The 131,861-nt window shown below is 50.0% G+C and overlaps 3 protein-coding genes across 4 annotated transcripts; 1 reads left to right on the forward strand and 2 right to left on the reverse strand.

Moving 5' to 3' along the window:
* Positions 1-7,871: 7,871 nt before the first annotated feature.
* YWHAG (tyrosine 3-monooxygenase/tryptophan 5-monooxygenase activation protein gamma) lies at positions 7,872-35,260 on the forward strand. 2 transcript variants are annotated; one of them, XM_049904867.1, is made up of 3 exons: positions 7,872-8,166; positions 32,712-33,377; positions 34,680-35,260. In XM_049904867.1, the coding sequence occupies exons 1-2, from the start codon at positions 8,080-8,082 to the stop codon at positions 33,366-33,368; spliced, it is 744 nt and encodes a 247-aa protein (XP_049760824.1). In that variant the 5' UTR covers positions 7,872-8,079; the 3' UTR covers positions 33,369-33,377; positions 34,680-35,260. The 2 variants fall into 2 exon arrangements, with proteins under 2 accessions (XP_049760824.1, XP_049760823.1); XM_049904866.1 differs by lacking the exon at positions 34,680-35,260 and having other exon boundaries at positions 32,712-34,019.
* Positions 35,261-50,704: 15,444 nt separating this feature from the next.
* HSPB1 (heat shock protein family B (small) member 1) lies at positions 50,705-52,378 on the reverse strand. Its single transcript, XM_049904868.1, has 3 exons — positions 51,883-52,378; positions 51,182-51,245; positions 50,705-51,058 (listed from the first exon to the last, which is right to left on the reverse strand). The coding sequence occupies exons 1-3, from the start codon at positions 52,256-52,258 to the stop codon at positions 50,869-50,871; spliced, it is 630 nt and encodes a 209-aa protein (XP_049760825.1). The 5' UTR covers positions 52,259-52,378; the 3' UTR covers positions 50,705-50,868.
* Positions 52,379-59,987: 7,609 nt separating this feature from the next.
* SRRM3 (serine/arginine repetitive matrix 3) lies at positions 59,988-121,551 on the reverse strand. The gene is made up of 15 exons (XM_049904869.1): positions 121,419-121,551; positions 95,887-96,157; positions 89,371-89,472; positions 79,158-79,286; positions 78,998-79,078; positions 78,475-78,504; positions 77,987-78,049; positions 77,814-77,849; positions 75,902-75,952; positions 75,212-75,316; positions 74,673-74,850; positions 64,562-64,941; positions 63,092-63,316; positions 62,855-62,992; positions 59,988-60,969 (listed from the first exon to the last, which is right to left on the reverse strand). Exons 2-15 carry the CDS (start codon positions 96,117-96,119, stop codon positions 60,765-60,767), a joined length of 1,956 nt encoding a protein of 651 aa, XP_049760826.1. The 5' UTR covers positions 96,120-96,157; positions 121,419-121,551; the 3' UTR covers positions 59,988-60,764.
* Positions 121,552-131,861: the final 10,310 nt, after the last annotated feature.

Consider the following 131,861-nt stretch of genomic DNA (forward strand, 5'->3'; position numbering starts at 1 on the left):
GTTAGGGAAGCTGGTTTGGCTCGGAGCAGAGATTTTCTCCAGGCCCTTCGTCTCCATATCAAGACCTTCTTTGAAATCTTTTTTTTTTTTTTTAAATAATTTTTATTGTGCTTTAAGTGAAAGTTTACAAATCAAGTCAGTCTCTCACATATAAACTTATATACACCTTACTACATACTCCCACTTACTCTCCCCCTAATGAGTCAGCCCGCTCCCTCCTTCCAGTCTCTCCTTTCATGACCATTTTGTCAGTTTCTAACCCCCCTAACCTCCCATCTCCCTTCCAGACAGGAGATGCCAACATGGTCTCAAGTGTCCACCTGATGCAAGTAGCTCACTCTTCATTAGCATCTCTCTCCAACCCATTGTCCAGTCCAATCCATGTCTGATGAGTTGGCTTCAGGAATGGTTCCTGTCCTGGGCCAACAGAAGGTTTGGGGACTATGGCTGCCGGAATTCCTCTAGTCTCAGTCAGACCATTAAGTATGGTCTTTTTATGAGAATTTGGGGTCTGCATCCCACTATTCTGCTCCCTCAGGGGTTCTCTGTTGTGCTCCCTGTCAGGGCAGTCATCAGTTGTGGCTGTGCACCATCTAGTTCTTCTGGTCTCAGGATGATGTAGTTTCTAGTTCATGTGGCCCTTTCTGTCTCTTGGGCTCATAATCACCTTGTGACCTCGGTGTTCTTCATTCTCCTTTGATCCAGGTGGGTTGAGACCAACTGAGGCATCTTAGATGGCCACTTGTTAGCATTTAAGACCCCAGATGCCACACTTCAAAGTGGGATGCAGAATGTTTTAATAGAATTTATTTTTCCAATTGACTTAGATGTCCCCTTAAGCCATAGTCCCCAAACCCCTGCCCTTGCTCCGCTGACCTTCGAAGTTCAAAATCTTTTGTCTGGACCTTCTTCCAGACCATCTTGGCTGGCTGTAGTCGTATTTGCTCCTGGGATTGTCTACAGTTTTGCCTTCATGAGTTTTCACCACATGTTGGCCATGGTTGTTTGTTTTAGGGCAGAAATTTCAAATCTTACTCATGAGATAGGGCCACCACTAGCTCCAATCTCTTCTCGAAGCAGAGAGCCTCTTTCATTGAACAAAACTTCTCTGAGCATCTGCTCCATGATAGGCTCAGTGATCAGAGGAGACTCAGATGGAATCTCTGCCTTTGAGGAATCTGTTCATGACCCCAGGGGAAGACAGACCCATGCATACAAGGCAGTGAAGTGGTTCAGACACTGGTGGAAACATGTAGTATGAGATCCAGTGGGGCACTGAGGAGTGGTCCGTTCAACTCGATGTCTGAGTCCGAAAGATGAGGAGGTAGGTGTCGAATGGAGGGTGGGGGTAGAAGGAGTGCCCAGCAGAAGGAACAGCTTTTGAAAAGACCCAGAGTTAGAAGAGAGCACTGTGTGATCAGGAAATGCAAGTTGAGTATCATGTGTGAGAAATACAGCTGTAGAGGGAGGCCTTGTGCTCCAGGCTGAGGGGTAGGGACTTTGACCCATATGCGATGGGAGCAGCATCCATGGTAGACCCAAGGCAAGGGAAGGAGGAAGATTGGATGCACATTTAGAAAGATCTTTCAGGCAGCCACTGGGAAGGTTGTGAAGACACTGAGGCCCAGTGCAGTGTAATGAATTACTTAATATAACACTTCTACTCATGATCTTTGTGACTCATACACAATGACTGAGTGGGACTATACAAATAAGGTATATGGAACCTGTGATGTTTGGGGTTACGTGTCAACTTGGCTAGGCCATGATTCCCAGTATTGTATGTTTGTCTTCCATTTTATGGTCTGATATAATTATCCTCCATTTTATGTGTTTTAAATCCTATCCTCTATAGGTTAATGAGGCAGGATTAGTATGGGGTATATCTTGAGTCCAGGTAGGAGGGCATGACTCAAGTTTCACGCTTGTTCCAGTTATACCCTTCCCTGGGGTATGGCTGCATCCAAGGTATATATGTGGGAGCTCTGGTAGGGTGCTCTCTCTCTCTGCATCTGGTTTGTCACAGCCTGACCTTCGGTTCTTGGGACTTGAGCCAGTAGCCTGCCATTTGACCTGCCAATTCTGGGATTCACAACTTTCATAGCCCCATGGGCCAGCAGTCTATTTTCTGATGTGATTCGCCAGCATCCGCAGCCTTGCGAACCAGCAGTCTGTCGTTTGGCCTGCTGATTTGGGTTCGTTGACCCCAGCAGCCATGTGAGTCAGGAGAAGCCTACCCCTGACCTACACATTTGGGATTTGCCAAACAATTGTGTGAACGATTTCCTTGACATGGTTTGTGAGTTCTGTGAAATGTTGGAGCAAATTATGGAACCCAAAGACGGGAGGGAGAATAGTGAAGGGGGGGTGATAGTTGATGTTAGAGATGATGGAGTGGTAAGCAGTTTGAAAAAGTTGGACACTTGGGACATCTTTAACCTCTGCCTCATAGGAAACAGCTTTGTGCTGATCCTTATAAATTATTCATTTACCCAGCAATTGAAAGGCTGTTGCGATAGCCTGGGAAATCTCAAGAAGCATCTGTCCAACTTTTTTATTTTCCAGATGCACAATTTCAGACCCGGAGAGGTCAAATAACCTGCCCAAGGTCACCCAGCAACATCAATGGCAAGGTCAGGGCCTTGACCCTTGAGTCCTGTCTCCCAACAGAGGCCCTACCATGGGCCAGCCTGCTCGGGCAGTGATGAGGAAGTGTTCCCAGAGGACAGGGTGGAGAGCATCGCCCGGCTGCTTCAGAAGATGTTGCTGCTCCTGCTGCTGTTGCCTCCGCACCAATCAGGGTGCTTTCCAGCCGCAAGAGGAAGCCAGGAGCCAGGGGCTGGGGCTGCGGTGATCTATGACCTCACAGAAACAGCAGGACATTAATGTACCTGGCTGGCCTGCTCATCTGCCAACTCAGCCAGAGAAGATGCATCTAAAGGTCATATTCTCTGGCACCAGGAGACTGGGAGCGGGGGCTAGCCATGTGAGTGACCTGCCCTGTGCCCTTGTGGCAGGTCAGTCACCAGAAGGCAAGGCCTCTTCTTTCCTGAGCAGGTGCCAAGGGCAGATCCTCGTAGCCTGGGCAGGGAAGGACACCTTTATTAGCGGGAGTCCCGAAGCTCTGCCTGGGTTGGAATTCAGGCTCTGTCAGTCACTGGCTGTGTGAACTTTGGCTGGTCACACAACCTCTCTGAGTCTCTGCTTCCTTGACTAAAAAACGTGGTTGATCCTGAGTCTCTCAGCCCTTAGAACTCGACCATCTCCTAGGTCTGCAAGCACAGACCCCTGTTTCCACAGCTGAAGAATTCCAATAGCCTTCCATTTTAGAAGAGGAACATGCCGAATCTAGAACTATGACTCATCACATTTAGTTTAATTTCAGTAGGGAAATTAAGACCCTCAGAGGGGACAAGCCTTGCCCACAGAGCTGGGAGCAGGCAGAAGCCAGATGCTAGTTCTCCACCTCACTTCTCTAGATTTCTTTTAGCAGAACTAGGCAGTAGAGGAGGAAACCAGGATGTTAAGCCATTTGCTCTGTGTAATGTTGCCATGCCTCTGAGGCAGCCCTCTAAACAGCCAGGGGCTGCTGGGCAGCTGTAGCTTTAAGTCTAGAGTCTTAAAAAATTAAAAAGGAAAGGAGGGCAGGGCCAGCTTTCTCCTGCACAATTAGAGGGAAGCCTCGATATGGAGACTGTAGATGTCATTCCTATTTGGCTTTGCAGCATCATTTTCTTTGCATCTGTTTTATTTTTTCCCAAGTAGGTTTGGCCTGGGTTGTTTTTTAAGTGCGTTGGACTGGTTGGGAAAGGAACTAGGTGGAAGAAGTCAGAGATGTAGCCCAAAATGTGCCACGGAGTTCTGAGATTTAGCATCTAGAGCCAAGATCAGTGACATGTTTAATTCACAAACTGACAACCAGGATTGGATATAAGGGTTCACTCCCACTGGCCTCGGATGCCCACGGCAGAGTGGTTCATGCCTGGCCTGCAGGGAGGAAGAGAAAGGAAGAGGAATAACTTGGTGAACAGTCATGCAAGAGCAGAAGGAAGTAGGAGGGTTTATTCACCAGCAGGATTGCAGTTTGCTGGGTGGTGTGGTAAGAGAAGTGGGGCCAGGCTAGATCCAACGTTGGAAGATGGGGAGAAGAGAGCTATTTCTAGGCTCTCTCCCCACTCAGTCCATCTCCTACACTTCTGCTAGCACAGTCTCCCCAGAGTGCATTCATTCATTCATTTCACATGTTCTATGTACTTACTCTGTGCCAGGAACTGTGTTAAGTACCAAGGATTCAATGGTGCTGAAGAAGACAAAAATGCAAATCTGATCATCGTTTGCACTTGTTAAACTCACTCATCGGCTTCCTATTTACTTTGGAATAAAGACTTAACTTCTTAGCCTGGCATTCAGGGCTTCTCGTGTTCGTGATTACCATCCCAGCCCCATTACCTATCACCTGAGGGTACCAGACACATCAGATTCTTTGCCTACCAATAAATATGCCAGGGAGGAACCTGAGAACCTGCCTCTAAGCCTTGCTATTTGTGCCCTCTGCCTGCTCTTTCTTGTCTAATCCTACATATCCATTAAGGATCAGTGGGAAATGTCACCTCCTCCCTGGAGAACCTTTTTAGAATCTTTTCCTGCCTAGCCTGAAAGAATTAAAAAAAAAAAAATTATAGAACTTAACACATTCTAAATCCCTTAAGTGATACCATGGTGTGGCAATGGCGTAGTGGGGGTGTCATCCAACCGCTTCATCTAACTTCACAAGAGGAGAGGAGAATCAGTATCAGCACCAACAGCCAAGGCTGATTGCTATGAGGTGGAGGTCAGACATATCTCCTTGTCCAATCTTTTTACCAATTCTGACACCAGCCGTCCCTCCCATGGCACTCTCTACCTCTCCGTTGGGTTCAATGATTCGTTGCAACGGCCACACAGAACTCACAGATCGTACACACAGTTATGGAGTTTATTAGGAAAGTTTTGTTGTTGCTGGGTGCCGTCCAGTCAGTTCTGACTCACAGCAACCCTATGTACAACAGAACAAAATACTGCACAGTATTGCCATCCTCACAATTGTTGCTATATTTGAGCTCATTGTTGCAGCCACTGTGTCAATCCATCTCTTTGAGGGTCTTCCTCTTTTTCAATTTTCAAGTATGATGCCCTTCTCCAGGGATTGGTCCCTACGTAAGACGAAGTCTTGCCATTTTTGCTTCTAAGGAACTTTCTGGCTGTACCACTTCCAAGACACATTTGTTCATTCTTTTGGCAGTCCCTGATTTATTCAATATTCTTCGCCAACACCATAATTCAAAGGAATCAATTCTTCTTCGGTTTTCCTTATTTTTTGTCCAGCTTTCGAATGCATATGGGTCAGGCGCACCTTACTCCTCAAAGGGACATCTTTACTTTTGAACAGTTCAAAGAGGTCTTTTGCAGCAGATTTGCTCAATGCAACATGTCATTTGATTTCTTGACCGCTGCTTCATGGGCACTGATTGTGGATCCAAGTAAAACGAAACCCTTGACAACTTCAATCTTTTCTCTGTTTATCACGATGTTACTTATCGGTCCAGTCGTGAGGATTTTTGTTTCTTTATATGGAGGTGTGCTCTATACTGAAGGCTGTAGTCTCTGATTTTCATCAGTAAGTGCTTCAAGTCCTCTTTGTTTTCAGCAAGCAAGGCTGTATCGTCTGGATGTCAAAAGTTTGGTAGTCTTCCTCCAAACCTGATGCTGCATTCTTCTTCATATAGACCAGCTTCTCAGGTTATTTGCTCAGCAAATAATTTAATAAGTATGGTGAAAGGCTACAATCCTGAGGCACACTTTTCCTGATTTTAAACCACACAGTGTCCCCTTGTTCTGTTCAAATCACTGCATCTTGGTATAGTGAAGCAACAGGTTACAATTCAGGATCAAGAACAACTCGGGATACAGTTCTTTGGTCAGGACGGTCTCTTCTCAGATCAGAACAGTCCCTTGGCCCCTCAGTCTGGCCTTTGTCCTGCTCGGGCAAGTGTTACAAAGCTGTTTTGCTCTGCCAATAAATGCCCAGGGCCACCCTACTCTTCAGGGAAGCCTCTGGCCAGAAGTCACTCAGCACACCCACTGTAACAGCCTTACTCCATGGGCCAGGAAGCCCACTGCGTCATCTGATCACCTGGTTCCTGCTGTCTTGTGCCGCTACCACTCTCGCTGCTGCTGTGCTGCTGTATTTCACTGTCTTCCATGTTAGAGCTCCTCCCTATCTCTCTCCATGTCTCCCTTTAAGCTTAGCAGAATGGCAAAATTGACCAATCCCCTCATTAGGGCTCCATACACCTTATTTGCATGGTCCCACTTCTGCAAGGGTTCCATGCACCTTACTTGCATTGGCAGCAAGCCGTCCAATCCTTTTAGTGGTCTACAAGCACTTTATTTGCATAGTTCCACCCAATCATTGTGTGGGAGTCACAAAGACTATGGCTAAAAAAAAACCCAGTGCCATGGAGTCATTCCGACTCATAGCGACCCTGTAGACTATGGCTAGAAGGGCCACATTAAGTAATTCATTGCACGAACGTGCCCTCTTCCTCCAGCATCCTAGGGCCTGGAATATTCCCTCACACAAACTCTTTCATTCTAGGTTCTCATAACACAACATTTCACATCATCTATTAATCATTTTCTAACATACTTTACGTATTTATTATTTATCTTGTCTTTTCTGTTTCTATGTCTAGAATGTTAGGTTACACATGGGCAGAGATTTTTGTCTGTTTTGTTCACTGTTGAAGACCATTGTTTAGAATAGTGGTTGACACATAGTAGGTGCTGAATAGGTATTTGTTGAATAAATTAGGTAAGTAAAATGTGCAGTCAAAACTATGGGTGTCTGTGAGACCTATATGGAATCTCACTGAAGAGAACCATATGGGAAAGAATCTGTCAGCCTAATCTCGGTGTGTATGTCCCAGGAAGGGAGAAGGACTGGGCAAACTCAGATCATAGCCCAGGGTTAGGCACAGCATAACTGTGAATTGAATCTTGAGTACTGGGCCCTGGAGAGGAAGAAGGAGCTTTCCAAGGGTCAGCCTCCACACAGTTGCATCTTTTCTTAAATTAACCAGTATGCTGGGCTGATATTTGTCCTTCCTTATTTTCACCTAGTCGTAACCAAGAACTTCAAGGTGGGCATAGGGAGCTGGAACCTTGGCGGGGTGGCTGATAGTCCAGGGTTTGGCCCCTTAACTCAACCATCCTGCGGGCTGGCACCACCCCGACAGTATGGATCTACAGCGGATGCGCCCTATCCCTTTCTCCACTCCCCTCTCTTTTCCCCCCCAAAGGCCTGTTGCTTTATTTCGGAAACAGAGACCCTTGACCCCTCCCCTCATAATTTCCCGAAGAATACCCGTCGGGCCATGAATCAGCACTCCCTAGGATTGATGCAGTCCTCATCCCCGCCAGGGGTCCCCAGTGACTGGCAGATTAGAAACCTCCCCAATCCTCTACCGCCCGCGCGCTACGTCCTCTGGGAGATGTAGTCTTGACCGCCCCTTTGTCCTTGGTCTGCCCAGTGGTTCGCCCCCGCAGGAGCACGAACTACAACTCCCAGGGGCCGTTGCGCCGCGGGCCCGGCGGGGCGAGGGTCTGAAGGGGGAGGGGGGAGTCTGGAGGTGCTGGGGCGAAGGAACAGGCGTGGGGAGGAGAAAGGGGAGCGTTGCGGAGCAACGGGGAACGGGCGGACGGTCGGAAGACCGTGGCTAGTAGAGCCGCGGAGCTGAAGCAGGAGAAGCTGACGGCGCCAGGGAGGGGCCTGGGCGGGGTGCGCGCGGCGGGCGGGACCCGGCGCGTCACGCGGCGTGGGCGGGGCCGCTGGGGGTTGTCCTCTCGCCGCACGCACAGCAGCCGCAGCCGCCTCGCGCCGGTCCCGCGGTCGCAGCTCGAGCCGCAGCCTCTGCCGCCTCAGCTGCTCTTTTCGTGGGTCGGTCCCTCCGGCACACGGGCTCCCGCCGCGCCGCAGCCGCCCTCCAAGCCTTTCAGGCCGCCCCGGTCTCCTCATCCGGCCCGACCCAGCCCGCGAAGATGGTGGACCGCGAGCAACTGGTGCAGAAAGCCCGGCTGGCCGAGCAGGCGGAGCGCTACGACGACATGGCCGCGGCCATGAAGAACGTGAGTTTCCCCTCCCCTCGCCCCGCCACTCCCTGCCCTTTCTGAGACGCCTTCATTCGCCTTAGAGGCCCAGGGACTAGTCGCCTGTCGCGACTGCAAGGTGGGTCGCCCCTCCTCGCTTAGGGGGCCGTGGAGGGTCCTGATCGTGAAAAGCACCCGGGTTGTGACGCTGTCTCTCATCCCCGTCCCTGGGAGCTGGCGGCGCTGCCTCCTCGGACTTCGGGGCTCAGACCGGACCGGGGCGGGGTCTTCCGGGACCGTTCGCGGGCGCGGGGTCTCTGGCCCCCGCGTGCTCCGGGTCTGCTGGGGACCCGAGCGGGGCCGTGCGCATCCTTTGTGCCCCACTTCCCCTCCTCCCAGCCTGGGGCGTGGGGGCGGGGGACCGCATGGATGCGGTTCCTCTTTCTCTCCCTGGTGTTTGGGCGGCGCCTTTCCCATTCACTCAGCAGGTTTACTCTTTTTAGACCCCCCCCGCCCCCCATCTCCTTCCCCTCTGCCCCTCCTGACAGATCCTTTACAATCTCCCCCAGGAAAAATTTTAGGCTCTCCTGAAAACCTGGGGTCAATGGTGCAAAATCGAAACCTTCTTGATCACGTTTTTCTTAACAAAAGGCTCCTGTTTGTTCATTCCTCAAAGCAAGTCCTCCCTTTGGGGGGGGGGACATTTGTCTCACTAGCTTCTTCATTAATTGTTCTCAGCATGTCATCTGCATTTCCCCTAATGTTTTGTAATGAAAAGGGTAGGTATTGTTTTTAAAATAAAAGTGGTGGATGTAGCAGCCTGGTTAATTTGTGACATATGCTTTTTTTTTTTTTTTTTTTTAAATTATAGGCACGCGTATTGAAATTCCTGTAAGTTGGAAAAAAAAAATTCTGATCTGATATTGCAAACAAAGCGGTGGTGGGAGGCAGTATCAAGTCATTCCAGAAGATTCTGCGTTTGTCATATTGCAGAGAGCCTAGACTGGGTGGAGGCTGGGAGGGGTTGTTTAAAGGGGGAAAAAGTGTTTTTTTAAAAAAAAATTTTTTTTAGCTATATCTGAGGCTTTTTTTTTTTTTTTTAAGCTAGTGCACCCTCACGCTGATGAAAAGAGAATAGTGATCTCCAGTTGTCGCGTTTTGTTTGAGATGCAGATTTCTGCCTGTATTGCACCATTTTGTCAGTAACACCACATTTATCTAACGGGCTGTCAACCCGCTTGAGATGAGAGGAGGGGGGAAAGCATTGAACATTATTCAATATGGAAAAAATGATCTAATCATTTAGGTCTTACACTATCTTAATATTTAACTTTCTACATTATGTAACAAAGATAATTAAAATGCATCTCCAGTTTGAAATGGATGCACCTTGCATGTTAAATCTTTTTAATGAAGCAGTGTAAGTATAGTAGATTAATTCTCGAGTAGCTAAACTAGTTCACAAAAGATGACAATTGGTGATGCCTTTATATTTAAACCAGTTACATTAACAAAAAATGTTATCATTAAGGAAGGGATTTGATTCTGGGAATTGGGAGTATCCTGTTGCTTAATGTATTGCCACAGTTATTATTTTACAACATTTTAAAGATCAGATGATATAGGTTGCATTTTTAATGGATGCCAATGTTGAAAATATCTTTGGTTCATGTTATTTAGGCTCTTTTAATTTTTCCATATTTCTAGTTTCACAGGAAAGCGAGTGACCTCGCACCTATATCCATAGCAACCCAGTGATGTCACACACAATGACACAGAGGCTGCAATGCACCTAAGGGCTGGTAGGGAGTATGCAAATGGCATTTGTCCAAGGTAATGCAGACGTTAGTTGATAAACCTGGTGGGATTGAGCACTTCACCTTCCACTAAATAAAAATTGATTTGCAACGGAATGGTCCTATTGGTCCAAAAAATAAGTATTTCATTTACCCTTAGACATGCAAATCAGTGACCTCTAGATATGCTTTGTTCACTTTATTTCTCTCTCTTTTTTTTTTCAGACGAGTTTATCACATCCATCCTATTTTAAACACTCATCTCACTTAATTAAAAAAAATTGGGCAACGATGGAATAAAAGTATGAATTTAACAAAGGAATATGTTTTATGATCGTAGTGTGGGGGAGGAGCTTTGTACTGGGGTTTTATTGAAAATTAATAGCTTGGCAGATTTTGATGAAAAACCTAAAAAAAAAAAAAAAAGACTTCCTACTGGGTCATTTTTAGTAGCTCTTAGAGGATAAGAACCCATTACAAACCAGTTATTAAATTCATTTGAGGTTGGGCTTTGGGAAAATTGTCTTGTTGTATTTGTGCTTCTGCTACTTGACAATATGGAGGAAAGACAGTTTGTAAAATAAAACAGACCTATTTTCAAACCTGTTTACTGTGACTTTGAGGAAGTAGGCTGACCTCTGGCCCTCATTTTCCTCATCTGTAAAGTGGGGCAATACCTACTTGAAAAAGTTGTGGTTAAATAAGAAAATGTAGGTGCTCAAAAGCGGTAACTATTTATGAAACTTTGTTTCTTGTTTATAAAAATGATTTCATTATGGAGAATTTAGATAATCCAGGAAGGTATGAGGAAAATACTCAGTGCTGTCACTCAAGTGAGCTCTCTTTGAAGGTGGAAATTTTCCTGACGCTAGAGGGATTCAAATTTATTTGTCTTTATGAAATTATCCCAGTAATAACAGTGTTGGGATCTTTGTAGAGTGTGATAATTGTATGTGGGTGACCAGAATAGGTGTAATGAGCAGTACTTTGAAAAGGAGGAAAGAGGGAAGTTAGTTTTTAAGATAGATGTATAGTCTCTTATATTTAAGGGGAGTGAACACCTGGAGATTCTCTACGTGTTAAACAATATTGTGCTTTGGCTCTTAATAACAGCCTCTTGAGAAGTTAATATGCTAAGTAGGCTATTGGTACTTGCCTTCAGGGGAGAAAAGGGGCTACTAATTTTGTGGGGTGGGGGTACAGGTGGTCAAAATTCTTCCTATCTTAAATATTCTGTTTTTTGTATTTGTTCTTCTAGGAGGCTAGATCAATAGCCGTTATCACTAATGAAGTAATAACACCTCTGTAGACTCTTCAGAGGTGGAGTTTTGCCAACCATTATTCTAAGTCACATGGTTTAACTTGTTCTCTCCTTTGGGGTGGAAAGAATAGAGATAATAGTTTGCTTTTTATGTGTTACATCCTTCACAATAACTGAAATTAATATTGTGCTTCTCTAATTTTTAAAACTCATGTATCTTTATCTTTTGAATTATGTTGAGACAAAAGATGTCACTAAATGTGTAGCTACAGACCTTGGATAAGATTTCATCCCTAGTACTTGGGAAACCTCATTTATTTATTAAGCCAAGCTCTAAATTATTGAAGAGTGGAGAAAAGAATGCATTTTTTTAAATTGAGGTAAAATGCACATAACATAAAATTTTAAAGTGTACAGTTTCGTGGCATTTAGTACAGTGTTGGGCAACCATCACCTCTACCTAGTTCCAAAACATGAGAAAATGATATTTTTAAAGTGCCAGTGGTCTGGACTATAGCTGGCTGTATCACAAAACATCATTATCGATTCAGGAATGTGCCAATAATGAAGTGCCCACAACAGCTCACACCAATAGTGATTGGTTGGTTACCTCTTCCCTTTGTTTTCTAATGTCTGAACCTTCCCAGCATGAATTGAAAAAAGGGACTTAGCTAGGTTCACATTGTGTTTTTATTTAAAAAGTTAGCTTATAAACCATATGATGCTAGCCCAAATAAATAAGAACAATTTACCTGAAATTGGAGCAAACCACAATTTGGAGATTATGGAAATTTGCTGGTGCTCTTATTACGACCCATTTTCAACTCCAAGACTTTGTTGTAAATTATTTCCTTGCTGTGTGGTAGTAGGCCCCTAGTGAACACTGCAGTACTGGCAGTGGTGAGCTACTCAAGCATGGCATTCTAAACTAATGGGACTCCAGTGTTCAGTGATAAACACATTATTTTGGTTACCAGAGTGCTGAGGCTGGCAGGAGGTGAATAAGAGTAAGAATTACCTCACCACCTTCTACCTTCAATATCACCAATCCTAACTTCTTATCTGACAGGATATATGTTTATTTCTGTATACCTGCCAATTCCATGGGACCAGGAAGAAAAGAAGCAGGAACCAGTTTATATGTTTAATAGTCAAAGGGAAAAATAATTTTGAAAATAATTTTTTGTTGTTGAGAGTATATACAGCAGAACAGACCAAAAAAAACCCCTCCTTTTCTGAGTTGTTTGTCCCCCATTAACAAACTCACTACCCCCTAAGGTTCTTTTCTAATCTTTTAAGTTATTTATCTGATTTCATGTAGGTTGATATTAAACGAGCAGTAGGTCCTTTTTAATTTCGAACCATGTGTATATAATACTTATTCAAACAATTAAATTTTTAAGAAATTTTAGGAGATAATTTCTAGTACTAGGGATGGTCTCAAGATCCTAAAAAAAAAAAATTCTTTACCTATTCTTCTATCAGTTCTATTTTTATGTCTTTGTCCTAAGGTAACAGTATGAGAAGCTCTAGTCACAAAGATGTTCATGACAATATTTATAAATGTAAAGTTTGAAACAGCTTAAATGCTAAATAGGAAAACAATCATGACACACTCACAGAGGCGTACTAATGGGATAAGGAAATGTCCTTGAATTAATGTCAAGTGAAAAAGGCAAGGAACGAAAGTAAACCTAAACCCTGTAGAAAAAGCATGATGAAACCACCCCTGCGTGGGGAAGGAGTGTGGTGATTCTGTCATTTTTCTCAAATTTTTTCATGTCCTAAAATCCACAGACATATTTGTCATCAGGAGTTAGTCCCATTGATGATAGCCTTCCAAAAGCATAGGTCAGCCCCCTTAAAAAAGCACAGCATTCCCAAATTCAAAATACTCTAGAACATTCCTTCCCTATTCATTTGTCCGCACTGGCTTTCTTGCCTCAGAATGTCCCTTTCCACGGTTCTTACCTACCCTGGTAATTTTTTCTTGCCGTTCCAGGTAGGGTCATTTTCAACCCAGTAGAAAATCATCTTTCAGTATGTGAACAAGTTTGTAGCTGTTGGTACCGTAAGTAACTTTGTTTCCTAGGTGTAGGTTAGTTCAGTACAGTAATGGCAGCTTAAAACCCGTCCAACCCAGTGCTGCCAGCTTATGTGTCATGTAATTCCTTTTAGAAAGGTAAAGAAATGTAAATGACCTCTGTTCTTCAAAGCAGACCTGCGTGTTTAAAGCCTTCCTCTTGCCTCTTAGGCATTTCTCACTTCTTTATACCACTGCAGTGGAAACCCTGGCAGGGTAGTGGTTGAGTGCTGTGGCTGCTAACCAAAAGGTCAGCAGTTCGAATTCACCAGGCGCTCCTTGGAGACTCTACCAGGGCAGTTCTACTTGTCCTATAGGGTTGCTGTGAGTCGGCATCGACTCCATGGCAGCGGGTTTGGTCTTTTTTTAATACCACTGCAGCTGTACTGCACACTCAGTTTATGGGGGAGGGTGGGTAAGGGACTCTTCTTGAGCTACTGTCATTGCATATTCAGCTGCCCATTGCTGTCACTGTCATCTCCTAGCTCTGACAACCCTGTTCTATAACAATTACTGAGAGAGAAAAAGCTGACCCTATCTCTGGGTCCTGTTCACCAGGTTTGGATTTGGATCTCTGGAGAGTAAGACCAATGGTTATATTTGAAAATCTATTTTTTAAATGTCATGTTAAAAATCTGTGTATGTAAGAACACTCCCATTTCTGTTTTACCTATTCCCAGCCAAAATTAATGCCATATGGCATATTAACAGTATTCAACTCAGGTTTAAAAAAAAAAAAAAAAAAAAATCGCCTTCTGTGGGACACACCCTTAAAAGTGAAACGCTGCTGGCAACTTTGGCTCAGGCTTCATCAGTTTAAAAAGACAAAAAATACTCATGGAAATGGTCTTTTAAGATTTAAAATTTTAATTGTTTCTAGAAGATCAAGGGACCAAACTGATTATCGAGCCATTTATCTGAAAATTAATCCTTTTGGGAATTTCTGTTGGTTACTTTTCATTTAACTATTTTTCTACCTCAAACTTATAAATTAATAAAATCAAAATTTCAGAGAGTTCTCTTGTAAGATGAAATAAGTTTGGCAATTAATAAAAAAGGACATTCGATACCTAAAATGGAATTTGGGAAAGGTAATAGAAAAATGATTGAGAGGAAAGGCTGTAAGGTAATGGTAGCCTTTACAACCTAGCAAGGGAACGTAATTATAGACTGGAATTTTTATTACACTCTTAAAAGAACTATGTGGGGTCAGATTGATAACAGCAACCCAGAAGATAGGAATCGAAGAGGGCAGTGAGTTTATAATGATGGGGGAACAGCTAAAAAGGGGGATGATAATGGTTACACAACTCATAGAATGCAAGCAGTTTTGCTGAATTGGTACACGTAGAAACTGTGAAATTGATGTATGTATGTCTTGCTGTGTATGTTCTCAACAACCAAAAATAATAGATGTGATTATCACAATAAAATATGTCTAGATAAGAATTTAACTCCGTCAGTGATGGTTTGTAAAATCAACAACCAAGCCTGTTGCCCTCGAGTAGATCCCGACTCACAGCGAACCTATGGGACAGATCAGAACTGCCCCACAGGGTTTCCAAGGTTGTAATCTTTACAGAAGCGGATTGCCACATCTTTCTGCAGCAGAGCTGCTGGTGGGTTCAGACTGTTGACATTGAGTAGCAGCTGAGTGCTTAAAGACTGTGCCACCAGGGGTTTTTGGTGGTTTATACATAGGTGCGATATATTTGCTGATTTAAATTGAGTACTACTGATTTTCAGCAGCATGTTGTAAATACCATTTAAGAGACTTAAGCTTTGACATGTGAAGTTATCAGTAATTTAGGGGGGTCTGCTGCCATTTATTTTCTACTACTTGAAGGTCCTTCAGATTTTTGGACCTAGGTCCATTATTGGGGAAGGTAAAAAAATATGGTAAACTTCAATAATAATGAAGTTATTCAATAATAATGATAATGAATTTTTTTGAACTTGGCATAAAATATATTTCTGTGAATATTTAGAACTGTGCCTGGCACATAAATGCTCAAAAACACTTGCTGAATGAATTATAACCAGTTGCTGTTTTGGATTTATGGTAGTTTTTTTTTTCTTTTTTTATTGTGGTTTCATCATGTTTTCTATGTTGTTATCTGGCTGGTTAACTTTTTTTTCTTTTTTAAAAATACATTATGACTAAAGACTGTTTTTAGTGTATATACACTTAAGAACAGATTTGGTAATTAGCACAACTATGTTAGTGTAGCAGTTGATCTGTTGTAAAAATTAACTCAGTACCATCGTTTTCTGAGCTCTGCTTTCTGAGCTCTAGTGCAGCGTAGCCTGACTCTGAAATGTTAATGAGTTAAATGAAGCATCTGGCCAACGATGGAAAATTTAGTGTACTTTCTAGGTATGAATTTTTTTACATTTGTTATGCAGATATTTGCACTGACTGAAATCTTTTGGGGAAGACAGGGATTTTAAGTTACACATTCTTAGATAAAACATTGCAATGTATTTTGACATTTATTTAACATTTTATCATTCAGGAAGCATTTTTTAATATATTTTTCCCATTCAACATCGCAGTTTCGAAATTGTTTTTATGAAGTAACAGTCTTCCTATATTACAGGTGGAAATGTTTAGTAATTTGCCTAAGGCTTGAACTAAAAGGTTTTTTTTTTTTTTAATTTTTATTGTGCTTTAACCGAAAGTTTACAAATCAAGTCAGTCTGTCATGCAAAAGTGTATGTATACCTTGCTCTCCCCCCGTGAGACAGCACACTCCTTCCCTCCACTACTTTTGTGTCATTCGGCCAGCTCCTGGCCCCCTCCGCCCTCTCATCTCCCCTCCAGACAGGAGCTGCCCGCATAGTCTCATGTGTCTGCTTGATCCAAGAAGCTCACTCTTCACTGAACTAAATGTGTTTTTACTCTAAATCTAAAGCTCTCCTCTTAAAGGGGTTTTTAGTTTTCAAAAAGGAACCCTGAGAAAAGTGGGTACGGCTGATGTTCCAGCTGTTGTCTCAGGCACTGGTCGGTGTGTTTTCACTGATTTCCGTATATGTCCCTTTGTTTGCAGAAGCATGGGAAATGCCTTAGGCTGTCACATACTCAATCCTCTCCGTTTGGTTGCTTTTGAGAGGGCGGTATATAGTCTAGGTTTAAGTATGGAACCGGTTTCCTTTAGGGCAGTCCTAAGTTACATGACTCAATGCAAGTGTAATGTGATTTCTTTTAGCGAACATCATTTGATTCCATGATTGGGGTGTATTTTAAGTATTTCAACAAAACAGAACTTGAGATTTTTAATATGAGAAGGTAAGTTCTATAGTTTTGCATTTGGAGTTTTATAGGTGTTGCTAAGAGGTGAAAGGATGCCTCAGACTGAATGGAGGTATGTACCTCACTAGAAAGAAAGAACCTGGGAGGAAGGTATTATCTTTTTGTATGTCAAAAATATGATCTTGTGTGGAACTCACAAACAGGAGTGTGGAAACATGTTTTGGGGAGGATTTGGGTAAAGATACAAAGGGAAAAAAAAGACATGCTAATTTGAGCGTTTCGTAAACCTAGGCAGGTGGAGAAGTAAATGATGTGTTCTTGATTCTGGTCGAGAAATCACATAGGGAAAATATAGTAGGGATGGGGTATTAATTAATCGACATTTGTAGGAACATTCATTCCACACAAAAATACTCAGCACCTCTTATGTGCCAGCTGCTGTATTAGGCACCTGGTTACAAGGGAAAAAAAGTAGGCTTAAGGAACACAGGGTTTTAGGGGGCGGGAAAGCTGCAGATAAGCAAAACAACTAGAGAATGTTGTGATAAATGACAAAAGATTGAGGTAAGCTCAGAGTGCTGTGGGATCAGGAAGACTAATTCACACTGGGCATCAGAGAAGATTTCCTAGAGGAAGTGATTCCTGAGCAGTATCTTTTGGGGTGGCTTGAGGGGAGAGGAAAGGTTGGAGGAAGGAATATCCAGGCAGGAGGAATAGCAGGTTTAGTTTCAGAATGTGGAAGGAGCACAATCTGTGACGCGATTGGTTCATTCATTAGTGGGTGCTGCAGTAGTGTGCATTTGAGGGAAGAGCAAGGAAATGAGTTTAGAGCAATAAATAGGGGCCAGTTGATGAAGGATGCTGTGTCGTTTGGCCTTTTTCTTAAGCTGTTGAGTCATTGAAGAATTTTAAGCAGAAGAGGGTCAGAATCCCATTTTTGATCTGGAAAAATCATTGGGAGCAATGTGGAGATGAAATAGGAGGACAGTGAGGGAGAGGGAGAAAAAGATCCGTTAGTAGAATATTGTAGGGCTCTAGTCTTAAAGGGATGAGGACCTAGACGAGACAGCGAGGGCAGAGAAGAGTAGTTTTGGTTTTTTTTTAATTGTGGTAAATATATATGTAACAAAACATTTGCCATTTCAGCATTCTTCACATTACAATTTAGTGGCCTAATTATGTTTATCATGGAAGAAGGGGTAGCTTTTGAGAGAGAATTTGATGGCTGGAGATAGAAACTGAAAGAAAATGATGGAAAAGATGAATTCAGTCATGGTAATGTTGAGTTTAAGTGGAAATTGTAAATAGAAAAGCCATGGCTCTAAGTTAAATACATGAAAAGTGCATAGAACAGCGTCTGGCATGATGTAAGCACTCAAAGTGCTACCTATTATTAATACATTAAATAATTCAACAAGTATTTATTTGGGGTCCTCTAAGGTTTTTTTAAGGTCTAGGCTCTGGTCTAAGCTGGAGATATAAAGTTCCCTGACCTCATAGAACTGACGTTCTAGTGGGAGTCTGATAATTGAAACCATACATAATAAGATCACAGAGGGAAAATGTGAACTTGAAGTCAAAATGTGAAACCCAGGGAATAGTCAGCACTTAAGTAGTAACTGCAATAAGGAAGAAAAGACTAAGAGTAGATGGTGATACATGAAGAAAAAGGGAGGAGCTTGTCAAGAAAGGGGCAGTCAGCAGAGTTGGAGTCCTTTATGAATTAAGGTTTAAGATGAAGAGAAGAGAATGTTGGATGTATGAAGTAGGAAGACGTTTGATGACCTTTGTAGAATGGTTACAGTGGTAGTGGATTGAGGAGAGAATGAAAAGTGAAGAAATGGTAACAAGAGTAGACTTAAACGAATCTTGATTTTGAAGAGAACAAGAAGGCAGGCATGGGATTAAAAGCCATTGTTTATTTTAAACCTGAACTTGGATTCTGCATTAATGATGAGCAGGAGCAGAGAAAATACAGGATAGAGAATGATTGATGGGAATATGTGGAGAGGGAGAAACACTTTGTTTGACTACAAAAACCAAAAAAACTACACCCATTGCCATTGAGTCGATTATGACTCATAGCGACCCTACAGGACAGAGTAGAACTGCCCCATGGGGTTTCCAAGGAGCAGCTGGTAGATTCAAACTACTGACCTTTTGGTTAGCAGCCAAGCTCTTAACCACTGCGCCACCAGGGCTCCTTTTTGACTTCAGGGAGGAGACAGTGGTAGGTGTAGGTGTTTATTAAGTGAAGGGCATGAAATGGGCTTACCTAGTGGCCCTGTTCCTCTGAAGAGGCAGTAGTAAGCAATGTGGGTATAGGTGGGATGTGGGAATGGGCAGGCTGGTGGAGGTGGGGTGGTAGGTGGCTTGGGGCAAAGTAAAGAGTTAACAATATTACGAGGATTGCCAGGCAGTGAATGCTAAGGGCCTAGCTGAGGTTAGTAAAACCTTATTTGTAGTGACTTTATAGTTTTTGTTAGCTTGTCGTCTCTCTGTTGAATTGATTGAACATTTGGGTGTTTTAGAGATGGTGTGGCAGAAGGACAGACACAAGAAAATTTGACATTAACGTAGAAAAAGTAATTGATGGACCTTGGGAGGAAGGCATAAAGCCTAAAGGGAAAGGTTAAGGTTTAACTGCAGATCTACTGGGTAATGAAGACTGGAGTTACTGGCATTTATAACATTTGGAGTTAGAGGAGAATGGCTCTGGATAAGGTCAAAGTTGTGGTTTGCAGCAAGTAAAATTTCGATGCGATTACCTCAGCTATTTATAATTAATTTTCAGGAAAAGTCTTGGATAATTGAAGTGGAACCAGGTAGATAATTCCATAGAAAGTAAACTTGACATTGGTTCCAGGAGAAATTGTAGAATTAAAGACCTGAAAGAGATCATTCTGAAGGAGTCCATATGGTTTGTGTAAGAATCTGTATATAATGCAGATTTAATGGATTTTTAGAATAGGGTTATTGGCCTAACAGCCAAGGAGTGCTAGAAATGTAGTGTATCTGGCTATTTTTTCAAGACATTTGATGAAGACTTTTGCTGCTTTGAGGGGCTAGGCAAGCTGCACAGCTTTGACATTATGTCCTAATTGTTAAAAGTGAGATCAGACTGGGGCAATAATGGAATCTAAGCAAATGGAATGTCCTTAATTTTGCTTGAAGTTCTGTACTTTGGCACCAAAATTCAGCTACACAGTTGATTACATTTGGTGCAGGTGGAGCTTGACAGTAGTACTTGTGGGGGAAAATACATAGGATCTTAACAGATCTCAATAGGAATTGACTAGAAATTGATTTTCAGAAGCTGAAAAATACAGTGTTAAAACGAGTATATTAGTTGTCTTAGTGGTCTAGTGCTGCTATAGCAGAAATACTGCAAGTGGATGGCTTCAGCAAACAGAAGTTTATTGTTTCATAGCCTAGTAGGCTAGAGGTCCAAATTCAGGAGGTGAGCTCCAGGGGAAGGCTTTCTTTCTGTCAGCTCTGGGGAAAGGACCCCCGGGTCCAGAGGATGCTCTGTTCTCCTGGCTCTTGTTTCTTGGTGGTGTGAGATCCCCATGCCTCTGCTTGGTTCTCTCTTTATATCTCAAAATAGATTGATTTAAGACAACACCTAATTTTATAGATTGAGTCCTGCCTCGTTAATGTAATAGGGGTAGGATTTATAACACAGAAAATAATCACATCAGATCACAAAATGGTGAACAGCCACACAATACTAGGCATCATGGCCTAGCCATTTTGACTCACATTTTTGGGGGGCACAATTCAATCCATAACATTAATTAGGTTCTTGCTAGAATCACACCACCCAAAACAAATATTTACTATTTCTAGTAATTATGTAGGTTGACTGAGTAGTTCTGGTCTAGGCCAGCTCCAGTGGGGCTGAATGAGCTGCATTGGCCTAGTCACATGTTGGACTGTAGCCTCTCTCTACATAGTCTCTCATGTCTAGGAGGTTAAACCAGGCTTCATATGGCAGTAGACGGTTCCCAGCAACGAAAGAGGGTAAGCCCCAGGGCACAAGCAGTTTTCAGACCTTTGCTTGCTTCATACTTGATAATGTTCCATTAGCCAAAACAAGTCATATGACCAGGCTCAGCTTATAGGATTGAAAAATACATTCTATCACTTGATAAAAAAAAAAAAATAGAAGCTGCAAAATCATATTAAAAAGAGAGGGAATGTATACAGGGCTACTTTTGTAAACAATTTGGGCTGGATATATCATGTATAGGTTCATGTCACTCTATAGGTATTCAGAAGTGACTGTTAAGGTACCATTGTGATTCACTGGTGAGTAAAATGTGGTACCTGCTTTTAAGGACTTTAGTCTTTTTGGAAGAAAGAAATGTAGAATACTAGGCATCGAAAATAAGTGATATAAAAGGTATGAGTTATAAGTTATTAATACTGAGAGTAAACAGTTATTAATTCTGTCTGAGAATTTTTCAGCAGGCTTAAGGAGGAGGTAGGCGTAGTATTTGAATTGAGTCTTGAAGGGTATGTACTTTATGGGCTCTAGAGGTGCATTTTAGGTAGTGGGAATAGCGTGGGTGAAAGCAGAGAGGTGTATAATATGAGGAAGGGTATGAGTATCACGACCTGGGTATTGATAACTTGGAGCGGGGTTTCTCTACTTTGGCATTATTGACATTTTGAACCAGTTTATTGTAGGGAGTGGAGTAGCAGGAGGGGAAGGCTGTCCAGTGCTTTGTAGGATGTTCAGCAGCATCCTTGGCCTCTACCCACTAGATGTCAGGAGTACCTCCCCAGTCATGACAGTCGAAAAAATGTGTTAAAACTTTGTCAGGTGTTCTCTTGGGGGAGGAGGCAGAATCACTTCGCATTGAGACTTAGTGAGATTATGTAGATTGGAACTAAATTTTCCAGATGTTGCGTAGAAGATTTTCGACTTTTTTTCAGATAATCAGAACTTGGTGTAGGATTTTGAGCAATGACATAAGAATGTCTTTGTAAAGGGTGGCATCGACAATTATAGGTAGTGGAATTAACCTTAATAAGGAGCAGGAACACTTCCTCTGAAAGGGGGCAAGGAGGAGATGGACGAAGGTAGGGGGAGTATTTTTGAGGTGAAAAGAGTTGAAAGTTAGGGGGATTTGGTCTGATTTTTGTTCAGGAGTAAGTCTAGGGAAATATTAGATCTGGTCATCCTCTCAGGGACATGGATGTGGGCTTGACACTTGAAGAACAGAAAAGATTTGAAGCATTTGCTGTGGAGGATGGGATAATGAAAAGATTGGCAAACCACACTGAAGGCCAATATGTGAGGTCTGAAGTCTTACGAAGCATGTCCTGAGGAGGAAAGGAGCCAGGATGGTGAAGTTGAACCAGGTCATAGAAACATTAGTGAAGATGACCCAGGGATATGAGAACTGTCTTCACCTGTTTGAAGATAAACTTTACCTTAACATGAAGAAGCATTAATAATCTCTAAAGATGGAATTAGGCTGAGTTCTCACAGAAGGTGTACCAGTAAAGCATGAAGGAAGATCTTCACTTAGCAGGATTTCGAAGAGGGAAAGGAACCCTGGTTTGGTACGTGTAGATTATTTGCCATTCAGAGGATGTAAGTTTTGTTAGTATGTTTTTCTCCTTGACTTTTCCCTCAAAGTAGTGGGATTGAATGCTTCACAGTGAAAAATACCATTGTAAAATTTCTTAATCCCTTTTTATCTTTACCACGCCCATGCAGTGAACAAACAAACAAACCCTTTTGTCAACATTTTTGGAGAGGACATTGAGAAATTTTAACCTACATCAGGCTGCATAAAGTGTTTGATTTGAAGTCACAGAAAGAGGATTACGTATAAGAGCTCTGTAGTAAGTTCTTTGTGTAAGGCCACGTATTAGGAAATGTGAAGTATTTGGGATTCTGAACGCCTTGAACAAATGAGCCAATATTCAATTACTAGTTTTGTCATAGGTCTGTTCTCTTTGGGTGGAGGAGACATTCTCTGTCGAAAAATAAACACATCGGTGTATATGAAAGTGCAACATAAACTACAATGCAGCATTTTATAAAGCCACGTCATGAGATATATTATACAGTGCGTCCATTGGAAGTGTATGGTTCAGATTGTGTAATATGTTGAGAGTTACACAACCATCACCACAGTGAATTTTAGAATATTTTCATCACCCTAAAAGGAAACCTATACCTGTTAGCTTGATAACTCAACATTTTGAGGACCGGTGCAACAGTTTTTAACCTAGAGAAATAGATAAATACGGATACCATGCAGTCTTCAAGGGGTGGAGCTGCTCAGGAGAGTATTTTTGTGTAAAAAACTTCCCCTGGCTTGTGTAAGAACTAGAGATATTGTGAGAAGTGTCTGGGATTTGGAACCAATAGATCTGGCTTCCCTTTTTTGGCTCTGAGCCTTAGTTTTCTTATCTTTAAAATAGGAATAACAGAACTTAACCATAAAGAATTCTCTTGAAGGCCAAAAAAGGAATTGTAATTTTTGTGAAGAGCCTGTTTCTGATACTACAAAGGTTATCTTTAAAAAATATGGAGTAGATGGATATTTTCTTAACATGATAAAGAAAAATATGTTTTAAACCAAGAGTTGATATCTAAGAAATACTGGAAATATTTTCATTAAATTAAAAGGAAGACAGAGATGCTCATTGTCAGTATTATCAATATTGTCCTGGTCATGCGGTAAAGATGAGATACAAGTGTAAAAGGTATAACTACCGAAGGGCCCAAGTGATCTTTGAAAAACGTAAGATTATCTGTATAGAGAAGAAACTGGAGAAATACTGGGGTTAATAATGAGTTCACTGAAACAGGGTTGAAACTATAGCTTTCACATTATATAGGAAGCCATAATCTGTATACAGATGTGAAAAGTTTTTACACAACTAAAATCAAGTTAAAAATAAGGTATTCTTGGTGGAGGTGAGATGATGAGCACAAACCAGCACGAATGGGTTTGAGCTGGTTGTAGACATCAGTAAACTTATTTATATAAAACTGCAGGCTTTGGACTCATCAGAATAAGCTTGGTTTTCAAAATTGGCTTTTAAACTTTAATTGTAGGTTTGATTAACGGTAAATTATGGGGAGGGTTTTGTTGCTTGAGTAGGTGCTGCTGCCTGTTACAGGTAAAAAATTCAACTTTCTCAACCTTGACTGCCTCTCAGCCACTGTCTTGTTAGACCCTTCTAGAAATACTGTGAATATACAAATATTTTGTTGTTATTGTCAGGTGCTGTCAAATCGATCTGGACTCACAGCAACCTCATGTGATAGAACTGCCCCATAGGGTTTTCTAGACAGTAATCTTTAGGGGAGCAGGTTGAGGTTGGCAGGTCTTTCTTCTGTAGAGCTGCTGGATGGGTTTGAACTGCCAGCCATTTGGTTAGCGGCCAAGCACTTAACCTTGTGCCATCAGGAATCCTTGAATACACAAATCATTTTTTTTAATTGGCTTTCCAGAATTCTATTGTATGGATGTGTCATAATCTAACTAATCCCCCGTCAATTGTCATTTAGGTTGTTGCAGACTTCAGCTGTTAAAAATAACACAGTGAATCAGTTCCCAGAAATGGATCTGCAGGGACAAAGGGTTTTTGAGCATTTGTAATTTTCATAGTTTCTAAATTGCTTTCAATAAAGTTTGCACCGCTTTGGACTTTGCAGCAATGTATGAGAGTGCCTCTTTACCATAGAACAGTAAACATAAATCCTGACTTTTTCACTTCACTTCTGACCAGCTGCCTGCTGACCCCAGCCACCCGGAGCTAGGTCAGACTGCCAGCTTGGCCCAAGATTTCAAATGCCAGCTGCAAGTTTGGGAGTCTGCACAACACCCTCACTTCTGACCTGCTGGCTGTGAATTTGGGGGTTCCCTCTACCCCTTCAGGAGACTAGCTGTAGCTGAGGGGTTCCCAGGTCTCCCCTCTGACCTGCTGGCTTTCATCACTCTCTCAGGTTCGATACTTTCGCTGGAACAATTCATGGAAAGTGCTGTACTTACGAATACGGCTTTATTATAAAGGATACAAAACAGGACCAGCATAAAAAAGAGGTGCTTAGGGCGAGGTCTGGGAGCATTCCCGCCATGGGGCCGCCTTGTCCCAAGGAGAGCACATCGCCTTCCTGGGAGCAGATATGTTTGCCAGCCAAGGAAGTTCATGGAGCTTCAGCGTCCAGAGCTCTTACTGGGGATCTCCTTATGTATTGTAAACTCCAGCCCCACCCCTGAGGTGGGTGCATAACCAGGAGGCCATCACAAGGTAACAAGTGGGGCTTTCTGGCCTGGCCAGCCTCCACCCCATAGTCACCTCATCACCTCACTGACTTAACCTGTTAGGTGTGGTCCGAAGTTATTCTTTAAGACACTTAAATTCCAAGGTTTTTAGAGAGATACAGTTGCTGTTGCTGTGTGCCATGGAGTCATAGTGACCCTTTCCTCCCATAGAGCAGCTCGTCGGTTTGAAAAGTAAACCTGTCTGTCAGCAGCTGAGCGCTTTTAACCACTGCGCCACTGGGGCTCTTTTAGAAGTACACTACTATGTCTGAATTGTAAGATTCCACCGATGTAACAAAGTACAGCTTTTGGGATTTAGCCTTGATTAAAATAACTTGTATTCTTTGTAGGAAATAGGGAACAGGGAAATACAAAGAGAAAAAAACTAAAATTGTTTGTGATCTCAAAATGAGATTTAAAAAAATTCCTTAGGTTGATGTCTTTCAGGGATGCAAAGATGTATGCACTCAATGTTAAGTTTTTATAACAGTGTTATTTCAAATAAAAACTTGGAAACTTGAAAAATGATCAGCAGCAGGCAGCTTTTTACAGTACAGCTGTATGATGGAGTATTATCCATTTGTTAAAGTCACGTTCTTCAAGTACATAGGGAAAACGCAAAGTCTTACATCCTCACTTCTGAGAATCAGTCTGGCTATACTTCTTCCAAGACAGACTTTTTTCGCTCTTCTGGCAGCCTATGGTATATTCGACATTCTTCCCCGACTCAATTCAAAGGCCTCAGTTTTTTCTCCAGTCTTCCCTATTCATTGTCCAGCTTTCATGTGTATATGAGGCTATTGAAATTACCATGGCTTGGGTCAAGCACACCTTAGTCCTCAAGGCACACCTTTGCTTTTTAACACTTTAAAGAGGTCTTTCGCAGCAGATTTGCCCAACGAAATGTTTCTTTTGATTTCTTGACTGCTGCTTCCATGAACATTGATTGTCGATCCAAGTAAAATGAAGTCCTTGATAACTTCAGTTTTCTGTCCGTTTATCAAGATGTTTCTTATTGGTCCAGTTGTGAGGACTTCTTTTTCCTTTCTGTTGAGGTGAAATCCATACTGAAGGTTGTAGTCTTTGATCATCAGTAAGTGCTTCACGACCTCTTTGTTTTTAGCAGGCAGGGTTGTGTCATCTGCATAACGCAGGTGGTTAATGGGACTTCTGCCGATCCTGATACTGCATTCTTCTTCATATAGTCCACCTTCTCGGATTATTTGCTCGGCATACAGATTGAATTAGTGTGATTAAAGGATACAACCCTGATAAACACCTTTCCAGGTTTTAAACCTTGCAGTATCCTCTTGTTCTGTTCAAACAGCTGCCTCTTGGTCTGTGTACGCAGGTTCCCCATGAGCACAGTTAAGTGTTCTGGTATTCCCATTCTTCGTAAAACACCCATAATTTGTTGTGATCCACACAGTCAAATGCCTTTGCATAGTCAGTAAAACACAGGTAAACATCTTTCTGGTATTCTCTGCTTTCAGCCAAGATTCATCTGACATCTGCAGTGAGATCCCTCATCCCTTGTTCATTACTATTAATACCATTTTTGACATAGCTAATCAAATTTAGTGTGAAGATTTTACCATATTATAAAAATTCTTCATAAATAATGGTTACATAAGATACTGTTTATAGATGTTCCATAGTTTTTTTTTTTTTTAAGTCATGTGAGGTTGTTTCTGAATTTTCAGCATTATACTTTTAAGTGAATGTCTTTACATAATTCTCAGAACTTGTTTGTGGTTATTTTCATAGAATACTTTTATGGAAGTAGAATGAAGCGTCAAAGAATGTGAACATCTTTAAGGGTCTCAATATATTTTGTCAGAATACTTTGGAGATCTGTCTGCTCCTCTTCACACATTATCAGACTCAAGCCTCTTTCCATTATGTATAGCTTTATTGTACCAGCTGAGTTTTCTGTTTATTTGCTGTGGGCTTTTAGTCATCTTATTGTTCCCCAAAGGAAGATTTGAAAAGATGACTAGATTAGATAAGGGAAGAATGCTTTCTCTTGTCTTATAATTGATCATGAACTGAAAACGAAAACAGCATTTGAGTATCTGAATGTTGATATTTCCACATCATCAGAGACTCAGCATTGGGCAAAGAGCATAGGATTTGAAGCCGGAAGACTCAAGTTTATTGTCCTGCTCTGCTGTGTGTTAATGGTATGACTTTGGGAAAAGGCATCTTATTGATCTGAGTCATGCCTGTAGAGGGAGTATAATATCTACCTGGTTGGGGTAGTTGTGAAAAGACCATAGGACTTCGTTGCTCTCAGGCAAAACCAGGTGATCACCCAGTTCTCCTCTCGTCTCATCTCCGAGACTCAGAGCTTGGCCCTGAATGTGCCGTGGATGTTTCATGAGAATGTTCTTTATAGAATGTTCCTCTTCCTGGAATGTTTCTCTTACTGCACAGTTTTTATACAAGTGATTACTGCTGGGTTTGTTGGCTTGCTTTTTTTTTTAATTGAGGTGAAGTGCACGATTTCAAAGTGTACAATTCAGTGGCATTTAGTACATTCACTGTGTTGTGCAACCAGCACGTCTTTCCTAGCTCCAGAATGTTTTCATGACCCCAAAATGAAACCCTGTACCCACTGAACAGTTGTTCTCCATTACCCCCTCCCCCAGCCCTTGGCAAATAAACTGGTCTGCGTTCTGTCTCTGGGTTTACTTCTGGATATTTTATATCAATGGAATCACACAATATGTGTCCTTCTGTGTGTGGTTTCTTTAACTTTAGCGTAATGTTTAAGCTCCATCCCTGTTGTAGCATGTATTAGTACTTCATTAGCTGTAGGTTTTTTTTTAAACCAGCTGAATTTGTTATTCTAATTAAAACTCCCTCAAAGCTTTCTAGGCAGAGTTTTGCTGCCTTAAGACATCTGTGAATGATATTCCAATGCAGATGAGTTTGTCCTCCCCATAGACTAAGCGTCTTGGGGAGATCTCATTAATTTTTGTCTCACATTGTGGTATGTATTCAGTGGATGCTTCTTGAATGCCTCTTCTAGAGCCCTCTTCAGTAGGCACACACAGGATGTGCTTACTCTACCAGCAACAAGATGTGACAGTGTTCTCACATGTTGTGTGTGGAATTTTGTCTACCAGGAAAGCCCATTAGAGACTCAGTGCCCAGGGTTTTTGTCGAGGGCTGGTCATCCGTGCACTCTCAATCTAGCACATACCAAAATTTCAGACTCCCAGAAGGTTAGCAGTGTTTAAACATAAACCACACTGCACAGTTCAGGCACAGCTAGCCATTTATATCAGAGAATGGTGGGAAACCTTTTCAGATCCAAATTCACAGATGCTAGCAAAGGGCCCCCTTGCAAGGAGGCCTTTCCGAGGATGGCAGTCTTAGGCTTTGTTAACTCTTTTCTGCATAGAATATGATTAGAGTTTAAGGCATTTTTCTCAGATATGCAAGATACAACTTCAGATGATTGTCACATTTTTTAATTATTCAGGAGGACAGGACATTTTCAGAATACGATTGCTCATATCAGGCAGAACCGCGTCACGTTCATTTGCAGTGGTTTATTCCGTTCCCTGCATGGTATTAGATACTGGGCGCACACTACACAGACACTGATTTATCTATGTTTCATACCTCTTCATCCTCTGTCTTTAGTGTACGGTGTTCATTCATATGTAGCAATCAGTGGGTCTTAGTACGTCTACCGCCATAACTACTGTTTTGGAACATTTACACAAGATATGCAAGGTAGGAATAACTTTTAAATTAAGATTAGTTAAAGTTTTATTTGAGAAGTTGCAGTCATTACAATTTAAGGTTCTTGATTGAGAAAATTGTGAATGACCTAGTGCTCTAAGACTTCAGGTCAGAAAGCCATCTAAGTAGCTTTCCAAGAATCTCAAGGGTTGCTCCCCATCAGCTCTTACAGGGGAGGAGCAGACAGTAATTAGTACCTGATTTAAGGCGCTCTTTGGAAACCATATGGGGCAGTTCTACTCTGTCCTATAGGGTTGCTATGAGTCGGAATCGACTCAACGGCAGTGGGTTTTATGGGTTTACTAGCAGCTGGAATTTGGAGAATTCTTGATAACAGATTTTCTAAGCTCTTCTCTCATAGCTCTATAACATCTTTAATTTATTAAAAGACATTTGAACTTAAGCTAGTATGGTGGGAGTTAAGAAAAAGTGAGAAACCTTAATTCTCTTTTTAAGCAGAACTTGAATCTTATACATTTAACCAACAGTAAATTTTGGAAGCCACATTTACAAGTGTTGTGTTCTTAGAAACAATTCAGTGACCGTTTTGAAAAATATGACCCCCCCCCTTCTCAAACACTACGTATCTCACATCTTCCCACATTCAGTTCTGTCTAGATTAAATCTATTTCATTTTGAGGTGAATCAGATTCATTCTCATACAAGTCATCTTGATCTAAAGGATTTTTTTTTAATTCTTGTTTAAGGTTTTTAGAGAAACCTTTCCTTTCAGCAGACTTTATAGAACTAAAGGTTTTTCCCTCTAACTTAGTTGCAGCACATTGGCAGAGAACATCTGGGTATGTTCCAGATGTGGTTGAGTTACTGTATCTAAAGGTGATACTGGCATTTCCTAATCTCATGCTCCAGTTTGTCTGAGGCAACTAGACAAACTTTACATAAGCACAGATTGCTACCTTTGGTTGTCCAGCTGAGCTTCGTTTGCAGAAGGAGACCTAGCAGTATAGTATACTGGTGAGGTAATTCAAGCTTTAAATAGTTCCTGGCTCTTGAAATAAGCCCAGCATGATTTAGGGGAAAGGCCAAAACTTGATCTCCATGGCCTTAGGCACTCTGGTTTCTCAGGTTGCACTAAGGCCTGCAGGCTAGTCTTTGGTAAGGGCGCATGCCATGAATATAGGCTAGAGTCCTAGAGCACATCTACCTAAGGACTACGAAGGCCTTACCTGTCTTTGAAAGCCAGTCTGGCAGGCTTTTTTGAGCTACGTAATACTAACTTAAAAAAGGCAGTGAAATGAGGTAGGTGAGGACAGTTCAGCTTAGACTAGAGAACAGGAGGAAACGGAGAAGAAATACTCCATACAGGAAGATAGGCTAGGAGATTGTTACCTGTGATGTTCTGCTGCTATTCATAAGGCTTCCAGTGGCCAGTTTTGTTAGAAGCAGATTGCCAGGTCCTCCTCCTTAGTCTTAGTCTGGAAGCTCAGCTAAACTTGGTCCACCATGGATGAGCCTGCTGGTATTTGAAATACCAGTGGTAGAGCTTGTAGCATCACAACACACAAGCCACCAAAGGATGACAAACTGACAGACAGAGGAATGGTAGAGGAGATTGTTATGTAAAAAATGTAAAGGCCTCCTCTGGTGAGAATTAAATGAAAAAAAAAAAAAAATTATTCAAGATACTCCTGAAAGTAATTGCTCACATTCCTGTAGCACTTTACTGTGCCAAGAGCACTTTCTCATCCGTCCGATACACCTTTATAATAACCTTAGGAAGGAGGTAGAAGTTCCTGTGTTATAGATGAGAAGAGATCCAGAGAAATGAAATGGTTTGCCCAGGGTCACTTAGCTAGCAAATGTAGAACTGGACTCTTAAGCCCAGATCTAGGTTATTTGTACATCACGGCTCAGCAGAAGTGACAGTAGTCTGAGGGGCAACCAATAGTAGCTCCAAGGTCTAAACTGTAAAAAGAATTGGATATGATGGTGATAAGCTGCCTTACTCAGGAGAAGTGATGTTTCCACAGGAGGGTTGAGGGGCCGAGAAAGGGGTTGTGGAGCAAAGAGCCTCTCTCTTGGTTTCCCTCTCTGAATTCCAATATTACTAAAACCCTTTTTTCCACTCTGCAGTCCGTTTCACTTAGGCGATGTCTGGTGAAAATACCGCTGTGTTCTCTAGCATTATAATAGAGAATCAGTAATGTATAGTAAAATGTTAACATGTCTTTAAAAACTTCTAATCAGTTAATGAAACGTTTTTGTGAATGTATATCATTTGCTGGATATTATGATAATTAGTAAGCCCAAGCATGATCTACTCAAAGAATAATTATTTACAATAAACTCTAATAAGTATGATTTGGCTTAAGTTTTTATTATCTCTGAGTAGGTAATATTTAAATTAATTAGCACAGCCAGTTTTCACTGAGCATATTTTCCCTCTTATTTACAAAAGTGGCATACGTACTGAAGGTAAATGATTCAAACATAGAAAAAGTCCCTTGCTATCGCAACCCCTGTCCCCCCACCAAAAAAAAAAGTTTGGAATCTCTTTTCAAGTTATACCCCCCTACCCTCCACATCTATAAATAACTTTATGTAGATGTGGTAAGTCTACACAGGGAACAGTGAAGACTTAAAGGAGGATAACCAGTTTAACTGGGGGGTGGAGGAAAGAGTGTGGGGGAAGAGATTTTTCATAGAGGACATTAACTTGGCTATTAAAAGTTGTGCAAGCATTTGCCAAGTCAGATGCAAGGTGGGAGATATTCTAGATAGAGGCAAACGCATAAACCGAAGTATGGAACAGCCTAGTGTTCTGCAGTTAGCTTGAAGCCAGAGGTACATGATAAGAGGATGAAGCTGGGGAAGTAGCTAGTTTTCTGTAAGACCTATAAAGTAGTGAGTGTCCTGGGATTTGCGATGTTGTGACTTAGCTACTGACATATACCAGTTAGATAAGATAGCTGCAGTTAACCAGACAAGTCATGGTCTAAACTTTGCTTGTTTGGAGTAGCATGCCAATTGGACAGTTGCTCTATTGCGAAGAGCAGATGGGTTAATTTTGTGATTGTGAACCATAAAGTAGGATAAAATTTTTGTTATTAAACTGGACTTGTGGGTATTTTTAATTGTGTTGTAGAAGGTTAGTATGGGTGTGAAGGGAAGTAGTATTTTGGCTGTGTGGCCTTAGAATAGGAATAAAAAGTACGAGCTCAGTCCTTCATGTAAAATATTCTATTTCTTAATGTTGTAAGACACTTAATGGTATATAGCTCTGATATCAAAGAAATTAGGTGATAAAATTTAAATAAAGGGAGTCTTGGTGACTTAATTTCTTTATTATAGTCAGTTGTTTGATAGTCATAAGAATAATGAACATTGGTGTTTTGTTGCTTTCACTTTGTCAAGGGGGATTAGTCTTTGGGATAATGGAGACAAACCTTTTAGAAATGCCCAAATGGAAAGAAGCACTAATTGCTCTTGGTCACCTCAATTCCAGAAGTACTTTGCTTCTCTCTCCATTCTTTGATATTGCTAATTGTGTTTACTCAGATACTGGAACAAATACATGTCCTCAAGTTGCTAAAATATCTCAGTGGTCAGACTCGTGCTCCAATTTTTATTACCTCTCTGAGGGTTATAATTCATAAGGTTTTAACGCAAGAGCAGAAAAACCTCCTTGTTTCTCAGAAGTCCTTGAAGATTGGGTAATATATTCTTACCCAAAAGGGATGGGACTGGAATTTAATAGACAGAGCAAGACTAGGAAGAAGGTAATCTTATCTTCCTAAAATACTGCCAGTTATACTAAAAGCCTGTGGGATTGATATGGTATACAATGTTACCTGAGAGAACTATTGACTTTTTGCAAATCAGATTCAAATTTGATTTGTCATCTAAGACATAGACTTGATACTTCTTTCATGGAACAGTATGCGATAAGCACGTGTCCTCTTCTGGGGAAGCAGAGATCCACCAGCATTTTTTTCCTTCTGTGTTGCTCATTCCACCTTTGCCCCCTTCCCATACACCCACACAGCTTAACTTCTCTATCCGTTAATCCCTTTCATTGACCGGTAGATCCGTTTGTGTTTTATCGGTGTTACAGATATTCTTGGCCCAGTTGACGTCATCTATACCATAACCACGCTCTGTTCTTTCCTCCTAACAGGTGACAGAGCTGAATGAGCCACTGTCCAATGAAGAAAGAAACCTCCTCTCTGTGGCTTACAAGAATGTAGTTGGGGCACGCCGTTCTTCCTGGAGGGTCATTAGTAGCATTGAGCAGAAGACATCTGCAGATGGTAATGAGAAGAAGATAGAGATGGTTCGTGCTTACCGTGAAAAAATAGAGAAGGAGTTGGAAGCGGTGTGTCAGGATGTGCTGAGCCTGCTGGATAACTACCTGATCAAGAATTGCAGTGAGACCCAGTATGAGAGTAAAGTGTTTTACCTGAAGATGAAAGGGGACTATTATCGCTACCTGGCGGAAGTAGCCACAGGAGAGAAAAGGGCGACTGTCGTGGAGTCATCTGAGAAGGCCTATAGTGAAGCCCATGAAATCAGCAAGGAGCACATGCAGCCTACTCACCCCATTAGATTAGGCCTGGCTCTTAATTACTCCGTTTTCTACTATGAGATCCAGAATGCCCCCGAGCAAGCTTGCCACTTGGCCAAGACGGCATTTGATGACGCCATTGCTGAGCTCGACACTCTGAACGAGGACTCCTACAAGGACTCCACTCTCATCATGCAGCTCCTCCGTGACAACCTCACGCTCTGGACAAGCGATCAGCAAGACGACGATGGTGGAGAAGGCAACAATTAAGGCCCCCAGGTGGACTGGCAGCGCACGCTGATGCTACTACTGCAGTCTTTATTTTTTTCCCATGAGTTGGGGGTCGGGTAGGGGAGGGAAAGGGAGGAATGACCTTCCTAGGGAGGAAACCCACGACCTGTCCTGTCTTTGATCGCCTCTTTGACATTTTTGCCAAAATACCACTAGTGGAAAGTCAGGCTAGCTGTGCTCGTATTGGAATAGCAGCCTCACACTGGCATACGGACTGTTGTGTAGATTAATGCAAGTGGAGCTGTCTGTCTTTAATTTAACTTATTGCTAGATAATAGGGTTTTAAGATGAAAAGAAAACTTAAATGGAATGGCCCTCATTCAATAAGTTCTGTGGTTCCAGTAAGGATTTTTATGTACATATGCTCTTGTCGTAAGTTTTGGGTACTTTTTATCTCATCTGTTTAGCTGTGCATTTTTTTCAGGGTATACTCTACCAAACACATAATAGTTTAAATCCCAAGCTGACAGACTTAGAACATAAGGTGTATCTATCCTTGTGATTTAGGCCTTGCCATTTTTCTGAAGTCCGATTAGTTGACAGTATTAACACTAAATTGCAGTTTACAGTATTTCTACATTACAGCCATATGTAACATCAAGCCATCAATGGTGTATTTTTCTTTGCTAGTTATTTTGGCTTTACATCTTTATCGGCCTCATCCAGGTTGATTTTGCTGTTATCTGTCTCCTAGGCCAAAAGGCTTGCCTGAGGAGAATCAAAGCTACTTTAGGTTTTGGCTAACAGGTGCTTGGCAGGTGGCTGTGGGATTTTTGTCCTTTCCTCTTAACTTAAATCCACCATGAAAATTATTAATCACTTTAATAGAAATGTTAAACACCACAAAAATAGAGAAAATTCAGGTCTGTATGTCATTTATTGTGTTGGTATTTTCAGAGACTATTCTGATTTTTTCAGATGCCGTACAGCTCCTTCCTCAGGGATTGCCCTGCCATTTCACTTTTCACTTGATTCTTTCCCGCTGTACCTGATGGAGGGGGTGTTGAAGCTGTCGGGTTGTAGAAGCTGGGTGGTCATTTGGAGAACGTTCGTGGTGCAGTGTGTGAAAATTCAGGTGCTAGAAGCTTACTGGTAGAAAAACCCAAAAGGAAGAGCTGTATTCATAAACATTCTGTCAATTTTAGGGAGCCTTGTAAGTGTGTCAGTTTTTCCTCCCTTGAAAACACTCTTTCCCCAAGTAATTGTTGTAGGAGGATAAATTAAAATTACCAGGTAATAAATACGTACTCCTATTTGACCAAAAATTTTTCTATATTTTTTTCTTTTAAGGAAAGCATAGAAGTTGGAGATTGACTTCTCTTGTGCGGTCAGTGCATATTTGGAATTGAAGCTACCTTGGTATTTCCACAGATTTGTTTTCAATTGGCCATAGGTCCCTTGTTCTCATTTTGGATAAATCTGTTTATCTCTCAGTAAACATGACCTGTTGCATGTGCTCAGTTTTTGTTTTCTATAAAACAAGTAACAGTGTGAACTCTACCGAGATGGGTAATAACAGACTTGCTTTGTGTGTTTATTTAGGCAAGGGAGAGGTTTGATAATAATTGAGGAAAAACTGACAGGCTTTTGCTAATACCAAAATTGAGCTTACAGTTAGGAAATGAGTATGTTTAACAGGATCCAGGTGACAGTAAAGATAGAAGAATGAAGATGACTGTGGAATAAATATACTCTGTAACATTGCACAGTTTACCCAGCATGACTTTCCTTAGAAGGTCCCTCCATATGCTAGAGCCAAAGTCCCACTTAACTGAACCCTACCAGAAGAGCTAGTAGAAGGCGGCTTTGCCGCCTCTGTGCCCTTACAGAAGCCTACAGTGAATGCCATGGCTGGGAAAAGATGGCGTGGGGGGGGGCGGGACGGGGCGGGCAGGGAGGGCTTGCTCTCATCTATTCTCCGTGTCCAGTGAGCAGTGTTGTGTCCTTCCTCATAGCATTTGGAAATGATTTACTGGAATTACAAAACCTATTTTTTTTTTTTTTTCCTTAAATTTCAGCTTTGGCTCTGGCTGCTTTTTAGAATTATGCAAGATAAAATCATATCTGAGGGCTTAAAAAGAAGAGGGGACGGGCAACTTGATATTTAAGCAGCTTGAATGGTTTTTCTTTTCTTTAGTCTTAAAGAAATGCACTTGCCTATGATACTGTCTCTCCAGTGAAATGATTACTCCTCCATTACTCTATTGATACAATATTGTGCATGCTAGTGTTGTATTTCTATACAGTAGCTTGAAATTTATTAACTTATACTGTAGGTGTTATGTATTCCTATGACAAAAAATTAAGTCTTCAAATTTTTTAAAGTTCTTTTTTTTTTTTTTTAATTTAATTTTTCCTTTTTTGGGGGTAAAGTTTGCTCTACCAAATAGTGATCGTAACAAATTGATCTGTTTTGGATGTTGCTATAGTGACATGCAGTTATATATTTTGTTTTTAAAAGGGTGGGGGGGGGGAAGCAAAAGAAACACCAGTGTTAGCTTAATCTTAATGTCTGGTGTTTGTCCTGGTGAAATTCTAACTATTACAGTGTAGGAGAACAACGAGTATGTTCTCTGAATGAGCCGTTGTGCTTTTGTCATGTTACGCAGTGAACTATTTTCAAGGTCTAATCAGTGGTTATTTTTCCAGCTCCGTGTTTCTCTAAGGAATTATTTCACACACGGACCATTCTTAGCAGTTTTCCTCAGTGATGGAATACCATGAATGTGAGTCATTATGTAGCTGTCATACATTGAGCAAATAAACTTACAGATCTGATGTCAGTGCTACTTAGTTTTATTTAATGAGTTTTTTCTTTGCTTTTGAAGGTTTGCTTAGACATGGGCCTTCTATCGTTCTCCATCACCCAAGGAATGAGGTCGAATTGAGGAAAAGGGGGCAAGACAGTATCTATTGAAAAGCACCTGTATCTGGGAATCAGACCTGGGTTTACTGATCTTAAAAAATCATTGCACCTTTTAGGCCTTTGTTTTTCTCTTATAAGATGAGCATATTCAGCTACATCTCTGAGAGCCTTTCTGATTTGTGAGAAGCACAGACCTGAGTTTGAGTCACAACTCCTTCGACAGATTGCTGGACTTCTGTGCCCTGGAGGTGTGGGTTTAAATGAGAACTGGACCATGTGCCTGCTTCAGTATATGTTTATTAACCAAAAAAACTAAACCCGTTGCTGTCGAGTCAATTCCAATTCATAGGGAGCCTGTAGGACAGTAGAACTGCCGCAGAGGGTTTCTAAGGAGTGACTCGTGGATTCAAACTGCTGACCTTTAACCACTGTGCCATCAGGGCTCCATATTTTATTAGGTGTCCAGTATTGGTAATTTCATCAAGTCTTGAATGAGATGGTTCTTTGTGATTAAAAAACCCATAAAAACTGTCTTGAGATTTTTAGTCCTAAAGTGGTCCCCCGGCCTTCAGAAGGCCTGCTCTTGTTGAAGGCAGTTTTCAGAATGTGAACCACAGAGTGACTCACATCCCAGGGTGTGGGGGGTGTGCTGCCCTCACTGTAAAGAGGGATTTGTCTAAGGAAAGGTGAGGGAGGGGAAGGTTCTACTCCATCCACTCTTGCATGCTGCTGGAAAAGGGAAGGGAGCCTTGGTTCACCAAGTGCAAGAAGATAGCTTTTGGGGTTTTTTTAATGGACAAACCAGGAATAAAAACCCTAGTGTGAGTAGTTTTTTTGCTTTGTACTAAATGAAATCCCCTAAGTTAGCTCATTTACCACTCACCCACTCTGGGAGTGCCACTGGCATGGCAAGTAGAAATGTGGAAATAGAAGTGACTGATGTGCCTGAGGTCACACAGCTCACTGAAAACCCAAATGGAACCCCCGTCTTCTAACTTCCTAAGCTTTGTCTGCTTAACACCAGGCTGCTGCTGTGCAGCTCAGAGACTAACCAGCTTACGTTGACTGAGTCCTTTTAGTGCGCTAGGTACTTGGGGTAGAGAACTGAATTGGACATTGTCTTACCAATAAGGAAATATAAATATGAGCAAGGTCAGAACAGTCAAATGTTGATACCGGGTCATCAAGGTTCTTCAGAAAGAAGAGAGAGCTCCTGAAAGTTGGGGCTCTTACACCCTTGTAACTTCCCATTGTGAGTGCCTAGAATCTGATTTTAAGACCTGCCTTTAGGAGGTCCACAGACACTTTAATTTCTCTTGAGATAAAATGTTGCTGGAAGTCTCTCCAGTTAAGATTTCCTTAATGCAAGCTTTTTTCATCTCAAGTCCTCTTTGCATAACTCTTAAGAGCTTTTATTTATGTGGGGTTTAGCTGCCAAAAACTAGAAAGCCCTCATTTACTTGAAATAACAATAAAAAACCCATTACATGTGAAGATACCTTTTTTTTTTTTTTTTTTTAAGAAAAGTAACTTTTCCAAAATGAAAAATAGAAGAGTAGTATACTTTTACAATTTGGCCAGCTCTTTTAATGTCTCGCTTAGTAGAAGTCAACTGGATCCCCATAGCTGCTTCTGCATTCAGTGTGTGGCAATATGTAAATTGGGTTGAAGTATCTGAAGGAAATCTGGCATCACACAGAAAAGTAATCGGTAAAGAATAGCCCAAAAGATTAGGGGTTGGGTGGCAGGAGTACAATAAAGTCTAAGGTAGTTATCATGAGTCAAGAAGGGAGTGAGTGCTCTGGATCAGGCACTAATGATAGAGGTCTTTTTCCTCAGTACACTCTTTGTCATTGTGTTCTGACTCACAGCGACCCTCTATGACAGGGTAGAGCTGCCCCTTAGGGGTTTCATAGGCTGTAATCTCTACGGGAGCAAATTGCCAGGTCTTCTGTGGAGCTTTTGGGTGGGTTCAAACCACCGACCTTTGGGTTAGCAGCTGAGCACTTACGCATTGCACCACCAGAGCTCCTTCCGTGCACTCTAGAATTTTAAAAATAATGTGATCATGTGAAGCAAATAAAGGTTACGGCAGTGATTACAAAGGACTGAATAACCCCTTCTGCTCGGGGCATCCACAGAGCAGAGGTCTCCATTCTAAGAGCTTTGGGTGTGGGTCGGAGGAGTCACCACACAAGGTGAGTTAGTGCGGAGGACCTTTTAGCGTAGCAGAGAGTCTGCTGTTCGGTGCAAATGCAGGTTCCCTTCACGCTATCTCGGTGTAATTACCACATGCGCTGGCCCCTGCACTGGTCAGCCGGAACTGCCTGTCCATGCACCGGGTGAGCCCAGTGGCCAGGGTGGCAGCTGCCACTCCCGGGTGCGCAGTTCTCAAAGCAAACTTGGAGAAACCATGTTCTGAAACTTGGTGAGTAACTGATTTCTAGGAGTTGGCATTAGGTGGTCACCCGCCGATTCAGAACATTAAAATGGCATACCAGCTTGCTAATGAAACTGGCGGCTTGAATGTCTCCATTTTGGTATGGATAACCCCCCCCCAAAAAAGTGATTAAGTATGGATAAAAGTGATTGAATCTCAGTGTCCAGAACCTGACCTCTAATTAACCACAGGTAGCTGTGGTCAGTGAGGAGTTAGGATGAGAGTGGCTGTATCACACCAGGTAGTAGGTTTGTTGGTTTCTTACCTTCGGGCTTAAAACATCCGCACCTGGCAAGACAAATAATCAAGATTTCCCAGCTTCGGTAGTGCACCCATATAGCACTCAATATGCACAGTACTGGAGAGAAGAGTAAACACAAATTACTTTGGGGAACACAGCTTTTTGAGTTTCAGTTTTTGAGTAGGTGGTGCATACACAGTATAAAAGTCAAAGTACAAAAAGGTATAATCAAAAACTTTTTTGCATTGCCTTTGAGCTAAAGATAGTTTACCTTTTTAAAGGATTGTAAAGAAGAAAAATTGCAAAAGAGACAGTATGTGGCCCACAAAGCCTAAAACACTGGCCAATAGCTTGCCGACCTCTGGTTTATCAGGAATGTTCCCTCCCCTGTCTGTTGCCCAGCCACTTACTACCCTTTCCTAGAGGTAACTCACCACTATTAACAACTCATGCTTCCTAATCTGACTCAGCCTGAGACAGAAGGCTTTTCGTCTCTACCTTTGAGACGAAGAGTTTTTGCTGCTTTTTAAAGTATTAAGTGACTCTTGGATCTTAAGAGGTTTTACCTTGTGATTTTAAATACGGATCATTGAAATTTGGTGGTCCCAATAAGTACCTCTTGAATTAGACTTAAGGGTAGCTATGTGTTTTGGGGGCATCTTGCTCCCAAATTTAGAAAAATGTCAAGCACAGAAGTTAAAATACAGTGATACAAATTTGAGAGCTGCAAATCTGGACTTGCCAGCTTAGTAACAGGCCCTGGTGCTGGCCCCCGTGGTAACAGTGATAACCTATGCCCACCACCCTGACACAGCACACAGCAGTTAAGGGTTTGTCATATTTGATTTACAATTCTATATGTTGTGGGATCTTTAAATTGAAGTATGACATCTCACTCCAGAGTTCATATTTCTAAAAATAAGGACATTCTGTTGCATAACCCCACAGTATTACTATCACACCTAAAGAGATCAACAGTAATTGCCTAACGAAACAAAAAAATCAAACCCGTTGCCCACAATTCCAATTCATAGCGACCCTGTAGGTCAGAGTAGAACTGCCCCATACAGTTTCCAAGGAGCGCCTGGCAGACTTGAACTGCTGACCTTTTGGTTAGCAGCCGTAGCACTTAACCACTATACCACCAGGGTTTCCATAATTCCCTAATATCCAGCCCATATTCATATTTCCCGAAACTCCCCACAACAATGCCTTTGACAGCTCATGCTTCCTCTCCCCCCCACAACTAGTATCTAATTAAAATTAATTGCATTGTTTTATTAGGCTTCCTTAGTCTCTATCTAGGAGTCCCAGTGGTGCAGTGGTTAAAGCACTTGGCTGCTAACAGAAAGGTCAGCAGTTCAAAACCACCAGCCACTCCATGGGAGAAAAATGTGGCAGTTTGCTTCCGTAAAGATTACAGCCTAGGAAACCCTATTGGGCAGTTCTGCTCTGTCCCATAGGGTCGCCATGAGTCAGAATCAACTGAAGGACAGTGGGTTTAGTCTCTTATCTAGCGTATTCCTCCCACCTCTTTTATGACACTACATTTTTCAGGATGCCAGACACTAGCAATCTTACTGAATCCCACGTTCAGGATTTGTCCAGTTGTTGCCTCCTGTGTCTTAGAACTTGTTTCCCATCCCTGTTGGGGCACTTTTTTGTCTTGCACAAGGATTTGGCTTTGTCCTTCCATCCAGCCCTTTTCAGTGGTCGATGTGGTATTAAGCAGCAGTCAGCACCGGAACCTGCTACCTAAGCTGACAAATTCAAATTTGGACCTCTCAGTGCCTCAGTGATAAAAAGGCTAGTGGAATTTACTGTCACCCATGGGAACCACCTTCTCTAGGCTAGGGTCTTCTGCCTCTTCACAACCCTCTCCTGCCTCCTGCTTTGCCTGGATGGGGAAATTACGAGGTGTTCCATAAGCACTTGATTGAGCAAGCTGTCCCCACATGCACTCACTTGGGTTGAAGTGAATGGTCTGTGGCTGTTCTGCCCCTGTGCCTGGGGGACGTGGTGAAAAGTGCACCTCTGTGTTCAAAGGAGTCAGAACAGGCAAGTGGGTCTGAGAGGTGGCCTTCGGTGGAACCTACATTAGGAGAATGAATCCAGACTCGTTTTTACACAATCTTGGTGTTAAGTTGGTTCTTTCCACCAAGATGGACAAATTACTACTTATTGGCTCTTTTATAGGGCCGAGAAGAGACATCGAAGCTTCTACCTGTTCACTCTTAGCCACTTGGATCTCCTGTGCCCTGCTGTTCGGCTCTTAGCCTCAAGTCAGATTTTAGGGATGGGATTTTGATGATCAGATCTTTAAAAGCCAGATGGAAAAGCTCATGTTTGATTCCATTAGGTTTGTTATCAAAGCAAAAAGCAACCCAAACCCATTGCCATGGAGTCGATCCCGACTCATAGCAACCCTGTAGGACAGGGTAGAACTGCCCTGTAGAGTTTCCAAGGAGCGCTTGGTGGATTTGAACTGCTGACCTTTTGGTTAGCAGCTGTAGCCCTTATCCACTACACCACCAGGGTTTCCTAGCAAACCAAACTGCCTTCCAAAAGCCCTTCGCCTCCAAATTACATGATACTTTCTGGTGTTAAGGTTTACAGTCATTTTTGCCTGCTAAATTTGAAAACTTTAAAACATTCCTTGTTGGGAATGTTGAGGCCCCTCAGTGATTTAGGTTGGAGAGGGTTGAGTAGTGGGCTCTTGCCCTAAAGATTACATTCAAAATAGATGAGCCACTCGTGGCTGACTGCAGACATTTTGAGTGAGTCCGTTTCTCTCCCTAAACCACTGTCCGGATTCCCAAAATCAAACAGCCTGTATCCCATTGCTGGCTCAAAACAAAAGGAGTAGTTGGCGCCCCTTGGTATATCAGCACAAAATGAACCTGGGTAGGGGAACAAACAGCCTTGGCCCATCCTCAGGGCTTCAGCACCCAAGAATGCATCAGCGGCAACCGGTCTGCCCCCCCCCCCCCCTTCCCATTACCTGGCCTACAAAATACTGCAATGATGCTAGTTTTGCAGGCATCCGTCCTGGTCCGGGTCTGGCCACCGACCCCAGCCCTACTTAGGGGCTACAGCGTTGCTTCCTCTGCTGCCCCCCAGCGGGCACTCCCGGTCTCTGCAGCTGGCCCCCAACGAAGGATCCTCGCCCCCTCGCCGGGGGTCGGGGTTTCAAGGTCTCCGCCGGGTTCTCCTTCCAGCCTTCTGGCTACCCACGTTTAGCCCTCAAGCCCAGGTTTGTTCCCCAGCTCCAGCCCACCTGGGGTCCCCTGGCCTCTCTCTGTCACATCCCATCCCCAAAGACCTGGGCCCCAAGGGAAGAATCCTGCTGTGTGCGTATCCCCGCGTGGGCTGCAGACCTCAGTATTGCACTGGCGAGCATTTGCACACGTGCGTGCGCCTCTACACGGGCGAGTCCACGTGCGCGAACTCTGCATGGTCGTACAACACAAAGGCGAGGCGGGCGTACGCGCGCCCTGCGGGTGCTCGGCTCCCACTGCCCCGCGAGAGCCTTTCTCGTGCTCAGGTTCCTAGATTTCAGAACTACGGACCCTGACAGTCCGCTGTCGCCAAGGCGCCAGGACTGTCCAGAGACCCGGATGTGAGCGAGGCGCGGGGGGGGGACGCGGTTCCATAGGCTTGCAACGCGAGGTGACCCGCCTTCCAATCGCAGAGCAGTGACGAGAGCCAATCACGAGCCAATCTGTCCCCACTCCTCCAATGGTCGGCCTGTTGCTAGGGCTTGGGTTTCTGCTCCAGGATCTGACTGCTCGCAGCCCCGGGACAGATTCGTCCAGACCCGGCCCTCCTCCTTCCGGGAGCCTTTGTCTTGTCTTTACCTAAATCCACCAGGCGCTCTTTGGAAACTCTTCGCGGGGATTCTGCTCTGTCCTTTAGGGTCGCTATGAGTCGGAATCGACTCACAGCAGTGGGTTTGTCTTTACGTACATCTTTGTTACAAAAAAAAAAAAAAAAAAATTTTTTTTTTGTTACCCGGAGTAACCCGGTACGGGCTGTGAAGGGCATTGTAACGCTTTATATAGGACGTTAGTGACATTTATGGGTGTTGTCCACTACCGAGATCAGTAGAAGGAACTGGTTTGGGGGGTCCGAGGTCAGACCCCCAGCTAGTTGCACCCTCAGACTCCTGCTGGACTTTTGGTCCCTTGTCTGCCCCTCGGTTTCCCCATCTGAACAATGACATGATTGCTAATGTCCAGTACAGGTTTGCCATTTGTTACTTGTGTATACCCTGGGAAGCTCTAGTTATTCCCATATTGCAGAGTCGGGAACCAGGCCTCCTTACACACCTTGCCCCAATTCACCAGTATCAAAGGGGTAGGGGCAGTGGATCATTGAGGCAGGGGCCAGACCTGGTGTCCTGAGGACACGGAGGCCAGCCCCTGCCTCTCTCTGTCATTGAAGTCCAGATTGCAACATGTCTGTCCAGCCTCAGCTGCCCACGTGCCCCATGTGTTGCAGCCCCATCCTTCTAGTCTTCGTTGCAGTTGTGCCTCTGCCTGAATGTCCTTCCTTCCCCAGACCCCACTGACAGTCTTAACTTTGAATTGAACAGTGGCCAGTCAGGGCTGGTGATCTTTGCCACCATCAGTCTCGACATATGTCAGGGGTGCAGACTCCCCAGTCTCTTCCCATCTCCCAACATACAGCTGCATAACCTGAGACCCAGGGAGGGTAGGGGAGTTGCCCAAGTCACCAACCAAATGTGGATTTAGGAATTGAAGATCCACTTCACTGTAGCTGACTGTTTAGAAAGATGGAATTTCTGTCACTCAGCAATGTCTGTTAATTTCTAAATAAAGGACTGTCTGGTGGCAGAAAGTTTAAGAGCTCAGGATTTGATTTCTTATTCCACCATGTGCTTGTTATGAGACAAAACTCTCAAATTCCTTCATCTTTCAGAGTGTCAGTTTCTAGATCTTTAAAATGGGAATAATAAAATCTACTTCGTAAAAATGCTCAGCACTGACTGGGAGCTTTCGTGTGTGTGCCAGGCACTGTTCTAAAGACCTCATGTGTATTACTTCATACAATCAGCTTCATTTTACTGGTGAAGAAACAGATTTAGTAACTTGCCCAAGATTCCATAGCTGATAAGTGGCTGAGGGGAATTTGAACCCAGGCAGTTTGGTACCAGTGCCCACAAGCATAACCATGATCCTCGGCTGTCTCTCAGCGGCCACGGGTTGCTGTGAGGATTTAATAAGCTGACTTGTGAGGCATATTCAGGCCAGTGATTGGCAGCTAGCAGGTGCTCAGTACACGGCAGTTCTCATTAGAAATAGAAACAGTGGTGAACACCATCAAAACTGCAACAAGGTGGGGCAGGGTCCCCAGATCCAGGCCTTGGTTGCCAGACCCTGCAAAGGCAGAATCAGGGTCTGGCAGCCAGAAAGTGAGCTGGATCCCCCAGGAGGGAACTCCCAGGAGGCCTTTCCCAGGAGGCCTGAGGGCCCTCGGAAACTTAGCAGAGAATAACTTGGCCAAAGACACAGTAGGCATGTGGTTGGGACGGGTGTCAGTGTTTTCTAAGATTGGGTCTCTTGCCTCCCTTTCTACCCAGCACTCTGAGTAGAGACTCCTGAATGTTCTGGGGTGGGCCGGCATCAGGTGCCTGTGGGGCTCCTAGGAGAGCACCAGGGGTCGGTCACTTACTGTCCAATCTGGACCAGGGAGGATGGGGGTGCACAGCTGAGGGGACCCTGCAGGGAGGCAGTCTAGGGGTCTGTGTTGGCACTGCTCCAGCGCTTCCAGCACTGGAGTCAGCTGCCCTCCAAGGTGAGCTGGGCCTTCCTACAGAGTGGACCAGCACTGCTTGACCTCTGAGCCACCTGCCACCGACTGTTGGGATTGATGACTCTAAGCTCCTCCCACCCAGATGCCATTGCCTTGAGGCCCCTGCTGAGGGCTTGCCCTGTGAGGCCACTCCAAGGGTTCAGGGCTTTCAGGCTGTTCAGACAATGAGAGGAAGGTCTTTGGGATCCTCACTGGAGCCACTGAAAACTTTGTAAAGGAATAGTTTGGGCACCAGGGCTCAGAGAGGGGTGGGGTGAGACTCATAGAGGGTACAGACACTCCAAGATGGGAACAGGCTCAAAGAGGAATCTCAGGTAAGGGAGGGGGCTTGATCAAGTGAGGTGCAGGGAGGGGGTGGGAATTCAGAAAAGATGGGAGAACTCAGAGGAAGGAGGGGGTATTTCAGTGTGGTGGAGGGGGCTTGGTGTTGGGAGGGGGGCTAACTAAGTAAAGGAGATAGAGGATCAGGAAGCGAGGGGACACTCAGTGAGGGGGATGAGGGTTCAAATAGGAATCAGAGAAGGGAGGAGGCTTGGTGGGGAGAGGGCTCAATGGCCTCTTTGGTCAGTACATCTATTCACCTATTTAAGTTATCAATTCTCACAGTCCCCCCAGCCATCCCTCAGAGGACATTCGTGAACCCAGCTGTCTTAGGCTGGCTTTTCTAGAAAAGCAAAACCAATGAACCATATATATATAGTGAGAGAGATTTATCTCAAGGAAATGGCTCACACCATTGTGTCGTCGTTAGGTGCCGTCGAGTCGCTTCCTACTCATAGCGACCCTATGCACAACAGAATGAAGCACTGCCCGGTCCTGTGCCATCCTTACAATCATTATGCTTGAGCTCATTGTTGCAGCCACTGTGTCAATCCACCTCGTTGAGGGTCTTCCTCTTTTCCGCTGACCCTGTACTCTGCCAAGCATGAGGTCCTTCTCCAGGGACTGATCCCTCCTGGCAACACGTCCAAAGTATGTAAGACGCAGTCTCGCCATCCTTGCCTCTAAGGAGCATTCTGGCTGCACTTCTTCCAAGACAGATTTGTTTGTTCTTTTGGCAGTCCATGGTATATTCAATATTCTTCGCCGACACCACAATTCAAAGGCGTTAAGTCTTCTCCAGTCTTCCTTGTTCATTGTCCAGCTTTCACATGTGTATGATGCAATTGAAAATACCATGGCTTGGGTCAGGCGCACCTTAGTCCTCAGGGTGACATCTTTGCTCTTCAACACTTTGAAGAGGTCCTTTGCAGCAGATTTGCCCAATGCAATGCATCTTTTGATTTCTTGACTGCTGCAATTGTAGGGGCTGGCAAGTCCCAAGTTCACAGGTCAGGTGTCAGGTTGGCAGCTTCTCCTGACTCACATAGCTGCAGGGGCTGACAAATCCCAAGATCAGCAGGTAATCTGCTAGCTCAAGTTCCAAATATCAGAGGATCCAGAGCGAGAGCCTTGCTGGAACATCCATCTATACACTGGGGGGAGGCCACATCCTCAAAGAAACTCCCTTTCAACTGATCGGCTGCTCATAGCAGATCTCATCATGGAGTTGATTACATCATTACGTAAATGCCAAACTACATCATAACCACCAAACCATTGAGAATCATGGTCCAGCCAAGTTGACACATGACCTTAGCCATTGCACTGGATTGCCGAGAGGGGAGGCATGTGGGGAGAAAACGGTTACCCAGAGCCTGCCCTGAGCCCTGGGGTCAGGATCAAGCCTGAAGGCCCTCCTCAGGGTCCTGCATAAAGCTGTCTTCACATTCTTGGGCACCCCTGGGATTTTGGGCTTCCTACTATTGTTGGGGGGGTCCTGGGTAGCCTCCAGTCTTGATTTCCCCTTGATTCCCATCCTGCACAGAACTGACGACACTGACCTCCAGACAATTGGCAAGGAGTGCCTGAGAGGCCACCCAGATCTCTCAGAATGAAAACTGAGCCCAGAGTGGGGCTGATCCTGGCCTCCAACAGGAGCAGAGCTGGCCCACACCCAGATCTGGCCTCAGTCCAGCACTTTTTCTGAACACGGAGCCACTCCTGTCATCTTTCTCCATTCTCTGCCAGGCAGTGCTGCTCTGGAGTGGGGGTGGGACAGCCTTCCTTCCGCAGCAGCAGCCCCTGGACCACCAGTGCTGTATCTTGATCCAATCTGCTCCATAGACTGGGCAGAGTCCATTCCAGGCAGGGAGAAGGGTAGGAAGAGCCCTTATTCTACAGGGACCCTCCCCAGGGCTGGCCAGTTTTCCTCAAGGTCCCCAGACATGACCTTTCTCTCTGGGCTGGGAATTGGGAGCCCTAGACTTGCGTTTGACTTTCTCTTACCCTCCTTCTGCCACTTGGTGGAGGAGGAGGTGGGCCGTCTGGTTGGTGGGCTCGTCCCCCCTCCATGCTCCTACCTGAAGCATCCAGCAATTCTGTGATTGATGCAGAACAGAGCTGTCCCTTAGCTAAGCCTAGGACTCCGGACATGTTTCATGCTGCCAGCTCTCCCAAGACCAACTGCAGGTTGGTAGAGCTGTCTCATAAGAAGTCCACAAGAATATGGCCCATCCTTGGAGGCACAGTTAGATTTACGCAGTGAGGTACAAAGTCACCCAGGGAGATGGGGAAGAAGGGGGCGAGGCCCCAGAGCTCCTAAGAGGGTTCCAGCCAGGGATAGAGTGATATCCTGCTCAAGTGTGTGTCTCCCCACAAAATTCTGTGCTCCTCAGGGCTGGCACACAGGGGCATCAGCCGAGGGACTGACCAGTATACCCTTGGGGACTGGGCCCATGCTGAGCCTCCTCTACCCCAGGGAGCAATTGGGTCCTGCTCTGTCCCCAGCCTGCAGCGTGACCTAGGCAAGCACAGTTCCTGTGGGGCCTCGGGCTCCCCTCTGTGTGGTGAGAGGTGGGGCTGGACCATCTCTGGGAAACACATCCACTGGGTAAGTGGGGCTCACCAAGCTCTGGGCCCCGGCATGGAGGGGACGCCTTTTTCTAATTTGCCCACACCCTCTGCAGCACACTGCCCGGCCTCTTGACGCACCCTCTTGTCCGTTCTTCTCCAAGGGCCAGGACCATGCCTGGTCCCTCCCCTGCTGAGCCCCAGCGTGCCTCCTGTAGCCTGCACTGAGTTTGGCCTTCAGTGCCCTCCAAGAAGGGACTCCTCACCTCTCTCACAACCCTGCTTACTCATGCCATTCCCCTAGTGGGCTACCACCCAAGGTTCACTTCTGTAAATCCCTCTTTCCCACCCCTCTGCTAAGACCCCAGGATGTCCTGGGCCTCTCTAAGGGCACAATGCTGCTGGTCACTGAGCTGCTTTCTCCTCCTGCCCCCTGAAAGGAAGACTTGGACTGACTGGCTGGGTGCTGGGCCCAGAGGAGGTGCCCACAAGGAGGGCAGGTTTCACAACTGGGAGGGAGGAGGGCTATGGAGAGACCCAGGAATCAACCTGGAACCAAGGGTGGCTTGTGCCCTCCAGGGATCCCTGAGGGAGCCAGTGAGCAAGGGGTGAGCAACAGCCTCAGGGACTTGAGGTCCTCAAAAGAGCTGACTTGCCAGCCTTCACCATAAGCCTGAGAGATGGGGCATTGTCTCCCAGGCACCCTCAGCCTGAGCAGAGGGGCCTAGATGCTAACATTCATTGAATCAAGTCCAATGTCTAAGTCCTCAGACCTGAAAGACATCAGAGGCCTTTAGAGATGGACCCATTGAAAAGACGGGGCAAGGCCTGGAGGGCCTGGAACCGCTCCTGCACAACAGTAATCATGCAGAGGCTCACCATGTCTCTAAGCGCCCGGCGCGAACCCCTCCCAGCGCAGACCCCCAGACATGGGCTGACCTGCCCCGCCCTGCCAGCCAGATCCCATTCCAACCAGAGGTGCTGCCCCAGACCCCACATGTAAGCTGAGCTCTGGCATAGGGCCAGGCCAGCCTCAAACATCCCTTCTCTCTCCTGCTCCTGGGGTGGCCCAAGCACCTGCCTCAGTTTCCCGACTTTAGTTTCCTATGGAGATTAGGGCCTGTTTCCTTTGTGGGGACTGAATTTCTCCCCTCCCACCTACCCTGTGCCCCAGTCGGGTTCCAGCTGATGGCCTGAAAGGCCCCCAGGACTCAAAGCTGCTGCCTCTGGAATTTTGCCCATAGGCTTCATTTGCAGAGTGGGCTCCAGGTGCACAGCCCTGAGGCCCTTGGCAGCTGTTTGCATTTTGCAGCCTGGCCACCCTGACCAGCACTAGCCCCTCCTGAGGGCCCAAAAGGCTTCACCAGGTGGCACCGGAAGCTAAGGAGCCCAGCTCCCTGTCCCCCAGCTCATCTTGTCTCCCCTGCCCCCTCCAGGACTTGCTGTAGGGACCTGAGCAAGTCCCTTCACTCTGAGACTCACTGTTCCTAGTTGTTAAGCAGGGGTAATAATACTTCTTCACAGGGTTGATGTGAAGATTAACTTGTCAGAATCTTGGCACTGGCTTAGGACACTCTGAGGGCACAGGCAGGGAAGCTCTCTCAGACAGGCCAGGGTGGCCCTGCTGCCAGGTATGGGGGAAGAGGTAGGACTCTGGGAACTGGCAAGCAGAGTGAGGGTGAGGACTGGACAGGCTGACTCTCTGGGTGCTGGCCACAGGAGTGTGGAGGCGTCCAGGAAATTCCTGAGATGTGTGTGTCTGGGTCTGTGTCTCTGTGTGCCTATGTTTGTGTCTCTGTGTCTTTATGTGTGTGTCTGCATGTGAGTGTTGCGGAAGAGGGGTAGCCAACTTAGGGGTCTGAAGCTCGAGAAATGGGTCTGCACAGTCTCAGGCGCTGGTGGGTAGAAGGGTGGGTAGACTGGGCAGCGCCCTGGCCTACAGGCCCAGACCCATGCTACTGGTTGGGCCAGCACAATTCTTGTTCTGTGTGTTTATTTCCCTGTTTGTTGGCTGCCCTCCAGGTCCAGCAAGGCCTCTGAGGGCTTGGATCTGCTCTGGCTAATGCATGCCTGCTCCAGAGGTGGGCATCACAGCAGGCTGCACCAGGGACAGGCAGTAAAGGGATAAGCTGGGCAGGAGTGTGTGGGTGTGTTGCTCCAGGCCCCTCCCTGCACAGTGCTGCTCCTCTCTGGGACCCTGGGAAAGTAGGGCTTTGGCTTAGAAGAGAATGTGGGAGTGTCTTGCCACAGTCTCAGGCTCTGGGACCTTTGTGAGTGGAGGCAGTGTTGGGTCTCTCAGATTCTTAGGAGCTTGAGAACCTGGCTCCAAAAGCCTCAACCTGCTTTCTGTCTCCCTCAGGCCTCTCAGAATCCCTCTTGGGCCATGTTACCTGGTGGCCAGTAGGGTCAGGCAGACAGGAGAGAGGACTGAGGTAGGTTCCTGCCTGGGCCGGACAAGGTGGGCCTCCTGGGCAGCATCCTCCGTCAGGCTCTCCTGCCCCTCCTCAGCCAAATGGAGACCACATTCACTTCACTCTCTGCAGGTCCCAGCCTGCATTTCTGGGCATGGGGGCCAGAGGATTAGGTGCTTTGTTGAGGCTACCACCCCACCCCCCTCAGAAAGCCACTTTGGAGTTGCCACACTTTCTGCATGGTCCTGCCCCTCTCTGGAGGATAATGTGGTCAGGAAAGAACTTTGAGCTCCCAGGTCGCTCCCCTCCCCCAGCCCTTCTCTGTCCCCCTTCACCTGACCCCAGGCTAGTTGTCTTTATGTTCCTGAGTTTGAAAGCCAGAGTCAATTGCCCCTCCTGGTTTTCCCTGTCCCGCACCTGGCCCTTGAGGTTTTGTCTAGTTACAGCCATTAAAAAAAACATTACCTCTCTCTTAATGGTCATGGGGCTTAAAGACAGGGCTGTGTCCTGTCACATATACACTATATCCCCAGGGCTTGGCTCCCGGTAGCCCCTCAGCAATTTCAATGAATGTGTGAGTGTGTGTGTGTGTGTGAGTGTGCAGGGTACTAACCCCCCCCCACAACAGCCCTCCACAAACACCAGAGTCTGAGGCTGCACCTGGCGGTTGCTTCGAACTTTATTTGAGAAAAACTGAAGGTAAACGTATCAAAAGAGCATACAGATTGGTGAGTGGGGATGGCCAGCGATGGCTACTGGGGTGTGGGGGTGTTTGGGCAGCAAGGTCGAGACTTTTACTTGGCAGCAGGCTGCTCGGACTTCCCAGCTTCTGGACTCCCAAGCTGGGCACGTGCCTCAAAGGTGACAGGAATGGTGATCTCGGCAGACTGGGTGGCTGGCTTGGGCATCGGGGCCTCCACAGTGAGTGTGCCCTCAGGGGACAGGGAGGAGGAGACCAGGGTGGGGTCCACACCCTGGGGCAGCCTGGGCATGCAAAGAGAGAGGCCAAGAGTTACACAGGGTAGGCACCGCGGCCTTCCACCCAGCCCCTTCCCTCCCGTGAGCCCCCTCACCCCATCTCCGGGACAATCTGGGGCCAGGACTCACGTGTATTTCCGGGTGAAGCAGCGGGAGATGTAGCCGTGCTCGTCCTGTCGCTCTTCGTGCTTGCCTGTGGGGAGGGGGTAGTCATGAACCAGGGGCCCCGCCACCTGCCCTGGCGTGGCTGGGGCGCAAGGCAGACGCTGATGGACTTAGGGGTTTGGGGGACCCGCCTCTCCCGGGCCCTCTCTCAGAAAGTCCTGGAAAATTCGTTCCGGTCTTTTGGACCGTGGGGGCACTGCGCCAGCTCGCGGGGCCTTGCAGGCGCTTGAGCACTTGCACGCCCCCAGCAGAGACTCGGGCAGGGGCAGCGCCGGGACCGTCCCCGCCGCTACATGCCAACAGCACGCCGGGTGCGGCGCAGCACGGTGGGGCGCAGGAAAGCCTGATTATTTGGGGAGTGGGGCTGGGAGTTGACGATGGAAGGGGTGTTTCTTCCCTAAACAGGCCGTTTTTAGAGCTGAAAGGGCCCTGAGGAACTACCCCCTAATATAGAAGGCGAAACAGACGGGAGGAGTGGCCATGACAGGCGGCTCAGCTCCTGGTCCTTGGCTACTTCTAACTTCGAACCCACAGGCCCCGCGCCCACTCCTTCAACCGCCCCCCCCCCCCCAACCCGGCCTAGTTCTTCACCCCAGGCTGGCTAAGTCAGGAGGCCCGCTCTCGCCATACTAACTTCGTCCGCCTGCAGGGGAGCGGGGCCTTACCGGTGATCTCCACCACGCCGTCCTTGGTCTTGACCGTCAGCTCCTCGGGGGCGAAGTGGTTGACGTCCAGGGACACCCGCCAGCGGTCGGACGTCTGCCGGATCTCCGAGACGCCGCTGCTGAGTTGCCGGCTGAGCGCGCGGCTGTAGGCAGGCGCGGCCACGGCCACGGGCCCGGCGCCCTCGACCGCGGCTGCAGGGAGCGGCCGCACGTAGCCCGGCCAGCCGCTGTGGCCGAACCACTGCGACCACTCCTCGGGCAGCCGGGGGAGCCCGAAGGCCTGGTCGAAGAGGCGGCTGTGGAGCGGGTACCAGTCGCGGAAAGGGTCCCAGCTGGGGCTCCGCAGGAGCGAGAAGGGCACGCGGCGCTCAGTCATGCTGGTTCAGCTCGGTTGGATGCGTCTGGCTGAAGTTCGGAGAATGTGGGGCGGCTGGCCCCGCTAGGGCTTTTATGGGTCTCCAACCGGATATTTTTAGCAGGCGGTGTTTCAGGTCTCTATTAATGGCAATGACTGGCTGGGGTCTGTCCCTCCTCCTGCATTCCTCCAACGGGGGCGGGAGCGGGGGCGGGGGTGAGGCGAGGAAGGCCCTGCCCACATCGGGAACCTTCTGTTGTTAAAAAAAAAAAAAAAAGGGCTGGAGCGCACGTACTAGTGTTGGCCGGACACTTGCAGGCCTGGGCGCTAAAGCTCTGAGCTGCGGTCAGTGGACAGTCCCACTCTTTTGTTAAGGAGGACAAGCCGAGAGAGTTTGAGTTACTTGTCCCAGGCCACACAACTAGTAAGCAGCGGAGGCAGGATTTGAACCACACTGTGTCTGTGATACAATGCCTTAAGAAACAATCTGGTGTGGTCGTTAGGAACCAGACTCTGGTTCTGCCTGAATGCACATCTTGGTTCTGCCCCTAATTGTATTAGTTTGGGCAAATGAGATTCTTTGTGCCTCAGTTTCCCCATTTGGAAAATGGAGATGATGTAATAATAATGCTTATAATAATGAAGGCTTCTGTGGCTTAGTGCCAGGCCTTAGGGCCTGGTACCTAATGATTGTTAATATTATTATTATTATCTACTTGAAATGCACAAGAGGGAAGAGGAAGGATGAAAAAAAAAACCCAGAGGAAGGATAGTGTGTACAAGTCTGTTCTCTCCACACCCCAGCCCTGTGGCAGAGGAGCTGGCATGTGTGGGTTTGACATTCTTCCCTGCCCCTAGTAAACTGGGCTGGCCCAGCTTAGAAACCCCCAGGTCTAGTCCTGAGAGGGTGGTGGTGGGGGAAGCTTATTGCCAAATCTCCTGTTATATCTGTTTCTCAAGGAGCACTGGACAGGGAACCTGAAGTGCAGCAATCTGGAATCTAGTCTGGGCTTTGTCGTTGACTTACTGTGTAATTTGGGGCAAAGCACCTCCTTTCTGTAGCCTCAGTTTGTCCTTTTGCATCTTATGATTTCAAACCCCCTTTTGTATCTGATTCCCACAGCACAAAGGGAAAGAGGGATTCTAGGTGATAGATGGAGTCCCTGGGTGGTACAAATGGTTAACACACTTGACAGCCAGCCTAAAGATTAGAGGTTCGAGTCTACCCAGAAGAGCCTCAGAAGAAAGGCCTGGCAACCTACTTTCCAAAAAAATCAGCCATTGGAAAACCCTATGAAACAGAGTTCTACTCTGACACACACTGAGTCTCCATGAGTTGGAGTCCACTTGAAACACTAACAGAGCCAGACCTCTTGCCTCCTAGTATCCAGGGCTCTTACCCTTGTGGGGCTCCTGCCCTGGGGTCCTCTGGTCCCTCTTTTCCCAGCCCATTCTACTTGCTACCCTTATGCTGGGGCTGAGGCCCTCCTCTTGCCAGGTCTATAGGGGACCTATACCAAGGCCACTAAGGCCTTGCCCTGGCCAGGCCCAGACTCCAGGCATACCTGAGAGAATGGGAGCCAGGACTCGAGGTTGCTCATCTTGATGGGCTGGGGGTGGCCACAAGTCTCATGCCCTCTCTGAGCCTCGGTTTCCTCTTTGAAAGAGAGCACACAGACACCTCTCTTTCTTACCTCCCTGCTGCTCATCGGGGAAAAGCCAGGACTGGGCCCCGAAGCCAAGGCCACCTCTGGAAAGGCCTCTGAGCTCCGGGGGTCTGGAGAGCCCAGGGTGGGAGGCAGGCAGGACTCCTGACTTCTGCCCCATTTCTCTTGCTGGATCATGTCATAAGCCCAGTGGGTTTCTGCTGGGAGCTACTGGCCGCCCCCCAAGGGTCTCAGCTTCAGGAAGCCCAGGCCTTTGCTCCCTAGCATGTCCAGCCCCACCTATCCCTAGCTCTATAAAACAGAGATGAGATCAGGAACCAGGGAGGGCCTCATCTGCCCCTGCCTGTCCACCTTGGCCCAGACTGGAGCCCAGGGCACCCCACCCTAGAGGGAGCTGTCAGGTGTGGTCAGGATGCTTTCAAGTGCAGCCTTGCCAGGCCCAGACGCCCTTTGGGTGGGGGCCGTCTGCTGGCTGCCAGCCCTTTGAACACAGCTCCGTTCATCGCTCCCTTCATCTCACCTGAAACCAGGGTGTGGAGAGTCCATCCCCGCTGGCCCAGCCGGAGGAGGAAGTTGTGCAACCCAGGGGGCCCCACAGCACCCCGATCTGGGGGCTGAGAATGCATATCCATCTTCAGTGGGTCAGTTCTTGAGGGACAACTTTCATATCATCCAGTCAATCACAAGGGAGGGACATGGATGGCTCTGGGCAGCACCGCGCTGGGCGAGATGGGGGTGGGGGTAGGAAACTGCATTTGGGGGTTAGACGGGATTGGGAGTGAATCTGGGTACTGGTGGTCTTTCTGGGCCCACATGTCCCATCTGTCAAATGGGGTAAATAATAAATGCGCCCACCCTGCAGGGTTGTGGTGAGTCTCAAATGCAATAAAGCCTGTTACAGGCCTGGGGCTCAGTAAGTGCTCCTGGCCTTTAATTTTGGACATTGCAACTTCAACGAAGTTGTATGTATGTGCTTTACTACTTCAAAGTATCTTATCAGAGTTCCGTTATTCAGATGAGAAAACTGAGGGTCAGAATTGCCCCAAGGTGACAAAGCTGGGAAGGGTGGGGAGGGATTGGAACTCAGGCCTCTTGATTCCCTGCCCATCAGTCAAGAGACTTCCCAGGCAGCCCAGGAAGGGCTGTGGGTTGTAGGCTCCCAGAGTGCAGAGTGGGGTGTGCAGCTAAGGGTTCCTTGTGGGGCCAGGCACTCTGGGTCCCTTCCAGCCCTGACCAGGCATCCTTCCTTCAGGAGGTGATACCGGACACCTGCCACAGGGCTTGGTTAGCAGAGCAAGGGGTGGAAGTCAGCCCTGACTGGCCGATTGTTCTTTGACAATTTGAGACTCCGACTCTGGCATCCTGGGGCGCTGAGCTGCCAAGGGTAGTTTTTCAGTGCTCACCCCCAGAGGTTTTCCAGAAGCCACAGGGCAGGTGCTAGCCCTACCCCGCTTCATTACCTATTGTATGGTCTGGGCATTCCTGCATCCGAGACAGCCCCTTCTCTCCTCCCTAGCCCTGAAGTCTGGGGTGCTCCTGAGCAGCCTCCTTTGCACCATGTCTGAGGCCCTGGCCACAGTAGCCATGCCCTTGGCAGGCCTTTGTTAACTGTGGCTGAACTGGCCCCTCCCTCTTTGGCTCAGGGTCAAAGAAAGCTCCAGAGTGTTCAGGCAGCTGCCTGAGCTCCCTGGAGAGGCCTGACAGCTGACGATTGCACCAGCCACAGGGCCTGCCAGAAACTGAAAATGTAGGCAGCCGTAATTAGAGTGCATGGGGGTGGCAGGCACGGGGTCTTTCTGGAAGCTTCTATACACTGCCCCTCTGGGGCAAAAACCCATCTCTGGCCTGCCTTGCTTCCTAGGCCTCTGGCTTCTGAATTGTCCAGGGGTCATCCCTCCCCAAGCACTGCTGAAGGGGACTAGGAGGGAGCAGGTGGGAGGGCTGGGGATCCATCTTCCAGCACCTTCCACCCCCTCTCCATGGAGCAGAAAAAATGGGAGTCTGGGAACCTGGGATGTCTTTGACTCTGTGACCTTGGCCAGGGGCCGGCTGCTGTGACTCATTTTCTTCATCTGCACAATGAGACCATTGGACTGGCTGTTCTGTAAGACTCCTTTCAGGGCCAGGAAGCAACAGTTGCTCCTCCAGGGTCCTCCCTACCCCAGTGCCCTGCCTACCTGCTCTGCAGTCTAATGCTGCAGCCGTAGGGGGGGTGTACATGGTAAATGGAGGCAGAGATTGAGGGGTAAGGGGAGGAGGTGAGACACTCACCAGGCCTGAGATGTGGATGTCCCGTCCCTGTTGACCAGCTGAGCCTAGGCCAGGCGTGACTTGGGGCTGCTGTCCCTTTAAACCAAAGTAAGGTAAGAAACAGGGGTGGGGGCCCAGGAATTCCCCCTAGACTGGAAAAATTGGAAGGAGAAAGGGATTCCTGTGCTGAGGTGGATTTGGGCTTCCAGCCTAAGGGAGAGAGCCCTGGAAAGTGAGCAAGAGGCTGTGGAGATGGGGCCATGGGACAGGGCACCCCCACGCCTTGGGTCTCCTGAGAGCCCTCCACAGGTGGAGGGGGTCTGGTGATAGGAGTGGTTTGCTAAATACTCCCGCAGCTGAGAGAGAGGGGCAGACAGGAGGCCAGGGGGCTTCCAGAAGCATATCAGAGAGGGAAGGGATGGGGGTACTGGCTCAGGGCTGGGACACCCAAATTGGGCATATGCACTTGTGTCTTGTTGTCCTGGGTCTGGGGTCGCAGGTGAACGGTTAGAAACCGTTAGAAGAAATGGAAAAATACTTCCAGGGAAATGGGAAATAGGAAAGCCTGTCCAGCCTCCCAGCTGCTGTGTGGGTAAGGAGGAGGGTAGGGGGTCCCCACGGGCCCCCATCTGAGGAGAGAGAGACCAGGATAGAACCTGCTACACCCTAAAACCAGAGAACTTGTTCCAGGCTCAGGACACATCCCAGGGAAGGTGGCCCAGCCCGCCCCACCTCCACCCTGTCTATCCGTTCCCTATCCCCCTCCCCCTTCCACAGGAGGCAACGAGAGCTTCCTGTTTTCCTGCCTGCCTTCCTGGCAGTATTTTTCCCCTTCCCAAGGTAGAGAGCAGAATTCAGGCTGAGCCCCTGGTCTATGGGAGGGATGGGAGTCTTGCACCCTTCTCCTTCCTCCCTGGGGGAGGGGTGCCTCTCCCCCAGATAGCTGGGAAGGGCGCTGAGGACAGGGAGTTCAGGCTTCCAGGCTGGGGTGGGCCCTCCCCCTCCCCCTCCCCTCCCCCCTCCCCCTCCCCCTCCCCCTTCTCTCCTCAGTCCAGGCCCTCCTGGCAAGCTACCAATGGCTTCTTTTCCCTCTCTGTCTCCCTCTAGTGTCTTCCTGCCGCCATTACGCCTCGCCTTTGGTTCCAGCCCCACCTTCAGGATTCTGAAACTGCTCACTCTCTGGCCCCCTCCTTCTCTCATTTACTCATTCAACAAACATTTCAAGCGTGCCTATTTTGGTGATGTAGAGACCAAGAAGATATGGCCTGGTCTCTAGGGCTCATAGCTTTGGGGGGAGATAGGTATTCCAACAAATACATAACTGAAGCAAGAACTTGGAGCCCTAAAAACAGAAGCAGACCCAGAGCTGAAGGAATCCTGGGGAGGGAGTGGCCACTCAAGGAAGTCTCCCTGGAGGAGGAGGCAGCTGAGCTGGGCCTTGAACGATGAACTGCCTGAACTCATGTAGCTGGAGAGGGCATGAGTGGGGATCCTCAGGGCAGAGGGTCAGCTGGACTGAAGGCTTTGGGAGTCAAGGGCAACCATGGGAGATGAGGTTGGAGGACCAGCAGGAGCAGAGGATATCACATTCCAAGTAAAGTCATTTGGAAGGCCTCTGAGCTGGTGGACGTGCTCACAGGATGCAGGATCCAGAAGGCAGGGAGTTCTGTTTTGTCAATTCAATACTGGGTCCTCAGAGCCGGGAACTGTGCCTGGCACATAGTAGGTGCTCAATAAATACTTGTGGAATGAGTGAATAAATGGTCAGTTTGCATTTTACAGACAGCAGGATGGAGTGGAGAGAATAAGACGGAGCTAGGCAGGCCAGTGAGGAAGCTGGTGTTGCAGGGATCCTGGTGAGGGGTTGAAGGCTTGTTGGGCCAAAAACCAAGTTGTGGGGGGAAAGGAAGTTACATTTCCTGGGCAGCCTGGCTGTGGGGAAAGCAGTCAGGCTGGGTGGGCAGTGAGGGAATGGAGTGGGGGGTGGGGAAGGAGTAGACATGGCATCAGGGCTTCTAGGCCTAGGACTGGCTCCGTGTGGGACAAGTTGAATTTTTATGACAACTTTTGGGTGTGTTTCATGTCCCCCACCCCTAGAAGGTGGCGTGTCCAGAGTAGAACAAGCCTGCTTTTCCTGTCGCCCCAACCCTTTCCTGAGGCTCAGTTTCGCTGAACTTGAATAAAGCTTTAAAGAGATTACCAGGGCTTCTTTGAACAGCTTCCTCAGATCAGAAAGAGAGCCAATGGCCAAAGGCCACCTCATGTACCCCTTCCAGTTTGAGGGAAGAGAGACTGGGAAGTGGGTTCTGTGCTGACACAGCCCCAGACTTCAGGAACAGCAGCTCTCTGCTGTCCTTGAACAGGGCCAAGGACATCTCCTGTGTCATGGCTCATGCAGAGACCAGAGCCGTGGCCACATCAGCCACACCTTCAGCAGAGGTGGACCAGGGCTCCTAACTCGTGAGTCCCTCAAGGGCTTCAGAGTGTTTGTGAGATCTGAGATCACATGCCAAATTGTGGGTGCATGGGCATTTTTCTGAGGAACGGGTCCTCAGCCTTCACCGGCTCCTTAAAGGGTACTTGACTCAAAAAAGTAAAAAAACTTTTTTTTTTTACTTGACTCAAAGCAAGGTTAAAATCCACCACTCCAACCCATCTTTCCAGTCCCCACACTGGCTGGTGCCTACCCAGGGCCAGGCACATAGTGTTCGCCTTAAATGGCTGTTCATTATGTGTAGTCACTGTGCTGAGCACCGTCAAGATAATAACGTAGTTAAATGTCCTGTCAACCCTGTGGGTCACATGATGGCATGCATAGGGCCGGGATTCACTCAAGTGCTGGGTTCTAACCACTTTGAAGACTCCACATCTCCTGAGGGTCCTCTGTGTGTCAGCCCCTTCTGCCCCATCCCCCATACACTGCTGAAGCTAGGCTGGGTGCGGGGGGTGGGGGGGGGGTCAGGCAGGTGTGGGGTATTCAGAGCCCACAGGGCCTCCAGGCCGAGAGAAAAGGTCTTCTTGAGCCCTTATATTCCTCTCCACCTGTGCTGCAGGGAGCCTTTACAGATTCATACTTGGAGGCAGGGGGATGGACATGCTGGGCCCTGGTTCCTTGGACCCAGCCCTTCTCTCTGGAGTCCTAAGGAGTCTGAGTCCCTCTCATTCCACAGAAGAAAAGGACCCCAGGCTGCCCTCCCCACACTCCCCAGGTCCCTCCCCACCAAATCCACAGAGGCCTGTTCTCACCACCTGCCGTCCGGGCACCGCATTTTATTACAGTCCCATTTTTATCCGCACCGCGGAGACAGAAGGAGAGGGAAATAGAACAGAACCCAGAAGAGACCCCAGCTCCTCCCCCAACTGGAGCCCAGGGCATCTGCCCCATTGGGCCAAGGAAGACGTCGTAAGATCCCTGAGGGCCCCAGGAGGAGGGGGCGGGGGGCAGCAGAAGAGGACCGGGGGCCACTGCTTCCCAGTCGATGCCCAAGGTGGAGGCCCTCAGTCCAGATCTGACCCTTCCTTCGAGGGGCCGTACCGCCCCTTCTCCGGGGAGCCCTCGCTGATCACGTATCCACCAAACTCTGAGGCAGACCCTGCGGTGCCTGTTATCCTTGCCTGTGACTTTGGGGCCACCTTGGCACAGGTCCCAGACATGCCATCCTCCTCTCGGGCGTGCTGGCCAGCCTCTCCCTTCCCTCCCACCTCCCCTTGGCCTGTGAGGCCAGCATGCTGCCTTGCTTCTCCCCCAGCCTTCCTTGGGGGTTCCTCCTCCATCTGCCTCTCCCCTCTTCCACCTCCTAACCTGAACGCCTTTGGACCTCAAGGTCAGGTGTAGCTGTGGTCTATATCTCTCACCCCTTGTCATGCAGAAGGCCTGGCTGGTGTGGCCTTGGCCCAGGGCATGGGGTGAGAGCTTAAGGGAAAGTCTGGCCTGGGGAAGTGGGACCAGACTGAGCACTCTGTCCCTCAGGCTGGGTCTTAGTGTGCTACCCAGTCTGGGCACTCCCTGACTGGGGGTGAGGGTGGTGGTTGGGGAGGCTGCAGGGCCAGCCTCCAGCCCTCAGCCTGGCAGGGGTCCCTGGATGAAGCAGCTCCCCAGCCTGGATGGTGGTGTACCAAGGGGCAGGCCATTCCTCCTTCTGTAACACCTCCTGGTCTGCCCAGTGACAAGAGGAGCTAAGGGCCCTGAGGGGTGTGAGAGGAGGCTCCCAAGCCTGTGCCTCCAGAGGTGGTCCTCAGTACACTGAGCTGAGGGGAAGTGACACAGCAGACCTTGGACAGTTGTGCCATTCACTGCCACAATGCCCAGCCTGGTGAGCTGGCATCAAGCAGGAAGAGGGGCAGGGTGACCCCTGTGTTCAAAACGGCTCTTTGTTCCTTGGCCCGGTGGCTGGGCAGGAGGTGGGAGTGGGCACCCTCTAGAAGGAGTGGAATCCAGCTCATTCATGTCTGCAGGGCATCCACCCTCAAGGCCTTCCTTGGCCCCTTCTGCAGACATGCTGGGCCAGGGCCCCTTTTGTAGCACTGGGGGTGTAGCCCCTTCAGGGTCTTGGGGCCTAGCCTGCTGCCTCTCCCTTGGCCAGGGGGCACCAAGCTGGGTCTAGCTGGGCTCAGAACCCCCCACTCTCTGAGCTGCTCCGGCTGTGGTAGCTGGGACTGGGGGTCCGGGATGGGCTGCGCGTGTGGCTTCGTGTCCCTCGGCTCCGGCTGCTGTAGCTTCCGTGGCTGTGGCTCCGGCTTGAGTAGTCACTGCTCAAGCAGCTGGAGGAGGAGGAGGGGCTGGGCCGGTAGTAGGGGATAGGGCGCTTGCGTGCACTGCCAAGAAGAAAAAGCAGATTTACAGGGCATTCAGGACCCCGAGCTCTGCTCATCCTGGGGCCACACAGGCCCAGAGCCCCATTGCAGCAGTGGCCAGGGCTCCCCTGCCTCAGTTTCCCCTGAACCCTGGACTTAGACAGCCCTCCAACAGGATGCAACAGTCAGTGGCTACTTGCCAAATCCATGTTGATCATTTTAAGTTTTTTCTCACCTGTCTGCAGGGAAAGGGGACCAAGTCCGTGCGTGGCACAGAGGAGGTACTCAATAAATACCTGCTGAATGAATGAAACCATCAACCAAGCTAAGCAGCGGTTTCTTTGCACGGAGGCGTTTGTGACTATGACCCAGCCCTGCTTGTGGTTATTGTAAAAGTTTTTCTGTTTCCAATGGAATCAAGGCTTTTGGATTTCCAGGTCACTCGAAGGGAACAAGGAGGAGACACCTGGCCTCTGCTGCCCAAGCCCAAGGCCCAGCTCAGCCCCGCTGGCCCTCACTCCTCACTGGCTACCTCCCCCAGCCCAGAGTTAGTTTGAAGCCAGGAGGCTGTGATCAGAGAAGAGAAAAGACAGTGGTTAGGGGGCAGCCATGCCCCATTGCACGGAGTTAATTCTGAAGAAGAAAAGATACAAAGGTTAGTGGGAAGAGGAGGCAGCCTGAGAGAGGCTGAGGTGGCTGCCAGGTGGAAGGTGTGGGGGTCTGGCCATCTTAGGACCTCCAAGCTAGGGGTAGGGGGTGTGACCTGTCTGGGGTCAGCGGAGGGAAGGTAATATCCTCTCCTTTGGTCATCTCTATCACCAAGGACTAAGAAGGATAACTCTGATGCCATGTTAGAGCCGAAAAGATACTCAGAGACCCCTGCTTATTGTACAGGTACAACAACTGAGGTCCAGAGTGGTGCGACTCTCAAGGCTGCCCAGCAAGGCTGTGGGAGAGCTGAGCTCCAAATTGCTGCCTATGGCCCTCTACCCCCAGAGGTCTAGGGCTTCAGACCATAAGCTCACCTGGAGGCCCGGGCCCAGACCCCTTCAGTCCTGGCAGAGAAGCTCTGATCACTGCTTCTGCCACCCCAGCCACACCCTGAGCACAGCCCCACTCAACTGTGTGGGGAAAGTGGGAGGGATAGTTTCTCTGACAGCAGCCCCAGAGACCAGACTGCTGTAATCCCTCCTCCAGAGCTCCCCAGGAGGCTGGGAGAAGAACAGTGAGGTTAGTGAGAAAAGGAGAGGCAGACAGACAGAAAGCTGAACAGAGCCAGGTCAGCTCACATGGGCATCTCCCGGAGGCCTGTGGAGAGGGGGTCCACCTGGCCCCCAGGCTGGCCACAGGCCACTCAGCAGGCTGGACCTTGAGATGAAGAAGAAAAGGAGACATCATTGCTGGGAGCTGAAAGTGATGAGGGAAGGAGGGGCTCGGGAGGGGAGAGCTGGAATCTTCCAGAGCTGAACTCACCATGTCTGCGAACGCCCATCCAGACCCAAACCCAAGTACAGAGCCCTTTCCCCTCCAGGAGGCTTCAGGCCCTCAGTGGGGACCCTTCCCTTCATGAGGGCTCCTCCCCTCCGTCTCTCTGAGCCCCCTCCCCTTCACTTAGCCCCCTCCCACTTCGGAGTACCCTTACCTCTCTCTGGACATCTCCAGTTCTGAGCGCCTCCTCAATGAGCCCTCAAGCCATACTGGGCTCTCCTCCCTTCCCTGAACCCCGCCTCATCTCCCTTATCCCCGCTCCATTCACCAAAGCTCCCTCCCTTCCTACGCCAGGTTCAGTTGGTTCTCCAAGGAGGTCCTGGAGGCGCACCGAAGCCCTCCCCTTGAGGTCTCTTGGTCACTGACCCAGGTCACGGCCCTGGCCCCAGGGACCCCAACCCCGCGGGGCGCCCCGTACCTGGTGATGCGCCGCGGCTCCATGAAGCTGGGCGAGTCCCGGCGCCGCTTGCGGATTGGCGAGTAGCTGCGGGAGCGGCGCCGGGCGCGGGCGGCCTCGGCCTCCGCGTGCCTCGCGCGGCCCTCGGCGTCCTTGTCCCTGCGGGCCGGCAGAAGTCAGCGCTCGCCGGGCCCGTGCGGCCCCCGCCCGCTCTCCCGGGCCTCGGCGTGGCGGTGTCCCGGGGGAGGAAGCACTTACCGGCCCAGGGCCTTCTTGGGCGACGGCGAGCGGCTGGGGCTGCGGGCCCGCTTCTCCGCCGAGCGCGAGCGGGACTTGGAGGGCGAGCGGCTGGAGCTCCACGAGCGGGGGTGGGCGTCGGGGCTGCGTGACGAGCTCTTCCCGTCGGGGCCGCCGTGCCTGCCGTGCGCGCCTGGGGACGGCGAGGGGCTGGCAGGCCGGGCGCGCGCTGGCCGCTCCTTCGCCCTGGAGGGAGGGTCGTGGTGAGGGCGCGGGGCGTAGGAGGGAGGCCCCGTGGGGGACAGGAAAGGGGGTACGCTGAGGAGGGGGAAGTGGGGTGAGAGAAAGGGCTCAATGAGGGGGGGCGGTGAAGGGAGGGCTTCTATGGGGCCGGAACCCCGAGGGAGCAGAGAGAGAGAGCGAGAGGGGCTCTGTGAGGAGAAAGAGACTGTGGGGTGGGAGGAGAGGGATCAGTGAGGGAAAGGGAAGGTTCTGTGGGGAGAGAGGGCTATGTGCGGGGGAGGAGAGAACTAAGTGGGGGGAGGAGGGATCTGTGAGGAGGGGAGGGGGTTCGGCGGAGAGACTTGGGATCAGTGGCAGGATGGGGGTTCAGTGAGGGGAGTGGGTTGGAGGGAGAGGGACCGCTGAGGGGAGGAGATTTGGTGGGGGCAGAGGGGTCAGGGAGGGGAGGGGCTCAGTGGGGGCAGAGGGGTCAGGGAAGAGAAGGGCACAATGGGGGCAGCAGGGTCAGGAAGGGGAGGAGCTCAGAGGGGGCAGAGGGGTCAGTGAAGAGAAGGGCCCAATGGGGGCAGAGGGGTCAGGGAGGGGAGGGGCTCAGGGGGGCAGAGGGGTCAGGGAGGGGAGGGGCTCAGGGGGGCAGAGGGGTCAGGGAGGGGAGGGGCTCAGTGGGGGCAGAGGGGTCAGGGAGGGGAGGGGCTCAGTGGGGACAGAGGGGTCAGGGAGGGGAGGGGCTCAGAGGGGCAGAGGGGTCAGGGAGGGGAGGGGCTCAGTGGGGGCAGAGGGGTCAGGGAAGAGAAGGGCTCAATGGGGGCAGAGGGGTCAGGGAAGAGAAGGGCTCAATGGGGGCAGAGGGGTCAGGTACGGTAGGAGCTCAGTGGAGGCAGCGGGGTCAGGGAAGAGAGGGGCTCAATGGGGGCAGAGGGGTCAGGGAGGGGAGGAGCTCGGGGGGTAGAAGGGTCAGGGAGGGGAGGGGCTCGGGGGGGCAGAGGGGTCAGGGAAGAGAAGGGCTCAATGGGGGCAGAGGGATCAGGTACGGTAGGGGTTCAGTGGAGGCAGCGGAGTCAGGGAGGGGAGGGGCTCGGGGGGGCAGAGGAGTCAGGGAGGGGAGGGGTTCGGGGGGCAGCGGGGTCAGGGAGGGGAGGGGCTGAGTGGGGGCAGAGAGATCAGGGAGGGGAGGGGCTGAGTGGGGGCAGAGGGGTCGGGGGGCTCTGTGAGGGCTGCAGGCCGGTTCGCCGGTTTGAGCGCGCTCACCGTTTCCCATGTCCGCCGTGGCCTCGCTCCGAGCTGGGTTCGGGCCCGGGGCCCGGGGCGCCGCCGCCGCCCCCGCCGCCCGAGTCGCTGCTGGAGCGGGCCCTGCTGAGCGAGCGCGACGAGCCCCGGGCGGGCGCGGGCCGGGCGCGCCGGCGGCCCCTGCGGCGGGGCGCTGACCCCGAGGAGCGGGAGCGCCGCCGCCGCCGCCGCCGCCGCCTCCGCCGCCGCCGTCGCTTGGCTGGCCCGCCCGTGGCGCGGCCTCCTCTGCCCTGCGACGACTGCGCCGAGCGCGGGCTCGGGCTCTCTTTCCCCCCCGCGGGCGGCGTGGGTGCCGCGGCCTCCGCCTTGTCGCGGGCCCTGAGCGAGGGCGAGCTGGGCTTCTGACGGGGAGAGAGGCAGAGAGGGCACGGAGGGAGTGGAGAGGGCGACGAAGAGAATGACGGAGAGACAGGGAGAGTTGGACAGACAGAAGCCGAGAGAGGTGGAAATAGAGATCCAGAGACCAGAGGAGATTGGGAATCCGAGAGAAGAGAAAGGTGCGCAGAGACACAGAGAGAGAGAGAGGCAGGGAGAGGAGAGAGACGCCAGTGGAGCCAGGGAGACGTTAGGCAGAAAGAAGGAGACAGGGAGATAGAGGAAAAAAAGAGAGGCAGAGAGAGGACAGACAAGAGCAAGAGCAGGAACAGAGATTGAGGGTGACAGAACGGGCGGGTGGGGTGGGGGGAGAGAAGGAGAAGGGGCTTTCACCGGGCCCCGGCGGAGGCTGCCAGTCCCGGAGCATCGCACACACGTTCCCGCCTGCCCTGCCTCTGCCTCTCCTGAGTGTCCACCTTCTGGCCTCAACAGTGCAGCTTCATGCAAGGTTCTCAGCATGCAAAACACAAGAGGGACGGAGCGGTGGGGGGAGGGGGGGTGGTTAGAAGGGAGGGGGCACCAGGATGGGCACCGGGGCTGCGTCATCCCCGATGGGACGAACGATTCCCGGCACAGAGAAAAGAGGGGCGGGCGCCGGGAGGTCGGGCCAGGGCCAGCCCGCCAGGCCTGGCCCCCCAGCGCATGGGGTGGTCGAGGGGATGGAGGGGCACACGGCACACAGATGGGGGTGGGGCGGGGTGGGACAAACTGAACTCAAAACTGAACCGAAGAAAGGGAGGAAAAACAGAAATCAAAAACAAAATCCACAAATGTCATTAGATACCGAAATCAAAAAACAATGTCTGATCTCCTGGGGAACTGACATTTTTCTGTTAACATTTTTCTTTGTTTTCCGGCCCTGCAGAGAGCTGTGGAGCTGTCAGTAGCACCCGACTGTCTTTCTGTTTCTCTCTTTTCTTTTTCTTTTTTTCTTTTTTTTTTTAAAGTTCTGATTTTTAATTCCCTCTTGGTTAACGTCCACTTACCAATAAAGTGGCACTTCCTCCTTTAGTAGGTAAGGTGTGTAAAAGAAGGGAAAAGTGTGGTAGCATAAGTTCATCATTAGATTCACAAAAATGCAAGAGAGATAGAGAGAGAGAGAGAAAAACGCAACCACCCCATTCTAGGCCTGAGAGGAGGCCACGCCGCCTCTGGAGGAAGGACTGGCAGCGCCCGGCTCCTTGGGCCTGAGCGGGCACCTCTTGGGTGACCGTGGGATAGTGATATCAAGTGTTTTTCCAAAAGCAGAGTTAGGACACAAGGATTGGGATATAGAAAACCACAAAGGGCACCAGGTACCATCAGAAGGGCCCTGGTTGGGAACCAGGAGTCTGAGCCTGCCACTACCTCACCGAATGATGCTGACCAAGTCACATCTTCGTTCTGGGCCTCAGTTTCCCCATTCACAAAATGAGAGGGTGGGGCTTTGCTTCCCAATGTCTCCTCCGGGTCAAATATGCCAGAATTCTCTGCATCCTCCCGTCCCCAGCACCCTCTCCCATCCCCCTCCCTCCACAGACTGGCCCCTCCTGTCTGTGGGTCTCTATCTGGTAACAGTTGATTGCACTTGTCATCTCCCCCATCCAACTTGACTTTGACCTCCTCCAGTGCAGATCTGGTTCGGATTCAGCTCTAACCTCAGTTTTTATCACAGAATTTGCCACCTACTAGGGTCTCAATACCGTTTGCTGTGGGAGGAAGAAACACTGTTACGAGGACCAGGGCCAAACCCAGGAGTCCCAGAAAAGGGCCTGCGTCCAGACCCCAGCCTTTGGAACGCTTTTTGGATGAGAGGGCAAAACTAGCTGGCACCCTTTTTCCTTCAGAAGAGGCAAATGAGAAAGAAGTCACCAGGCTCTTCAAATGTCCAGTTTCTGCCTTATTCCTCGGTTGTCAAAGAGTGTGCAGGGAACTAGGTGGGTGAGTGGGCGCCTCAGGACCTAACACATAGTAACCCATAACCCAAGGAGTTGCTACGTCCCTCCTCCAAGAAGACTCTGCCTGCTCCTTTGGTCAGGGGAGGCAGTCAGGCAAGTGAGCAGAGTGCTAAAGTTGGGAACAAGGACCTGGATGCAAATCTTGGCTCCAAGCCAGAATCTGGATCTGAGTCAGCCACTTCTGATTCAGAGAAGGGCCTGGTAATGGAAGAGGAAGACCAGGGTCAATGAGGTTCCTTCCCATTGGCCCTACAGAACTGTCTCTATTTCCTACAGTCTTGGGCTGGAAGTAGGGTGGGAGTGTTAGGAAGAAAAAGGGTCAGTTCAACAAAAAGGATACTCATTCCCACTATATTGCTACCCCTAACCATTCAGGTCCAAGCCCTGGGCCCAGATCCCCTGTGCTGGCCTGGACACTCCCTGCCTGGCATGTCTTGATGTCCAAGCACTTCCTCACTTCCCTCTCACCTCCTTGCCAAGCCAACTGGCCTACCACAGCCCAAGATGATAGTGATGGGCAAAATGGAACACCCTGGAATCAGTCCTGCTGCCAGTTTGCTGTGGGACCTTATCAAGGTGATCTAACTCTGGGGGCCTCAGTTTCCCCATTGGTAAAATGGGAATACATTGGGTCTTTGCTGGATAGGCCTGTGTCGGGGTTGGAAGTTCTTTTCAGAGTACAACTGACTTGCGGTCCCTTCACAGTCCAACAGGGTCAAAGCAATGCAGGAAGGCCCTATGGAGTATCCCCCAAGTGTCAGGATGGCAGAGGATGGAAGGAAGGTGCTTCTGGGTAGGGTGGCAGATAGAGCCTTCCCTGAGGGACAAGGAGGGAGGCTCCTAGAGCCAGTTTCATGTCCCTCTCCACCCATCCATACAGGAGCTCTCAAGAAGGGATCACCATGAGCCTGCCAGAGGGGCAAGCCTTGTCCTCAGCTTGGCTGGGTCTCATTCGTCCCAGGAATTAAGGGAAGAGCCAAACCTAGAAACCATGAGATTTCACAGCTGGACAGGACTGTGGTGGCCAGAAACCTCCAAACACCTCCTCCAGGAAACATGCTCTTTGTGACTCCCACTCCTCTTGCCTGGGTTGCCTTAGCCCTGGGTGGTCAAAGATTGTAAAGAGAACTAGGTTAATAAGTGGGTGCCTCAGAAGGCTATGCATAGTAACCCATAACCCAAGGAGTCACTGCATCCCTCCTCCAAGAAGCCTTTGGTTAGGGGAAGCAGCAAGGCAAGTGGGCAGAGTGCTAAAACTGGGAACCAGGACCTGGAAGCAAATCCCAACTCACTGCCTGGCTGATGCCTGTTGTGTCTTTACCCTCGGCTCAGAGGTTGCCTCCTCCAGAAAGCCTCTCCTGACCCCCAGGCCAAGTCAGGTGTGCTCCTCTGTGATCCCACAGAACTCTGCATTCCTTCATTCAATATGGACTCTGGGCCAAGACCTATGCTAGGGCTGGAGCTACTGCGACAAGCAGGGGTGCCCATCTTCTACGCCTGAGCTTTCCCCTCTCATCATGCTGAGTGATCTTGGTTGGTCCTCCAGCCTGGGATGTGAGGGCCGTGGACCCAGGCCTGCCTGCCTCTCTCCTGGCAGGGACACCCAGGTAGCCTGGCACAGAGGCGGTGCTCAGCAAGCGCTTGTTAGCCTGTGCATGAATGAGAGAGTGAATAAGTGAAGGAGAACCTCGCCTGCCTCAGCCCTGCTCCCAGGAGCCCCTACGCTCCTGGGTGCCACTTGCTACCTGATCTTTTCCTTTCACTCTTGTAAAAGATTTTTGAGGGTCAAGGGGTAAAGACAGCAGAAGAGAGTGGCAAGTGGTGTGCTCACCAGATCCCAATACTCTGAAGGACAAAAACAAGTAAGCATTTGTCAGGGCTCAGACCACTAGCTCCCTCCAGCTCAGCATTCAAGCCTCTCACTTCTGGTTCCCTGAATGTCTCAGGCACTCCTTAAGGGCGGGGCCTCAACTCTGACCTCAGGCTGGGATAGTCTCCCCTGTCAGACCAACAGCACTATCTCCCTCCCTGAGGAACGACTTCCTTGCCTGCCCTCCCAGCACCACCTAGGCTGAGGAGAATGTTCTGAGTAGGTGAATGCCCCAGGACCTGCCTCTGGGGTCAACAGTGGGGCAGGGGAGGCAGTATAGCTGGCCCACTGAGCCTCGGGAGGATTGGTCTGCCAAACTTCAGACAGGACAGAAAGCAGTTTAAAGGGGCAGGGGTGGGAAAATGGGGTCCCTGAGGGTCTACTCCTGACTCTGATACCCTCAATGTGGCCGAATGAGCACTGGGCTGGGCGTCACACATCTCAGGACTTGGGCCTGGCTCTGCCACAATACCCTGGGAGGCCTGGCCCCAGCTGACTGTCCCTTCTTGCTCACTTTGTACTGAGGGACCACATTAAGCTGCTCAAATCCAGAAGATAGGAAGGTCTACCCAGGGATTGAGGGAGCCCCTGCCTGGGTTGGGTCATAGGGGAGAGTTCAGAGGCCTGAGCCCCAGGCAGTGGTGGGTGAGCTGAGAGTCCTTTTCACCCCCCACATTGTCCCTCAGACTTTGCTAAGTGCAGCACTTGCTCCTGGCCAGCCCACTTCCTTCAGTTAAACTATCATTACTTCCAAAAGATTCACACGTTTGGCCTGATGCCAGCTGCTGTCCCAGAGCCCCGCTGAGGGGATCCTAAGCTCTATCCTCCTGCCAGGGAAGGACCCATGGAAGCTCAAAGCTTGGCTTGGCCCAGTCAGCCCAAGGGGGTGGGACGGGGCTCCTTCTTCATGCCCAACCTCAGCCAGAACTTCCTCCAGGCTCTGGAGGCCTCTCAGCCAGACTTCCTCCAGGCTCTGGAGGCCTAGAGGCCCATCTGCCATTGAGATTGCCCAAGTGGGCCCTCCGAAGGCCAGCGGGGTAACCAAAGCCCAGGGGCTGGCAGGTGTGAGGGGCTCAGAAAACAGAAATGAAATTGGCTCAACCGTAGCATACCATTCAGGAAGGGAACACGAACTTGGACCGCTAAACCACACAGAAATGCATTCGGACAACAAAATGAGAGAAAGAGAGGGCTTGAAGGGGAACGGGGGAAGGGTAGAGAGAAAGAGGAGGAGGGGCAGGAAAGTGGAAAGGAGGGAAGAATGAACCAGAAACGTCGTTGGGGGAAGTCAAGGAAACCAAAGGACAAACCAGGAAACACAGCTTTGTAGCTCATTTGGAGAAAATGCAAGTTACAAATGAGAAGTCAGGAAAAGAAAGAAAGAAAGGGGTGGGGGGGGGGAGATGAATAAAACCAACCAGAGTGAGACTGAGAGAAAGAGAGAGAAAGAAAACCACATTCAAACCAAGCAGAGTGGCGGGGCTTATCTGGAGATGGGAGGAAGCAGCGCGCAGCTGAGCTGGGGATACCTACCTTCTCAGTGGTCAGGGACAGGAATGCAATAATAAAAAAGAAAAGAAGGTCTCCGCAATGGGAATGCAGAATGGGAGAAAGACAGTGACTCGAAACTGTGCGCCCCCTCTGAGCCGGCAGCCAGTGTGGCTTTCCGGTCGCCCTAGGGATGGGAAGGGGCTTTTGTGCAGCCATTTCTATATATATATATATTTTTTTTTTAAAACCACGGGCTCCAATAGCAATAGCAAAGCTTTCCTTAATTCTTTAAACCACAGAAAACCTCCAGAGGGCATGCAGGAAGCAGTTGATGGAAGCAGAACCACGGTGGGCTGAACAAGGAGCTGGCAGTGTGAGGATAGAGGCCCATGTTAGCAGAGAGAGATGGAGAGGAAGAAAGAGACGGAGACACAGGAAGAAATGGAGAGACAGGGAGAGAGGGGGAAAGAGGGAAAGACAGATACAAAGACAGAAGGAAACAGAGACCAAGAGACAGAGACAGGAAGAGAGTGAGAAAGGTGGATTCCGACAGACAGAAGAAAGCTGTTTACAAGGCCAATCCAAGAGGACAGATGCGGTGGAAGGGGAACTGAGATTTTAAAAGGGAAGGCAGCCACAGACTCAATTTGGAGGACTGATCCTGCCTCAACTCAGCCTCATCCCTGGCTTCAGCGTCATTTTAGTAAAATCCCTTTCTCTTGTCTTTGGTTTTGCATTGGGAAACAAGGGGAGCATCCTAGCAGAAATGCGAAGGTGTTCCCCTCTTCTGACTCCCTGACTCCAGCTGAGATCACTGCCCTTTCCTAGGAATGGGCGGGGAGGCCTGTGATGAGGCAGGTTAGGGAGTGCCATGGACATCTCTTTTTGGGGTCACCCTAGGATGCCCATTATGTGGTGAAATTTGGGCCAGAAAGCTTCCCTGGACCTTGCTCACAAGACTTCTCTGTCACTCTTGTCCAGTGGTGTCGCCTCTGAGGCTTCCCTGACACTTTTAATCCCAGGGACAGGTGGAGCAAGGCAGATGACCCTGTTTCTAAGACTGCCAACTCTGCACATCCTTTCTGGCCAATGTGCTGGGCCTGGGGGAGAGCAGGGCTAGCACCAGTCTGTGCTCTTGGGGGCTGGAGGGAGGTCATTGAAGGTACCAGGGGAGACTGGATGGGAGGGCTTGTCCCATGAGGTCTCCTGCTTCACATCTTACCATTCCACCCCATGTCCTGTGACCCTGAGCAAGTTCCTTCCCTCTCTGTACCTCATCATTTCCAGATGTACATATAAACCGTGTGGGCTTAGGGTCAGCAATCGTACAGAGTGGGCTTGTATAACATGAGGCCCACCTGTGTTCTGGTCTCTCAGTGTGGACAGGCCCAGTGCCAGGGACTTGAGAGAGCTGGGAGCATGCCCTAGACATCTGCTGTCTGGACCTTTTCTGTTGCCTGGAGCCTATGGCTTGGAGGCCTTCCCTCACCTGAGCTGAACACTCTCAGCTGCCTTCAGCCCCGTCCTGCAGGGCCTCGTCAGGCTCTCAGGCCTGACACTGAAGGTGCTGACCAGCTTCCCCTTCCCTGTCCCCACCATGCCCAGATTCCTGGATCCTTCTCAGCCATGTTATACTAGACTGAACTGAGGGAACACACGAAGTTCACTGACCTAGGAAGCTCCCTGGGCGACCCGGGCAGGACAAGTCTCTTCCCCTCCCTGGGTCTCTCGGCTTCTCTCCAAGGTTCATTATAAGTGAGGACACAGAAGTACAGGCGACACCACTTTTGCTAATTTGAGAGCTGAGGCAGTTCCAGCGCGGCCCTGGGACTGAGAGGCTGGCTGCTGCTGCTGATTTGGCAGGAGCTGCCGATGTGGGAGTTCTGTCTTTTTAGAGTTATCTTCCCTTTTAAATTCTGATTACAAAGGAAAAAAAATAAGTATAGGGAGAGGAATGTATATGATTAATGTTCATTTGAAATTCAGAAACCATCTCTGCATTTACGAGGAAAGGTCCCCACAGTAACACGCACGAAAGCAACATTCTAGAACAACATAGAAGATAGAAAAATACAGAGAGATAGCTTGCATTTCTGTACATTACAAAAGAAAAACAAAAATAAAAAGGAAATACAAACAAAAACAAAATAACAGGAAACGTTACGTAAACTTCCCCACCCTCTTCCCTTGCCTGCTAAACAAGAAACGGAATCACAATATTACCACGTTTCAAATGGGAGGCTAAAAAACAAACAAAAACATAGACTGGGTTAAAAAATGTTGAGCTTTTTTTTTTCCGTTCGTTTCTCTCTCTCTTTTTTTTTTTTTAAAAGGTAGCGTCCAAGAATATCACCCCCAGTATTTGTTCCCAAAGACATTTCTTGTTACTTGGCAAAGGCTATGACACCCCCGCCCCCATCTCACCTCCCCGGATCTGAGGGGAGAACTCGCCTCATTAATTCCACAGAAAGGCTTTCCAGGAGCAGAGCAGAGGCAAGGAGGGGAGACTGAGTGCAAGTGAGAGACCTGGGATACCCTCAGGTCCCAAATCTCCCAGGGCCCAAAGCTTTGGGGTAGGATTTGGGGACTATGTTTTGTGAAAGGTATAACAAAGTGCTGTCTCCTCGAACACTCCCCAGGGAAATGGAAAATTGAGTCCCATTTTGGGAGGGAGACAGATTTGGGTGCTACCAAGCCCTCCTCCTGGAGGCCGAAGGCTAGGTTCCTTTCCCTGGCTGCTGTCCTCTGGGGGTCTAGCTAGTTGCTGTGGCCATTTTGCCTGCACGTGTCTAGGGCCCCAGGTGGGGTGGAAGGGCGCATTTGCTCAGCTCTCCACCACCAGGGAGAGGTCCACGACTAGGAAGTGGCCTCCTTTCAGTCCTGGCTTGACGAGAACCCCGGGTTCTGTGCCTCTCAGGAGGCCACAGGAGGATATGAAGCTCTGGTGAGGTCTTTGGGAGGCACTGTACCATTAGGGCTCTGTGTCCCTGGGGTGGGGGCGGGTGCACTCTCTTCTAGGTTTGCCCAGGTAGGGCCATCACTGAGCCCATGATTCAGCCCAGCACCAGTCTTGACCATGGCTGCCCTCAGCTACCTGTGTGCCCTCTGCTGTCCCAAGACAGATCCAAGGCAACCATGTGATCTTCCCCACATGACCCAGCCAGGCCCTGCAGAGCCCAGGAGCCTGGCACCCTGTCCAAAAGGGACGGTGGAGAGACAAATGTCTTCAGATAAGTTAACCGTGAGACAGTCTTTGCCAGCTGCCCTTGGCTTTCCTCTCTGAGGCCATGGGAGGAAGGGTGTTTGAGAAAAGAAAGGAAGTGAAAGGAAACAGCCAAAAATCAAAATGAAACTGACCGACACGTACATGTTTGCTGCTGAGACCTGAGGTCTGGGGAGGAGCAACTCCCCAGTCCCTGCTGGGGCGTCTGGGGCAGTCTGCGGGTCTGGAGAGAAACCTGCAGGCCACTCCACCCCAAGGCCCCTGTGGCCACCCAGTTCCCCTGCCAGTATTGCACCCCCACTCTCTGAGGGGCCTCAACTCTGTACTCGTGACCAAGAGACAAAAGACAATGTGGACCTCCCCTGGTGCCTGGGAGACCCCCACCACCTGGCCCAGTCAGCCCACCTGCACCTGGGGAAGGCTGAGTGCCTGCCCCTCTGCCAGCACCCAGCTGTGGGTCTCCAGGTGTCTGTGCCCCTCCTGAAGGACAGTTTGCAACAGCTTTTAGTGGCGACGTCGGTGTGGAGTCTCTGAGGGAGCAACGGGCTCAGGGAGGTGCCTTAGTAGGGGTGGGCCCACGGGAAGTTTTGAGACTTCCGTGCTAGCATAGCGTAGGAAGGACAGATTCTCCTCGGCGCAGCTCAGTGGCAGCAAGGGGACTGAGATGGGGGAGGGGTCCAAAAGAGGGGGAGGAGGAAGGCTCAGAGTGGGAAAAACGCACGGTGAGGAGGGGGCAGTTCAGGGCCCAAGTGCAACCCTGGGGAGATCTTGTCCCTTGAATTCTGCTCCAGACTGTGACCCCTACCAATGTCCACAGAAGCCCCCTCCCACACCAATGTGCCTTGGGGCAGGCAGGAGACCTGGGTTCCTCCCACGCTTTGTGCCCAACTGGCTGAACAGTAATCAACTCCTCTCTGGTCATCCGCTTGCCAAGCTCAAGGGGGTCCGAGCCGGCAGGCCCCCTCGCCCGGACACTAGCACCAGGCGGGCGCGCGGGCCGAGCACTGGGCGCGGCTCCCCGGCCAGGACGCCCCGCGCGGGGCGAAGAGGGTGGGGGCGGGAGGGGAAGCGGCGGGCCCGAAAGAGGCGTGCGCGCACCCCCCTCCCCGCTCCCGGCCCTGCCCTCCGGCGGCCGCCCACGGCGCGGCAATGCTACGGACAGCGAAGCGTACGTACATCGGGCGGGGTGTGCGCCGAGCCCGGGCGGCCCCCGTGCGCTCCGCTCCGCCGCCCGCTGCTGCCGTTCTGCTGGGGCGACCCCCAACCGCTGCCGCCGGACGGGGAAGGCGACCTGCTCCCGCTGGACCGCTGACTGCCCGTCCTCCGCCCGTCGTCTCGGTGCCTAGGGCTCAGCCTGAGGGGATGGGGTACACGGGGAGCCGGCGTGGGAAGCCCACCCTGCAAGCACCTGCTCCCGCCCTTCACCCATTTAGAGAGCCAGGCCCGGCGCAGCAAGGAAACCACCTGGATGGAGCCAGCCCTTACGTGCCTTGATTTCCGATTCAGGGTCTGGGAACCTTCCTTCCCCACCCTAGCACCCAGCTCCCGGTGGGGACCAGCAGTCGCGTGGTAAACTCGCATGCACTGATTAATTGATGTCCTGTCCACTGGCCTTGCCCCCGCCTCCATCCCCACCTCAGCCGAAAGCCAAGCTGGAACTACTTAGACTCCCCCACGCCCCCCCCTCCCCCCAGCCCCAGTGGCACAGCGCCTACCTGCTGGGTGACCGGGAATCACTGTAGTGGGAGGAGAGGGAGGGGCTGTGGGAGCTGCCGCTGCTGTGGCGATGGGACCTCCGGCCTGGGGACTCCCAGTGCAGCCTGACACAGGGGAGAGAAGTCAGCCTGTACCCAAGTTCTGCCCACCCTGGGCCCCAAGTTGCTGGATCTCCCCACGGGAACCCCAGCGAAGGCTGGCAGGAGGGTCCTGCTCCCCCAACACTACAGGCTTCCTACCCCAGGCACATAAGGAGGTGCTGGGCACAGAGCCAGCTAGTCCATCTGGGCCATCTGTGAGAATTAGGAAAAGGTGCTCTTTTCTTTAGACTGCTCCAGCCCCACGCTGAGGCTCACTGACCTCCCTTGGCCCTCAGACGGTGCTTTTGTGAAGGACCTGCTAGCCATATGTAGTGGCCCTGCCTGGGGGAAGTCACAGGACCAAGCTGGGCTCTTCAGCCAAATGACCTTAAAAGAACCCAGGGCTGGGAGACAGGAGGCCTGGTTCCAGTTCCAGCTCTGCCACTGACCCACTGGGGACTCTTGGCTTCCTCTCTGGGTCTCGGTTTTTCCATCTGGGCAAGGGGGACAGCATGAACTATCTTTAAGGCCTGATTCTGTGCTTCTACAAGTCCACATTTGCTGTGCGTGTTTGAAGGGGGTGGGGGGCTGACTGGAGAGGGTGCTCACCTCTTCCTCTCTTTGTTCTTCTCTTTTCTTTTGCTCTTGGGGCTTCGAGATCTGCAGATAGCAGAGACAACATTGACCCCAAAGTCTGAGCAGGACAGGGGAGGGTGTGGTCTTTGAGCTTGGAGCTGGGCTATACCCAGGCTGCAGATCTGAGATTTGTTTCTCTCAGTGGGCAGGGCCACAGCTCCCCACCTCCTCCACTCTGGTCCCTTTCACTGGGCCAAGGCTAGGCCCTTCCTTCTCCTGTAAGTCCTGCCCCCATGATAACCTCCTGCCCAGGCACCTGCTACTGCTCCCTCTGGGAGTGCCATATGTGGGGTGGCCATGGCTCCAGAAGGAGGGGGATGTTGCTGGCAGGTCTGGCAGTCTCAGGCCTCCTCTAGGTCAGGTATAAAGGGTAGCTCCCTTGCCTTCTGGTATCGGCCTTGGGACAGGCCCTCCAAAGAGCAACAGGGGTGGGGGTGGCACCTTCATGCCTGATTTATGCCCTCTGGTGTCTCTGGCCCCCTCAGATGGGGCCTCTTAGACTGTGGCCCAGTCCTGGGCCAGCTCACCAGGAGTTTGGGAAAGAAATGCTTTCCTTTGTGAACAGTCTCTCTGCTTCTGAGGAACTCCTCTGGAGTGCTGTCCCAAAGCTTACATCCCACCCCAAGCTGCTCTCTGGGGCAGGCTCCACAGCACAGCTCCTTCTGCCTTTGACAAAAGGATTGAGAAGGTTCTGACTAGGCCTCTAAGGTCTCACCCCACCCTCAGTCCCTGTGGGTTTGTCAGCCCTTCTCTCTGAGCCACCAGATTCCAGCTCAGTCCCTCCAGGGCTGAGGAGATGTGTTTCCCACAGGAGCAGAGTGGGCGGGGGGCAGGCCTGAAGGGCAGAGATTTGGGCTCTGGAACCCACTTTGCTTCCTTTGGGCCTCAGTCTCCCTATCTAAAGCTGTCCTAGCCAATCTCTAGGTCCCCTCCAGGACTGAGTCCGAGGGCCAGGGTCTGTGTAAAGGCGACCACTGGGGGGCAGTAGGGGCAGTAGGGGTTCACACTGGGGAGGAGGACATGGGGGAATAGGGAGGCACAAGATTAGGTGTTTTTTTAGGTTCTTCCTCTACCTAGCAAATGGCCTTGGGCAAATCCCCACTACAGGGATGGAACTGGGGGCTCTACCCCTCCTCAGGGCTGCCAGGGAGGGGGTCTGGCTGGGATGTGACTACCCCAGAGCCTCCTTCCCTCCATGCTGAGTTTTCTACCTTCTCGGCATCCCTCATCTCTGTCCTCCTTGGCCACCCCACCTCTGTTTGGACTCCTGCCTCCCATCCGTGGTCCTCCCCTGCCCTAACCCATCCTGAATAAGTCGCTGTCCTGCTCAGAGCCCCAAGCTGGCTCCCAGCCCCAGCTGAATGAAGGCGAGCTCCATAACCTGGCATTCAGGCCTGCTGGGGGCTGGCACTGGCCCCCAGAAACCCTACCTCTAGCCACAGCTCGCCCACCTGGTCTCCTACCCACTGAGCCTTCCTAGCTCACTGAGGTCCTCCTGCCTGGCATGTCCTTCCTGTGCAAATTCAGGGTCCTGATGCTTCTGGCTTCCCAAATGGCATCTCCACAGATACACCCTTTGGACACATGCGGTGTTGTCTGGAAATTCTTGAGGCCACAAGTCAGCGCAGGGCTTGAGTCAGCTCCAAGCTGACTCATGGGGCAGGCAGGAGTTGCAAATGATTGGCCTTCATCATCTTCCCACCCCCAATCCCAGGCCTGGCTCTGGGGAAGAGTCCATACCTGGAGTGGGAGGATGCAACAGCGGCAGGACCCTGTCCCTTCTCCCCTTCCCACAACTCTCTCCCATCACTGCTTCTGTCCTGAAGGGGAGCACCAGCTTCTGTCCACAACCTCCCTTGTTGCCCCTCTTCAGGGCACCACTCACCTGTGCCTTCTCTTCCTCCGGGACCCAGAATCAGACCTGCAGGGTGATAAAGAGGTTGTCTTGAGCCCACCTGGGGTGGTTGGTGAGCACCAATCCTGTGCAATGCTTAGCTCACTTAGTTCCACCCAAGAGAGAGGAAGCTCCAGGTGAGGGAGAGGGAAGAGTGAGGGTACCTGTCTCGGCGGTGCTTCTTCCCAGTCTTCTTCTTCTTGCGCAGGGGTGAGGAGCTCCCACAGCTGCGAGCACAGAGAGGGTGGGCTCTCGTGAGGCTAGGGCCCTGGAGGGGGCAGCTGGGAAGGGCATGGAAGCCCGGGGGCTTGGCGTATTGAAGTTGGAAAGCTCAACTGTCCCTTGTATAGAAGGGACCTGAGGCCCCAAGGGCAGGGAGGGACCCTGAGGGTAGTTGATGGAGCTTGCCCGCGTGTCCCCCAGCCACCCTTCCAGCCTGCTTGGCATTGTAACAGCACTGTTTCAAACCCCAAGGTTAGAGACTCCACTGGTGGGATTTCTTGGCATCTGTGGGGGGAAGGTTGGCACTTTGGTGGTGCCAGGCTCTGAGGGGCCAGGCCTCCTGCCTCTGGGGGATGGACTTGGAGTCTCTCCCACTCACAGGTGTCACCCACCCTGGCCGCCCCCATCCTACCCTCCTCATCACACTGACCTGCACTCGGAGTCTAGTCTCCTCTTTTTGCTGAGGGTGGTTGCCCAGGGAGAAAGGACAGACAGATGGAGAGGGTTAGTTGGGCAGCTGACCCCTGCCAGGGTCTCAGCTCAGGACAGAGGAGGAGGGCATATATCTGTGGAATCACAGATGAGGCCCAGCCAAGCCTCTCCTCCTCAGGCCACTCACGTTGTGGTGGTGGGCTCAAGACCCCCAAGGTGGGGGGAGCTGAGAGCAGGTGGATGGTAACACAGGGGACGGTCGGGTCTGTGTGTCCAGTTCTGGGGGCAGGTGAGTGCGAAGGGGGGGATGACTCAATGAGGGGAGGGGGGTTGGTGAAGGGGAGGGGCTTAGCGAGGTGGGAGGGGCCCAGGTAAGGGAAGAGGGTTGACTGGGGGAGGGGTTCAGCGAGGGGCGGTGCTCACAGATGCAGCGTGGCTGTCCCCTGTGGTAGAGGGATGGGTGTCCCCCAGAAGGGGCCCCGCCGCCCCTCCAGCCCCCTGTGGGCCCGCGGGCCTCTCACCGGCTCCTCCGGTGGCCGCCTTTCTTTTTCTTCTTCTTCTTGGGAGGGGGCGATGCTGAGCTGCTGGACCAGTGCTTGGTCCTGGGCGAGAAGGGCCGGGAGGGGTGGTGAGGGGCGTCCGCGGGCCCACGCCCCCGCCCCGCGCCCGGCCGCCGCTGACCTGTACCCCCGCTGCCCGCGGTAGCAGGCGGCCGGGCAGTCGCAGTCCACCGGGCCGTCGTCCTCGTCGAAGGGCGCGTACTCTAGGCCCGGCTCGGCGCCCTCGATCAGCCGCGGGGTCTCCGCCACGCTGCCGGCGACAGGGACGCTCACCACCCGCCTTCCGCCGGGCGGGCCCTGGCTGCCCCTCTCCGTCCCCAAACCCCCGGGCTGGACCCGTGGTTCTGTGGCCCACCCCCGCAGGGCCAGGCGGAGGTAGGGGTGTCAGCCTGGAAGGTTCCGTTATAGGTCCCCGCCTTGACCGTGCAATAATTAGCCAAAGAGATGGAAGACCCTCAGCCCGGCCCCCCACCCCACCCCCGCCTAAGCCCCCCTCTCGAAGTTCTCACCTTCTGCTTAATGAGGCCCTTCCTCTCACGGGGCCCCTTCCGTCGCTGAACCTTCATCCTTCAGTCCCATTCACTGAGCCCCCTCATTGATCTCTGTCGTCCCCCCACCCCACTGCCCTACTATTCCCCAGCCCTTCCCCCTCGCCAAGCCCCACTCCCCCTCACTGAGCCCCCTCCCTTACAGAGCCCCTTCCCCATCACTTAGCTCCTCCTTACTGAGTCCCCCCTCACCTCTGTCCTTCCTTACTTAATCCGCTGTCTCCCCCCAGGCCCCTCCTCCTGGCTGGGGTCCTCCCTTACCCCACACCCCTCCCTTCCTCCAGCCCTGGTGCAGTCTCTGAACTATTCATAGCCCCTTCTCTCCCTCCCCTTGCAGCCTCCGGAGGCCTCGCTGCGTCTAGTTGCCGCCTGGATGTCCTCATCAATCACCACCCTGGCACCTTGGCGCTCTGCCTGCCTTCCATGTGCCCATCCATCTTGCTGAGCGCTTTCTCCACTCAGGGGGACGGCCACCTCCTGTCCCTGCTCCTGGCTCAGGAGCCCGGCCAACCTCTGCCACAGATGTTGGCTCCCACAGTGATTCTTTTTTCCTAAAGGCAGCTGGGCTTGAAGCGAGATCATGAGCTTTGAAGCCATCAGGCTGACCTGCCCTTGTCACTTAGTATCCCTGAGTTGCTGTGTGACTTTCAGCCTGTTATGCCCCCTCTCTGAGCCTCTTCTCCAAGAGGAGGATGATAACCATCTTACAGGGCTGTTGGAAGAACTCCCGATAGGCAATGGGTGCTGGGAGTCCCTGGGTGGTGCAAACAGTGAATGTGTTCAGCTGCTAACCAAAAGGTTAGAGGTTCGAGTCCACCTAGAGATGCCTCAGAAGAAAGGTCTGGCGATCTACTTCTGAAAAACCAGCCACTGAAAACCCTATGGAGCACCGTTCTGCTCTGGCACAAATGGGGTTGCCTTCCATGTGGGAGACCCAGTTTCACTTCTTGGCCGATGGACCTCACGCACAGCTGCGACCCATCTGAAAGTGGAGGCTTTCGTGTTGCTATGATGCTGAACAGGTTTCAGCAGTGCTTCCAGACTAAGATGGACTAGGAAGAAGGGCCTGGTGATCTACTTCCAAAAATTAGCCAGTGAAAACCTGAGCACAGTGGTTCAAAGCACAACTGATCGTGGGGACGGCACAGGCCTGGGCAGCATTTGATTGCATTGTGCATGGGACGGCCATGAGCCAGGGGCCAACTCCACGGTGGCTGTCAACAACAATGGGTGCTGGCGCTTCTTTCTGTTTTTAACTGAACAACCCCAGAAGTGACCCTGCAAAGTCCCAGCCTTAGGGATATGGATTCCAGGGTGGTGGCCCCTACGCCTTCTAGTCTTCATTTCATGCTGGCTCAGACAGCGCCCCTCCCAGATGGAGGCTCGGCCCTGGCTTCAGCAGAACCACCCTCACCCCCATCTGCTGTTCCCCTGGCTCAGGAGCTCTGGGTTCACACGGTCAGGCCTGAATCCAGGCATGGCCATGCTCACTGAGCTTCCTTATCTATACAACAAGCAAAAAAATATCCCAGCTTTGAGGAGAGAATTAAATAAGATTCTGTTTGTGAAGCCCCTGGCACTAGGCCTGGCTTCCGACTGTTGTCCCACAAGTGGTAGCCATTATTAGACTTGGGGGGTCTCTGTCAGGCACTTAAGCACCAACACCTTCTCTTCCAGGAAGAAGAGAGGCTGCCATATGTGAAAAAGACAGAGTGAAGGGAGGGAGACCACAGCTACAAGGAGAAAAAAAGGATTTTCGGGGACAAATCTCTAGCAGGGAACCTACTAATTGAATCTTTGAAGACTGATTTTGTAAAGAAAAAAAAAGAATGTAACCCAAATTTGACAGGGTGAGCTGGCCTTGAGGCCAGTCTTAAGAATGTCATTCAATTCCTGAACACCTCTCTGGCCCTGGAAGCCTTGAAGTCACATAGGTTGTATGGGAGATTTTTCTGGGGGGATGGAGGAGATGGTTATGTCATCCCTCTGTCTCCACCCCCCAGAGCCAAATGGCTCCCACATCCTTTCATCCAAACCTCTCTGTTCTTCCCTAGGCTCCCCTTCCTGAAGCCGGTGGCCTCTTACCTCCTGTCCCCGAAATCTCCACCTCCCTCAGCCCATCACCCCCCTACGCAGCCACAGAAATGTCTGATACATGAAAGAGTCTTTAGCAAAACTTAAGGGCACCAGTGGGTGAGCCAGTGGGAAGAGGGAGCTTCTGTTTATTCTTTACAAAAGAAAACATCTCAGCTCGGGCTTTGCCTTCTGCAGGAATCCCTTCTTGCTTTCTAACTTGCCAGCTAGGTTAGCCCCTGAGCCCAAGCCCGCCTCAAGGCTCCTTCCCTCACTGACCCATCCCCTTACTGCTTCGCCTTTCCCCTCACTGTGCCCTCCTTACTCAGCTGGCTGCACCCCTAGGGACATCTTTCCTTTCTTCCTCTGTTTCCACTCCGTTAGCTGCTCTCCTCACCCCACCCACCCCCTCATTCTAGAGTCTTATCATGTGACCTCTCTGTCTCTTGTCCTGCCAGGAGGGAGGTTTCCTTGGGATGTTGTCTGCTGGGAGCACTGAAAGACAGGCAGGCATAGGGTGAGACTACCAGGCTTAGGGAGAGGTGCAAGGTCTCCGAACCTCCGCGTAAGACTTGTCCTGGGAGCTCCAGGGATACAAATGGGCCTAGGCTGGAGCTGCTTTTGCTGGCTTTATGCTGCTGCCACCATTATATTTGTATGGCAGGATCTCCTAGGGCTAGAATCTCAGGTCCCTATTCTCCCTCTTCTGGATGATAGCATCACTAACAATAATGTTCACCAGTGTTTAAATAGTGCTGCACTGTTCACAGATCCCATTTAGAGCCATTTCCTGATTTAGAGAACTCACCCCCTACCTTCCATTGTATGGAGCTTTGGTGGTGCAGTGGTTATGAGCTCAGCTGCTTATCAAGAGGTCGGCAGTTGGAATCCACCAGCGGCTCCTTGGAAACCCTATGGGGCAGCTCTGTTCTGTCCTATAGGGTTGCTATGGGTTGGAATCGATGGCAATGGGTTTTCCATTTTCTGCAGCCCTGGTGGTGCAGTGGTTAAGAGCTTGGTTGCTAACCAAAAGGTCAGTAGTTTGAATCCACCAGCTGCTCCTTGCAAACTCTATGGGGCAGTACTAGTCTATCCTGCAGGGTCACTAAGAGTTGGAATCATCTTGACAGCAATGGGTTTGGTTCCCCCCCCCTTCCATTTTATAGATGAGAAAGCTGAGACCCAGAAAAGGAAAGAGACATCCCCTACAGTGCTGGGACCTTTGAGTAAAACATATAAGTTCACCTTCTCAATTGGCTTTGAGAATTGAGAATTGGAGTGTAAACAGGACAGCCATTGAGCGTGCTGGCTGACCTTCCTGCTGTAGATGTCAGCTAAGTTTAATCTTCTGGCTCAGTTAACTCCTCCCAACTTTAGAGATACCGTTGTGGGTGTGCCTGCCGAGTTCTAGATATGCTTAAAGTTTTATGCTTGTAAGTCCATGTTTACGCTCTAGTTTACTACTCACCATGTGTCTGTGAAGTAGGCAGGAGAGGGGTTATTCCCTTGTGGAAGACAGGAAACCGAGGACCACAGAGCTGGCCAAAGTTGGGCCAAAGTCTTCTCCAGAGGGACCATGAGAGAGTCAAGGCTGAACACAAAACACCACACTGGACACAAGGGTTGGGCCAGGAGCCATGGGCAATGCTTCCATCGGTAAAGACTGTCCATCACATGCTTTTCTTCATGCCAGCAGTTTAGCTAATTAACTGGTTCTGTTTCCCATTAACCAAGGGCATAATGGCCAATTGACAGCCGAATGAATCCAGACAGAGGAGGGGAAGGATTCCAGGCAAAGGGCTGGCCGTCTCTGCTCATTCACTCAGCCATCAAGCATGCCTGCCAGAAGCCTAGGGGTTGGGAGTGTGCAGGAAACAGGGATGAGTCTGGCCTGGAGCCTCTGGTCTAGCTTCTCAGTGCAGAGAACAAATATGACACAGGTACATGTTATACTAAGCACTAACTCAGGAACCAACTCGACAGCACCTAACAAATAACTAACTCAGGTATTAGGTACTATTCGAAGCACTTCACATGCTCATTTAATGTTCAGAACAAGCCTATGACATGAGTACTAACTTGAATACTCCCATTTTACAGATAAAATAATGAGACAAAGAGAGGTCAAGTGACTTGCCTAAGGCCACTATATGTAACATTGGATGGATAGAAAAAGAAAGAAAGAAAAAGGCTGGAAATACACCAAATGGCTAACGGTGTTTGTGTTAGGAAGTACAAATAGTCCGTGGTTTCACTTTCTGAGGTTTCAGTTACCCTTGGGCAACCACGGTTGGAAAATGTTAAATGAAATGATGAAATCTCACATTGTTTGCTCCGTCATTCGCGTAACTTTTATTACAGCATATTGTTATAATTGTTCTATTTTATTATTAGTTATTGTTGTTAATCTCTTACCGTGCCTAATTTATAAATTAAACTTTATCATAGGTATGTATATATAGGACAAAACAGAGTATATACAGAGTTTGGTACTACCTAAGGTTTCAGGCATCCATTCAGGGGATGGGTCTTGGATCGTGGTCCCTCTGGATAAGGGGGAACTACTGTGGTTTATGGCTGTTGCTTTCCATAAACTCTCTCTTCCAAATATTTTGTTATATTACATAACAATGATTCTTAAAAGTGTGTATTGGAGTGAAAAACAAAAAAGAACTGATAGCAGCCGTGAGAACTAGAGAAAACATTGTATGTCTTCCAAAGAGAAGAGTTTACTTTTTTACAGGAAGATCAGCCAAGTGGTTTTTAGAGGCAGCCTTGAATGATGGGGGTTTATTTGAAACTGTGTAGAAAGGACCAGGGTGTTTCAGCCTGAGGGTCTAGTATGAGCAAAGCGGGGGAGTGGGAATGTGCAGGACATAGCTGGGAACTTTGAGCAGGTCAGGCTGGCTGCAGCATGATGCTGAGAGAGGAAAACCAGGCTAGGTCTAGAGTGTGGGGAGCCCTGAATGCCAGGCAAAGGAGTCTGGACCTTATCTCATGGATGGTGGGGAGTCACAGGTTTCTGTGGCAAAATAGGACTCTCCACAACCAATCCATTTCCAGAGATGAAGGCTTGTCCTTCCTCAGTGTCTCTGGAGCCTCACTCCTCCTCTCCGTAGCCCCTCTCCATGTTCTCCCTGCAGTTTGACCTATCTGACCCATCTTCCAAAAGGGAAAGTCCTCAAACACCTGCCTGATCACATTACACCTTCTCTCAGAAACCTTTTACTGGCTCCCACCACCAGATGCTGCAGCACTATGACACTCTTATGACCACATGGAAAGTAGGGGTGGAGACTGTCACAAAAGACTGTCACCCAAAGCAGTCAATTATCTTAAGGAACAAGGAGGATCCCTGGGACAAAAAGCCCTGGGAGTGGCTCTGTCCCTGTTGTGACCCTTTCCTGAGTGGGAGGCAGCATGGACTCTCACAGTTCATGGAGGGTTGAAATTAATAAGGACTCCCCTCCCATGTGGAAACCCTTTAGTCTGGGTCTGGCTTTGTCTTATAACTCTAAGAGGGGATTGAGTTTCTCCATGTCTTAAAGCACCAGTCTATGTGGGGGGATCAGAGCCAGGAAACCAAAGGCATGAGCTACAGGGACTCCTGAGTGAACCCCACAGTTGGCAGAGAGGATGGGGACAAGCCAGGCTGAGGGGAAGAAGTTAAGGTCAATTCAGTACTTGCCCACTGCCAGGCCTCCCTGTGAGCATGAGAATGGTGGTGATGGTCAGTGGCCAGCGATGTGTGTCTGCTGTGAGCCAGGCACTATTCCTCACACTTGCATTCATTGTCCTTTCATTTCCTCAGTAATTCTATGAGGTAGGTATTAATATCCCCATTTTATACAGAAAGAAACTGAGGCCCAGAAAAGTCAAGAACCTGCCTGGGTCACACAGATGAGATGTAGTAGAGCTGTAACCCAGGGTCCAGATCACACAGCTGGAATGTAGCAGAGCTGGGACTCAGGGCCCAGGGAGTTAATGTTGAACTTAGAGGTTTGGACAAGTGGAGTGCTTGGTGCCATAGCTCACACTCTCTCTCCACCACCCACATTCTGAGCTAAGAAGCCAAGACCTGGTCAGATGCCAGGTCCACAGGAAGGCCCACGATCGATCTGTCTCCAGTCCCCCATCACCTCTATCCCTCACCTCTCTGCCTCAGGCCAAGGCAGCCTTGGGTTCAGCACCACAAACAGCTCCCCCAGACGTGGAGTAATCCAGGCTGCCGTCAGCCTCTTTGCCGCAGTCACTGATCGCGTAGTACTATTTTTATACCATTTGAGGCTGTTTGGGCTAGAAGAAGACTTCTGGTCCAATCCCCTCACCATGTAAAGGAGGAAACTGAGGCTTTGGGGAAAACTGAGCAAGATGCCCTATTCTAGGCACCAGGGATATAGCAGTAAACAAAACCAGTCAAGGTCCATGTCCTGGACATTCTAGTGCAGTCTATTCTATCTCCTGTCTCCACAACATCTCATCAAGTTTCCAGAGCTGGAAGTCTCCCTGACCATCAAGGCTGTCAGGTCTACCTCCTCCAAGGAATCCTTTCTGACTGACAACCCTAGTCTGTCCCAGTCTCTCTTCCCACTGAACACACACTGAACAGTTCGAGCAGACGTGTTGTTTCTTCTTGTCAGGAGTTGTCAGTAATTCCTGGTTTCAGGTTGGAGGTTCGTCTTTCTACCCAGGGAGCAGGGATCCCATCTTCTTCTCTACCCCCACCTCATAGCACTAGCACAGGGCCTGGCATGTGGCCCAGACACCGAAGACAATTTTTTTCTGATGACCAAGACTCTGCAACCTCTCTATGGCCTATTTTCCAATGTGTCTTGGTTCTTAAATTCATCATTCATTCACTCAAGGAAAAAGAAGATAAGAACTAATGAAAAAGATTTGAGCATCACCCACTAAAGAAAAGAGCTCAAGCTGGGGAATGATGAGCTCTCCCAGGGAGAAGGGAGAAGGCAGATGCAGGGAAGAGACCTAAGGACATGACAAAACCTTAGGGGAAAACCAACATCTGGGAAGTAGGCAGGAGAGTAGGAAACAGCAGAAGCTGCATCTTGGAAGCCAGGGGAAAAGTAGGTTTCAGAAGGAAAGGAGCAATGGTGGCAAATTCCAGAAAGAGGCTGTCATGGATTGAATTTTGTCCCCCCAAAATATGTGTCAACTTGTCTAGGCCATGATTCTCAGTATTGTGTAGTTGTCCTCCATTTTGTGATCTGAGGTAATTGTCCTATGTGTTGTAAATCCTAGCTTCTATGCCTGTGGTTATGATCCTATTTGGGAGTGGGTTGTCCATTATCTTAATGAGACAGAACACAATCTACAGGATTATGTTGTATTTTGAGTCAGCCTCTTTTGAGATATAAAGGAGAGAAACAAGCAGAGAGGAGAGGGACCTCCTATCACCAAGAAAGAAGAGCTGTGAGCGGAGTGCATCTTTTGGACCCGGGGTCCCTGTGCTGAGAAATTCCTAGACCTAGGGGAAGATTGATGACAAAGATCTTTCCCCATAGCTGACAAAGAAAGAAAGCCTTCCCCTGGAGCTGGTGACCTGAATCTGGACTTCTAGCCTCCTGAACTGTGAGAGAATAAATTTCTGTTTCTTAAAGCCATTGACTTATGGTGTTTCTGATATAGCAGCACTAGGTAACTAAGACAGAGGCCAAGCCATGAAGAGAAGCCACAGACCACGGTAAGTAGGACTCTGGTGGCCATGGCACAAGCAAATCACAGGAGTTCTGGGGGCAGAAGCCAGATGTCCATGGTTTGAGGAAATGAAGACAATGGATAAGGCTCACTCTTCAAAGAAATTTGATTGAGAAAGGAAGGAAACAATGTGGGGTGGTAGCTGGAGGAGAAAACAGAGTTAAGGGAGGGGTTTATTTTTTAGGATAGGAACTGGGTTAATAAGAAGGAGCCAGGGAAAGGGAAGATATGCAGGCTTGAGATGGAGGGGGCGGTTATCATCAAAAAAGGTTCAGAGAAGGTAGAATCCAGAGATGGCCCCTTGCTCTCACACTGGATGGAGAAGGAACAAGTGAGTGGTTTTCCAGAGAAGCTCTGAGGTTATTTGAGGAGCACAGATTAATTTGGTAGGTGGTGTGGGCAGCAGCTGGGAGCAACCTTCTGGTTGTCAGGAAGTTTGAGAAGGGAGGAGAAGGGCTAGCCCTGCTCTTGGGGGGAACTAGCTAGGACATCAATGAGGGGGAATGGTGCTGTGACTTCTGGAAGGCTAAAGAGGAGTTGGTGGTAGCTCTAGAGGGGAGTAGACAGTAGGCAGGTTAAGCTTGGCTCCCCAAGATCACCCATGAGCCTCTCCCACAAGCCTGAGGCTGCTTCTGACCCTGCTTTTGGCCAGAAAGATGGGGATTAACTGGGGAGAGTGGGGGATCCCCATCCTTGGTACTCCCAGCAGTGCAGAGGCCTGAGGAGAAGGGCTTTCCATCGAGGACTCATCTGTTCCCACATGTGCTTGCCTGTATGATGATTGCAACAGGGAAATCACTCGCAAGGCACTGCCATCAGTTTATTTTTGTGTGAATAAAGGCGGACAGGGATCTAGGGCCTCAGCAAGATAGGTCCCCAAAACCAGTCCCACTCCTGAGGAAATGACCCGCAGCTTTTACCCTAGCCCCTCACCCAGCCTCAGCTTTGCGTCCAGCTGGAGAAGCCCAGTGTGTCAGTGCCGGATGGGGAACTCAGGCTTGGCCAGGGGGAGGCCCATCAATGTGGACACAACCATGCTCTCTGCATGCATACGACCTGCCAAACATGGTGCTTGACTTGCCATCAGCTCGTTCAACATGTGCAAGGACAGGCTGTGCCCGCCTTGCTGCAACGGCAGGCTCCATTAATTGTGTGGTTTTGAGTGGTCTATCCCATCGCCATTGAGTCAACTCTGACTTATGGCGACCCCACTTCTTTTGGAGTAGAACTGTGTTCCAGGGGGTTTTCAATGGCTGTAATCTTATGGAAGTAGATGGCTATGTCTTTTTTCTGTGGCACTGCTGGGTGGGTTCGAACTGCCAACCTTTCAGTTAGTAGCTGAGCACAAACCATTTGCACCCCATCAGGGACTCTATTTGAGTGACCTATAGTTCCCCTCTAATCTGAGATGAAATCTACCTCCCTATAACTTCCCTTTTTGATCCCAAGCCCACCTGGAGGCCCACAGCACACAGGTGATGCTGCTGTCCTGTGATAGGCCACAAAGACATGACCCCAGCAAAGCCCACGTGCTCTTTATCTCCCAAGACTTTGGCCACTTGGCAATGGCTTTTGGTCTGCTGGTTCTCACTTTCCAGAGCACGTTTAGCCTGGAGCTCATTTTACAGGTCATAATAACTGCCATACAAAGGAGCTAGTGATAACGCTGGGGTCAGAACATTTCCAAAGCCTCCTGATGTGCAGCCCAGGATTCCGGAGCTGAGAGCTGGGCTGCCTCCCATACTCCTCCCCCTGCTGGGCCATAGACAGAACCAAGGGCAGCAGGGGGAGGCCCTTGGTGATGCCCAGGCACCTTAGCAGACCCAGAGCTCCCAGTGAGTAGGACCTATGCCCACTCCCCCCTCCTCCTCTTCCTCACCCCCTCTCTCAATCACCTGAGGGAGCACTCATAAAGGCTCCTCTGGCACCCAGCTGATACCTGACCCTGCACCAGCCTCCCCCGCTTTCCCCCCAACACCTGCTCAGGTGAGCACTCACATGTGGCCCCCAGGCCGGTCCTCCCTGGTGAGCACTCCCTCCTTCTCCATCAGCATCTGCCGGAAAGTCCCAACCTTCTGCCGGATCTCCTCCTCCGAGTACCTATGATGGCACAGAGAGGTTAAGGGCTGCTGCCCTGGCTTTAGTTCTCTCCCTGCCTGCTCTCCACCCCATCCACCTCTCAGCCTGTGGTCACAAGTGCACCTTCCAGGTTGTCTAAGGTCAGAGACCCAAGCAAGGCTCTTAGCACTGAGGAAGCTCTAGGCCTACCTGTTTTGCACCAAGCCAAACCAACCAACCAACCCACCCACCCACCCACCCACCCAACCCAACCCAACCTACCCAACCCAACCCAACCAACTAACCAAATGAACAAATAAACAATCAAAAAGGAAGAACTATTCCCAGAGGTGGGAGGATACCCAGGTGGCGCTGAGCTCCCCCTCTTGCCCCTTCCCCACCCCCAGGGCAGGCCTCCCTTTGACTTGGAGGCTGGAGTCACTCTCTGTGACATTCAAGTGAGAAGCCTGGCCTTGACTCATACATGACCTTTTCTGCTGCCCTGGCCTCGTTGACATTTGATCCTCACAACGGCCTTGGGAGGTGTTATGGTTGAATTGGTCCCCCAAAAAGTTATGTTGAAGTCCTAACCACTGTACCTGTAAAAATGACCCTGTTTGGAAATAGGTGTTTTCTTTTTTTATGTTAATGAAGAGTAGGGTGGGTTCTAAACCTCATCCCTTCTGAGGGGGGTCTTATAAAAAGAGCAGAATAGACACAGACACACACAGAGGGGAGGCAGACACCATGTGAAGATACATCTATAAGCAGCCAAGAAACACCAAGAAATGCCAGGGCTACAGGAGATAAGAGACAAAGAAGGACCCTCCCTTAGAGCCAATGTTCTGAATTTGGACTTGCAGCCTCCTGAACAATGAGAAATATATTTCTGTTCTTTAAAGCCACCCACCCGTGGTCTTTTGTTATGGCAGCCCCGGGAAACTAGGACAGGAAGTAATCAAAGCATCCTTACCTCTGCAAGGTCAAAGTGCCAAGTGACTTGTCTGGGGTCTCATTGGTTGATCCATTGCTTACCTCTGCATTGACTTAGGGCGTGGGGTGGGGGGTAGATGAAGTCTGGGCCTTGAATGGAAGCTCCAGACCTTCTACTCCTCCTTGCCCTCCTTTCCTGAGTCTCAGGCTGGGGACCACAGATCTGGCATTATCTACTCCTCATCCTTGCTCCTACACTCCAGAGTCAAGTCTTGTCTTCTTTCACTGCATCACTGTGACAACTCCTGCCTCAGCCTCCCAAACCCCCTGGCAACTTCCCCACCAGCCTGACTTTAAAGACATTTGCTCAGCCCCTTGCCCTGCGCCTAGCACAAAGCTGGTGTCCAGTGGCTGTTGCTGAATGACTCCCTAGACTCTTCTGTCTCCCTTTCCTGGGCTGCAGGTCATTGTCCTTGACAGAAGGCATGGTGGCAAATTAGGGACAGGGTCCTATCTTGCCTTTGTCATTTGCTCACTCTCTCTGTCCCCACTGCAGGCTCAACCTCCCCACCCTGCCTGTGTGTGAAAATGGGATCCTGTCTATTTTCTCCCTCCCTCCTTCCCTCCCTTCCTTCAACAAGCATTCACAGACTGACCCACCCTTTTTGGAGTGCAATTTGCCAATTCCTTTCAAAAGTCTTAAAAAAAATGAATAGCTCTTTTGACTCACAAATGAACTTCTAGGTTTACCCTATGAAAATAATCATGCCTGAGCACAAAGCTTTGACTCATTGGATGTTTACAGCAGGCCTGATACCCTCCGACCAGGTTAGGTGCCAGCGTTTGTGTTTCCATAGCAACCTGTACCTCCCAGATCCTGACAGGTAGTTCATGCTTTAGTGATTATGTGTTGACTTGTCTGGATCCTGTGCTGGTCTGGGAATCCCCGAGGGAATTGTTCTGGTGTACTGCTGCCTCCTCAGCACCTGGCACTGTGCCGGCCACATTGCGAGTGACTGAGTAACTGGTGATGCAAAGGCACGAAGAGTTTGAAGGTTGGATTTTCGTTTTGGAAAGATGACTCTTGTGGTTGTGTGGCTGGAGGAGAGGGGCTGGAGGCAGGGAGGCCTGCATTAGGTTACAGCAAAAGTTCTGGTAGGAAAGGATACAGTCAGAACTAGACAGTAGCCCTAAATATGGGCAGGAAGGAACTGACTAAAAAGCATCCAGGAGGGAGAATGGCTGATACCTACTGAATATGTTGGGACGTTTGAGGGGAGCATCACCGCACTCGCTTCTTACCTGCATGTCCCCATGGCTACCCCTGACCCCCATCTAAGGCTCTGACTCTGCAAATTTAGGCTCCCTTGTAGCCCACCTTGGGGATGGCTGGGTTCTCCTCCCATCTCCTCCAAACCCCATCTCCACCCCAGGGCAGTGGGTGTGGCTCAGGCCACACTGTGCTGATGCCTCTAACCCAGCTTCACCAAGTCCTGGGCCCTGGATCACCACTGTCTGCCTCAGTCCCTGTTTAGCTTCAGGCTTGGGCATCCTGCCTGGAGGTCCCTTGGCCTGACTTGCCCATTGTGTGTGCCTAGCCCTCTGCTGGCTGGACAGGCCTGGGTCCAGTAAGAAGGCGTGTGTCCTCTCTGAGCAGTGGAAGCACAAAGAAACTGCTCCCCATCTCATCTCTCCCTCAGGAGACCAGTCTGCCGCTGTCACCTGCACAGAGATAAACTCCACGCAGCACAGCACAGCACAGCCCCCCACCTGGCAGACCCCTGGAAGGGGGGCAGAGGCTGGCTAAGCCAAGGGCATGGGGCCCTGGACCAGGCTGAGTCAGGGAGGAGGCAGCCAAGCTCCCATGCCTGGGGGGTCTGTAGGAGGCTATAAAGGCTGGAGGTGGGCAGAAGCCCAGGGTTTCATGAAGATCTGAAGATGCACATGTGCGAGGGGGAGGCGAGGGGGTGGCGCTAAGGCTTGTCTCCCTCTGGGGAGGGAGAGGTGGATTGAGGGGGTAGACCATTTTAAAAGAGACTCCTGGAGTAGAAAATGTTTAACTCTGTTTTTGCCCAGGGCCCAAGGCTTCCTTGATAACCACTTCCTTGGTCATTAATCTGATCCTCACCCCAGCTCTGTGAGGGCTGAGTGGGATTCTTATTCCCATTTTACAGATGGGGAAACACAACAAGGAGAGAAGGGCTCACAGCCCCAAGCCATGCTCTGTCTATCTGGCCTGTGTCCCCACAGAAAGTGGCGTGGAAAGACAGGGTGCGTGGGGATGTCTGGAGCTGAGGTGGGGCATCGTGTCATGTAAATTGTGGGCTCTGCCGCAGCCCCACCCTCCATGACTGTAGGGTGTGTGCAGAGGCTCCCTGGGAAGGTGACTCCAAGTGCAGTGTCAATCCTCAATGAATTAGCCGGCCGTCCGACAATGTTAAGGAGAGGGATTGCTATTCAATAGGCCCAGAAGGATGTCTGTTCCTATGACTGGTGTGAATATTTGTCAAATGCTGGAAAACATGGTCAATAAATGCAAATGAACCAGTCTTTCTAGAAATGGATATTAATGACTGGATTTTACAACAGAGCAAGGGTCCCCCTGGTTATTGAGCACTTCCTGGGGCCTGGCTGGGGGCTGGGCAGCCCCATATGTGCCTAGGTTCATGGGATGCTCAGAACAATACCAAAAGGTAGGTGCCACTGTCCCTAGATTACAGGGGACATCAAAGTGACTGTGCCTTCCACTGACCAGACAGTGGCTAAGAGGTGGGAAGCAGGTGGGGGATGGTAGCTCAGGAGCTAGCTTTGGGACTGTCTGAGGACCACCTTGAGGGCCCTGACTGAATATTTGGAGACCTAGTGAGTTCTTCCCAGAGAGATGGAGATCCTTGATGCCCAGGGGCCTTGATGCAGGGCTGGTAGAGAGAATGGGGTTGACATCAAGGACATGGCCAAATGCCATCATCTTCTGCTGAGGTTGCCTTTACCTGATAGTGACCCTCACCTGTGCAGTGAGGGGCTGGGGGCAGAGGGAGGGGCTCAGTGAGGGAGGGGCCATGGGAGTTGAGTGAAACGAGGTAGGCTGTCAGGATGGAGAGATTCAGTGAAGAACGGGCTTAGTGAGGAGACTGGTTTGGAAAGGGCTCGGTTCAATGAAAAGGGGGCTCTGTAAGGGGGAGGGGTGGTTTCTAAGAATAAAGCGCAGAAGGCTGGCCCTTGTCTGTCCTTGTCATCCCTCCTGTTCTCTCATCACACCCACCTGTCCACGTTCCCCTCACTCCTTGGGTCTCCCAAAACAACAGGGTTCACAGGTTTAATGAAAGTCCTGGGGTTCTTTCTGTGGGATGATACGCCACTCTCCACCCCTGCCCAGTCCTGCCCCTTGGGATCTCATTTCCTTTTCTCACACCCACAGCTCCTCAGAACTGATCTCCTCGACAGCTGGATGCCTCCTTGCTATCTTTCTTCAGCATCCTCCCATCCATCCACCCCACTCTGGCAAGACTCTCCCCACCGCCACCTAGTCCCCAGCTGGAGGGGAGCCTCAAGTCCCTGGCCCCTTTCTTCTTCTCACAAGTGGCTCTGCCTGGCAGCCAGCCTGGTGCCTGGTCCCAGGCTCAGCTTCGCCCTGCCTTCCTGGTCGCCTTAAGTAAGTGGTTGTCTCTGTTTGCGCCTCAGTTTCCTCTGGGCACCCCAGGAGCATGGCCCAGGTCTTGGCTGCCTCCAGGGGAGCCCAGGACAGATAAGGGTGTGGTTTGGAGGGGCTGCTGTGCACAGAACAGGGACTTCCAGCCTGGGCAGTGTCTGGCCCAGCTGTGGCTCTAGGCCCAACTGCATGTACAGGGAGTTTCCAGTTTCTCAGCTCACTGATGGCGCAGGTCTGATTGGCAGGCCCAGCTCTCCACTTTCCCTCCCTCAGCAGTCAGCCCACTAGGTTCAAAGTATTCAGGGCAGATGCAAAAGGGATCTCCTGGGACCATCAGCTCTCCTTGGAGCTGCACAATAGCGACCCTTGTTCTCTGTCTTTGCCTCCAGCTCTGTGTGTAAAGGCTGTCCTGTCTCTGCTAGACTTGGATGATAGGGCTTCCTAAACCCTTACTGACTGATGGGTGGACCGAGAGGTTGGGGATCTCTCACACGCCCTTCTTCTCAGCCTGACAAACTGCTACTCATCCTTTAAGGTCCATTCAAATGTCTTCTCCTCTGAGCTCCTGAAGCAGTTGGCCCTGTGGGTCCTCTACCGCTGATTTTAATCTGCCTCGTGGTGGAATTGATTATGAACACATTCATTTCCCTTCTTAGATAGATGCAGGGGTGGGGGTGTCTGTGAGGACAGGAAGTGACTCCAATCTGGCCCTGGGGCCCAGCATTGCCTAACACAGCTCCAACACGCTTGTGTGCTCCTGAGACTAGTTCTGAACTTGTTGTTAGTTGCCATTGACCCAAAACCCATTGCCGCTGAGTCGATTCCAACTCACAACAACCCTATGGGACAGAGCAGAATTGCCCTATGGGGTTTCCAAGGCTGTAAATCTTTATAGAAGCAGACTGCCACATCTTTCTCCTGTGGAGTGGCCGGTGGGTTTGAACAGCTGACTTTTCAGTTAGCAGCCAAGTGCTAAACCACTGTACCACCAGAGTTCCTATAAGTTGCCTCTGAGTTGGCTCCAACTCATGGAGACCTTGAACTAAAAAAAACCTGTTGCCCCATCCAGTGGATTCCGACTCATAGAGACTCTTGAACTAGACAGGGTGAAACCTGAGCTAGGTTCTGGGTGTGGCACCCAGGATTCCTTTGCTGAGCAGGCTGACCTTACATATAGGAAAGGCCCATTGCGCTTTGCTGCACTGAGTCCAGCACCAGGTTGGGAGAATCTGGACAGTTTGATCCACCCGTGTTATAGAAGGGGGAATTGAGGCCTTGTATTGTCACTGAGAAGCCTTAGTGGTACAGTGGTTAAGAGCTCCGCTACTGACCAAAAAGTCGGCAGTTCAAATCCACCAGCCGCTCCTTGGAAATCCTACAGGGCAGTTCTACTCTGTCCTATAGGGTCACTATGAGTCGGAATCGACTGGATGACAATGGGTTGGGTTTGGTTTATTGTCACTGATGGTTACATGTCTCTCTCCTCGTCTAGACTGGATGACTCTGGAGGGCAGGGACTGTGTCTGTTCTGGCCTCTGTGAATCCCAGCCCAGTTCAGAGTGTGACATAGAGCAGGCATTCAAAGACAGATTATTGAATGAATGAAGTAATAAATGAATGAAAGGTGAGCTTGGTTTGCACGGTTTCATCCCACCTGGTTCAGACTCTGGTCCCTGGTCCGGACTCTGCTCCTGGGCTCCGCCCCGTGTCCCAGCTTGGCCCTCAGGTCTCACCTGCCCAGCCCCTTCTGGCTCCTTTGGACCTACCCCTCTATCCTGACTCTCCCCCTCCCTCCCGAGCCCTACACTCTGCCTCCTATGCGGGCTGGACTCGCGGTCCCATTCCACTCCTCGCCCCTGCCGGCCGCAGCTCACCCCTGCTCCTCCATCATCTCCTGCAGCTCCATGCATTTGAGCTCCACGCGCCGCTTGCGCTCATGGTCCAGGATCTCGCGGTGCGCGCGCTTCACCAGGCCCGGCTCGGCGGCGCGCAGCTCCTCCTCGGCCCGCGGCCAGGCCCCGGAGGAAGCTCCCGGCTGCGGGAAACCATTCGAGGCATCGGGCGGGGATGGCATGCTGGCTGCCCCGTTGTTCACAGTGGAGGACATGGCGCTGGCTCCGGAGCCGCTGGTCTCGGCCGCCGGCTCTGCGGGACAGACACAAACCGGGGGCGGGATGGTTACTTCTCTGCCACCTGCTAACCTCGTCCGTGCGCGCGGGTTAATCCTGGAGATTTAAGGGTCCACCCACGGCGGCGCTAATCCGCTTCTCCTCACTCTGGAGAGGGGGGCGGGCTGAGGGAGGGTTTGCACCTTTGGGTCACACCTCAGGGTATGAGGAGGAATCAGGTACTAGGTTTTCTCCATTTGTAAAGTGGGTGGGTGCCAGCTGGACTAGTGGCTTCTAGGGCCCTTGGCTTGGAATCTTGGCACCTCAAGGGACCGTGGCAATGACCTAGGACGGCCTTCTCTGCCTTGCGGGAATGCAGGAAGACCGCCCAGTCGCAGTTAGCACGCCTCACTAACTCCTAGTCAACCAAACTGGTCTCTGGGATTGCTAGTTTATTCTTGTTTTTCCTTCAAGCTGGGCTTAAACCTGCCTCCCCTCACAGGCCCCCACCACCATCGTCCTGGCTCTGGCCTGCGGGGTCACAGACCACATATGTCAGCCTCCCTCATTCCCCTTCCATTGTCCTGGCTCTGGCCTGTGGGCTCACAGACCACATGTGTCAGCCTCCCTCATTCCCCTTCCATTGTCCTGGCTCTGGCCTATGGCTCACAGACCACATGTTTCAGCCTCCCTCATTCCCCCTCCATTGTCCTGGCTCTGGCCTATGGCTCACAGACCACATGTGTCAGCCTCCCTCATTCCCCCTCCATTGTCCTGGCTCTGGCCTATGGCTCACAGACCACATGTGTCAGCCTCCCTCATTCCCCCTCCATTGTCCTGGCTCTGGCCTATGGCTCACAGACCACGTGTGTCAGCCTCCCTCATTCCCCCTCCATTGTCCTGGCTCTGGCCTATGGCTCACAGACCACGTGTGTCAGCCTCCCTCATTCCCCCTCCATTGTCCTGGCTCTGGCCTATTGCTCACAGACCACATGTGTCAGCCTCCCTCATTCCCCTTCCATTGTCCTGGCTCTGGCCTATGGCTCACAGACCACATGTGTCAGCCTCCCTCATTCCCCCTCCATTGTCCTGGCTCTGGCCTATGGCTCACAGACCACATGTGTCGGCCTCCCTCCTTCCCCTTCCATTGTCCTGGCTCTGGCCTATGGCTCACAGACCACATGTGTCAGCCTCCCTCATTCCCCCTCCATTTTCCTGGCTCTGGCCTATGGCTCACAGACCACGTGTGTCAGCCTCCCTCATTCCCCTTCCATTGTCCTGGCTCTGGCCTATGGCTCACAGACCACGTGTGTCAGCCTCCCTCATTCTCCGTCCATTGTCCTGGCTCTGGTCTGTGGGGTCACAGACCACATGTGTCAGCCTCCCTCATTCCCCTTCCATTGCCCTGGCTCTGGCCTATGGCTCACAGACCACATGTGCCCCACCTTCCTGTCTGCCCCCAGGGCTGCCCTGCAGAGATGGGAAGATGGGGCCTTCACTAGGTGCAATTCCATTTTCACCCCAGGTGCAGGTTCCACTTTCTACTTTGATCTGGCCAGTTTCTCCAAAGCCAACTTTCCAGGTGAGGATCTAACCCAGACTGAAGCCCACGAGACTATCCCCATCCTTGTTCTGGAAACACTTTGTTCTGATGATATGGCCAAAGGTAGTATTGACATTAACTTTGCAGGTAGTCACATCCTTCTGCAGGTTTGGAGTGGGGTGGGCGGTCCACACGGCTTGGTAGGTAAGAAGTCCTGGCCCCACACTAGGCACAAAGTAGAGGACCAGAACACACACACACATACCAAGGATCTCCGTCTTCACAGGAAGGAGGCACCTCCTGAGCTATTTCCATTTCCTTTCTCCAAGGCTCTGCTAGTTGCTAAGCAACAGGGAGGCCTCCTTCCCAGGGAGTGGGATGGGAAGGAGGGAAGGGGTGGATGGAGATGGAAAGAGAAGAGGGGTCAGATATGTCTGGGCACCCTGGATGAGTTCCTCCCTACAACCGTTCCCTTAGCACACACTCCCCTGCTGGCCTCAGAGTGATGGGGTAGGGCTCTTCAGAGCCCCACAAACTGAAAGGCATAGAGAGAAAGGGACCAGGAGAGACACGAGTGATGGGATGACAGTGGTGATGAGAACATAAGTTCCTTTCACATGACCATCCCCAAGAGCCCCGAGTCCCTGGGATCTAGGCCAGGCTTTTCCAGTGCTTGCTGTGTGACCCTGAGGAAGTCACTGCCCCTCTCTGAGCCTCTGGAGCATCATCCACGTTCTTCAGGAGAGGGAGCAGCAGCTCCTGGGGGTCTATAGACAAAAGCTGCCCTTCTAATCCCTCTCTCAGGACCCTCTCCACCTCCAAACCCTGTTGGCTGGCTTCCTACCTCTGTCCCTAGCCAGCCCAGCACCCCCAGCTCCAGCAGCGTTCCTCCTGGGATGCTTCACAACCATCACCCACTCACCATGCCCCAAACACCTACCTTGGTCACGTGCCTGGCTCAGGGGTGATCCCTGCATCTGCAGGTCACTAGAACCAGAGACATGTATGGGATATGGGAGACTCTCTTTGCCCTCACCCACAGAAGGTCACTTGTCATGAAGTTTGGTCTCTTATCCCTCTTCTCAACATCACTGACATCTGTTCATATTCTCTCACTTGTTACCACCTTAATCTAAGCCCTGTCCTCTCACTCTGGTCTCCTCCCTCCCCTCAGGCCTCTTTCTGTCCATCCTCCGTTAGCAATCTGGGAGATTGGTCCAGGAGCAAACCAGACTGTGTCATACCCTGATTAACAGTTTCCAGTGGCTTTCTGTCACCTTGCCTTGAAGTGGTGATATGACTCTGCCTCCCAGTCTAGCCTCATCCCCTACCACTTGCCACCCTACACACATTCATCTGTCTTGCCTCCAGGCCTTTCTACTGGCTGCTCCCTTTCCCTGGGATATTCTTCACCTGATTCCTACTTGTCTTCAAAGTCCCTGCTCATAGGCATCATCACCTTCCAGAAGCCTTCCCTCACCACTCTGGCTGGTGCTACCCTCCCAATGCTCTTGCTACTCACTGTTTGTCATTGGGGGTTTGCAATCTGGCTCCCCCTTTGGCTGAGGGCAGATTAGTGTTTGACCTCTAGTGCCAACAAAGTGCCTAATCCCTGTGAAGTTCAATGCACTGGTTGAACTAATGAAAGACAACTAAAGAGGAGGTGGGATGAAGGAAAATATGACACGGTCCTAAATGTAGTTTGCGAGACCCTTCACATTCTGCCTTATGCTCTCCTGTAACTTTATCCCTTGCCACACCCCATCCTGTAACAACATCCAGCTCCTCAGCCTTGGTCATTGTTCTGGGTTGAACTGTGTCCCCCCAAAGGATATGTTGAAGTCCTAACCCCCAGTATGGTGAACGTGACCTTATCTGGAAACAGGTCACTACAGATGTAATTAGTTAAGATGAGGTTATTAGAGTGGGTTCTAATCTCTTTATGACTGTGTCCTTATAAAAAAGAGGAAGAGAGACACACGTGGATGACAGCCATCTGAAGACGAAAGCAGGGATTGGTGTGATGTTGCCACAAGCCAAGGAACACCTGGGGCTACCAGCAGCAAGAAGGGACAAGGAAGGATCCTCCCTTAGAGATTTCAGAGAGACCATGGCTCTAATGATACCCTAAATTTAGACGTCTAGCCTCTAGAATTGTGAGAAAATAAATTTCTGTTTTAAGCCACCCACTTTGTGGTAATTTGCTCCAGAAGCCCGAGGAAACAAAGACAGTCACTGTTCTCCAAACATGCCCCCTCATGCCTCTGTGCCCTCGTCCATGCTGTTCCCCTTTGCTGGAATTCAGTTTCCCTTCCCCACCTAGTGTATTCAGAAGTTCTCCCTAAAACTTTGACTCATCCTTTAGGACCCAAATGCTGCCTCCCCTGAGAAGCCTTCCCCTCTTCTGGGGAAGGATGAGTCATTCCCTCCTTGTCCTTCCGCACCTTTTGTCCAGATTTCGTTAATATGACATTCAGATTGTCTGCCTTCCCTTTGAGACTATGAGCCCTTTAAGGGGAAGAGACCACCCCTTCCTCTCTGGCACTGGAGGCAGACAGAGGGTTGGGGACAAAATGCTAAGGCCCCAGCCAGAGCCCCTGCAGCCAGATGCTGAGCAATGCTGCTCTGCAAGCCTTCTTTCTGACCTGGGCCAGAGTTCCTTGAGGGCAGGGGAGGGGGAGCTGGCAGGAGCAGCTCTGAATGAACTCAGATCTCCAGGTTCCCAAGAAATTCTACCCCCAGCACTGGAGGAATTCCTGGGTAAGACTGTTAGACTGCTGGGGGCATTCTTTGCAGAAATGACTGAGGAGGAAAGGAGAAGGGTGTAAGATAGGAGGGAGCAGATGCAGCCTGGATTTTCACTAAGACAGATGGTGGATTGTACCGCTATCACCTGACGAGTGGAAAGGGAGCCAGGCAGGACTCTGAGGCAGGTTATTAAAAGGATGCCCTCTGAGCCCCTAGAGGAGGGAGCAGTAACCACAAGGCACTGGTGCTGGTCCCCTAGGAGCGAGCCTGTGCCTACTACCCCACTTCCTTCCAAGTCACGGTTGCAGGGCTAGCAGACCAGGGGCTGCTGCAGGCCCAAGGTCTCTCAATAAGGTATCTGACATTATCTTTTACACAATCCTCGTGAGATTTCAGAAGGAGAAGGAGACATTGTACTGGTGGCTACTGATATTCTACTGGTGTAATTGGTTGATTGATTGATCTATGCTCAAAGGGAGCTGATTAATGGGTCAATGTCATAGTAGATGGAGGTATTCAGTGGGGGACCGCATGGCTCTATCCTCAGCCATGTCTGGTCCAGTGTGTTCACCATGGACCAAATAGGGACATTGGGAGCCTGATGATGAGATTCACCAAGGACACAACCTAGAAGGGTTCAGAAATATAGATGCAGGACCCAAAGGACTCAACAGGCTGGAAGTTGGAAGGAAACGAAGAAGGTAAAAACAGTATAGTGAGAAATGCCACATTCTGAAGCTCAGTCCAAACTAACTTTCTAAAATTGGAACGGGGTAGACATAGTTTACCAGCAGCATATTTAGGGAATTTTTTCAGGAGTTTTAAATAATCACAGACTCAATTTGAGTCATACCATGGTGTGGCTGTCAAAAAGTACATGTCACCCGAAAGAGCTGAAAGCAGGAACACAAATAGGTACTTGTATATCAGTGTGCACGGCACCACTATTCACAACAGACAAAAGATGGAGACAGCCTAAATGTCCACCAACAGACAGATAAACAGAATGTAGTATATACAGCCAACAGACTATTATTCAGCCATAAAGAGAAATGAAGTCCTGATACATGCTACAACAAGGATGAACCTTGAAAACATGATACTGACTGAAATAGGTTAATCACAAAAAGGACAAATATTACATGATCCCACTTCTAGGAAATATCTAGACTAGGCAAATGTATAGAGACCTAAATTTGTTAGTGGTTACCAGGGGTGGGCAAGAGGGAGGAAGAAAGGGAGAGTCTTGGCTTAGGGGACACCGATCTTCTGTTAAGGGTGATGCTGGAGAAGTCTAAAAATGGACAACACGATGAATGTAATTGATGTCACTGAACTGTGCATGTAAAAAAGTTTGAAATGGCAAACGTTTTGTTATATGTGTATTTACCACAATAAAACACGCAAAAAAACCCCTATAACATAGTGAATATAATTGATGTCACTGAATTGGACAGTAAAAAAATGTTGAAAATGTTTTGTTATATATCTATTTACCACAATAAGGAATACAAAACTAGTGCATGTCATCTTAGGCTGTATCACCAAAAATATGATGTCATAATGGGGAGATGATAAGTTTATACAGGCTGTCGGAATCCCTATCTTCAAATACTGAAGGATTGTGGAGGATTTAGACCAAACGGGGTTGAACCTGCTGGGAAGTGTGTTAAAAGCGGAGACCTTTAGCTAGGCTTGCCAGATTTAGCAAATAAAAATACAGGATGCCTGGTTAAATTACAATTTTATGCACTATTTGGGACATACTTATACTAAAGTTTTATTGGTTGTTTATCTGAAATTCAAATTTAACTGGGGAAGTGGTAGGGCATCCAGTCTTTTATATGTCAATCCTAGCTGGGACCCACCCCAGACCGACTGATTCAAAATCTCTGGGGCTGAGGTTGGTCACATTCCCCAGGTGTTTTTGATACAACTCATCTGTAGACCAGGAATTGGGAGCTGGTGGGCTCAAATTTTATTGGACATCAGAATTACCTGACAGTGAAACATAGATTGCTTAAAGGCAGATGCCTGGGTCCCCTCCCTCCCCCGAATTCCTGATTCAGGACATCGGGGGTGGGGCCTGTAAGTTTGAATTTCTAACAATTCCCAAGTGATGCTGATGCGGCTGGTCCATGGACCACACTTGGAGAGCAAGGGCCTAGCCAACCTGGGTGGCTCCAGAAGACAAAGCCAGGACTCCTGCAGGGAAGCTGTCTAGAGGCAACTTCAGCTCAGCTTAAGAAAGTAATTATTTTTAAACAATGAAAACTTTAGAAAGTAAAAAACCAGCAGTCCGTCCCAGGATGAGTGAGCTCCCCATTACAGGAGCTAGACAAACAAGAGATAGGCATTATATTCACTCAACAAACACTGCCCTAGCGTCTACCCTGGGAGAGTCCTATGAAAGGCTGGGGATTTAGAGATGAACAAGATCCCATCCTGGCCCTCTGGGAGCTCAGCAGGTAAAAAGCAGTGTAGTGAGATGAAAGAGAACTTGTTGAGCTCAGTGGGTACGGAGGTTGTGTTTGAGGTGATAAAAAAGTTTCGAAGCTAGATAGAGGTGATGGTTGCCCAATTTTGTGAATATAATTCATGTCATTGAATTACACACTTAAAAATGGTCAAAATGACAAATTTTATGTTATATATATTATACCACAAGAAAATTTTAAAAAAGAGAGAGGGAGAGAACTTGAGAAGCAATGGAAGCCCAAAAATGTCTGTAGCACTGCCTGGTTGGTTGGGGCAGGCTTCCCAGCAATGGGGTGGGGTGGTTAGGAGACAGGGAGACCAGAGCATGTGAGGCCTAGACTAAGATTCAAGAGCTAAATGGTTAGATTTGGCAGGACCTGTGACTATAGGGCCACCTACTGTTTGATGGGGAACATGGAAGGTGTTATGGATTGTATCCTCCCAAAAATGTGTCATAAATCCTAACCCCTATACTTGTAGTTGGATCCTTGGTGGCACAGTGGTTAAACATTTGGATGCTAACCAAAAGGTCTGCAGTGTGAATCCACCAGCCACTCCTTAGAAACTTTATGGAGCAGTTCTACTCTGTCCTATAGGGTTGCTATGAGTCCGCATCCATTCGATGGCAGTGGGTTTGCTGTTTTGGTTTATACCTGTGGTTAGAATCCTATATGGAAGGGGTTTTCTTTGTTAGGTTAATGAGGCAGTATTAATGTAGGGTGTATCTTAAGTCAATTTCTTTTGAGATATAGAAGACATTAAACAAGCAACGAGAAGCAGAGATGGGGAAGACAGATGCCAAGCCACATGAAGATTGCTGTGGAACAGAAAAGACAAGGACTTTCCTCCACAGCCAACAGGGAGAAAAAGCCTTCCCCTAGAGCCAGAACCCTGAATTCAGACTTCTAGCCTGCTAAATTGTGAGAAAATAAATTTCCATTTGTTAAAGCCACGTCTTGTGGTATTTCTGTTATAACAACACTAGATAACCAAGACAGAGGGTGAATTGAGGATGTGTTGAGGGTGAAGGGCCTGTGGGGATCAAGGAGGCAGACAGGGTCATAACCTTAACCCTACCCCTAATCCTAACGCTAGCCTGTCTTGGTCCTTGCTGACTTTGACACTGCAAGTCTTTCCCCTACTGTTGATTGGCTGCGCAACCCTGAACAAATCCCTCCTCCTCTCTGGGGCCTGATTTTTCCACTGGACAATGAGGGAGCTGTATTCAAAGAACCCACAGGTCATTTTCTCCTCTGGAAAGGAAACTTCTACCTACCCACTGCCTGCTGGTATAGCCAGTGTCTAGAGCTACACCAGGGCTCAGCCTCACTGCTGTCCCCATCACTGGGTCAGGTCCCAAGGGCAAGCCCAGATGCTGGAGCCAGCCAAACACAGTGCAGATTAAGTCATGTAGCTCTAATTTAATGCCTACTGATGGGGAGCACCCCCTCTTTTGCCAGCTAGAAAACAGTTGAAGGGTTAGAGCCCTGATATCCAAGGCTCATGGCTGGGCCCCTGGGCTAGCCTCCCCATCCTCAGGCTGAAACCTGGGTTCTTGAGCAGGCCTGGCCATAGGTAGGGTAGACCACACACTGGCTGCTGGTGCCTGCCAGTCCAGCTGTGCTGGTGGAGACTAATTGAAGGTGAAACAGCCCATCTGTACTGCTGGGTCCAGTCTACTCCAGAAACTCTGCTGCTGACAGGCATAGAGGCCTCTCAGCTAATGAGGTCATCATTCAGCCCGGCTCAGAGGAGGAGGCTGCTCAGATCAGTGGTGGCCTGGGGTGAGTCTGGGGAGGAGGGACCAGGCTGTAGTGAGCAGGGGACCACATATGGGTCTGAGGGAACACCCTGCCCTACCCTGGGGAGCCCTGGTTTGAGGGGGAGACAGGGCTGTATTCTTTGCGAACTTATGAGCTGAGTGACTCTGGGCATGGGACTTAAACTCTCTGTGCCTCAGTTTCCTTACCTGTAACATGGGACTAACAAAAGCACCCTCCTCATAGGTTTATTGTAAAAGACGAAGGCATGTGAAATGTTAGCATAGTGCCCGGCATGCAATGAGCATTTCAGAACTGATACTGATGGTCATTATTTGTCTGCGATGACCATCTTGATTTGAACGTAGTGTGTGTGAGAGGTCCCTAGACATCCAGGTGAAGATGTCAAAGAGGCCTCAGATCATAAGTCTAGGGCTCAGGAGGGTGAAATCTGTGCCCTGGTTTGGGAGTCATCCTTGTATAGCTGGAGACTGCAACTGGAGAGTGAACAAGATTGTTGGTTGTCTGGGGTGGCATGGAGGAAGAGAAGGAGAGGGCAGAGGTCGGCGCCCAGGGCAGGGGCTGGGGGGTAGTAAGTGGGCATCTTTTGGAGGACCTCGCTGGGATGACCTGGGCCACTTTTTCCTTTACTCCTGCTGGCCTCAGCAAACTCCTTCTTCCTCCCCTCCCTCCTCCCACTTTACCTTCACCCCTATCTCACTAGCAGCACCTTGGGCCTCCAGCACCGTGGACAGCACCCACTTCCCTAGCTCTGGGCCGCCTCTGCTCCCATTCTCCTGGGGTGTCCTTTTCCTGCTTCTGCCAGAGACCTACCTCCCCAACTATAATGGTGATACTCAGGGCCTCCACACCCCTCAAAGTTACACGTTCCCACGACTTCAGATATGCTCATCTGTGGTCACACACAATGGAACAACCTTCTTGCACAAATGTCTTTCTACTGTCCCCCACTGGTCTCAGAAAAGGGGGCGGTGGTGGACAAGGCACACTGTATGTGGAATCAGAAAACTGGAGCTTGAATTCTGGCTCTACCACTTCTGCCTAGGTGATCAGGGCAAGTTGTTAAGTCTTCTGAGCCTCAGTTTTCTCATCTGTAAAATGGAGACCATACTCTCTACCTCTTAGTGTGGTGAGATCATTCATTCTTTGATTCTTTCAGTGACAAGCTTGTCATGAAGATAGATTCTGACCCTCCCTCCCAAGTGCTGCGGAGGTGTCTACCTTTGCCTGGGATGGTCAGGGAAGGCTTCACAAAGGGAATGATGTTTGAAATGGCTGTTTGAATGTTGTCTCTTCTTCTCGTAAGGAAAGGGGAATCCAGGCGGGGGGGCAGCATAGACTAAGGGGCAGGGGCATGGCAGGGCCCAGGGACCTGGGATAAGAGGGCTAGGGTGGACTGGGATGCATGATGTAGAAAGCTGCATTCCCTGAAGGTGGGGGCTGCGAACACAGGATCAGACCTTCCAGAGAAAAAGCCCAGTGTGAGGGGAGGGAGTAGGGAGGGGCATGCCTCCTCCCAAATTTCCTGGAAGAAATAATTCTTTGTAACTCTCAGAAACGTGACAGAACTGACAAATATGCATGAGACTGGGCACTTAGGTTGTAAAACTAAGTCCAGGTCTTTGTAAAGATTTATTAAGGTATTTTATCAGGCTAGAAAAGAAACGCCATCTCCGTGGTGTTCAAGGAATCTAGGTGTGGCCCCCACAATGCCCTAGCATTGAGGCCAGGCGGCACCCATGGCACTAACACATTCCCTAGAGGACTGGAGGGAGGGGCCAACCTCTCTCCTGTCAGCCTCCCCCTTCCCTGTGGGGACCCTTCTCTACATCTCCAGCCAGTGAGTTGGATCACGAGGTGGGTGGCCCAAAGGTAATAAGGCGGTGGCTAGGACAAACCAGAAACCCTTCTTTGTGCCCAAGGGCAGGCCAGGTGAGTAAGGGCCACATGATCAGGAGGTAGTCTCTCAGCCTCTAGGCAGGAGTGAGTCCCTCATTCACATTACAACTATTGAGTTAATGGCCACTCTGAATCCCATCAGATGACAACAGAGAAATGCAGGGAGTGGAGCACAGACTGATGGTTATAATGCAACAAGATAAATGCTGTGATGGGGGACATGTGGCAGAGCCTCTAATGAGCTGGGGTATGAGGGGAGGAGATTAGCCAGGAGGAGTTCCTGGAGGAGAGATCTTGAAGCATTAACTAGGTGTTGGTGGGACAAAAAAGGGGAGAAAGGATGTCCTGGGCAGAGGGTGTGGGGCATGTGGGAAGAAGGCTTGGAAGGGACAGAGGGAAGAGTATGAACTTGTGTAGGGCTGAGCACAGTGGGCCAGGAAGGGAGCAAAGGCCAGGCCTTCAGGACCAGGCTGAAGAACTAGGATTGTACCCTGTAGGCAAGAGGGAGTGAGTAAAGGGTGTTGAGCTGAAGAGGACATGTTCAGAAAGGTTCGTCTTGCTGCCTGGTACCCCTACTACACCAGTCAATATCCCCCGCTCTATAATGGTGGCCCCTCATCTTTGAAGAGAGGTCTGGCTCTAAAGGACTGCCTGGTCCACATTAACCTAGACAGACTTGTGCTGGTCAGGAAGTGGCAGAAAGGCCAAGTGGTAGACGGCCCTACCTATCTGGGCTCAAATTGTTTCTCTGTGCCCTAAAGCAAGTGGCTGAACCTCTGTGCTCAGTTTTCTCATCTGTAAAATGGGGTTAATATTAGTAACTGCCTCTCAGGGTGATTGTGAGGAGTAAACAAACAAGTGTGCAGTGCAATGCCTGTATTATGTTTAAATTCCGCATATAACTGTCGGGTATTGTTATTACCCATAAAGAATATTGACCAGTCTAAACCACTCTAGGCAGTGAGTGAAACCCTAGGAAATACAGACCAGTATAAATCAGAACAGATCAGGTAGACGATGTGCCATTCTAAATCAGTACAAACTTGCAAAGACTAGTAGACCAATAAGGTCCTTTCGACAAAGATCAATGCACAAGGACCGGTACAGACCAGTACACACTGGTGAGAGGAAGGCACCTCAGGCAGGCCAGCAGTGAGAGGGTTAGCAGAGTGAGCTTCCTCCCAGCTTCCTTAGAGTCTCTCTTGGGAGGCTCTGGAGGCTCACTGGTGCTGCTGTTTGTTATCCAACCCTCGAGAAGACACTGCAGTGGGGAGGGAGAGATGCTGAAAGCCTTCCTTTCAATTATTCAGCAGCCGAGCTTCCTGCTGCCCCTGTTGGAGCCAGGAGAAGGCCTTGGCCAGAGCCCCAGATAGGGTCTAGAGGGGATGGGGGTGGGAAGGCTGGCTCCTGGAGGGGCTGGCAGCCTGGCCTGCGGGGTGCTGGCCATACAGTGTTGTGCCTCAGCGAGAGTCCTTGTGGCCCTTTCTCTGCCCTCCCCATCCAGCCCAGCACGGGCCGGCTGTGCCTGGGTAGGACTCGGGGTTGTCCCCTTCCCCGCAGTCTCAACCTGTGCTGTGGAATGGGGCAGCTGGACTGGCGATGTTCCCGGAGCCAGAATCGGGTGTTCAGGGCAGGCAAGGCAGAGACAGCAAGCCCCCTGCCCAGAGGAGAAAGCCCTGCAGTTTAGCCAGGCACACGGGTTCTGGATGACCTGTCCAGCCCCAGTCTGATCTCTGCCCCACCTACACTGTGCCCTACACTGTTCCCTGTGCCTGGAATGTTCTTCCCTTCCAACCATGCTACAAGACCCAGCTCAAGCATCACCTCCTCTGTGGAGCCTTCCCTGACCTCCCCTGGCAGACGTGCCTCTGTTGTGGTCTTGGAGCCTCGCCCTCCAATCATCATGCTCAGCACTAACCTTGTCCTATCATGACTGTTTGCTCCTTGGCCGGACTGAGGGCTCCCACAGGCAGTGACTGTGCTGCATCCATCTTTGTGTCCCGAGTGCTCAGCACAGGGCTTGGCACAGAGCAGCTGCCTGTGAACTTTTGTTGAAATCCAGCCTGTGTTTGTACTGACGGGGAGCTCACTACTTGTTTTATACCACCAGCATCTCCAGGGACCTCAGACAGAAAGGTCTTGGCTCTCTCTCAATATGCCCAGGCCATGTGTATGTTGACATTTGCATGGGTCACGTTGTCATATACTTTCTAAGCCCTGGAGTCCAGCTCTGTCTTTGAACGTATGTGAGAAGCACTTACTTGGCACTTAGGCTCCGCCGCCCCCCATGAGCTCAAGGCCCCTTCTCCTGTTCCTGCTGCCTCTGATGTGGGTCCCCAGAGCAGAAAGCCTGAGTGGTAGGTCTTCAGGGACAAGGTGGCCTCAGCTGTCTCTTTCTTACCTAGGGGCCCACAGTACGGGTCATGCAGCCCAGGGTGAGACCAGTACAGACAAATGTAGCCGAAGACAGGCCACACAGAGCCTTGAAAATGTGACAGACCCAGCCATGCCAGGGGGTCAGACTGGCCATATAAGGAGAGGACAGACCAATGTGGACCAGTATTATAGACCAGTGGCCTGGGTCAGAATACGCCATACCGGTCATTGACAATACTACAGAACTAGTTCAACCCAGTAGATAGACCTGTACAGACCAGGAACCCACTGCTGTCAAGTTGATTCTGATTCATAGAGACCCTACAGTATAGACCAGTGCAGATACCAAATAAAGCAAGTAGTGTTTTAGTCTCCCTCCCCTGTGCTCTAGTGGAACAAAGGAATCTCCACCCCCACCCAGCCCACTCTACTGCCTTTCAGGGCCCTCAGCATCTTCAGGGAGGCGGAAGCCTTCCAGCCAGGGAGCAGAAGGCATCTCTGGGGCTGCAGATGCTGGGCTGGAGGAGTGGGTGGCGTTCCAGAGGAACAGCTTCAGCTGAGCCTGGGAAAGAACCTTCCTGGGGCTGAGCTGTCGCTGATGGGATGGGCTGCAAGAGAGGTGGTGATCCTCGCGTCCTGGGATGGGGAGTGCAAGCCACATGGCTTTGGGAAGATGTCCTAGGCAGAGCCACCTGCGTGTCAGGACTCCATGCTCCCTGCAGACCCTTCCAAGCTGGCCTCTGGGGCTGACCCTGGAGTGAAATCAGAGCCAGACACTCACCAGCTTCCATTGTTTCCTTCTCCTCTCCCCGGGATCAGACGCTCCCCTGCCCACACTTGGGAGTTGGGCTGAGGAAGGGCAGGATGGGCTAGAAGCAAATGATCAGGTCTCTTTGCCTCTTTGGGCCTCAGTTTCCCCATCTGGACTAGGGGTCAGGGGCCTGGATACTGGTGGGGTCTGGGTAGAGCTGAGTTCTGAGCCTCTGGATCTCCAAGACTGGGAAAAATCAAAATTGGAGGGTGATGTGCCCCCAAAATCTATTAGCAGGAAGGGTGTATACTGGACAAACAAGGCTCTTCCTTCCCCTGGGGATGGTGACAGGAGAGGCCAGGGGCAGCTGCCTCCACTGCCCACACAATCTTATTATGGAAAATTCCCTCTGTTGACTCAGCTCTAATCAGGCAGGCTGCCCTGGGCATCCCCCCCTCCCCCAGGTTTCTGCTGGGCTGGGTGAGATCAAAAAGAGAGCCGAGGCTGGGGGCTGGAGCATCGCCTGCCATTCCCATCCATCCAGATGTGCCTCTGGTTGCTAGGCAACACTTTCCAGTCTCTCCCCGTCCTGCCTCCTCCAGGGGCTGCAGGATTGGGCAGTAAAGGGGGAGAGAGAGACCCCATGTTTGTTCTCCATGTCTTCCCTTACCAAGCTGAGGTCTCTCTCACCAAGCCCTCCTCCTTCCCCAGAAGTGTCCCTCTTGCTAGGAGCTTGACCCTCCTTCAAAGATGGACCCCCTTTCTCCCCTCACATATGTATTCATCTCCAGAACACTCTAAACCCACACCTTCTCTGCCCTGTGTATGAACTCTCTCAGGAAGATGGGCCAGCTCTTCACTTTTGAGGAAACTGAGGCCCAGAGAGGGAAAGGGACCCTCAGGGAGTCAATAAAGAAGTCAAGACAAGGCTCTAGGCTCCCAGCTCCCAGCCCAGGGTGGACTAGATGGAGGAGCCATTTAATCTTGAGAGAATAGCTCTGAAGACAAATTCACACTCCCATTTTTGAGTGGGTTGGCTTTTTTTCCCCGAAAACGTAGGATGCATTTCATAGTAGTTTTTTTTGTTTCAAGTGCTATAATTTCAAACTGTAAGTTGTGTTTTAAAACAGCCATAAAAATGTACTGTGGGTTTTGGGGGCCGTATTTGACTAAATAATGTAAATCTGATCCTTTTTATCAGTTTAATATTTTGCATATTTTATCTACCCTATGCTGCTTATCCTTTTTTTTTTTTTGTTGTTGAGTATGTATGCTTCCTCCCAGAAGTTGTTATGTGGTGACCTACTTATATCATGGCTTATTTAGGATTTTCATGTCTCTCCTCCACCAAGGTCTTTACAGCCCTTGGAGATGGAGGAAGTAAAGTATCCCATTCTTCCTCCTGGTCCTCTTCAAACTTTTTTTTTTTTTAAGTAAGATGTGAGGGCCCAGTCCTGCAAGCTGCTGGGAGGCACATTGTCCATGGGCAGCAGCCCTGGTGCCCTCAGTGCTGTCACTGGCTACCAGCCGCTCCCTGTCTGCAGAGCATCTTCAGCTTCTCCCCGACTCCCAGCCCAGTCACACCCTGGCTGCAGAGCGTCCTCAGCTTCTCCCCAACTCCCAGCCCACACACTGTCTGCAGAGTACCCTCAGCTTCTCCCTGACTCTCAGCACAGTCACACACTGTCTGCAGAGTATCCTCAGCTTCTCCCTGACTCCCAGCCCAGTCACAGCCTGTCTGCAGAGTATCCTCAGCTTCTCCCCGACTCCTAGCCCAGTCACACCCTGTCTGCAGAGCATCCTCAGCTTCTCCCTGACTCCCAGCCCAGTCACACCCTGTCTGCAGAGTACCCTCAGCTTCTCCCTGACTCCCAGCCCAGTCACACCCTGTCTGCAGAGCATTCTCAGCTTCTCCCTGACTCCCAGCCCAGTCACACACTGTCTGCAGAGTATCCTCAGCTTCCCCCCGACTCCCAGCCCAGTCACACCCTGTCTGCAGAGCATCCTCAGCTTCTCCCTGACTCCCAGCCCAGTCACACACTGTCTGCAGAGCATCTTCAGCTTCTCCCCGACTCCCAGCCCAGTCACACCCTGTCTGCAGAGCATCCTCAGCTTCTCCCTGACTCCCAGCCCAGTCACACACTGTCTGCAGAGCATCTTCAGCTTCTCCCCGACTCCCAGCCCAGTCACACCCTGTCTGCAGAGCATCCTCAGCTTCTCCCTGACTCCCAGCCCAGTCACACCCTGTCTGCAGAGTACCCTCAGCTTCTCCCTGACTCCCAGCCCAGTCACACACTGTCTGCAGAGCATCTTCAGCTTCTCCCCGACTCCCAGCCCAGTCACACCCTGTCTGCAGAGCATTCTCAGCTTCTCCCTGACTCCCAGCCCAGTCACACACTGTCTGCAGAGTATCCTCAGCTTCCCCCCGACTCCCAGCCCAGTCACACCCTGTCTGCAGAGCATCCTCAGCTTCTCCCTGACTCCCAGCCCAGTCACACCCTGTCTGCAGAGTACCCTCAGCTTCTCCCTGACTCCCAGCCCAGTCACACCCTGTCTGCAGAGCATCCTCAGCTTCTCCCCGACTCCCAGCCCAGTCACACACTGCAGAGTATCCTCAGCTTCTCCCTGACTCTCAGCCCAGTCACACCCTGTCTGCAGAGTACCTCAGCTTCTCCCTGACTCTCAGCACAGTCACACACTGTCTGCAGAGTATCCTCAGCTTCTCCCCGACTCCCAGCCCAGTCACACCCTGTCTGCAGAGTACCTCAGCCTCTCCCTGACTCTCAGCACAGTCACACACTGTCTGCAGAGTATCCTCAGCTTCTCCCCGACTCCCAGCCCAGTCACACCCTGTCTGCAGGGCATCCTCAGCTTCTCCCTGACTCCCAGCCCAGTCACACCCTGTCTGCAGAGTACCCTCAGCTTCTCCCTGACTCCCAGCCCAGTCACACCCTGTCTGCAGAGCATCCTCAGCTTCTCCCCGACTCCCAGCCCAGTCACACACTGCAGAGTATCCTCAGCTTCTCCCTGACTCTCAGCCCAGTCACACCCTGTCTGCAGAGTACCTCAGCTTCTCCCTGACTCTCAGCACAGTCACACACTGTCTGCAGAGTATCCTCAGCTTCTCCCCGACTCCCAGCCCAGTCACACCCTGTCTGCAGGGCATCCTCAGCTTCTCCCTGACTCCCAGCCCAGTCACACCCTGTCTGCAGAGTACCCTCAGCTTCTCCCTGACTCCCAGCCCAGTCACACACTGTCTGCAGAGCATCTTCAGCTTCTCCCCGACTCCCAGCCCAGTCACACCCTGTCTGCAGAGCATTCTCAGCTTCTCCCTGACTCCGAGCCCAGTCACACAGTTCAACTTGGAGAGGCACAGCTTTTCAGGGTCCTTGACAAATAGTAGCCAATTAATTTCAATTAGTCTGATTAGCCTAAATGGCTAATTAAGCAGTTAATTAACATCATTGACAATAACCTATGGCTCCTGAGGGACTGTGGGTGGGAGGTGGGAATGATGGAGGTGGGGCCCTGCTTGCTCTTGGGGATGCCTTAAAATCACACAGGGCATGGGGGCTGCTCAATAGCAATGGCCTCTTTGAGTCCCCACCCTGCTGCCCAATCAGCCCTTCCTCAGGGCCTCTGACCCTACCCCAATCATAGCTCCTCCTCCACCCCTCTAGACCCTAGGTTTAGAGGGTCCGATTTCTGTGGAGAGGCTGAACCTTAACACAGTAGATGACGGGAAAAGGACTCCTGTCTGGAAAGCTGTCCCACTCTAAAACCCCAGAGAGGAGTCCCTGTCTCCGCTGGCCCTGCCCCCATCCCAGACCAAGCACCTTGCAGCTGACAACCCCCGTTAGTGCCACAGACTTCTCCAAGATCCAGAGCATCCCTGGGAGGGAATTATTATCTTTAAGCCCATTTTACAGATGAGGAAACCGAGCACCTCCTATATGCCAGGCCCCTTGCTCGCTCTGGGGATCCACGACAGTGAATAACACAGGGCTCCTGCTCTCAAAGAGCTCCTGTCTAGGGCAGCACAGGACACTACGGGCTCTGTGGTTCCACTACTTCTTAGCTGGGTGGCCTTGGTGAAGTTATTAACTTCTCTGTGTCTATTTCCTTAACTGTAACTTGGCTACATCGTAGGATCATGGTGAAGTGCTGCAAGCAGTGCGTGGTTAATGCTATGCGAGAGCTCTCAGTGATAACTGAAGGAGGTGGAGAAGCAACCAGCCAGAACAGAGCATACACAAGGGGCTGAGGAAGCAGCAGCACCAGGCACTTGGACACGTGGAAGGAGGAGAGAGCTTGGAACAAGGTATCACAGAGATGACATTTGAGCTGAGCCTTGAAGACTAACAGCAGCAGCAGAAGAAAGAAAACCCCAGGCAAAGCCAATAAGGCAGGGCTGTCTCAACTCTAGTGCATACGGTCACCTGGCGGCTTGCGAAAATGCAGACTCCCAGGCTCCATACTCAGATTCTGAATCAGTCATTTTGAGTAAGTTCCAGGAATCTGCTTTTCACAGGCTTTTCTGGAAATACCGAGGCAGGTACTCTACACCTAGAGACTATGGCTGCAGTGGCCCTGGGTGCCCCAGGTTGGGCAGAGCCAAGGTGCAGTAGGAGACGCCCTGAGCCATGTGACCCGTGGCCTGAAAACACACTGCAAGTTCCCCTATTCTCTCCATCTGCCCAAATCTGCTCGGCCTGTGAGGGTGACCTTCCTGAAATGGCTCTGGCTGTGCACTGACCTGCTGGAAACAGTCCTTGGGTTCTCTGCTGTCCTCAGTGTCTGGGCCTGGCACTCAATTCCCACCCTGGGTACTGCCTCCCCAGTCTGGTCCTCTGCGCCTCAGCCCAGGCCCCAACCCTCCAGCCACACTATTCCCTGAGTGCCTGGGGCTCTTTCCTCCTCCATCTCTCTGCTTGTGCTGTTTCCTTTGCGAACTTGAACTCATCCTGTGAGGCCCATCTGTGATGCCTGCCCCAAAGTCATCCAGGTAGCCAAGCCCCATGCCAGGGCCCTGGCAGCCCCTGGGGTGCTCCCCACATCATGCATTTTCCATCCAAAGACATTCACGCCTTAGGAGCTTTGCTCCCACCCCCCGCGAGACTGAGGGCTGCTCAAGCATAAGGACTGGCTTGCTCCTCCCTTCCCGCAGCAGTGCCTAGCTCAGCGCTTGAGGATGACAATGACAAGTAAGCTTTTAGCTCAGAGGAGCTGCTGAGCAAGTGTTTGATGCACGAAAGAATGAATGAATGACCATCGGCTGCTTTTTGATATCTAAAGAGCAGGAGATAGAGGAAAAGAGAATGTGGGAGGCAGGGAAGAGAGCTATACCCAGGAGAATAATGGATGGGTCGCAAGAACCAAGGAGTCCACGGGTGGCATAAACAGTCAGTGGGCTCTGCTGCTAACCAAAGGCTGGAGGTTCAAGTCCACCTAGAGGTGCCTCAGAAGAAAGGCCTGGTGATCAATTCCTGAAAAATCAGACATTGGAGCACAGTTCCAATCTGACACACATGGCGGGGGAGGGGGCACAAGTCAGAATCAATTCAACAGCAGCTGGTGGTGGTGTGTGGAACAAGAACGTAGACGCATAGGCTGGGCAGGGGCAGACAGGGAGGAGTCTCAGCTTCCTCCCTCCCTTGAGGCCCCCTATGCCAGCTCTGCACCCCACTCCCCAAACGTGGGGCTCCGTGTCTGATACTGTGGCTGTGCCATCTGCTGGGGAAGGGCATGCAGGGCAGTTTCCCCACCTCTCACCCTGCCCCTGCCCCACAGGTCTTCTTTCTTCCTAGGAGCACATGCACGTACACCCGTCAAACCTCCCAGAGGTGAGCCTCTGAGACTGCCCCATCATCCCCCGCCTGGATGAACACAGCAGCTGCTCCCTGGCCTCTCTGCCCTTGGCCTCCTTCTCTCCATCGCCTATCCGACTGCAGCCAGAGTAGGCTTCCTAAAGGGCAAGCCTGACCATTTCACTCTCCTGCTTCACAGCCTTCCAGGGTCCTCATGGCTTTCCAAACAAATTCCCAGATCTTAAAGCCCTTTTCAACGTCCTTCATGACCCAACCAGCCTACCATTCCTGCTGGGCCGCCTCTATTCCCCTGCATGGCCTTTGTGCTATGGCTACACTAGATGATCCATTACCCTCTTAATTCAGCCAGGACTTTCCATACCTGTGGGCCTCTGCCCATGCTGTTCTTTGCAACATCGCTCCTCTGCCTTCTTTGTCTGGCACCTTCCCTGTCAATCTTCAAGGCCCAACTTAAATGTCACTTCTCCAAGAATCGTTCTCTGACTGCCCACATCACTGTGGACACCTCTTAGTTCTAGCAGGACCTCATTGGGTCATCACTGGCAGTTGCCCCAAATGCCTTGCTTTCCCATTAAACTGAGAGCTCTTCAAGGTCAAGGACAGTGCCTGATTCACCTTTGTATCTTCAGTGCTCATACTATGCCCAAAAATTCGTAGACAGTCAATGAATGTTGGGTAAATGGTGACTACCATCTCTCAGGAGCACACTGGATTTTACCCACCCTTGGAGTCCCTGGGTGGTACAAATGGCTAAGGCACTTGGCTGCTAACTGAAAGGCTGGAGGTTCGAATCCACCCAGAGGCACCTCAGAAGAAAGGCCTGGCAATCTATTTCTGAAAAAGCCACTGAAAACCCTATGGAGCACAGTTCTACTCTGACACACATGGGGTCATCATGAGTTGGAATCCACTTAATAGCAAGTTTTTTAAGGTGCTTTCATACTCGTTACCTGAGTTCCTTCTCATATCACACCTGCAGGCAGGTAGTAATAGGCCCATTTTATAGGACAGAAAACAGACCTGAGAGTGGAGGCTGGGCACAGCTAAGACTGGAGCCCAGGTCTCCTGATTCCCAGTTCTGAGATCTTTCTTCTGAGGCCTGTGGCATCCAGGTTCTCAACCTCCCCCCAGTGTAACCCTCCCCTGCCCCACCCCTAGCAGCTTTGGCCACTCCCCCTCTCAGTCCCTGAGGAGAGAGGGGTCCTGAAGGAGCAAGCCAACTCCACCCTCTGGCTGACCCTATCACAGACTCCAAAGCCATCCTGTCCATGGAAAACCCACAGCCAGCAGACTCCAAAGGTGTGCCCCAACAGGGGAAGGATACAGTGGGGCTCTCCCCACCGGCTTCCTGGGAAGCAACTCCACTCACGTCCAGCCTTTGTATGGCCATTTAAAGTATTTTTCTGAAGAATCTTTATAGACATCAGAGAATGTTCACAATAGAGCGAAAAATACTGTTTTCCTCCAACAGTGTGATCCCAGTTACTTAATTCTGTGTGTCTATGAATGCAGAGAAAAAAGCCTGGAAGGAAATATCCCGCCATGCTAATAGTGGTTACCCTGGATAGTGGGATTATAGATGATTTTCATATTCTCTTTGGTTTCTGTATTTCCCAAATCTTGTACAATGAAGACGTGCCATTCTTAAAATCAAAAGAATTCAATAAAACTTATTTTTACCTGTTTCCATCCTGGAGAGTTCTGGGAGTGAGACTAGAATGGATGGTGGGGATGAGGCTCAGGTCTGGGAGAGGTCTCCCTGCCACAGGCCAAATGCAAGGCCAGAAATAGGCAGGCCAAGAACTCCTAGGCTAAGTAAGCTTCCCATACCCCAGGGTCTGGTTTACTGGGCCCAGGTCTCTTCATAGGCCTCAAAGGCCCAGCAGGATGCTGAGGGAGCTGAGACAGTGTCCGCTGGCTCCAGCTGGCACAGCAGCCTCTGCAGTGGGCAGGAGGCCAGGGCGGGGGCGGCGGGAGGATGAGGCCAGGCTGACTAGCGAGGAAGCAGTGGGCTGGTGGCTTTTGGCTACTGGGGGAGTCCTTGGGAGTTGGGGGCTGCTCTGGAGCCCAGGAGCACATGACCGCTGAGGGCATTCTCCCAAGCCAATAGGCAGCCTGGCCTACCTGGACCTGGCTCACCTGCTCCTGTCCCCTGAGAGCTCAGTTCTGGATGACAGAGGCTTGGGTCCAACAGGTCTGACCTCTGGGGATGGAGCTGTTTCCTTCCTGTGCTTGTGACCCAGAAGTGGGTGAAAAGGCAGGAACTCAGAGGTGTCAGTAGGCACTAACTAAGCCACAAGGAGGACCTAGGCTGGGGGTCTGTAATTCTTGGCCAAAAAGCCCCTCTGCTGCTCTGGGCCTCCAGCCTTCTTGCTCACCTCTCTGTCCCCTCACTGAGCACACTCTCACTTTGACCCCTTCCTCATCACTGAACCACTTCCCCTTTCTCAGCCCCCTCACCGAACTCCCCTGCCTTTCATCAGACTCCTCTGCCCACTCGTTGAATGCCCCTTTCCTTCCCTGAGCCCCTCCCCCCCACTGAGCCTCCTGCACTTCATGAACCCTCCCTCACTTATCCCATCTTTCCTCACTAAGCCCCTCCTCCTTGCTGAGCTCTCAACACTTCACTGAGCCAAGTCTTGGCATTGAGAAGGAGTCTCTCCCCCATTTCTAACCTGGCCGGCCTTCCCACCTCAACCTGGAGCAGTAGCTATACCGACCATCCCTCTGCAAGGCTCCACATTCTTTCTTTATAGTACCAGCTGCAAAATCCCTCCTCTTCCCTGAGACCCCATAAAGAAGCCTGCCCCACCATCCCCCTGCTGCATCCCTGGATGTCTGACCTGTGCATATGGGTCCTGGGGGCCTTCCTGGCCCTGGTGGATACTCTGAGAGGTGGTGAAGGCATCTTCAGGGTCCCTGCAGGTCACCTCACACCTAGGGGTCTAATCCTGGCTCAACCCCTTTAGTTAAGACCTCCGAGTCCACAAGTAGTAGGGAGGAATGAATGTTGAATCTCAGCTCCAGCTACTAAGGCCAACCATGGAACACTGGAGTTGACTTCTACTTTCACCAACAGAACCACAAGGCTTCCTGACATACAAATTTATAGAGCAGAAAGATCTCAAGCTCCTCGTGCTGGCAGGGCCCTCAGGGTCATCTAGTCAAACCCCATCGTTTTATGGTTGGGAACACTGAGACCTAGAGACAAGAAGGAACCTGCTAAAGGTCACAAAGTGAGCTAGGGTCAGAGCTGGGCCCAGAAAGAAGGTCCTTGAACTCCTGTCCCTGGGCCCTCATTTATCTTTACCACATGCTCCCCAAACCCACCATGCCCTGGTTGACCCCTCAGCCAGGAGAGCCTAGAGAATTGAAGACAGACTGGCACTGTGGAAACCACACTGGCCCTGAGGCAGTGGACTTGGGTTGCACCAAGGTCTTGCTCTGTAACCTTGAGAAAGTCATGTCACACTTTCAGGCCTTGGTTTGCTCCTCTGTGAAATGGAGACAGTGGCACCTTTGGCACCAGGTTGTGTGAGGACGAAATGAGATCATGTATGTGAAGTGGCAGGGGCTTAAATGCGTAGGGGAGTTAAGGAAGAGGCTGGGCTCTCCCATCTCCTCACTGGCACCCCTGGCAAGCTGTTCGGACAGGAAGGCTATGATATTGTTCCTGGGGCAAGTGAGAAGTAGGCAGTAGAGGAGAAAAGTCAGTAGGGGAGGCTGACCCCAGCAGTGCTGGCAGCTGCTTGCGACCATTGTCCCACTGCAGGGGGGTGCGGGCTAACCCCTCGGGAAGGAACAGTCACCAGCTTGTCAAGGTCAGCAAGAGGCTGGCAGGCAAAGGAAGTGAGGAGAAGTTGTGGCAGTAAGCAAATGGGCCTGCCAGACAGACCAAGACTCCCCCCATGGCAGGCGTGACAATGGTGGGAGTGGGCTGGGGAGGGAGCCCCCAGCTGGCCAATTCAGAGCACATCCCACCTTCAAATATTCCAGTGACCTTGGGAGAGTCACCTCCTCACGGCACTGCACATCCCACTTATATGCCTCAGGCTCCCCACCTGTAAAACTGGCATCATGAATCAAGAAACTGACACTTAACTGGGTCTTGCTATCAAGGGGCTGGGAAAGCTCATCAGCTTCACTCCTGCCCCAGGGAAGATAGCTTGGGTAGATTCATGACCTTGGGAAAGTCACTCAGCCTCTTTTCTTGGCTGTGAAATAGGGGCAATGATGCCTTCCTTGTGAAGCTTTGGTGAGGATTAACCGAGTCAACTTAGCATTGTCCCTAGGATGGAGCCTGGCATGAGACCCTCAGCCAAGGTCTATCTCCTCTGGGAAGAGAAAGACATGCCTTCAACAATGCTGAAAACTTTCCCACTTTTTTCCAGGTCCCCCATAAGAAATTCTTGCTTGTATTCAATTTACTAACACTCAGCACCTTAAACTTAAAAAAAAAGTAGTTTCTCATCCATTATTTGGTTATTCTTTTCAACAGCTCTACGAAGTAGGTACTGTTAACACGATACCTGCTTTACAGACTGAGAAGTAGATTCAGAAATGTTAAGTGGTTTACCCAAGGTCACACAGCTAGATTTAAACCCATGTTTCTCTGACTTCAGAGTCCATGACTCCATACCCACCCACCTCCACCTCTTAAAAACCAATCAACTCTTTCTTCACTCTTCAAGAATACCTCCTCTACCCTTCACAGGAGAGTGGGATGGGGCATAAAGTTAAGGAACCAAAAAGCTGGTGTTGTGTGGGAGCAAGTTCCTAGCCAACTTGGTCCTATTTCTGGCTGATGAAGAACTTGGCACATGTTGGGGTCATGACCTTAAGATGTTCCCTGCACAGAGAGACTCTCCAGCTCCTGCCCTGCTCTCTCTCCATCAAAGTACCTGTCTCTTATCTAGATATAGGACAAAAGACCAGCCCAGATCCCAGTGCCAGAAATGGGTGAGTGAATGAGATCTTAGGGGGTGAGCAGCTATGGCTGGGACAGAGCACAGGTGTCAGACCTGAGTGCTTTTCTCCTGTTCCCCCCACAGATCCATCCCCACAATGGACCTGCTGTCAGGAGCAGGAACTGCAGGAGGCTTCAACACTGTCCAGGCAGGAGCCCTGGGAAGGAGGGGGAGGAGGATGTGAGGCAGAGTCTGCGTCTCTTCTCTCATCCCTCCTCTCTACCAGGAATTTGCTCCAGGGCTGGGCACATTCTGAGTCCCAGAAACTCTCCCGTGGACTCTAGAGAGCCATAAAGGATCCCTCCTAAACTCCTAGTAGCTATTTTCTCTTTTGTGTCCTCTGTCCTACTCCCAGTGTGAGAGTAAATGCCATCTTGTGTGAGACCCAGTTCTCACTGCCAGCTCCTGCCTCCCCAGGGGCATTTGGGCAGCTGGGAAAGGGGCCATACTGTCCTCTCTGCTGGCACCCCATGCTGGACAGGGGCCCAGCATTCAAGTGGGGTTTTCTCCTCCACCCCCAGTGACCAGAACCTCCACAGGGTCCCTGCGTTGGCCTTTCCTTTCCTCGGGGAGTGGGTCCTTCTCCTCAGTTGGGGGAGGTCAACTGGCCTGCGGTTGGGGGCCTTTCTAGCTTCCTCAGCGGCCTGACCATGGTCATTTATGTCCAGGAGATTCCTGCCTGTGACCCCACGGGGTTCTGGCTCTCTCCATCCCTCTCAATGAAATGAAAAACATTCCTCACCTCTGTCCCCCAGGTGCCTCACACCCTTGGACTGACACTCCAGCAGTCCCCCAACACCTGCCCTCTGCTCCGGGGCCTGTGGATCCCAGGTCCCGGCCCTGCTAGGGAGGCCAGAGGTTCCACCTAGCCCCAGCCCCTCTAGGGAATGCCGCCGCCCCATCAGGGGCTCTCACCTCCCCGCTTACCGCCGCGCTTCGCCGGGCGCTGAAGCCAAGTCCTCCTGCCCCGCTTGTCCGGGCTGCCTCCAGGCTGCCTCCTCGGCTGGGTTCGGCAGGGCAGCTCCGCGGCCCCGGTGGCCCCGCGCCCTCCGTTTCCCCGCGGGCGCCGTCGCCGCTGCCGCCGCCGATTGCTGAAATGCTGGACAGCGCACCACCATGGAGGCGGCTTCCCTGTCTGTCCGCCGGCCAGAGGGCCCGGCTCCCGGAGCCGACAGCGCCCTCCCCAGGCCTGGAGGGCCGCCCGCAGTGGAGGCAAGGAATTAGGGGCGTCGGGGAGGGACCCTCCTCCTCGAGGAAGTCTGTTTCACCCCTTGAGGGTGGGGTCACGCCAGCCCCGGGAGGCGCCTGCGGCAAGAGACATAATTAATTTGGAACTAGAAGTGGAACTCAGTTTCCTGAGTCCTCGGCGGGGCAATGAATCTAATCATCGTGCTTCCTGGTGGCTAGACCGAGGCCGAGCTGGGGATGGTGGGGACATTCCAACCGGGAGGGGATTTTGAGAATGTAATCGCTGGGTGGTCGGTAATGCTAGGTTGGGCCTTTGGAGTCCCGAGTTCAAGTCACTCTCTTCAGCTACTTCGGGGAGTCTCTACGACCTGCTCCCGCCCCCCTCTTCTTAACTAACAGTGAGGGGGCTGCGTGAAGGAAATTCAGGGATGGAGGAAGGTGCTCTGGAAGGGGCATTGGAAGCCCAGAAACCTTTCCCTAGTGAAAGCCAGGAAGATTCTAGGCCTCTTCTTCGTGCCCGCCAAAGCAGGCGCGAGCAGAGTGGGGGTAGGGCTGCGGGTGGGGGAGGGCCCAGGGTGAGGCAAGTGAGGCTCCTGGGATGCAGGTTTTAAGAAGGCACCAGCATGACAGGAGTGTATGTTCATTGTGAGTCTGTGTGGGTTTACGTGGTAGGAGCCCATCTGTATATATATGCATGTCTGTGTGATTTGTGGGTCTGTTTTTGTAGTCTGTATCTGTGTGTGCCTTCCTCCCCTCCCCTCTCCCTTTCCCTTGGTTTCCTCACCGGCTAGTGCATTTGGAGTGTGTGTGTTGCGGGTGGGGTTGGTGGTTGGGATCCTCCCACTGCAGGCCTATACAGTTTGCAGAACAAAGGTTGGGGGTGGGGGAGAGGGGTGGGCTACAGCTGCTGCTGCCATTACCACAGCTCAAGAGCCCCAGGGGCAAGTCCTTGGCTGGTCTCCTGCCTTCTGGCTGCATGAATATTTAATCTGCTGGGGGCCTTGGGCTGGACTAGCACCAGTCTGCTTGCTCCCCTTCCTGGCTGGGCCTTCTAAGGCACAAAAGGGGGTAGGCAGGTCAAGTGCTAGGATACCCCAGAGGGCCTGCAGGCCTTTCCTTGCTTGGAGAGCCATGGCTGGGTGTGTGGAGGAGCTGGGAGAAGGCCTAAGATGTGGAGGGACATGACATCGTCTCAGAGAGAAGCCCACTGCTTTAAGTCACGTTTGCTTTTTGAAACTTTACCACATTGGTCTGGTTCCAGACCAGCCCTCACCTCAACTGTGGTACTAGTGTCTGGGAACACTTTGTACCAACTGGGTACACTTCTGCCTGCTCTCCCATCATCTGTCTCTGTGGCCCCTGCCTTCTTGGCTTCACAGTGGGAGCTGCTGCAGAGGAGAAGGGGAGGGAATCCTGCAAGTTGTCTGCAAGCAGCCTTCCCCAGTAGCCTTGGGACCCTTATTTCACCAGGTTTTTTTAGGATGGGGAGCCCTTGGAGCCTGGGCAGTCTTTCCTCTTTCCCTTGCACTCCCTTGCCCTGGTTCATTGGAATAGATTTCTGCCTTGGTTTCCTTACCCAACCTACTAATTTTCCAAAAAGTGCCCCTTCCGTTGTGTTATTCATTTCAGCAAATGGTCTCACCATCTGTGCTGGTTTTTCTCTGTTTGCTCCTCTGGTCCATTCCTCCGCCCTTCTCTGCCCTACTCTGGGCCTTGGGATGCTGACCTCTATAGACTGATTACCCAGGCTCCCTTGCTCTTGGCTTCTAGTTGTATTCAATTTACTAACAATCACCCAGCGTCTTGTATTTTAAAAGTAGTTTCCCATCCATTATTTCAATTGTTCCTTTCAACAGTCCTACAAAGTCAATATTGTTAACACTATACCTGCTTCACATATATTCATCCAGTGGGAGGCATCACAGGGGAGATAGAGTGTGGGAGGAGAGAGATTATTCCCCTGCTGAGTTCTTCTACAGCTCTTGTCCAGTGGCCCCTTCTTGTCAAGCTCCCTGTGATCATTCAGGCCTATGTGGTAATAGCTCCCCACAGTTACAAGTCTCTGGGTACTTCTCAGTCTCTTGCTGGTCCATTTTCACATCTCTACCCACACCTCTGTGCAGAGTCCCTTCATCAAACTCTCTTCAGTTAAACCTTTGGAGGGTGCTTTCTACTTCATTCCAAGTCTCTGACCCATAAACCCTCCCTCTCCAAAGGCCAGTCACTAAGTCAGAGCTCTGTGAGTCCTTGGGCCTTCCAATTCTCCCCTTTCCCTGAAGACTTTCCATCTCCTGGAACTGCCCCATCTCCTTCAACCCCAGGCCGTCTGCCTGGTGCCTGCCTGGTGCTCTCGCCTCCCCGTTCACTCTCACTTGGAACACATGTCTGCTTGAATGATGGCACTTGGCCCATGAACCCTTCTAAGAGCTCCCCATATAAAATAGAGCTGCTGCACGCAGCGTTATTTTCCTGTTTACCCTCCCTTATTTTTATCTTATCACCATCACCACTTGGATTAACTCTGTCTTGATACTTGAGTTCTATGAGGGCAAGGACTTTGCTTACTGCTGTATTCCCAGTTCTAGCACACATGTCTGTCAGCTTGTCATACTGTGGGGCTTGTGTGTTGCTGTGATGCTGGAAGCTATGCGAAAACAAAAACAAAAAAACAAAACAAAACCCATTGCCCTTGAGTCAATTCTGACTCATAGCGACCCTGTAGGACAGAGTAGAACTGCCCCATAGGGTTTCCAAGGAGCGCCTGGTAGATTTGAACTGCTGACCTATGCACTAGTATTCAAATACCAGCAGGGTCACCCATAATGTACAGGTTCAGCTGAGCTTCCAGACTAAGACAGACTAGGAAGAAGGACCTGGCAGTCTACTTTTGAAAAAAATTAGCCAGTGAAAACCTTATGAATAGCAGCGGAACATTGTCTGATATGTGCCAGAAGATGAGTCCATCAGGTTGGAAGGCACTCAAAAGACGGTTGAGGAAGAGCTGCCTCCTCAAAGTGGAGTCGACCTTAATGATGTGGATGGAATCAAGCTTTCAGAACATTCATTTGCTGATGTGGCACGACTCAAAATGAGAAGAAATGGCTGCAAACATCCATTAATAACAGGAATGTGGAATGTATGAGGCATGGATCTAGGAAAATTGGAGATCATTAAAAATGAAATGGAATGCATAAACATGCATGCATTAGTGAGGTGAAATGGACTGGTATTGGCCATTTTGAATTGGACAATCATATGTTCTACTATGCTGGGAATGACAAATTGAAGAAAAATGGCATTGCATTCATCGTCAAAAAGAACATTTCAAGATCTATGCTGAAGTACATGCTGTTGTTATAGAATAATAGTCATACGCCTACAAGGAAGACCAGTTAATACAGCTATCATTCAAATTTACGCACCAACTACTAAGCCGAAGATGAAGAAATTGAAGATTTTTACCAACTTCTGCAGTCTGAAATTGATCAGACGTGCAATCAGGATGCACTGATAGTTACTGGTGATTGGAATGCAAAAGTTGGGAACAAAGAAGGATCGGTAGTTGGAAAACATGGCCTTGTTGATAGAAACAATGCTGGAGATTGCATGATAGAATTTTGCAAGACCAATGACTTCTTCATTGCATATAACCTTTTTTCAACAACATAAACATCGACTATACATGTGGACCTCGCCAGATGGAATACACAGAAATCAAATAAACTATACCTGTGGAAAGAGACAACGGTGAAGCTCTGTATCATCAGTCAGAACAAGGCCAGACTGCAGAACAGATCATCAATTGCTCATATGCAAGTTCAAGTTGAAGCTGAAGGAAATTAGAACAGGTCCACAAGAGCCAGAGTATGATCTTGAGTATATCCCATCTGAATTTAGAGACCATCTCAAGAATAGATTCGACGCATTGAATATTAATGACCAAAGACCAGACGAATTGTGAAATGACATCAAGGACATCATACATGAAGGAAGCAAGAGGTCATTAAAAAGACAGAAAAGAAAGAAAAGACCAAAATGGATGTCAGAAGAGACTCTGAAACTTACCCTTGAATGTCAAGTAGCTAAAGTGGAAGTTACAAATGAAGTCAAAGAGCTGAACAGAAGATTTTAAAGGGCAGCTTGGAAGACATGTATTATAATGACATGTGCAACGTTAGAAAACCAAAAAGGAAGAACATGCTTGGCATTTCTCAAGCTGAAAGAACTGAAGGAGAAATTCAAGACTCAAGTTGCAGTAGTGAAGGATTCTGTGGACAAAACACTGAATGATGCAGGAAGCATCAAAAGAAGATGGAAGGAATACACAGTCACTGTACCAAAAAGAATTGGTTGACGTTCAGTCATTTCAGGAGGTAGCATATGATCGAGAACTGATGGTACTGAAGGAAGAAGTCCCAGCTGCACTGAAGACACTGGCGAAAAAGAAGGCTCCAGCAATCGGTGGAATACCAATTGAGATGTTTCAATAAATAGATGCAGTGCTGAAGGTGCCTTATTTGTCTACGCCAAGAAATTTGGAAGACAGCTACCTGGCCAGCCAACTAGAAAAGATTCATATTTATGCCTGTTCCAAAGAAAGGTGATCCAACTGAACGTGGAAATTATCAAACAGTATCATTAAGATCACACACGAGCACAATTTTACTGAAGATCATTCAAAAGCAGTTGCAGCGGTACGTCAACAGGGAACTGCCAGAAATTCAAGCTGGATTCAGGAGAGGAATCCTGGCTGAAAGCAGAGAATACCGGAAGGATGTCTACCTGTGTTTTATTGACTATGCAAAAGCATTAGACTGTGTGGATCATAACAAATTATTGATAACATTTCGAAGGATGGGAATCCCAGAACACTTAATTTGCCTTGAGGAACCTTTACATAGATCAAGAGGCAGTCGTTTGAACAGAACGAGGGGATACTACGTGGTTTCAAGTCAGGAAAAGTGTGCGTCAGGGTTGTATCCTTTCACCATGCTTATTCAATCTGTATGCTGAGCTGTATCCAAGAAGCTGGACTATATGAAGAAGAATGTGGCATCAGCACTTACTGATGAAGATCAAAGACCACAGCCTTCAGTAGGGATTACACCTCAATATGAAGAAAACAAAAATCCTCACAACTGGACCAATAAGCAACATCATGATAAACAGAGAAAAGATTGAAGCTGTCAAGGATTTCATTTTACTTGGATCCACAATCAACACCCATGGAAGCAGCAATCAAGAAATCAAATGACACACCCCACTGGGCAAATCTGCTGCAAAAGACCTCTTTAAAGTGTTAAAAAACAAAGATGTCACTTTAGGGACTAAGGTGTGCATGACCCAATCCATGGTGTTTTCAATCACCTCATATGCATGTGAAAGCTGAACAATGAATAAGGAAGACCAAAGAAGAACTGACGCCTTTGAATTATGGTGTTGGTGAACAATATTGAATATACCATGGACTGCCAAAAGAATGAACAAATATGTCTTGGAAGAAGTACAGCCAGAATGCTCCTTAGAAGCGAAGATGGCAAGACTTCATCTCACATACTTTGGGCAAGTTATTAGGAGGGATCAGTCCCTGGAGAAGGACATCATGCTTGGTAAATTGGAGGGTCAGTGAAAAAGAAGACCCTCAAGGAGATGGATTGACACAGTGGCTGCAACAATGGGCTCAAGCATGACAACGATCATGAGGAAGTCACAGGACTGGGCAGTGTTTTGTTCTATTGCACACAGGGTTGCTATGAGTCGGAACCAACATGACGGCACCTAACATCAACATCAACAGCATATAGTAAACGAAAAAAAACCCCAGTTGCTGTGGGAGTTGATTCCAACTCATGGCGACCCCATGTATATCAGAGTAGAATTTTACTCCATAGGGATCTTAATGGCTGTGACCTTTGGAAGTAGATTGCCAAGGCTTTTTTCCGAGGTGCCTCTGGGTGGATTCAAATCACCAAACTTTTGGTTAGTAGTTGAGTGCTTAACTGTTGTGTCACCCAGAGACTCCTCAGCACATAGTAAACCAAAGGGAAAAAAAAAAAAAAAACATTGCCTTTGAGTGTATTCCAACTCATAGCGACCCTATAGGACCAAGTAGAACTGCTCCATAGAGTTTCCAAGGAGCTCCTGGTGGATTCCAACTGCTGACCTTTTGGTTAGCGGCCATAGCACTTAACCACAAGGCCACCAGGGTTTCCCAGCACATAGTAGGTGCTCAATAAATATTTTTTATTGTTTGAATGTCTAAATATTTCCCTCAGTGCTTGCTCAGTTTGTCTTCTGCCTAACCTCTCCAGCTAAATTGTGTTTGGTTCACATTCTGTCATTTATATTATGACACCAGTCGTGTCATGAATAAGCCTTTCCAGAGTAGACGTGGGACCCAGAGTCTGATTCATAGCCCTGCATGTGGAGCAGATTCATGCTCTGCCATTCCCCTATATCCAGACTCACTTGCCTTCAACCTCTCACTAAATTTGGCTCTGTCCACCTCCCCGTCTCCTTCCTTATCAAACCCTGCCTCCCCCACCTGAATTTTAAACTTGCTGTTCCTACACCTGTAGCACCTCTTTCCCACTTCCCTTTGTCCTTCAACACTTAGCTCTAGGGTGAACTCCCCTCCAGGGGCTTTATGCCCAGAAACAAGAGCAAGAGAGGTGGGGCCTGTGATGAGAGGCAGGGTTGGGCTGGGCCAGCGCCCTTCACTGGCCAGAACTCTCAGACCTGGAATGTGGCCTGAGAAATGGCCCTACTCCTCTCTATTTTGCCCTGGTTTTGTCACTCTTTCGGTGCCATTCTGTGTCTAGCATGTGAGCTCCACCAAGCGGGGGCTGGGTTGTGCCTATGTTTACATCTCCAGTACCAGTGCAGAACCTGGCTGGGAGGAGGTGAGAAATAATTGCTTGTTGAATTGAATTATCCGGTTTCCTGCCTCTATCCTCCCCCTCCCTCTTTTTTTGCCTCTCTAGCCATCAGTCTACCCTGCCCTCTTTTTCTCTGCCTCTGCCTTGCCTTTTTCCATTTCTCTTTCTGATTGATGGAATGGAGACACACACCTTGGGGGCACCTGCCTTGGAGTCAGTTCCTTTGTTCTGATGTTTCTCAAAGTACTTCCTTGACTTCCTGCACCAGAGCCATTTCAGGTGTTTCTTAAGCATGTTGGTATCTGAGTCTCAGCCCAGACCTACTCTAATGCAGATCTACTGCTGTGTAATGAATACTCCAAAACTTAATTGCTTAGAACAACAACCATTTTATAAAATCTCACAATTTTGTGGATCAGAAATTTGGGCAGGGCTTGGCTAGGTGATTCTTCTGTTCCACGTGACACCAAATAGGGTCACTCGGTGATATTCAGCTGCTGAATGAGTTGGGCTAAACTGCAAGGTCCAGGATGTCTTCCCTTATGTGTCTGGGACTTTGGTGGGGATGGCTGGATGGCTGGGCTCAGCCAGATCTCTCCCTCCCCAGGTAGTCTCAGGCCTCCCCATGTGGTGTCTCTAGCCGGGTAGTAAGACTGTTTTCACTGGGTCCTGTTCTCACTGGAGAGGAAGGCCCAGAGCTGGAAAACAAAGATAATCCTTAAAGCTCCATTTCCGGGGACTTCGTGCAAAGCCACCCAAGGCACATAGGCAAGAGGTGACAGTCTGAAGCCACATGGACTTGTTGACTCTCCAACAGGGTAGCTTGGACTCTAAGAGCAAGTGTTCCAAGAGAAAAAAAGTATAAGCTGCCAATCTCTTAAGTCCGAGGCTCAAAAACTGACAAGGCCTCGCTTTCTGGTTCAACATCTTTGGCAAATGCCTGCTTGTCACTCATGTTTGAACCTGCCATGCTTCTGTGACATACCTATGTGTCCCCACATAACTGTCAGCGTGTGGCTGCAGGGAGGTAGGTGAAGGAAGAGGGATGGTGACTGATGGTGGGGTGAGGACAAGGTCAGCAGCATCTGAGCCCATGGTCAAGTAGTCACAAAGTTCATCCCATTTAAAGTGGCACATCTCCATTTATATTCAAAGGCAGGGCACATAGATCTCACCTCTTGATGAGAAGAGATCAAAGAATTAATAATGGCCATCTTTAATCTGCCGTACTTGCTGAGTCATACTCTTTGGGGTTAGACCGAGGACTTGTGCATGTTGACATGCTCCTAAAGTTGAAGAGCCAGTGTTGTGGTCTTCTCTGTCCTAGTGAGCTTATGCTCCTCCTCCCTGGGCTGCTCCTTTGCTCAGCATGCTTCATGGCCCAGCCACCATAGGCTCAGATGCTGCTGACCTTGTCCTCACTCCACCATCACTCACCATCCCCCTTCCTTCAGCTACCTCCCTGTAGCCACACACAGACTCTTATGTGGGGACACATAGGTATGTCACTGAAGCATGGTAGATTCAAACATGAGTGACCAGCAGGCATTTGCCAAAGATATTGTACCAGGCACAGAGTATATATTTAATTATTGCTTCATTTTGTTTTCACTGGAAAGAAAAATGCAGAAATGGAAGACAAAGATAGCCCTTGAAGTTCAACTCCAGGGGACTTCATGTAGAGCCATCCAGGGCTCATAGACAAGAGATGACAGTCTGAAGCCACATAGGCTTGTTGACGCTCCAACAAGCAAAACTGAGTGAGTAGCCAGTGCATTCCTGGCAGGCTGTGGGCCTGGGAACTCTGAAGGCCCTGCCACTGCCCTCTCTAGGCAAGTGAGATGGGGGATAGGTCAAGATACCTAAAAGTCTTCCATGACTGGCTGGACTTAGACCTTGTTATGGGTTAAACTGTGTCCCCCCAAAAGATATGTTGAAATCTTAACATCCAGTACCTGTAAATATGACATTGTTTGCAAATACAGTCTTTGAAGATGTTATCAGTTAACGTGAGGTCATGTTGGAACGGGGTGGGTGACCCATCTGAGTGGTGTCCTTAGGAAAGGAGGAGGAGAGACACACAGGAAAGATCACCACGGGAAGACAGTGGCAAAAAGAAAATATCTGTTGCCATTGGGTTGATTCCAGCTTATAGTGACCCTATAGTTCAGGGTAGAACTGCCCCATAAGGTTTCCAAGAAGCGGCTGGTGGATTTGAAGAGCCAATCCCTCTTTTTAGTTAGCAGCCAAGCTCTTAACCACTCCACCACCAGGGCTCTGAAGACAGAGGCAGAAATGGGAATTATACCGCCATAGCCAAGGAATTCCTGGGGCTATCAGAAACTGGGAAAGACAGGAAAGGATCTCCCCCTAGAACCCGCAGAGAAAGGATGCCTTGCCAAACCTTGAATCTGGACTCTTAGCCTTAAGCCACCTAGTTTGGAGGCAGCCCCAAGACCCTCAAACAGGCCCTCAGGAGGCTACTTGAACAATCTGGGTGGTGTCCCTGGAGGGACAATTTTGAATTGGGCTCCAAAGGGTGGGTAGGTTGTGGCTAACTCAGTGGGAGGAGTGGGGTCTGCCGTCAGACCCAGGTCTTAAGCTCAGATTTGCTGTTTACTTGCCATGCGGACTTGGGAATGTGATTTAAGCCTCCCTGGGCCTCAGTTTCCTCATCTGTAAATAGGACTAAGAATGCCTGTCTCTGAGGGCCCTTTTTCTAAGCACTATAGATCTCATGGGCATAGCCTGGAGAGAACTGGAGATGCAGGTGAAAGGCCAGTGAGGCTCTGGTGACTTTTATCTGGAGAAGGACAAAACCTGAGCCTTCCGGCCCCTGCTGGCTTCTTCCGGTCTTGATACCGTAATTGTTCACTTTTTGCCCCGGCCAACCTATCAGCATTTCCGCTGTTATTGTCTTCTCCTCTCTGTCCTTTCTCCCCTCCCTGTCTCCCTGGCATCACTGCAGTGGCCAGCACTGTGCCAGGTGCAGACGTGCTCAGGACAGCTGTGGACTGCACTTCCTCTCGCTCTCTGTGCCTCTCTGCCCAGCCCACCCCAGGGCCCTCCATCTCCATTTCCACCCCGCCTCCCTGCACATCACTCCCCCTCTGCAGCTGGGAAATTGAGGAGTCCCTTGTGGCAGGTGGGCAGGGCTGACCTTGAAGCAGATCTTTAATAAAAAATGAGCAGAAGTGGTAGCCTCTCCGTCTGCCTTCCCTGCTCTCCCTTCTCCTGGCCAGCCTCCCACTTCCATCTTCTCTGCTTGTAAATCCATTGTAAGGAGACATTGCCCTGGGTAAAC

This window comes from Elephas maximus, chromosome 12 (assembly GCF_024166365.1).
Source record: "Elephas maximus indicus isolate mEleMax1 chromosome 12, mEleMax1 primary haplotype, whole genome shotgun sequence".
Lineage (NCBI taxonomy): Eukaryota > Metazoa > Chordata > Mammalia > Proboscidea > Elephantidae > Elephas > Elephas maximus.

Excerpts from the sequence above, each read along its gene's own strand:
- HSPB1 (XM_049904868.1), bottom strand. The coding sequence starts at position 52,258 with ATGACTGAGCGCCGCGTGCCCTTCTCGCTCCTGCGGAGCCCCAGCTGG. Across the intron at positions 51,246-51,882 it reads CGGCGTGGTGGAGATCACCG|GCAAGCACGAAGAGCGACAG; the intron begins GTAAGGCCCCGC and ends CCCTCCCCACAG. Across the intron at positions 51,059-51,181 it reads TGCTTCACCCGGAAATACAC|GCTGCCCCAGGGTGTGGACC; the intron begins GTGAGTCCTGGC and ends TTGCATGCCCAG.
- YWHAG (XM_049904867.1), top strand. The coding sequence starts at position 8,080 with ATGGTGGACCGCGAGCAACTGGTGCAGAAAGCCCGGCTGGCCGAGCAG. Across the intron at positions 8,167-32,711 it reads TGGCCGCGGCCATGAAGAAC|GTGACAGAGCTGAATGAGCC; the intron begins GTGAGTTTCCCC and ends TCCTCCTAACAG.
- SRRM3 (XM_049904869.1), bottom strand. The coding sequence starts at position 96,119 with ATGTCCTCCACTGTGAACAACGGGGCAGCCAGCATGCCATCCCCGCCC. Across the intron at positions 79,079-79,157 it reads CGCGGGCAGCGGGGGTACAG|GACCAAGCACTGGTCCAGCA; the intron begins GTCAGCGGCGGC and ends CTTCTCGCCCAG. Across the intron at positions 74,851-75,211 it reads GATTCCCGGTCACCCAGCAG|GCTGAGCCCTAGGCACCGAG; the intron begins GTAGGCGCTGTG and ends CCATCCCCTCAG.